General features: G+C 33.9%; 5 protein-coding genes across 5 annotated transcripts; 2 read left to right on the plus strand and 3 right to left on the minus strand.

Moving 5' to 3' along the window:
- The first annotated feature begins 2,576 nt into the window (after window positions 1-2,576).
- On the plus strand, window positions 2,577-26,718 carry SPHK2 (Sphingosine kinase 2). Its single transcript, XM_012945378.3, has 11 exons — window positions 2,577-2,743; window positions 5,168-5,406; window positions 5,439-5,571; window positions 6,169-6,291; window positions 12,617-12,845; window positions 14,094-14,401; window positions 15,847-15,959; window positions 19,198-19,277; window positions 20,607-20,792; window positions 23,248-23,484; window positions 25,099-26,718. The coding sequence occupies exons 2-10, from the start codon at window positions 5,170-5,172 to the stop codon at window positions 23,465-23,467; spliced, it is 1,629 nt and encodes a 542-aa protein (XP_012800832.2). The 5' UTR covers window positions 2,577-2,743; window positions 5,168-5,169; the 3' UTR covers window positions 23,468-23,484; window positions 25,099-26,718.
- Window positions 26,719-30,684: 3,966 nt separating this feature from the next.
- On the minus strand, window positions 30,685-60,146 carry PLAC8_1 (Placenta-specific protein 8 protein). Its single transcript, XM_035734238.2, has 3 exons — window positions 60,012-60,146; window positions 32,915-33,054; window positions 30,685-31,010 (listed from the first exon to the last, which is right to left on the minus strand). The coding sequence occupies exons 1-3, from the start codon at window positions 60,109-60,111 to the stop codon at window positions 30,900-30,902; spliced, it is 351 nt and encodes a 116-aa protein (XP_035588978.2). The 5' UTR covers window positions 60,112-60,146; the 3' UTR covers window positions 30,685-30,899.
- A 6,938-nt stretch (window positions 60,147-67,084) lies between these two features.
- Window positions 67,085-73,520, plus strand: MS3_00003797 (uncharacterized protein). Its single transcript, XM_051211656.1, has 5 exons — window positions 67,085-68,061; window positions 68,098-69,208; window positions 70,511-70,708; window positions 72,565-73,285; window positions 73,338-73,520. Exons 2-4 carry the CDS (start codon window positions 69,050-69,052, stop codon window positions 72,925-72,927), a joined length of 720 nt encoding a protein of 239 aa, XP_051071741.1. The 5' UTR covers window positions 67,085-68,061; window positions 68,098-69,049; the 3' UTR covers window positions 72,928-73,285; window positions 73,338-73,520.
- Window positions 73,521-74,252: 732 nt separating this feature from the next.
- On the minus strand, window positions 74,253-77,323 carry MS3_00003798 (uncharacterized protein). Its single transcript, XM_051211657.1, has 2 exons — window positions 76,548-77,323; window positions 74,253-74,574 (listed from the first exon to the last, which is right to left on the minus strand). Exons 1-2 carry the CDS (start codon window positions 76,656-76,658, stop codon window positions 74,365-74,367), a joined length of 321 nt encoding a protein of 106 aa, XP_051071742.1. The 5' UTR covers window positions 76,659-77,323; the 3' UTR covers window positions 74,253-74,364.
- An 11,604-nt stretch (window positions 77,324-88,927) lies between these two features.
- On the minus strand, window positions 88,928-106,156 carry MS3_00001189 (uncharacterized protein). The gene is made up of 10 exons (XM_051208675.1): window positions 106,048-106,156; window positions 104,714-104,963; window positions 104,470-104,675; window positions 103,115-103,195; window positions 100,391-100,630; window positions 98,090-98,284; window positions 96,832-96,986; window positions 95,847-96,009; window positions 95,350-95,801; window positions 88,928-89,073 (listed from the first exon to the last, which is right to left on the minus strand). The coding sequence occupies exons 2-9, from the start codon at window positions 104,931-104,933 to the stop codon at window positions 95,733-95,735; spliced, it is 1,329 nt and encodes a 442-aa protein (XP_051071743.1). The 5' UTR covers window positions 104,934-104,963; window positions 106,048-106,156; the 3' UTR covers window positions 88,928-89,073; window positions 95,350-95,732.
- Between the last annotated feature and the right edge of the window lie 12,105 nt (window positions 106,157-118,261).

A 118,261-nucleotide genomic window follows, 5' to 3' on the forward strand; every position in this document is an offset into this window, starting at 1 on the left:
ACAAACCTTATTCAGTCATTCGTTACGCGTAATTGCAATACTCCCCGTACTGATAGGAAATCTGTCGAAAATGGATATACTTTAAACATTGATGACAAGGTGAATGCAGCTATTTGATGAACAGAAAGAGGAAGGCTCTCACAAAAAATATCAGGTAGCACAAACGAATAGATTCATCCGAAAGTCAAAATCAACAATTAAAGAAAACCTTCTAGAAGTTAGTTTGAAAGAGACAACAACGCAATCAAAATCCGTGGACACGATTCTCAAAAAAGCTGAATTGGGTCAGAGATTCTATGTTTGGATCCTGCTGGAATCAAAGAAAAAATAACCATTCTAAGTGGTATGCATTTTATCTGGATTTAGTGGGACGTGTCATCAGAAATGCACTGCCAGAATAGATTCTGTGAGTTCATATTACTAAGATAATAAAACCCAGTAAGTTCGTCAAATGCAAGATTCAGAAAAAGAATATCTTGAAGTTAGGACTCAGAAGTAGCGAGAGTAGGGACTTCATAGCAAATAAGACAATATAAAACCAGCAATTCGAATATTCGTGTCCGATCACATTGCTTACTTGAGGATCCAGTGAAGTGATAGAATGCGCTTACTGAGTTAACAACTTGGAAGCAAAGTGACAGAACAAACTCTAAATTCAAGTTTTTCAGGCAGTCAGGCCTTCGAGTCCAATGTTTCCGAGGCCTGTATGGATAGAATTGGTGATCCACAAGACACCTTTAGTTTGCTCAACAAAACATTAGTAGTCTTAAGTATAAAACTTTTGAGCTCACCTTCATGAGGGATGAATTAAGTTCCGATGTAGTTATTTTCAAAGAAACGTGACTCACTCTAATCACTGCAGAATACATCTGCATTAGAGGCAATAGAGTTAAAGATCACTGGAGATAAGGCGTAATATTGTATGTTAGAGATCACTTTCATATGCTATCGAACGCACCAGAGGGGCATGATAATGATTGTCAGGTAGCTTATCGAACAATTAAATCCAGACGTAGGTTAGTGACCATAGGAGTAATATACCATAATCCACAGTAACGTGCTGACGACTTTATCCCTAAGTTAAAACATTACTTAGTGTAAAGCTTACTGTCGTCTTACCGTTGGATATTTCAACACCCTGAGAATTGATCAGACAGAGCTTACAACTTCAGGTGTATATTTTGTTGATTGCCCGCTGTCGACCATTATCCACTATGCACTTATGCAATGTATCAGAAAGTCAACACGAGTTGGCTTGTACTATGAACTATCATTTCTAGATCTTGTCGTAACACACCACTGTGATGATGTCATCGATATCTAATACCTACGCTCACCAGTAAACAATTATCACAATATTCTGTACGTTAGGTTTTGGACACGACATACAGTATGCATCAGCCCCACTCCGTCCAAATATCTGATGGGCTAACTTTCTGGTAATCAAAGACCGTGCTAATTCAACAGACTGGTCGATCAATGAAGACAGATCGGTCGAAGACGAACTGGATAGGCTTAAAGCCACATTAGAGAGCAGCATTGTCGTTCACTTCATGGTGAACATACTGGCCTCCAACAATTGATTGGGAAGGTCGATAGCTGTTGCGGCATAGGAAACATTATTGGGATTTGTTCTCATTAATGAGACACGAATACTGAAAAGCCCAGAGTGTACTTAAGAAGAACATAGCCAGGTGCCGCGTCATTTACGAAATACAGTTGGCAAATAATGGCAATCTCGAGCCCGAAAGATTATCTTCGTACATTGAACGATGAAGAAACGTGGTGAGAGAATCCCATCATTATTGTGGCACGAAAATCCGGATGCACCGTACAAATCAGATTTCACCAAAGTCGTGAATGTATCAAACTATTTCGGTGAGCACTAATCAATGGGTATTGTCAACTTCACTTTCTATTACCGTACCACTGGTGAACCTATGTGAAACCTCACGTAGAGTATTATATTCGAGCAGCCGGTCTACGACTTACTAAAGATCATATTACACTGAAAAATTCGGAATTGACTGATCACTGGGTGATGATCAATGTCATGTGTGTCAGGTTGTTCTTAGTGCAGATCGAACGTTAACGACCAAGTTGCAATGTGGCCACTAGTCTAGGTGACTCGACATTGTGTGCACTATGTTGAGATAAGATGGTGGTCGGGGGTAGTCAACAGGAAACCCTGGACCCGAGTGTTGAGCGAACTTCATGACAGGTCTTTCCAACTCACCCTACGATTAGAGCTAAAAAGGTTTAAACCTATTTCCCATGTCGTAGCATGCGAAGTCACTTGCCTTTTCGCCTGCTTCATATCCATTCATCTCTGGGGCTACAGTAAGAGGGTTCTAGAAAGTAAGAGTAAGGACCCCGTTTTTCTTATGAATTGGTCAGAGAATGGAATATCGTAACTAAACGAGTGGCATCAGCCCAATCAGTGAGTGCATACAAGAAGAAGCTAAGTTTCCGGTAGAGCACGATTTGCAGAGACTGGCACGATTTCACTAATCCACTGTTTTTATTACTGAAGAGTAAGTATTGAATTGACATATTTGTTATAACGATTCAGTTGTATGAACTCTTTTGCTGTCGTCTTTGAAGTTTGATCTAAGTTTCTGAGTTCATTGCCGTTTTTCTATGAGTCTTGAAGTCTTCCATAAAAACTCCTGCATACCACAAAGAGTTTGTATTTAATGAGACCTCAGAATTTTCTGGAGTGTCTTGATCACCAAATCAACCGGTAATGAATAAAGTTGATTTTAAATATGTTTAGTTAATGAGATACTAAAACTCCATTCTTTTGTAATCACAAGAGACCGGAGTTATTTTTTAATGTAATCAAAAGATGTAGTATGTAGTTTCAAATACAATTTTTATTTTGTGATCACTGTTGTGAAAGGGTGTTTTCTATATATATACCCCAATTTCATTATCTTGGAGAAATTTTAAGATTCTCCCCAAAGTTGTAAGAGATATAATAGCTTTCCTCAGAACTAAAGAAATTTTGAGGTTGTTGTGCCACTCACTCGAACCGGAAAAATTTTCCCCCAATATAGGGAGGTTAGGATATATATATATATGTATATTTAGTGAAGATTTAAGGAATAATTCATAGTCACTTCAAGCTTGAAGCGCACATACAAAATATGCTGAATATGGAAACCAGAAATTTCTCCTCTATTTTCGCTAGAGTGCGTTTAATGTGTTGCTGGGACTAGAAACAGATATATTTCCCAAAACAATCAACACGATTCCTGACTATTCGTAGCTGAATTTAAGATGCCTAACCGCTTACAATGGGGAACAACGTTTGATCTGCAGAAAGAAATATGGGTTGACCCATATTGACGCACTATCCTTTCGACGAAATAGCTTCCCTAACAATCTAGTTACGACGTACTAATGCAGTACTAGACTTGAAATAGAGAACATTTTACATTACGTTTCACTCAAACAAACATACAAATGCTGATGTTATTCACTGATTCCTAGTACATAGAAGTTTCGACATAATTTCATGCAACACCGAACTCACGAACATGAAATTTATTTGCAGCAGTAATTTTGGCTAAAACGCAAAAGATGTCTTAGAGGCGCTAGCAGAATCAAATAATGTAAGTAAACAAATAAAACGTAGAAACACTTTTTTTACTTATTCGAAACGTTGAATGTGTTCGTCAGTTAATAGTCCTAAAATGAACGATATGAATCAACTTTGTATGAGGAAATGCCTAGAGGCACCGTCTAAACATTAAGTGCAAGTGTATATCCTGATGTATACACCGATGTATGTATTCTTAGTAGTTGTTTATCATGTTTATTTTTTACCCACAATTTATATCTAATTGATATATTAAGATCTCGCAGATTGTCTCTATCTTTTGCTCAGTGGGTTTCGATTTGACATTTCCTGTGTGTGATTTGTATCGACAGTTGCTTAAAAAAAGGCTAATACTGATATGTTCATATCAAACGACACCATAACACTGGTCTCAACATTCAAAATCTTTTACAGATGAAACAAAGCCCTCAAGTTTCAAACTTTTCTTTTATCTTAGTCAATACGGTGAGACAGGTGCACTTGCTATTCAGATTAACTTAATCTTGTTCCCATTTTGCATTTCAATAATGATGATTTTCCTACTTCTCAAAGATGTTGGTCCTCTTCTTTAAAGTTACCGTTCTTTATACACCACGACGGTATTTAGGCACATTATGTTTTTTAACATGATTGCATTTATCTGCCGTTTTGTTCATTAATTTTTCCCACAGTTACAAGGCATTTGTCAAACGTGTTGAAGTGTAATGTAAAGTTTAAACGTCAGGTTGTTTGTTTAAGATATATGTACTGTAATTTTTGGACGATAAGTCATTCAGTATTCCTAATAACGACTCCTGTAATTTAAAGTTAGGTCTAAATGTATGACAGGTATTTGGAGCTTGTCAACACCTCCATATGTAACACCTTTTTAATTGAAGGATACCAGTCCAGTTGAACCAGAAGTTAGAAATGAAAGTGTTCATAGACATTCTTAGAAAGCCAATGAAATGTCGAGAAGTGTTTGGTTTAAGCTGAATAGTATTTGTAAAGGATGTGTAGCTCAAAGTACCCGCTCGTGATCTGTTGCAAGTGCGCGACCAAGCGCCTTCAGCTGTGATATGTTCAGTAAAACTAATTGGGTCAGCATCAATGTCAAAGAATTACAGAACTATTTATTTTAAGAATTTATCTGCTACCATAGGCCTTGACTGTCTGTAACAACGAAATTTATTTACCATTAGTCAAAGTTCTTTCAAGAGATTCAGCAGGAAAGTCTTGGCTGATATCCATCTTTCGCTAATCTGTCATAGAACACCGTCTGAACAGGTAGTTTTTCTATCCTTAACAAAATAATAAGCCTTAAGTATTCAGTCTGCTATAATGATGTGGAACAGGTAATAAGAACAGTAAAAAGTGGAAGCTAGGGAAATGTAACTATCATATACACTGATATTTAGGTACCATGTCAAGAAACATTCACAATTAACCACCACACTTACGTAACAACAAAAGTGGTAATTCTATCTGTCTGAACAATATCCGACGTTATTTTGGTGCTATAATTTTTATTTTGTTTATAAACCAATTAGCATCATACAAACATTTAATGAGTTTATTTTATAGAAATGCAGCCAAATGTTTGCACAACTTACGATGTCTGTATTCTACTGGTTCCTCGTCGAATTCAGTGCATGCTTTATTTAAACGAACTTGGAATATGTTTTGTACCAAATCACTCTTCTTTCCCCAACAAAATGCATATTCACAAGAACCTAGTAATTGAGTGCAAGAAAGAAATCATATTAAGAAATAAGAAAAAGCGAAATACAGGCCTAAAAATAAGTTATTTCAAAACAAGAAAGGTAAAAAGTCATTTAAATGGTTGATGTTTTAGGTGTACGAAAAGAAAAAAAAATTACAAATCCTTGAAGGAACAAGTCTTAATATACTTTTCTCATCTGATCAAAAAGCTTCCGAATGCATGAAAGCAATTGAATTTTTCTTCAAAAGTGCCCACACAAACGACGGTAAATAAGTTCAGTATTTGTCCGTTGATATTAAACAACTTGAGTGCATTTTTTGCAAAAGTTTTATCTGTGTTAATTAATTATCTTGTGCTTTGGCTCTGCATCTGTGCTCAGATGAAAGTAATCCATACAAACATGTAGATATAAAAAGATATGTTAAAACTAAATAACCTGATAGTAAAAATGATTTACAATGGTCAGCATTTGTGGCTTTATTCTTTACACTACCATTTGAAATGCTCGACTTAATTAAACTAGTTGATTGAATTTCTAACATCTTATGTTTATAACAAGAACATAGACTACTTTTATTTATTTGCACTAGACAAACATTTAAGGCTCTCGATCATAGACTTGTTTAAAGCGCGCAAATGATCATTTTTGGAAATACAAAACAAATCATACTTTATATTTACATAAGTCTAGTTTATTCACAGTAGATGATGATAATAGATAGTTCTTATATTATGTTTTCAGCATATTCTGTTTTATAATGAAATACTTGGGTTTGTTTAAATTCGCATAATTTTCCATGAAATTGCATTCTAACGAAATTTTAATAAAAGTCTATTTTAATTCGCTTATTCATCAATTTAGCTAAACCTTATTTAGTCTTAATAAATCCTAAAAGTGGATCAGGGAATGCTCTAAATGGTTTTAACTTCGAAATTTCCCCCATTTGGAAACAAATGAATGTTCCGTATGAATTATTTTGTACAGGTAATTAATTTAACTGTCTCATTTTAGATTTTTCAATTGATAAATCTATTATATCGTAATAAACAAAACGTTCAAAATACTCTATAATATTTCAGACGCTTTTTATGAAGAGAGTTCACAAAATCATTTGATAGTACTTCACTATATGTTAAATGACAGAATTAGTTATAACTAAGTGAAAACCAATTAACAAAAATGAAATTCTGAAACTGCAAAATGAATGTTTCATATTAATGTACGAATACATGACCAGACTCATGTGCAATAAATTAGTATTTTCAGTAATTACTAATGCTAATACTAAATTAAGTCAATAGAATAATTTGTATGATAGTTTAACAAAAACGTGATGCCAAGATATATGATGTTACAAAATTACAACCATAGTTTTGATACTAAGACAATCAAATATTTCTTTGAAAAGCTTTAAATTTCAAATGAATTATATTATTCAAGAGACTTATCAATCGAACAGTTAGAATTAACTATTCATTTGAAATTAGAATTCCATGTGCTTATTAATATGAAGTTATTCAAATAGTAGACTGACCTTAACTGACCTGAACTTCCAGTTGAAATTTAATAATCAGCTTATATTAAAAAGTTGAAATATAGTGCATCTCAACAGAGTCAGATCTATTTTTTATTGACTAATACTAGTAAACTATAAGCTCAAATATATAGACTCCTAAAGATAATTTGAACCAAATCCCAAGCTACATTTAGAAATCACATAGTTGAACTGTGTAACAACACTTTGGCAATTTCTGTGCGGTGATTAATCAACAAATGGATATGAATTTCGTAATGCAAGTCAACGTAAATATGGTCAGAGACTTTTAAACTACTGGATATTTCAATATTAGTACAGTGAGGGAGAAATGTATGTAAGTTATGAATTTTTGACGAAATAAATGTTAATCCATAAGAATTCCTTGAACCCTATTTCCTGATTCTCGAAACTCGTTATCAGGCTGTATTCTGAACCTTGAATGAACTGATGCTTCCGCTGAGAATCAAACCAGAATCACTTGGTGCTACAGCACTACAAAGTGGAGAAACTGACGCAGGGAACCACTCAGTGACTGATTATTGCAAATATCTCAGTCCTATAAAAAACCCAGAGGTAACGTCTCTGATTGCACCATTCCGTGATACGAGTGTAATTATTTAATGGACTATAATTTATTTTAAGATTTTATGGTTGGCATCACGAACTGATCTTATTTAAATAACCTCTGAATAGCATGAAGCACTGGACAGGTGTTTCGTCAGAGTACAGGACCCATCAACCGTGAATACCTATAATCCCACCGCAGATCTAACCCAGGACCTTTAGTTTTACGGCTAGCCTTGATTTTGACCGTAAATTGATTGATTACGTGATGATATCAGGGTTAACTGTTAGCATTTTTAGTCCAATATACGTAAGTTGTTTCATTATAAAGTTATGCTGGTTTTTTATTTGTTTTGTCTCATCAGTAAAATCACTTATATTAGTCTAAGTTTCAAGTTCACTGTAGTTTAACAAATAACTAATTTTTTCAGAATTAGGACTAATAAAGTGTCACGTAATAGGGGATAAAAAAGCTAAATGATAAAAGCATCTGCAGAAACACAAGTATGTTTCATGAACCCACATTACAACTATACTGTTAGTGCCATTTAAAATGACTTTCCATCAATTATTAAAATCCTCTTGAATTATACTGATAGAATTATTCCATCAACTAAGTAAAAATGATTTAATAAAAAGACATAAAAAGAAGTCATTGTATATAACAGAATAATACTAATTGTTCTTTAACCAACTGACTATCTTTACTTCCATTCATTTTCCAAAGTAAGTCGTTATCATATCAAAATTATTTCAATATTTCAATGATATTTTCAACGTAAAATGTAAAAAATAATGTTTTATTTAATTACGTCAAACTACATGATATCCTAGTGAAATCATTTTTTTGTTTAATAGAGTAAAAAAAGTATAGACAGATGCAATTTTTAATAAATTGGTATTTATGTTATCTGAACCACGACCATTAGAGTTTGGAACTGCTATATGTAGATGAAGTTTTTAAACATAACTTAGAATGATTACAAAATTGTTGAATGAGATCATTTGAACAACTTTAAACAGCTTATCTAACTGCTTATTATCTTTTAACGTATATTTTCCTTGCTCTATCCATATTTTGACTTATTCATACAATTTATCAGGTTTTCACAATATGTGATCTGAAATTCGTACTTTTCAAAATTGAACATTTTTATGCTTACTTATCTACCCTGCATACTGAGTCTATACTTTTTTTATCTAACTTTACATAATTAAGCCCAAAAATACTATTTCTACAACTCATAATGGTAACATGTATTTCGATATTCGTCTATAAAACTATCAATACTAAGTGTTTATTCTACTAAGATAGATTAATCATTTAAAAATGATTTCTCACTTAGTTCACCGTTTACTTGGAAATTGAGACTATAGTCGAATGATTCTAATAATAAATGGATTTGTCGATTGAGTAAAAACAAAAAATAAATAGTGTCAGTTTAAGCAAAAATATCTGGATTAAATGTTGTTTGTAAAAATAAGTATTTTTGTTACAATAACTAATCTTATATATATGATTAAATCCCATTCTGACGTATAATTGAGATGTCAGGTTGATCATACATGAAGACCTTTTTAACTTACTTTCTAACCCATAAATAAAAATAAAATATTTGTAATACTGCAGTGAGTAGAAAAATTAGGTTTTTTGACGTTTCGTGACTCAGTGTAAGCCACTTCTTCAGAGAACAAATAACCGAATCAAAATCAACCCAAGTTTAAATAGTACAAAAGAACAAAGCAAGAATATTAGGTACGATCAATCAAAGAACAGGTTTGAGGAAGTCATTGGTATATCATCTCGGTCAAGGTGGATTTCAAGCGACATGTATGTAAACTTGTGTTTGTGTATGTGTGTAGGGTCAGGGATAAAAAAATGTAACCTTTGTAGTGTGAAATGTGAATAGCATCAGACATGGTAACTTGGATAGATAGTTCAGGTCGGATGGATATCGAGGCCTTCTTTTCTGCTGAGAGCAGTAAGATTAAGTATCATATGAAAAGCTTCAGCATTCTCCCTTCTTTGTAGTTGGGAAAGCCTTTTTGTAATATTTTGATGTTTTTGATACCGCTTTGGTAGTTGTCGAAAATGATGAGAACTGCTATTGTCGACTTAATTTGGAGTTTATCCAATTCTACGGGATTACTAGGTGGTTTTTTGTGGCTCAAGTCGAGATTTCGCGAGATGACTCTCTGATATAGAAAATATCACGATCAACAGACAGTTCTGTGTTGACATAAAGGGGATTTTTTCTTTCAAGCGAACTAATGTATTTTGAAGTGTATTCGTTTTTTCGTAATATATTTTAATTGTGTGTGGTTTTAGAATTCTTTGTAGTCCTTCTGTTGTACCATGGCGTTATGGTAAAACCGCAGTACCAGTCCATGATATTTCATACAAATCATTAATTAGCAGTGAAATATCTTGCTTTATTACGCTTTTAATAATCTTCATGGGAAAATTATTAAATTGTAAGGTTTCAGTTACATGTTTTTGCTCTTTTTGTTTGTCCTGTTCAAATGTGATAATCTTGTTAGTTCTTCTAAAGAGCTTGAACTTGAACTGTCTATCCAAGCTACTATTTCTGATACTATTCACATTTCCCACTATTATCGTAAAGAAAAATTAAACTCTATCCTTTCTTACTACAAAGGTTACAATTTTTCATTCCTGACCTTGTATACGTACTTACTTCCTCAATTACTTACGCCTATTACTCCCAATGGGGCATAGGTCGCCGACCAGCATTCTCCATCCCACTCTGTTCTGGGCCTTCTTTTCTAGTTCCATTCAATTCTTGTTCATTTTTAGCATGTCTATCTTCGTTTCCCAGCGTTATGTGTTCTTTGGTCTTCGTCTTTTCCTTTGGCCTTGAGGATTCCATGTGAGGGCTTGTCTTGTCACTCAGTTGGATGCTTTCCTCAATGTGTGTCCTATCCACTTCCAGCGGTTCTTCATGATTTCTTCCTCCTCTGGGATCTGGTTTGTTCTCCATCACAGTAGGTTGTTACTAATAGTGTCTGGCCAACGGATCCGAAGTATTTTGCGCAAACAACTGTTAATAAGCACTTGTATCTTCTGGATGATGGCTTTTGTAGTTCTCCAAATTTCCACCCCATACAGTAGAACTGTGTTGACATTTGTATTGAAAATTCTGACCTTGGTGTTGGGTGACAGTTGTTTTGAGTTTTAGATGTTCTTCAGTTGTAAATATGATGCCATTGCCTTGCCGATCATCACGTTCATATCTGCATCAAATCCACCGTGTTCATCAATGATGCTGCCCAGTTATGTAAAGGCCTTTACATCTCCCAAATCTTCTCCGTCAATTGTGATTGGATCGTTGCATGCTGTGTTGTATCGGAGAATCTTGCTTTTCCCTTTGTGTATATTGAGACCTACTGCTGCTGAGGCTGCTGCTTTACTGGTCGTCTTCTCCTGCATTTGTTGTTGCCTGTGCGATAGAACAGCCAGATCATCTACGAAGTCGAGATCGTCCAGCTGCATTTTAGCTATGCATTGTATCCCGTGCTCCCCTTCAGATGTTGACGTCTTCATGATCCAGTCGATCACCGGGAGAAAGAGAAGGGGTGAGAGTAAGCAACCTTTCCTGACACCGGTATTTACCTCGAACAAGTTTGTCAACTGTACTCTATGCACAATTTTGCAGTTTAATCCACCATAGGAATTCTGTATGATATTGACTATCTTCTGAGGCACGCCGTAGTATCGAAGAAGCTTCCATGGTGTTGTTGTGTCCACGCTATCAAATGCTTTTTCGTAGTCAATGAAGTTGATGTAGAGTGATGAATTCCATTCAATTGATTGTTCCACAATGATCCGTAGAGTTGCGATTTGGTCTTTACACGATCTTTCCTTACGGAATCCTGACTGTTGGTCTCGAAGTTGGGCATTTACGTAGTCATTTGTCCACCCTGCACACATACACAAACACAAGTTTACATACATGTCGCTTGAAATCCACCTTGACCGAGATGATATACCAATGACTTCCTCAAACCTGTTCTTTGATTGATCGTACCTAATATTCTTGCTTTGTTCCTTTGTACTATTTAAACTTGGGTTGATTTTGATTCGGTTATTTGTTCTCTGAAGAAGTGGCTTACACTGAGTCACGAAACGTCAAAAAACCTAATTTTTCTACTCACTGCAATATTACAAATATTTTATTTTATTTATAACAACCTACACAATGCTCAATTTATTTGAAATTTTCATGTCAATCCTTGTTAATGATACCCCCAAACTCATTTCTACCACATATTTTATGATAGTAAAGTTGATGAAGTACTTAAAAGTTCTTGATTTCAGAATTAAAACTTGCTTGCAGAGTATTAAAATGGTGGATACTCCTCAAAGATATAGAAGCAAAATAAACAAATATTCAAACATTCTATGGCATAAATTTAGCTCATTTTGTCAACTATACACAATCTATATCATACTAGTGATATATTACAGTAAAGTTGTATTGTCACTAAAATAATTATGAAAGTAAATAACAAACACTCAAAGTGTATAATGAAGAATTTTAAGCAATTTATAATCAAAGAATAAGTAAATGAATAAATGACAAAAAATGACAATCACGAGTAAAAAAGTCAAATTTACAGATAGTTAGTTGATCTAGGCAACACAATACGTGATCTTATTGGATAGAGATATCCAGACTACTGGGAACCTACATTATATTAATTGAGGCAAATAACAATGACATTTTTTTATTCCCTTTGCATACGTTTCAGAAATATTAAACGCCGTAATGTTAACTTTCTATTGATCAGAACAAAACCTGCTAACAGAAAGATGATAAACAGGTGTTACGTGATTAGAAACAAATGAAAGAAGCTCTGGACTTAGGTTGTATCACTCGTCATCGATTAAATTTATTTAGCGTAAAAGAATAAATAAGGATGACACTGATTACTCAGTAGTCAGAAGTCTACCAACATAATGATAAACCACCAGACAATACGTCCTTCCATAACTTATAATAACATAAACATAAACTCAGTATTATATGTATATCTTCTTTATTATGCTGAATTATGCTCGAGAAGAGTTTACACGGTAATACATTCCTAAATGTTTAACTTATATGCCTTTCATATTAGCCATAAATAATTTATTTGTGCATTCATGTATTCAAATATCAATTTTGATGCCATATTTCTGCTATTTAGAATATCCAGGCCATGCAGAAAATTTTATCAGAAATTTACCAAAAGCTAGTCTTTTACGTTATCGAGCAATAGTTACGTGTTCAGGTGATGGACTAGTGTATGAAGTAATTAACGGATTCATATCAAGAAAAAATTATGATGACGCCATTGATGAGGATACAATACCTGTTGGGATTCTACCAGGAGGTAGTGCTAATTCAACTGCTGCTTCAATTTGTTATCATTCTGGGTAATTAAATATTTAACAATGCAAACAAGTTAGATATGCCATTTATTAGAATAGGTTTTTGTTTTGAAGCACAGCAGAACATAACTGTGCACAAACTATAAAGCAGATGAATTACCCAGATGTATATCCAGTTACTTAGTAATGTATTTCATAAACAAATGTGTTTGTTAAATTAGTTAACATAAACCAAACATAAATATAACATTACAATTTAGTCATTTATTCACCAGTCTATGTGATAAAGTTTTGTTAAGTTGACTGACTAGTTTGTATTACGTAATAACTAATGACCATAAAATATCATGATCAGTCCATGCATTTGCTTGGCTAGTGGTTTCTTGATTTATTGAATAATTGATAGTCATTTCTTATACCCAAATCCATTCTCAGTCTGTGGTCACAAAAAAGGGCAAATCGATAAAAGGCGAAAATGATTTGTAATTATAGTGGCTTTTAAAGCGGTATTGAATTTTTATCACTGAGACTCCTGTGAGTTTTTGTTTCACTAATACATACATCTAATGATTAAAAGCCTTTTTGTGATTTTTGAAATTTGATAGGCAAGGGGACAGTTAATAAATCAGAAGATCATTGCGTTTATCATTACTGACATTCCTATTCAAAAGAATTTCCCCTATAATTTATTATTCAAATGTTCACTTCACTCACGTAGACAAAAAGATAGTGACTGCGTATTGGATTGTGGTAACAAACATAAGTTGAAATAATTTTTGAAACAAGTTCTTTTCGTATTAATTAAGAGATAGTTTGGTCTACTTTTCAGGTGATGACAATTGTGATTAAACGAGTTACAAACTAGTATTCAACTATTTTTTTAGAAGTCTTTGGTTCACTTGATTCTTATAAAGACCTACCGTCAATTACCAATAAAAAACGTCAAACGTTTCTGCACAGAGATGTTATATATTTATAAGTTTTTTCACTAAATGACACTTGTTGAGAAACCATCGAAATTCATCCATATTGATACAGTACACTAGACGAGAATTGAAAGTTACAGGTTTACTCCTACTGAATAACGTATCTTTGGTCTGTCGAAAAGTCCCAAATGTGGACAAGACTAATAACCTCCGAAGTTTCTTAAGTTAATGTTAGTTTGCAGTGAAAGTCACATGTAGACGTTGCAATTATCAAATTATGCATAGATCAGTCCCCTAACGGAAAATATCATCATTTAATATTAGTAATAAAATACTTATTGCAAACCTTATGCTTTCCTTTATTTAGTTTATTGGGCAAATCATCACTTTTATCACACTGTGGCTTTCTGTTAACATTACCAATTGAAAATTTACAAAATAGTCAATCTAAACAAGTTAATGAGCAAAGTGAAAATTACAATTTTACTTTACCACTTTTACCGTGTATCAGTCCGATGAGTGGTATACACTTTGGAACATGTGACAGAAATTTTCATCGATACGGTATTCAAAGTATTGAATGGGGTTTCGTCGCTGATTTGGACTACAAAAGTGAACGATTTCGTTGGATGGGTGAAAAACGATTTCTACTTTATGCATGTTACTACCTTATGAGTAAGCGTTTAGTTTCCTTTACCATATGAATCAAAACCGTTCCTTGTTGATCTTTTTAAACAAACGAATTATGTTATACCCTTCAGACGTCAAGGGAATATAATAATATATGACTGCATTTAGTTCAATGTGGCATCCAGTCAAAACAACATCATCCCATTCGAGTCTTCAGTTATTTCAATTATAAACGTGACCGAAAGACATTTATCTAAAAAAGCGAAGCATTAAAAAAGCTGCATGTAAAACATTTGAAAAAACTAGGTACTACGTTTTTAGTGAGATTCGGATTTAACTGGTCTCAAGCCTGTTTTTACAATGTGCAAAACCGAAAATATTTTAGATCTAATAGACTTCGTAAGGACTCAGTCTTCACTCTGTTGACATAGACTATGTCAATATATTTAGTTGCCTATTTTTATGCCCCACTCTAACAAAGCAGTGAGACTTGGTAATTTCTACAGAAAAGGATGTTAGTGCATTTCATGATATTTGTCTTCTGCTGGTGATAAAGCAAAGTTCATTGAAAGTTTTCAATCTATAAAGTCTACTAGATCTTATAATAATCAAAATGAAAGAGGAAGGTTTCAGAAGAAAATACTATCGTTTCTAAACTTCAGATTGACTATCCATTCAACTGATGATGACAATGATAGTTTTAAGGAAGCGAACTAAACTTATGTTAATACGTAAAAAGAATAAAACGTCTGGAATTTTTAAACAAGTCAATCAACGACAGAATTTCTTTCCGTAATGAAGCTCAAAGAGGGTCACGTATTCACTTGAAATTTGACTACAGAAAGTTGAAGATTTTACTTTGTTGAGCGTTTCACTCATTCTGGATATCTCAATTTTGAGGTTGGTGTTAAAGTTATATATTTTTTATGATTTAAGCTACGGAAAGATTAGGTTAAAATGAAACTTTGACAGATGAAGAAAACACATTCGTAGGACTAGTATTGTCTTGCTGTAGTCTAGGAGATATTATAATTGAAATCCAGTTTAAATAGTACACATTAAATCGTAAACAATTCATATTTTACTTTGCGTTATTGTTTTAAGTATTGACCTCACATCCTTATGAACTAGGTCTGTGTACAGTGCGTACTCTCAAAAGCGAAACAACGCTAGTCCAGTGACCGAATAGAAAACAGTCCCAGGCAAACCGTGTTCGATGTAGAAGTCATAAAACATTCTATCTATGAATTCATGAAGGACAACTCGACTTTACTTAGCGAACGACAATTTACTCCGATGGCATCTAAATAGTCAAGTAGTACTTTAATCGACAAAACGTTGTTAACATTCGATCAGATTGTAAATCTATGCAAAAAACGTTTCACCATTCTTTTTATTTTTGTCCTACTAAATTATCATTAAATTTGAATAATAAAATCAACCGATAATCTATATACTTATAAATGTATAATATCCTTTTTGCCAACTAGAGAAACCAACATATCGTGCTAAATTATCATACTTACCGTTTGATAATGTACTATACCAAAAAAACAAATATAAAAATGATGAACTGGTTCAAAAATCTTCTGTACCATCAACGGTAAGCCAAATTACTCACTTGACTAGTTCTCACTTAAGTTATTTTTGTCATAAATTGTTATTACAAACTATGCAAATAAACATTATAACACCTAAAATAAAACTATTATAGTGAACAAAAACACGAGTGGAGAGAACCGAATGTATTTGACACGAAATTACAGAGCAACTCACTAAAATCTGAGATTCATATAGTAAATAGTTGATTTACAAAACATCAATCCATCGTCTCAAACTTGACTGTTCCTTATGCGAATATCAGTTCATTGTCTCAGATTTCCTTGTTCATGCATCTTCATACCAACTGCGTTCCATTTCCATTCTTTCCTTCTCGACCTTCTACTGAAATACATTCTATGCCTGACCACCGTTCTATGCTACTTATGTGAGTATAAGTAACCCACACCACGCTATTAGTGAATTAGCGTTGAACATAACTATTCTCTATCGATAATAATTATTCCATATTTTGGATAAAAAAATTAATTATGATTAAATATTTCATAAGAAAATAAGAAAACGGTTAATATGGATGTTGTTTTTCTTTTATTTCTAAACATGTAACAACAACTAGTCAAAATGAAAAAAAGATACCAATCTAATTTAAATAAATCATTAAATGAAGATAGAGAGATAAAATGTTCTTTCATAAATGATTATAAGTTAATAAATAAACTCTTGAAAATATGAATAGTTGAATATACATTTACATTTTTGACCACTTGATGTTATTTTACTTGTATCTTCCCACTGTTATTTAGCATTGTAATTGACCAGTCTCTTGTTGGTGTATGTGCAACCTATGTGGACTGCCTCGATATGGACTTAAGTCATAAACGTTTTAAGCAAAGATGGATAATGACTAGTATTGGAACCCAGTTTGACTCGAGTTTTGTCCTATTTAGAATTCGCCAGTTACATCCAGTTGATGAGTCTGAAATAGGACAAAACGCACGTCCTAGATCCCACTGCTAGCCACTATCCATCTTTGCGTAAATATACATTTTTTGTGAAAGTTTAATTAATGAATATAAAGTTACTGAGGCTATGATTGTCAGAAGAATAGATAAAATTTTATGATAAATTATTCTATGTATAAATATAGTTATCTCAAGGCGCTCAAATTCAAAGTTAATTGAATACAGAAAATAAATCCTAACACCCTGTTTAGAAGCTAGGGTGATAGTTAGTGCTCGAACTTAAAGGATATGATACGTTTAGACTGATATCATGTTTGAATCAATGTTAGACCACCATTGAAAACCTAGAAGCAGTGGACGGCCGTTTCGTCGTAATATAAGACTCATCACCAGTACGCATCCCCGACCCGCATGTGGGGGTCAAACCCAGCACCTTCGGTTTCACGCATAAACGCTTAATCTCTAGAACACAGAGCCGGTATTCAACGGTGTTAATATCTAACTTCAATCAATCCACGAAATTACGCGACCATTCACCAATGTCTTCAGAGAATACTGCCTCTCAGCAGACACGGTTGAATTCCACTGGTCACAGCTTCCACTAGAACTCCAGGAAATCCATCTTGAAGCCAATTACTAATGATCACATGATAATTATCAATATAGCCATTAGACAAATCAACAGTGAGAAAACAACAGAACCTAGAAACATACCAGCTCAAGCACTGAAGTCAGATATAGAGTTAACTACAAACGTGCTCCATGTTCTATTCAGGAAGATTTGGGGAGAGGAACAAGTGCCGATAAACTGGAAGGAAGGACACCTCATCAAGATACCAAAGAAAGGAGGCCTGAGCAAATGTGAGAACCACAGAGGCATCACACCACTTCCAGTACCAGGAAAGGTTTTCAACAGTATTGCTGAACCGGATGGAAGATCCAGTAGATGCCCAAATTCGTGATCAGCAATCTGGATTCTGTAAGGATCGGTCGTGCACAGACCAAATCGTGACACATGGGATCATCGTTGAACAATCAGTTGAATGGAACTCGTCACTATATATCAAATTCCTTAATTATGAGAAAGCATTTAACAGTGTGGATAGGTGAACATTATGGAACCTTCTTCGACACTATGGAGTGCCTGAGAAAATCGTCAGAATCATACAGAATTCATATCACAGACTACATTGTAAAGTGGCGTATGGAGGACAGTTGACAGATGCATTCCAATTAAAGATTGAAGTCAGACAAGGCTGCTTACTGTCCCCCTTTCTCTTTCTTTTGGTGTTTGGCTGGATTATGAAGACCTCGATATCTGACGAGAGGCATGAAACACAATAGATAGCTTGGATACAGTTGAACAATTTGGACTTCCCAGATAACCTGGTCATTCTATCGTATACACATCAACAAATGCAAGTGAAGACAAGAAGTGTAGCAGTAGCCTGTGTATCAGTAGCCCTCAACACACACAAGAAAAAAGCAAGACCCTCAAATATGACACAGAGAATACCAACCCAAAAATACTTGATAGAGAGGTCTTGGAAGAGATGAAAACTTTCACGTACCTGGACAGCATCATTGATGAACAAGATGGATCTGGTGAAGATGTGAAGGCAAGGATTGATAAAGCATGGACAGCATTTCTACAATCGGACAATAAGTATTTATAAATGACTGTGTACGAAAGATACTCAGTATCCGTTGACTGGATATCATCAGCAACAGCTTGCTGTGGGAACAAACAAACCAGCTTACAGCTGAAGAGAAAATTAGGTAACGTTTCTGGGGGTAGATAGGACAAACATTGTGGAAATCAATAAGCTGCAAGACGAAACAAGCCCTAACTTGAAATCTAAAAGGAAAGAAAGAGGCAGAAAAAAGTAAACGTTGAGCCAGGAATCGAGGACAGATATGAAAAGAATAAATTTCAACTGGGAAGGATTGGCCAAAAATGAGTTCGAAGGACAATGCTGGAGTAACACTTGTAAGTGAGTAACTCACTTATATTAACATATGTCACTACCAATTTATTTGTTTTTATTCAACTCAAATACTAACTTAAAATTTGATGAGAACGTATGAATATTTCTATTTATCTAATCTGTTATCGTATGTTTCATAAGTATTGTATAATATAATCACTATATCACGACCATACAACATAAGTTCAGTAATTGGACAGGGGTGTTCGTCCCCTATGTCGAATATCGGATTGTATAGATACTACTGAAAGTAACCATTATAATTCATTTAGCTTTCAATACGATAACATTCCTGATTTTATAGTGATTTAATTTTATTGTTTATATATAGGCATGTAGAAATTCAAGTGATTTTACAGATAAATTAAACGTATCTCCTACACAGATAAAAAAGTCGTGTCAATCCTGGTCGTAAGTGTGCTTTTACATTATAGTACATTATTTATTCGCAGTGTCCTTTTATTTTTTGTAACTGTGTAAGTTACTTCGTTGCCTTATTGTAGTTAAGAGTGGGAATACTATCTATCTGGGAATATAGGAAAATAATGAAGATGGAATTCATAATTTAAAGATGCTTTATGGATTATGTTTGGCACCTAATGGCTCCACTTAGGTCAATTTGTACTTTAGTAAAATAACTGCGTTTATTTTATGAATGTTGCAGATGCATATTTCTCACTGATATGCTACAGTGGAAATGTAAACCTTAAGGTCAGTTATCCAAAATTCTGTTGCACATGTTAGCTTCCGAATTACTCTTTGACAGGCATTGGTTAATTATATTATATCCCAAGCAGAAGTTGTGGAACACATGTGTCTCATTTTGAGAGTAATTAAATTAGATAAAAGAAAAGACTGACTGATAAATGAATGAAATACGATTCGAATTCTGTTAGCAGTCAAACCGAGAAGCATTGTCCATGAGTTATCAGCCTTTATTTATTTGTTTAATACACAAAAATGCACCGAAATAAATATGCACCATACAAATAAAGGAACGAAATAGCATAGATATAGAAGAAAGAGGGAGTACAATAAAAAAATAAGTCAATAAAAATAAGTGAACGAGAGTAGTATGTAATAGGAGAAGCAGTTTAGTTAAAATAAAGTCGAAAAGAGTTCTTTCAGCTAATGAAGTTCCTTTCGTTTTTCATGAAGAATGTAAAAGAAAACCAATGTAAACCTCCATTGACCTTTGTTATGAGCTATGATCGATAAAGTTTCACATCACTGAGCTGTCTCTAGAACCCGGATCAAACAGTTTCTATGATCTGAAAGGTGCCAGTTTTGTTTCGCTTCCTTCCAAACCACGAAAACGTCTCATCGATTGACCAGATAATTGTTTCTTCCCCACCATTCTAGAGTGGGTAATCAATATCACACGCAAAACTCTCTAAGGTGACATTCGTAGCACTTGCCTAAACTACCTAAGGTGTTTCAAGGTTAAGAAACTAATTGATTTGTAGTTACTGAATAAGAAAACACATTGTTAAACCTCAGTATCACTAATATAGAATTGTCACTGAATGTTAGCAACTCTTCAGCGACAACGAACAGGAGATACAGTGAGCTGACAAACATCCTCAACTCGGGTAAGCCAGGTTGTGAACATAGTAACCCATAAGTCATTAATTTAGATCTTACTTCAACCGGAATTCACATTTTCAACATTATGTTCGTATTAAAAAATAAGTGTAAAAAGATAAATCATAAATTTTTACTGTATTTTAATTTTCATAGGTTTCTACCAGAAATTAACCAACCTATTTCTAATCATCAAGATAAATGGGTCACTTTAGACAAAAACTTCGTTACAATATTAGTAACAAATCACTCTCATATAACATCTAGTACCGTAATGTATCCGGATGCTCATATCAGTGACCCATATTTAACTTTATTAATTCTGCATGAAAACACAACAAGGTTGGTATATACAAATTGTTTTATGAATAGATTCTTATGAATTATATATCGTTTACGTCCATATAAAATCTAAATTATATGCATTTATACAAACTGTATTATATACGAATATCAAAAAAGCATATCCAATACTTCTACAATACTGTTTTAATTTCTTTATGAACTTAATACTGGAAACAATCTTAAATAGTTTTAATAGCCGGAACAGTTTTATAATTTAAAAATTCTAAATAGTGTACTACATGAAAAGTGCATCTTGAAATTAATTCTATTTAATCATCTGTATACTTTTGTATGTTTTTTTTGCAACTGTAACTTAATTATTTTTTTGTTTCAAAAAAAGATACGATCTAAAAATAGAATCAATTAATACTGCCTAATATCTAAAATTGACAATTCAGTAATATTATAAATATTCTGTGAAGAAAAGCAAACATTTCAAGAATTTAAAGCAATTAGTACATTTTATAAATTTAGATAGAACATTATTTACAAATTAATATTTATTAAGAACATTTTTCTCTAAACATTTCCAATGCTCACCGAAGTTTACACTGAAATGTTTTAGCATCAAAGTATACTATAACTCTTGAACTTTGAATTTTAATTACTAAGCTAACATTAAAAAATCAAAACCATTTGTATTCTCTTCAATTATATATTAATTATCAATGTGGAGTCGTGGAGATTATTGATTTTTTATCGGGATCATCAATAGATCAATATCTGACTTCTATTGGAAACCTGAAGAAACACTGAACGGCCGTTTCTTCCTAGTATGGGACCACTCACCAGTGCGCACCCACGATTGCGCACGCAGAATTCGAACTCAAGATCTTCGATCTCACTCGTAAACGCTTAAACTCTACACCACTGAGCCGGCATCCCATGGTGTTAATGTCTAACTTCAGCCAAACCACAAAATTACGCGACCATCTTCCACTGTCTGAGGTAGATAGCTGTCTTTATCTAACACGAATTAGCTTCACTGGTCATGGCTTCTCACCAGAACCCGGAGAATTACCTCACGAAGCTAGTTACTAGTGAGCACATGATAATTATCAGTATAGGGTTGTGGAGATTGTTGAATCTTTTGATTAAGATCATGAATATATTAATTGTCAGTTAATGAATGTAGGACTATATGTCTTAAAACTATCCTGACACTAAAAAGATGTAAAAACCGAGCTTAATAATAACTGAAATAGGATAAACGTAATTTGTATCATTAGAGGTGCACTTTTTATGATTTTGTTTTCTGTTGTTTTAAAAATTATATTTCCACAATTAGTTTTATATGTTTATCTTAATGATCCAAAAATGTAACTTAGTGTATCTGAAATTTCTTTTAAAATAGCATGTGATAACGAATTATTTATGTTAAATACATTAGTTAAATTTCTTTTTCAATATTACATAACTAAGAAGTCATGCAAACTACCAGAACATTCGGTCCTTCATGTTTTCCTACATCCATCTACTGCTCTAATTTTGTCTGTTTTAAATTTGTGTTAATAAATTAATTAAGTCTCTTAACTGCGTGTATTTACTCATTTTCATAACATGTTTTAAATCTATAGCTTATCTAATTATTGAGAAACTGAAGCAACGCAACGATGGTAGTTCATAGAATCCCACTGAATGTATTCGATAATATAAAAGGTGTCATAGGAGCACGACTTACTTTAAACATTTACGAATAAATGAAAATAACAGAGTATTATGGTTTAAAAACGTTTTGAATGTCCACAAATTTAGTGCATATAAAATGAAAATTTGTCAAAAACTTGTTTATTTAGTACTCAGAATTCTTTACTGTAATCACATAGTTGATATTGAATAAAACGAATATTATATTTAGTTTGATTCGCATTTTGAAGTCATAAAATAACTAAGCATTTTAATATTCTACAAAATCCTTGTTTTGTAATCTCCCCATGAAACAATATATTTCATATTGACATTAGTTTTAGTTCATTCTATTTTTGAATGGTAAAATAATCATACAATTACCTAAAATGTTGCAAATTCTGTTTTATAATATTATTCACAATATAAGATATTAGTTATTTTGCAGTAAAGCAATTCACTATTATATTCGGTTCACGATGAGAAATTTACTTCAGCCGAATTGTTTATGAATACTAATTTAACCTTGTAAATTAACATCAGCTGAGTAACTATATAAGACAAGGAAATTCAAGAAAATGGTTTTGTGTTAGTGAAACACTCTTTAAAAATACATTTGTTTATATAAGGAGATTTAGAATTGTCCTAGAAAGTCATGAAACCAATAAGGCATATTAAACAAGTCAAGTATCGATGAGCATTCCAAATGAAATTTGGAAAGTAACACCATAACAAATCTTTCATGTAAGGTATTGGTTTCATAACGCATGCGTTAGGTCAAATTTATATTTTTATTTTATTTTATTTTTACAAAATTATATTTTAGGCTTGATTTGTTAGCTTTGGGACGAGCAATGTCAAATGGTCAAGGCCTACAATCAACATCAAACATGGATATTGTAAAAATTTTTGCTCTACGAATAGAACCGTATTCTAAAGATTCAGTCATCACAATGCTGGACGGAGAGCTCATGCCTTCAGGCACATTTCAAGCAGAAGTTATCCCAGGAATTTTAAATGTTATTTCAGGTACCAAGGTTGTATGAACTCCATATTATTTCAGGTAATACTTATTACTGCTATAAGAAACTTGTCGTTTAGCCTGTAATTATATGTTGATTTATGAAAATATGATTTTATGACAAAAAGATTAGGTAGAGACTTATGCTGTCTTCAATCAGTTAACTATTAAAAATAAAAACTGGAATTGTGGAAGTTATTTTCCAAAATATAAAAAAACTAAACGTTCGAAGTATTCAAAGAATAATAAAAGTAACATTAGCATATTGATTTCGGTACTGAAGCCTACTGAAGTAACCGATCTTCTTCCAATACTCTTAAAAGTCCTAACATTTTAAATGAACAATTGAGGATTGATGTTTCACATAATATCATCAAATGTCTGCAGAACTACAATTTTCCTTTAGTACCGAATTTGCAATTTTAAAAAATAAACAAATAGAGGTTATTTGTCATTCTTCTCTTGTTTATTTGCTACTACTTCAGGTAAAATGTTATATAATGACATTTAGTTCTAAATTTTATTTATAACTTAATTCTTGGTTCAGCAGACCAAAGGCCAATACGACAAAGTATTCTCATTCTCCCTTACGCATATTAAAATTATTGAAAGATTATTCACAGTAATTACAGTGTGTTGTGTTATGTCCGATTTTAAAAATGAATATAATATTTCATTTTGGTAATTAAAAACAGAAGTACATAGTGAAGAATTGTGTATACGAATAGAAAATTGCTGATTTCAATACTGGATCCAATAGACATTTCCTACTCCTTTGAAGGATCATAAACATTAAAAAACATATTGTTTGATTTTGATCATTTGAAGCACACATGAAATATTTGCTCTTAACTATGCTATACTGATCAACGAAAATCCGTTACTAAGGGTATAGTACCATTAAAAATAAGAAATAACACTGACTGAACAGAAAAGCATTTCAAATGCTTACTTATTCTAAGGGAATTTATACTTGAATCATAAACTGGTAGCAAATTGTTTCGCGCTCATTCAAAGTTAGCACTCGAATGAATTACGTTGTGAATGGTATAGTGAGTAGAAAATAACATTTAAGCATACGGACGAGTGAATAACAATTTTTATAGATATGTTTTGAAAAAAAACAGAACTTTTAATAAAAAATAACTTTCATATTTTAAATCCTGTTTTGCATACATCGTTGCTTGCATACAATTAGTATAATTTCAAGACAATTTCTTTTATTACACTTGGTATCGTTTACTTGAATCTTCTCATCGATGTTTAGAACTGTCATTGATCAGTCTCTTATTGGCATATGTTCATACTGTACATATTGCCTTGATAATGTCTTAATTCACAAGCATTCTAAGTAAAGATGGATAGTGGCTAGCAAAGGAATCCAAAACATGAATTTCATCCTATTTAGGACTTGTCAACTGGATGAACCTTCATCCTAGAGTTGTTATTTGAAACAAACAATATTGGGTTCAAGTCCCAGAGTGAATAACAAATCTGAGATACAAGTACATCCAGCTAACGAGTTTCAATTAGGATGAAACTCCTTCCCTGGATTCCACTGAGAGTCACTATCCATTTTTACCTACGATTTTTTTAAAATTATTTAAATAATCTAAAATTAATTATTTATTTTTACATTTTTATTTTATTTCGCAGAATTTCATTTTACTTATTTGAAACAAATCAGAACTTAATCAACGACTTATTTTTCTTTTCTAACTAAAATAAAACAAAGAAAAGTTTTTTTCTTTTAAATTTATACGTTTTTTTTCACACTATTGAATATTGTTCATTTCAATGTTGTTGTTGTTGTTCTTTTTTTATCAATGCTTGGCAGAGTTTTAAATTTTCTCTATTTTAATGAATTAAAACAAAATAATAGAAAATTGATTTTTTAATTTTGTTTTTCTGATGGCTATTACAAATTTTGTTTTTATTTTTATTTTTTTTGTAAAAACTTAAATTTTAAAAAAATTAATTATTTAATATCAGATGGGTTTTGTGGATATTACAGTAATTCCAATGCGAGTCAGTTGAGGCTAGACCACCATGGAAAACCGTCCAGTGCTTCCGGGTTTTCCATGGTGGTCTAGCTTCGACTGACTCATGATCTCAACTATTGAAATTATTTATTTGTAAATTAATATTTTGAAGATATTTACTGATATTTACTACTTGTTTATCATAAGTAATTTAAAGTTTGAAAAAAATGTTTAAGAGTTAAATAAATAAAAAAGTTATACATTTGACAAGTGATTGATTAATATCTTGTTTGTTTAATCTTTTAATATGGACTGAATTCTATCAAATAAACTGTAATGTAATTACAGGCTCAATGGACTCTCGTTTACACTGTGATCGATAGAATTTGATTAAAAAAATAAAAGATAAAATGTATATGTTATTGCTTAACGAATTTTTAATTTCTCAAAAATACAAGAGATCAGTTATTCCATGAAAGTCCTACACTACACAAATGGATGAACTAGGTTAAAATCCCATAGAAAACAAAAATTCATTCAGGATTATAAGCAAGCCTTATTATGGAGTGCCAACTAGTATGAAACAGATTTTTATCTCCAAACACCTCCAACTGTCCAATATATATATTTGATTTGATAAAAATGTTATATGTATAACTGAGAACCGTACTTCTATTTCTCAACTGAAAATTTCAATCCACTGCGAATTCGAAGTTACTTGAATTGTAGGCATTTATATTATAATGGTCAATGATTATAAAATAATAGTTTCTGGTTGAATCGAACTAAATCGATTTTGGAAAGTATGGTAAATAATTATATTTTAGATGATTGATTAAAAGCAATATTATCAAGACACGCCCACTTTTTAACTATTTTTATTCAATGAAGTTATACTAATGAATGATCTAGACCATTGCAATTCAACTTGAGAATTTTGAATGGCATTCTACGTTCGACGGTGAATTGAAACTTAAAAATTTATAAATCATCACAGAACATTTCTTTATTCTTTCTTGGCTCTCAATATTTCTCTTTTCAACTCTATTAATATATATAAATATACTACAATATCTATAATTAAACAATGAAGGCGTTTGTTTGCGAATTGTTAAAATGATATAATTCTATTTCAAAATATCTATAATAAAGAATTGATTTTTAGACTTTGATCACCGGTAAAAAGTATTCAAAATGGTGCCATCTTTATGACACAAGAAAACAATATTTAAAAAAAAGTTATACACAACGTACAAATGGATTATATTTCTCAAGTTTCAATCGAAATGAACAGCAAAAAGAAGTTCAAATAAATAATAAACAATAAACTTTGTGAAATGATTATAAAAAGATAGAAGAATTTTGATTCACATAACGTTGACAAAAAATTCAGATCTTGGTAACCATAGTATTTTGTTTGTTTTTTTAATGTCATATATCACACCACTTAACTGTTATATAGTTATGAAAGGTAACAATAACATTTAAAAATGCATACGAATACTGTCAGAGTAATATAAACATATCAAGATGCATATTTCATTAGCATAAAATTACTTAGTTGTACCAATGATTATGATTATTCGTATAGTCAGATGTGGTACGATTTTTATTTTATATGGATGAAGTAATAATCGATTGAATTTAAAGAATTCAAACATGAGAACTGATATATATTTTTTTTGAAGTTGTTAACAGTTATCTGTTAGTTGTATTCATTACTGAATATCCGTTATTGGGAAAGTGATAGTCTGTTTAAAACAAAACATTAAGTGTTTTGATTACAAAAAAAGAAAGAAAAGCTTAAGCGAAAGAGTTTTGTTTTACTAAACTTTTAAATAGGCTCCTCCAAAGGAAAATTACATAAATTCTGGGATTATTATTATTATTAAATAAAATTATCATCAATAATTGTTGCAATTAATGTATATTTTCAGTCACAGATTTTGAACGAACGATATTCAATGTAAGAAATCATTTTCATCTTTCATTCTATATAGTCAAGTTTTGTCGACAAATATACAACTATACTACTCATTTAAAATATTGTGATGAAATTATATTATTCACCAAAGCAACCAGTAAAGAGGCCACAGGTTTTAAGTATTTGTTTTTTATCAGACAAGGAAGAACACATGGGTTATGATATCGAAATCTATGCTCATAAAGTTACAATAAGGTCAAATGTATCATATGTATATATAATGATTCTCGAATGTACCAAAAACTTAGACTATTTGTTTGTTTGTTTTAAAAACATATCTTTACAAATATTCATTGTATAAATCAACAAAACAAAATAGATCATTTTAAAATGATGGTCAATTCAAACGGTATGACTTTGTTACACATAAACCTTATATATTGTTTGTTGATAACTGAAATAAATAAAATCGTATTTTACAGACAGAATGACCTTATAACAATCAACATTATTTTCTTTTTATCAAAAAACATAAATTTAAAAATGAAACCATGAGCCATTTTCGATTGATTAAAATTTCAATAAATTTTCAACAGTAAATGAGATAGTCAAAAGTAACTGTACTTAAATAATGGAATTACATCTTTAAGTGTTGCCAATAGAGATATGAAATTTAGTTTTTGACTAGATATTGATTATTCTTAAATGTCAGAAAGATGATGAATATGATCTCAACAGACCTGTTGCCAGTTAAATCAACCTTATTCAAATAACACTGAAATGAATGAAGTGATTAGTACACTTATGATCATTATAAGCAACCTAGTACGTGCATATATTTTGACTAAATACTTTTGTAAAGCTGTTACGTAGTAGTTCTCAGTTATTAAACTTTTATATATTTAAATAAGCTCCCATGTCCACAGAAATGATCATGAAATCAAGAAATTGATAATTAATAGGTGATCACTTCTTCTTAACCACTTATTAAGGTTTATTCATTTTATTTACAGATGATGGTTGAAAGATAGATTTAGATAGCAGAATAACATCCATTAATGGACTTGGCACTAGGATTTAATGGTCTGTTGCTAAATCCATGTGACCTAATTAATTGTTATGTATTGATCTCACTTCGATAATGACCGAAGTATTAGTATCTTCAGTTATCAATCGAGCATAAAAATAATCTACAAACCTCAAGGAATAACAGTTGTTTATTTCAGAATATGAAACGTCTTTATTAACTTATTAACTTGTTCTTAAACCTCTGTCTAAGTAGTTTTCAATTTTCTAGTTTATTTTTGGACTTATTTAGTTCTCTTTAAAGATATTCGGCTATACGGACATTCGAAAATATCATGATGTTTAATGACAAGAATTTTGAGTTATGGTAAAATCTATTCAAAAGTCAACCTGCAAGTTCGCCGGTGAGGATAAACTCCACTCTCGATCAAAATTTTCACATTGCACCCAGCAACCAATCATAGTGAAGTCGTAATCTATGAAGCATGATGTGTTTCGTTCTCTGTTATCTTTTCTGGCTTACATAAAAATGCAAAGATTCCTACGAAGAAAGTACCATTCCATCATGCTACGGATGTGTCAAGTGTAAAGCACTCAGTTATGATGGAAGAAATAACAACCTTTATTACTGACGACGATACACTTTGATAACCTGACAAAGTGCAGCTTATCCTCAGCTGAATTCGCTACACGTAATATTATTTTTGAATAAACGCAAATTATCATGAGAACGAAAGTATAATTTGAAGATGAACAAATTAGAACTTTCAAATTGTGTAACACGTATATATGATGTGAACAATAATAATGTATCATGAAGAAGACTTATGGAAGTCAAACTTTTATCATGCTCCCTATCTATCAGTCAGTATCAACTTCTTACAAATTATAAATACACAGGTGAAACTCAACAAATGTCAGTGGAGCTACCTACAGAGTCGTTTCTCTACATTGTGATTTAATTCGCTACACAAAAATCATTTTACATTGACAGACGAGGAGATTAACTTATATGAATTGATCAATTTTTTATTAGTCAATGTACAGTTTCATAGACTCTAGGCTGTAAAGCAACATTGATTTAGAAATTACTTCATATAAACTTAAAAATGGTATAAGAATTGAATAGATAAAAATTAGTTTCGTATGTAATCTCAACTGAATACCAAAATTCAGGTTGATAATAACTAAATAAGTTGTGAACTGATTTGTGTGATATAAAAACTGGCTTATCTGTAATCTCTGCATCATTGAAGTAGTTATATATGAAGATAATTAGTTGGTGACACAATTTGTCATTCACAATTTGCATAGTTTAAAATTTAAACAATACTGAACAGTTTATGAACGTGACGTCCAGTCGATAGATATGTCAATGCAGTGAACTTATTACTTATTAAACGGATATTAAAAACAAACAATAGTTCTTCTTAACTTATCAAGAACTTTCGCACATATTTGAAACTTACTAAACGGTGAGTAGAAACTTGGTATCTGAAAATATCCTTAGGAATTGTGAACGCATTTTTAAAAGTAAACTATATACTAGATAATCAGGATAAATCAGTATAAGATTAAGTGGATTCAAACAAAATTGTAAATCGTTTTCCGTCAAGTTGATTATATGATTGACTGGTTCATCTTCAACACACTTATCAAGCTACCAAAATTCGTATTCAGAAACCTAACCTTTATACTCAAAATAACCTCTACCTTGATCATCGACACAGATTAAATAAGCAAAGCCTACAGCAGAACTATGATTAATATTTTCTAAGCTTATTTTACATTTGCGTTCTTGTATAATTTTAAGATTAGTCTCTTTCGTCTTACGTTAATATTATTAGATTCACTTCAAATCAAAATAGTTTGCAAATTCTATCTTTGAATATTATGTAACTTATCAGCCGTTAAATTACATATTTCCAAATTTTACAAATAATTGTCTTGGTTTATACAAATATTCGTCAGTATTAGTACGAATAGTTTGACAAAAATTGGGCGCCAAGTATAGAGAAGACATTATATGCTTGACCTGAAGAAGTCCAGATAAGTTCGCTAGACGAAACATCTGAATTATTTAAATGTCAATCACTGAAGTTATTTCAAATATAATTTCCACATTTAGATATCTTGATTGTTTGTAATTATCTTATCCACCTCCTGTTAGTTACTTAGTTATTTAAAGTCAGTCTCGTAATTACTTATGATGCCATGATATAATTATGTAACACTATAACTCGAGTAGTGTAGAGTCATGATGAAAAACTAATTAAAAGAATATATTTTACTGCTCTTCGTTTTTTCATAAGTAAATAAGAATCTATAGGATGAAAGGAAAATTATAATTCAGATCTCAGTTTACACTAACTACCAGTTACATGACATCCAAATCAATAAAAGAAATAATTTAAAAGAAACTGTATATTTATAGGGAAACATTTAAGTTAAATTACAAATTGAAATCAGATGTCTGTTTATAAGTACATAGATATTTATCGTATTTGCATGTAATATATGGATGCCTAAATTAAAGTGCCCAGCTGACTTAGTGTATAGTTCATATCTCTTCTTAGTCTGCATACATAACATGAAGAACACCATATCCATTGACAGCAGTCTGAAGCTATTCCACCCTATAATGAATATAACAATAATTAGTCAACATGAATTTATAGCTGTAATCTAAAAAACATTTTCTAAAGTGAAATCTTAATTTATAACTGTTAACTTATCGGCTCTTTAAAGAATCACCTGACATTGCTGCTTGATATACGCTGATGATGATGATAGCTGGAATCAATGGAATAAATTTCTTCTGGCCAAAGAGAATCACCCACTCACCTGCCTCTTCAGAAATGTCCATTTTATTTACAAAAGATGATTTTATAGTAGATATTTTCCATAATAAAGTATTCAGCGGACCGAGTTTAAGTTGAATAAAACCTCGTTACCCTATTATTAGAATTCAACTCTGAACGTTTGATTATTGTCTATTTTACAAAGTTTGTAGCAAACCGTTTAATAAATACGTGCAAAGGTCAATTCTTTAATGAACGGGTTTTAAATGCAGATAAATGTATCATAAAGGTTTCAGTCTCGGTTCATTATTTATTATGTACTCACTAGTAACGTTTATCCAAGCACCTTTTAAAAATATGCCTGTCTTTACTTTCCAGGGTGTGTTGTACAGCTTATTTATTGCATATTTGAACGGTAATATCCAAATCTAAACAGTAGTTTATACAGTGATTCGTAAAACATGCCAAAATTTAAACTCTAACCATTCATTTTGTTTGTCTGCAAAATCATTATGAATGGAAGATGAGGCCATAAATAATAGACAAACCATAGAAATCAAAGATAGCAAGTCTTGGATTTTGGCTCAAAGTTCATTCATTCATACTCTTAAATAGAATTTTAGCATTATTGTTGATTTCAGTTAGTGTCTAGTTTCTAACCTTAACTTCCAACTCCAAATCCTAATCTTGATTCCTCATACCCTAGAAAATAGTTGAATTCTTTTCAAGGTTACTATAGCATTACTAAAAGATGGTCCATAAACTATAGTGTTATCGAATGGAATATAATATGCCTAACACATTCATTATTAGAATTTTTTATTATCCCGTGATCATGTTTTACGCAACGTTCACAGTTTTAGAATTAAATACAACGTTAATGTGGGATATTTTAACATGGGATCACAAACTATTGAAACCACATGGCAAGATCTAACTTTTTATAAAATCTTCTAATATTCCATCGATTTTCTATCAAATAAAATGTGTTTTAGACTTCTTTTTCTCTTTTCTTATAAACTTGATGAATGATCCACTGTTTAAAAAAATGGCACTAGAATATCTTGGATTTCTGTAGTCACATTACATTTGAATTTTAATGTTTGTCTTTACATTATTAAACGAATTCTGACATTCAATTCATACTTTAATCTCAATGTATTTTGCCCTTTTATCACTCGACAAAGGCTTTTTGATACAAATAAATGATACCTGACAAAAGATACTGCTAAATTCAACATTGCACGTTTATTAAAGCGATATATGCTGTATGTAAAGATAAAATCTTTTCATTTCCATGAGTATTTCAACGTTATTATTGAGGCTTAACAAGCCAGTTTAATCTCTCTATCATTTGTAAAGTGCATTCTTGTTATTAGAATATGTATATGCAACTCAAAAATGCTCTATCAACTATCCATCGAAAAGGAATGTTCAGGTTCTTTTAAAACCACATTTTCTTATATTAATTTTGCTTTGTTTCTATTTAATTGATATAAAAGTGATTAATTAGGCTTCTTAGTTATTTTAGATAACATTGCTTATCTGTTTGTATAGTGAGAAGTACTTTCCTAACTAAACCTCATAGATGATATGAGTTTAGAATGTTTCCACTTACACTCAACTTAAAGTCTGTTTGGATAATTTTTCTTGTCATTATTGTATGAACTAAGATTGATATCAATAATCTTGAATAATGATTCATAATTGAGAAAAATACAACACGAGAATAAACTCACTTTAATTCTTTGACGTGCACGATGTTGTGTTCCCAGTACAAATTCAGATGCTGGTACGATTAATGGTGCACAACAACATTCTCCATAATCACGATACATTAAACATACTGAACATGAATAACAGAAAAATACACAACAACCTAGAAAAAAAGTGAAAAAATTATTGTGTAATTATTAGGTTGGAAGAAAAAACAAATACTTTCAGTTTGTGCTGCTTAATTTCGATCTGCTAAATATACATCTATCATATGCATGGGTATATCTTTTGTGGCTCCAAATCTGACTCCAGGTTGATCATGTAAATGATTGTTACTGAAATATACATGTCGGCTATCCTAGTATATAATTATTGACCTAATCCACGTTAGTGAATAATGGAATTAAATAAGTCGAATACGAGAATGGAAGGAAGCAAAGAGAAAAGAGCGGGGCTAAATGACGCGTGAATCAACTCAATTTAATCAAACATGAACCAATATTTATTGCCAGATAAAAATAAGTTACAGACATGTAATGTATAGGATAAGAAATAAACACACGCATACGCTCACATAAAAACAATCAAGGTTGATAAGTGAATTATTGACAAGGTTAAAATGTAGCTTGGGTAGAATAAATAGACTGATCTGTCCAAAGGCTGGAATAATCTATGTAGGCTTAACATAGTATCTGACACTATACATCTTGCCACTACACATTGCAGAATAATAAGGAAGATAAAATAAAGTTAAAAATTTAAGCTGTAAAGTTTATGAGTGATTTATCACAAAAAATAATTGCCCTCTTCATTCAATACAAATAAAGGAGTTACTTGAAAGCCAAAAATAATCCAACATCTGTTTAACTTTTACTTTTCTAGCCTAATAAAAGAAGAGAATGGTATAAAGTAGTAATTTCAAGCAGGTGATAGAAATATCTTCCGAATAATGTAAAGAAAATAATCTAGTCTGATGAAAAAAACTCTGTGTTCTAAGCATTATATAAACATAGGAATTATCTAATTACTGAGATAATAAAGATAATGTATTGCATATGCGCAACATTCAATTATAGGCCATAACCTGAGCACTTAATTTAATTTATACCATATAAATATCTGATTGCCATTTCATAAACGGCAGATGTTTTGTATTTACTTCGATAGTTGATAGTAAAATATTTGTATACTTTGATATAAGTACACTTCTTTATTGGGTTCATTCAGACGTCTTCGTCCAACATAATCAACTTCCAAATTACTAGTGTATTCTTTGGTACAATCTTTAAAAGTGATTACTCATTTATTCATCAGATGCCTTTTAGTCTGAAGTAAACTATCCGTGATTTATTGCCTTACAAGTATCTATTCAAGGCTTTCAGAACTACAGACTTAAATTAATAGACCAAAATTAAAAAAGTAATTGATTAAATCTTGTTAGAGGTAATATAAACATTTTAATGTGCCGTTTATCTAACAGTTATATTCTTGTACGCATCAAAAATACACTAATTTCAACCGTGTCATTTATGTTACTAAATCATCGGATTTGGCTGATTAACTGATATTAGCAAATAAAACAATTAACTGTATGTGCTAATACGAATGAAATCAAAGTTAACCATTTGAGTTCTTGGATAAAGATTTGTTGTTATTGATTACTTTCTATCAGTAACCAGCATAAATAAACACTTAAAAGTTTTCGTTGATCAATTAAAAGACTGTTTTTCGTATATTCAAATTACATTCACACTGAATTTACATTGTTCCATGCATATATTTCATATACAACCAGTAGAACATAGAGAAAGAATACAATACTATTCTGCACAATATATTAAATTGCTTTATATATAAATATAAAAGAAATTAGGATAATGATGTTGATTGGTTAATCATAGTATATTAGAAATGCAAAGTTCAGGATTGTTTATCAAATAATGTTTATATATGACTACTTAACTTTATCTAGTTTAGTTCATTGAAACTAACGAGATTAAAATTTAACAAAGAACATCTGTTGAACCATTTATTTATTGAAATAGCCCCCAAATGCCCTGGTACGGCCGAGAGTGGGGAGAGTCCGCTCTCCCCTCTCGAAATGCTTTCACATGGCCACACGTATATAGCCTCTGCCAGGGAAGTTATACTCACTGCATACTCGTGGCGGGCGTGTTGTTTACGAAATTGAGAGGACGAAAAGCGAATGTCCGGCGCTTTAACGGGGTTAATGGACATGGAGAGTCCGCCTAGGGGGGTTGGAAAACCCTGATTCCAAACCAATGGTGCACATGGGCTCCAGTATCCTGAGGGACCAAATGGTGAAGGAACCAATCGTCGGTCACCGGCTACCATGGGACTGCATCTCCTTACGTTGCTCCACTGCCTTGTGGATCAAACCATTAAATCAAAGGCTCCGGGTGTGGCACCCTAAGAAAAACACCTGCTTTGGTTTGGGCACCCGGGCAGTATCACAGCCGCCACACGTATCAAATGAGATCTGTGTCGCACATATGTATTTGGTGCCTCCTTGTACCAATATCTATGTGTTAAATAAATAAAAAAATAAAACTATCGGAATAATTTTATATTTACCGCCATAATATTCACTATTGAAACATGTTGTAATATTGAATTTTTACTCATTAATTACTTTTCATATTTATTATTTTAAATATTCTACATTTACTACTTGAATCAACAAAGTTAGTAAAAAAAGAATCTTACTTTTAATAAACTGATAGTCAGACAATAAGTCGAATACTCTTAATAATTCCTAAGTCACAATGTTTGTTATTTACATGATTTCAGCTTTAGCGCATATTTTAAACCTAAATATGATGGATGTAATCCAGAAAAAAAAGATTCACATATGCTACATAAAGAGAATTTATATATCATTTTAAACATTCATATGAGTTTAGTAGTCATTTTGTTTTCTATTAAATTAGAAGATAAAAGATGAATGGATAATAGAAATTAATGAATTCCAAGATATATGTTTCATACTATTTAAGGTTAATCAATAAATGAAGTAAATATCATTACTAGAATCAACAAACTGACGAATTTCAAATAAAATGTAACAGACTTCTTGAGTTTCACCACTACTCATTAACTATCTTTACTTAGAAACTTAAAACTCAATAAATACAACAAAGTAATTTTGTCAAGATATAAATATTGCCAAAAGATCCTAATGAAAATTTAATCAATAACATCAACTAAAAAAGATTCAAAGACTCACAGATAACTAATGAATAATTTCAGAAGGGGTTTTTGTAGATGTTATAGTTATTTCAATAGATGGAATCATGAGTAAATTGAAACTAGATCACTATGAAAAACCTGGAATCATTGGTCAACCGTTTCGTCCTATTGTGAGACTCCTCAGGAGCGCGCATCCACGATCCCACCCCACAGGATTTGAACCCAAGACCTATCAGTCTCGCGCGTGACCACTTAACCACTAGACCGTTAGTCTAGTGCTTCCAGGTTTCCCATGGTGGTTTGGATTCAATTGACTGATGATCTCAACTATTGAAATTAATGAATAAATCACTATTTGATATAAATATATATGCAAATATAAACGTCATTTCGAAAGTCAGAAACTAATCGTTGAAGTATATTGATCGAGAAAATTTTATAGATCGAAATTGTTATACAGATAATTGGCAGATAATTAAATCATAGATATTTACTTAATTTAGCAATATCATTAAAACAAAATATGAACTGAAATAACTATCAAATTCACTAAAAACATAATACAATCTGATAATTAAGTATTAGATATTTCAACAGTTGAGATCATGAATCAGTTGTAGCTAGATCACCATGAAAAACCTGGAAGCATTGGACAACCGTTTCGTCCTATTGTGGATATTTGTAGATATTTGTTAATTGGACTTTTATCTGACCAATAAATTATTTCTTTTCATAGCCCTTGGTTAATAGATAACCTCATTTGTTATTTAGTCTCGAATCCATTTTAGAATGCAATCTTTTCTATCCTCCTATAAACATATATTTTTCATATTAGATAATCTATTGAAATCTGATAACCAATTATGAATAGATCAATTAAGATAAATAAATTCATGATATTCATTAATGATTTCATTAGAAAACGTTAAAGCTGATCAGTTAAATTCATTTTTCAATTTCTTAAATCATTCACGATAGACAATATCAAATGGATTAATTTGTTGACATTTAAATGGTGTTTTACGAATAAATGTAGACATCTTTCATTTAAGATCATTATCTCAGTATGTTTTATCTTGACTTGCTTTAATTAATAGTAAATACGACAGATATTATTAGTAAATTGGATGTTCATAGATCAAAATAGAAAAAAATATAAATAAATGTATCTAAAAATCAATTAGGTCAGAGCATCAACTGTCATGTTCACCACTTACATCAACAGACATAAGTAGTATGCAAAACCAGTCAGAAGTGTAATGTCTGACAGCAGAATCTTAAAGAGATCAAAATAAAGAGAACAGAAATGTAAATAGAAAGAAATTTTGATAACAATAAGAAAGGAACAATGAGGTTATTGAAAGGCAAATCATGAAAGATTGGCAAATGAAGAATTGAACGTATGGTTTTCACATTTAATGGACGAAAACTATGATTTTTCATTGAACAATGAATTGAAATTTCCCAGTTGAGATTTCGCTCACAAAAAAAGCGTTAGATGGAAACCTTCAGAGTCTCAATTTTCTATTAACCATTTTTTCATGGTTCTAAATTTACATTTTATTGGCGCTCAGAACTAATGTAGTGAACAAGAACACAAGTGATGACGATTAAATGTATTTAAACACAGTTACAAAATCTTAGTAAAATCTGAAAACTACACACCAAACAATTCCGTTTGCATAATCTAAAGCAACTCTCTCACACTTCATTGTTCATTCGTTTCCAAACCAAACACACTCTGTCCTCGTTCTCTTCTCCTCCATCTTATTAACTTTCTTACAACAGATAGTTCCCATTTAAACATTAAAATTAAAACACGAATTTCAGCGAATGGATCTCTTTTCAACGAATTTATTATCAAGCTGTACAATCGTATATATATGAAAATTTTGTTTTTGTAAAAGTACTAATTCCATGAGGAAATGTGAACACAGTTAATAACAAGGTGTTTTAATTTTAATGTTTAAATGGGAACTATCTGTCAATTGAAGAAATGCAAGGACCTTATGACGATGAAAGGGCTCAATGGGTCTTACGTTACACCGTCAAGCCTGCGTTAGTGAAATGTGAGGTCAATTTTCTCGAAAGCTGTATCAAAAATAATGATTATCCTAAATGTCTCTGGAAGGCACTAGGGCGAAACCATATTCATCCCAATGCAAAAACACTCAAACGTCATGCACTCAATTATATCGATGCTATCAAATCTCGAAAAGTCGAACTACATCGCAACATATCTCTAAGAAGTCACGCCTTGTTTGAATTGTCGTTAGATGAACGTAAACAATTTGAGGGCTATGTTACTAATGTTATGGAAAAACAGTCACAAAAAGCTAAACGTTAACACTTGGAAACATTGCAACACGTAGACGTGATTAAGAAGTTTCCAGAACATCCAGAAAAGTATGTATTTAATCATTCTTCTATTAAACTTTCACCAGACCAAATACAGGCTTTATCATTGGGTCCGAAGTTCTGTAACAGCACCTCCAAAACTAGTAGAGTTCATACACAAATACGACTCGAAAACCTATCAAATAAAACTCATGATCATGTGCCTACATCCCCAGAAAATGTTCAGCACTTTAAATCCACATTAGTGGACTGCAGTCATGGATACGTTAATACACAATGTAGTAAGAATAACCTATTTACTAAGAACCCCTTAGATCAGCTAATTTAATCCTAAGTAAACCTGACAAAGGAGCTGATGTAATACTACTTGACCGCCATGAATATTTGGATAAAATGAAATTAATTCTAGAGGATGATACTAAATTCTCCAAAGCTAAAGAAGTTGATAAAAAATGGCAAATCGAAAAACAGCTAACAGATGTTGTTAAAATTCGTAAGAATAAGGGGATAATAACCCAAGATTTATATAATCACATACGTCCCATGGGTTCAATCATCCCGCGCTTACATGGACTACCGAAAGTACATAAGCCGGGTTTACCGTCACAACCTATTTTGGCTATGTCGGATTCACCATACCACAGAATCGCCAAATGGCTAGCGGAAATATTGGAACCGGTTAGAAGGCAAGTATCTAAATTTTCTATTCATGATACTTTTCAATTTATTGATCGTATTAAGGACGTTAATACTTCCGGAAAACACGTGTTCTCGCTTGACGTTAACTCTTTGTTCACTAGCGTACCTTTAACCGAAACGACATGTTATATATGTGAGTATATTGATCCCAACAACATAGATCTAGGTTTGCCGACTGAACACTTGAAATAACTATTCTTACGCTGTACTTTTAATGTCCAGTTTAGTTTTAATAATGAAATATATAGACAGAGAGATGGGATCGCAATGGGGTCTCCTTTGGGTCCGATTTTAGCAGATTGTTTCATGGCAAAGCTAGAAAACGACCAACTAAGCTCAATGATCAGTCAATTTCACCTATACGTCAGATATATGGACGACACGTTTATCGTTTGTGACAATAATATTGATTTAGAAGATATTTTACACACCTTTAATTCATTCTACCCTTCTATAGATTTCACGTTAGGAAGGGAACGGGACCAATCAATTCCTTTTCTCGATGTACGTCTGATGAGAAGGAGTAATGGTTCTTTAAAAAGATCCATCTTTAGAAAACAAACATGGAATGGACAGCTAACCAACTTCTATAGCTGGGTTCTGTTAAGTAGAAAGAGAAACCTCATCCACTCTTTATGTTATCGAATACATCAGATATGCAGTAAGGAATGCATTAACGAAGAACTCGAATTCCTCAAGAAAACCCTGACGGAAAATGGTTACCCAGAACGGTTCATAGAAAAGAATATGAATAGAAGTAGCTGTGACAAGAAACCTAGTTGCTCCGTTACGAAGAAAAACCTTTATATAAGTCTGGAATTTAAAGGTGATCGAACATCAGACGTAATCAAAAATCGTCTAACAACAACTATTAAAAGAACATTTAATGCAGCTAAATTGCGAATAACCTTCACGAGTAGGAACTTATTTTCTGTGTCCATAAAAGACAAGCTTCAGCGTCTGGTCACCTCTATGTGCATCTACCAGTTCACCTGCTCTTGTGGAGCAAGGTACATTGGCCGTAGCCAGCGCTCGCTTTCAACTCGGATACGGGAACATACTCCAGCTTGGTTCTATAAAGGGGAAAGGAAAGCAGTTAGGAGTTCTATACTTGAACACCTAATCGACTATAACCATTCTACAGATCCAAAAAATGAATTTAAGGTTGTTTATATGATTCGTTCAAATCTACCCAGATTTCTTCGCATCCAACTTTTAAAAATAGCCGAAGCTCTTACCATCCAGGAGCTTAAACCTGAACTATGCGTACAAAAGAAGAACGTCTTATCGTTATCGTTGGTTGACATTAAGTAACCGGCCTATATGATTCCCTACCACCCCTTTTAAAAAAATTGTGGGGTGTGAATGAAAAATTTAGGTATCATTGATTGGTGGACTTGTTTTGCAAGTGTGTGCTCAAGTGATAATGAACAAACATTTTGTTACCTTTAATAATTTTGTGATTGGTCGTAAACTGTTCATCTTTGTAATCTGATTAGTTGAAATCGAAATCACATCTGGAGCTGTGATTGGATACCAGAATTTTCATTTTTTACATTTGAAATTTAATGATAATGAATAATTTTTTTTGTGTAATCTTAGTCTTGAAAAAATTTAGACTTTTGAAGAAAAAGACACCAACTTAATTGCATTACCATGCAATCCTACTGTTAGTGAATGTGTATTGGGATCAATTTTTGTTTTCCGATCAAGTATACCTTGAATTGAAGTCGTTAGTTATCGGAACAGGAATAATCATATGTATCTCAGTAAAAGAAAGTTTTTGGGAAAAAGCATCTGTAAACCGGTTTGAATATTTGATAATAGTGATTACTGAATGAGGTCGGTAGTCAAATATTTAATACCAAATTAATAAACAAATTATCACCAAAGTGTGTGCATAGGCTTTTTTGTAACACACGGTGTGTTAATGGGAAAAAGAAATCAACATATCAATAAATCATCATGATAAATTACTGGTTGCAATATGTATAATTCAGGTGAACCAACCGTAGACGATCATTTAATGAACTGACTTTGACAGTATATGAAAGTAGTAATAAATTTTCCGAAAAAGATACTTAATATTTAGTAAAGGATTATTTTGTAAATGTTCATTCATAATGAGAATTAGACAACGTTAGATTTAAATGTGGTTAATTTGTAAAAGTCCATTGAAACGGTTTATTGTGTTCACTTGTAAATTATTTGTAGTTCTGTATTTTAAAATTAATTTTTTGGTCGTAATAAAAACTAGTTTGTTTAATCAGTCATGTGTGAATATTGTTAACCGCCGTAATATGAAACCTGAATTATCTAGACATTATGAATGTAACCATTTTTGACAAGCATTTGAAATATCAGTTTCATGAAGTGTAAATGAACAAGCCTACGTCGTCTGACTGACTCAACAAATATTTATCGACTTTAAACGTATAAATATGAGTAAGGTCAACTGTATCAATGAACATTTACAATGCTATTAGTATTATTTATTTTCCTTATTATTATTATTATTATTATTATTATTATTATTATGTCAATTGACAAGATTCAATTCTTGTACTATGTATTTCATTGACACAAAATTTTTTGCATTTTCAATTTTCCTATAATGCTTAGTCACTTATTGTGACTGAACACTTTACTGCAAATCATCCCGACCTTTAGTGAATGACCTTTTTAATTTGTAAATATATATATCGTTACAGATGTAAACGTTAACCATTGTTAACACATTACATTGTCAAATTCATAAATGTCATGCCTTATTTTTGGACTTTATAAAATAATAAAATTATGGACTAATAACTGTATAGTGCGATGATGAAGTTAAGGAAAACGATTGTTTCCTAAATTATTTTTGATTTTTGAATATTTTAAGGGAATATTTAACTGGTACAACGAGATTGTACCAGTCATAAATAGTTGATGAGGTGTGCAAATGAATACGGTGATATAATCAGTAGTTATGAATAACTATGGAGGCTTAGTTTACGATCAGACGTACTTCTTACGTACGCATAGTTCTGGTTTCAGGAAATTTTAATATTAAACAAGAATATGAAGTTCTTGTTTTGTGTATCTATGAAACGGATAATATTCTTATTTCTTTTTACACTTACTGTATGACCTTTTATCACCATCATCATTTCAATGATGATGGTTTCAACTTGTTTTCAAATGTCATTATTTTATTCCTAAATAAGTTAATTTTCTCAATTTCGTTTACTTCTCTATGAGCTTTAATCACATTCATCTTTGTAATTATCTTATTACATTCACTAATAAATGTCATCATAAGTTTATTGACCTAACGACAAAATTACGATTTTCACTCATTTAAAATATTCCTATTAAAATGTACTCAAAATGTACTTTTATTAGATAGTTTACAAATGTGTTACTAAAACATGAACGCTAATCACATTATTTTCAATATAAAATTACTAGATTAGTCTTCATTAGATGACAAAATCTTGTCTAAGTTTTCTTAACCTTTATATCTAATAAACGTTAGAAACAAGTTTACGAATACATGAACGATAATCGCTTTTCCACTATTAATCTCTAAGGGATATCTAAATTCATGAGACATTAATAAGTGCTTAATCACTTGACCTTTGCGGCGGAAAAGTAGTAGATAAAAAATAATGGAAATCAAATTGTGGGTGGCCCTGAAAAGGGCCTTTACTCGTTCTCGCGGTCGAACGTCATCACTATTAGTTTGTAATGGCGCCACAGATAGGACAGTGCACTGCTCGTACGTTCGGCGATGGGTCGTAGGCACAGAAGGTATGAAACATTGCTTCACATCTACAGAAAACCCAACCAACCGCAAAGCCCACCCAAGGATGTTATGTGAGCTTTCAATTTCCCGTAATCACCTATAGTGTACATTATAAATTGGCAAATTCCGTACCAGGAAGGTTCGCGTGTGAGAACACTTTGTACCGCATATTGCAGACATCTTGAGCGGTCAGACATTTCCCATAAGATTGGTAAGCAAAATTCCTGATGTGGAATGCAGCGGTACCGGAAATCAGCAGCGGTCTCACAGTTTCAAACTCCCCATCCGTTAACCTGCGCATCCATGAATTACCCTGGTACCTCAGGGAATTGCACTCGTGATTGTGATGTACATTCCCACGTACAACAGTCCAATAGCCGTCTATAATCTTACAAAACATAAATGCTGGACATTGGGTGTTCATAGAAGCCCTTCATTAAAAAAATTATAAAACAATTTACCAAATTACCTCCTCCGTCTAATACGTTGTGACGAACCGCTAGATCTTATACGCCCATTTCGCCAACACACAAATTTAATGTAGGATTTTTGATCTCTGCCAATATGCGAATCTCTCACTACATAATGACTGTAAGTCGATCTTTCAAAATTTGTGATAGTGGTCTTTAACGCTTCAACCGATGGAAACGCAACCAGAAACAAGGTAGTCAAAAAGACTTCCTCCATTTCCGTTACGTGGGAAACACCAGCGCTCGTACTCGGCACGTTACTCTGCTCCATAATGACGATTGAGATTGTGCTTCGTCGACAAGTACTGATAATTTATAACAATTTTCAAGACATAACTAACCAATTAAATCTAATTTTTGGAACTAGCCATTTCATTGGACGAAACACGGGATGAAAAATATTGTAATTTGGGGTTGGAAAATTTTTTTTTAAAAAAAATGGCCGGTCGGACAATATTATTCGTTATCGTTACCTTGGCCTTAAGCATTTTGATTATCCTATTATTATTATCATTATTATTATTATTATTATTATTATTATTATTATTACTGCCTTCCCCCCTTTACTTATGTCTTATATTCCCATTGTTTTATTCGTAAATATTTATCATATCACCATACTTATTTTCTACACCTCTATGACCTTTAACTATTATAACATAAAAACATTGCAATCATCTTATTATATTCCCTAAATCTATTGTTATTATTCATATTACGTAATCTAGTATTATAACCTTTTTATTAACTGTGTTCACATTTCCTCATGGAATTAGTACTTTTACAAAAACAAAATTTTCATATATATACGATTGTACAGCTTGATAATAAATTCGTTGAAAAGAGATCCATTCGCTGAAATTCGTGTTTTTCTTACAACAGACATTTCACTCTCGATTGATGATACATACTACTTATATCTGTCGATATCAGTAGCACACAACACAATCACATCAATTAATAACAATATACATATCAATTCCTCATCAATACTAATCTCTTGTTTATTCAACTATACGATCTCAGTTGCATAATCTATCCAAGTATGTAGAGATTAGGAAATATATACACATATCTATAACACTGTATGATACAATTCCAACGAAGCAATCCCATTTGTAGTAGATCTAAGGTGGGAGAATAAAAGCTTAATTAAATCATTAATCCAAAGATAATAATTGTGATACACATTCTTTTCATCATGTTGACTGCAATGTCTATCAATAACAGACAAGTTGCGTCGAAACTTTCGGTTGACTTTACTTATTTAAGAATAAAAGATGAAAATTACATTTTGTTTTCTTGTTTGTCTTTTGCCTGTTCCTCAAAAGATGTAAACAAATCGATAATTTTTTAAAATGGGAAATGAAAATGGGATCGTTTCTTCTCCAAATATCAAAATGTGATACATGTCGAACAATTGAGCTTCTTACAAAAACATATTTTTATAAATCTGTTTAGTTTACTATTACTGTATAAATAAATAAATAGACGAACTTTGTATTCGCATGGTATTGTTTGTTTACATGAAACTTCTCACTGATGATTACGACTGCATTTGATCAATCTGTTATTAGCATATGTGCATAATGTGTGAGCTGTCTCGTTGTTGTTATCAATCACAAACATTACACGAATTTCTAGAGTCAATAGCTATCATGCTCCTAAAATATGATATGTGTGCTCATAAATAAATCTTTATCTGACAATACTACATTAACAAAGTTGAATGTCGGCCAGCTCAACTGTCTAGAGCTTAAGCGTTCGCGCGCGAGACTGATAGGTTCCCCGTTCGAATCTTGTGAGGTGGGATCGTGGATACGCGCTGCTGAGGAGTCTCACAATAGGACGAAACGGCCATCCAGTACTTCCAGGTTTTCCATGATGGTCTAGTAACTATTAAGCTTTCATTTCCATTAAATTAGTTCTAATAGATTGAATACGCCTTTTAACTATTAAAAATGTTATAAATGAGAAAACTATTAAAATAAATATAGAAAGTTATCTAGTCTACTAGGAAGTATGTTTTATATTTTTAATAAACATAACTAATTAACTAACTGATCATAATTTTCTTTATTATTTTTAAAATCATATGATATTTAATGTACATAGGCCATGTTTAAAACGATGTATCACCAAAAAGTATCTGTACTACAATTCAATTAGTCCTATAAAATATGTAACCATCATTAATGAACAAAACTTAATTTAAATAAAAACAGTAATGGTATTTAAAAGTAAACAGATGAAATTTATATTTAGTTTCAATACAGAATAACAAATAAACTCTTAGAAGTAACTATAAGTTTCTGATAAGAAAGTAAAGTTTCTAAATAATGTTAAGAATAATATTTTGATTAAATATTATCATTAATGGTAGCAGCTATGATTTATTCCATTGGAAAGACTATTTCGAAAGAAACTAGGATTTTTTTATATTTCCAACTTGTTGTTTTAACTGAATTGATTTTAAACTTCTTCAACTGTTTAGATTTGTAATTAACCAATACGATAAACAATGAAATAACGTAATATGGCTTTTTATGGGTTGATATCAAAAACAGAAACAACTGAAAACTAAGGGAACTGGATAGATGTTTCTTCAGTAATGTGAATACTCTCTCTTATTAAGATGGTGGTTGGAGGTAGTCACAAGGAAACTATGGACCTAGGTTTCGTGTTGCTCATTACTCGCCAACAAGGTGTGACTGTAATCTAGAGGGAACTGATACTTCCTGATGGATTCGATCCCCTGTCACCCAGCTTTACAGTTAGAGACGTTACCACTGAGCTATCCGTGCCACAACTGAAGTTCTATAGGATTGAGATGTATTTACAATTGACTGATCATTGGGTGGTGATCATTGTCAAATGTGTCAGATCCTTCTTAGTTCAGATCGAATCATATCTAAACATAGTGCACTCAATGTCGAGTCACCCAAACTGGTGGCCACACTGCCCTGGGAGTCAGAAGGTCTTCATTTAGAAGAGTTATGACGCCTCATGATAAAAGTTGAGTTTCTTCGGAAGCCACAAGGCCGATGCTCCTTCTGACAACCAAGACAACCATTTATTTAGGTACATGGAATACTCGTGCAATGTGGGAGATCGGGGGAGAGTCTTCCAAATTGCTGCAGAAATGAGAAGATACAACCTAGAGGTGCTTGAGATCAGTGAAACACATTGGACACAAGTTGGACAACAACGACTAGCTTCAGGAGAGCATCTATTGTACTCTGGCCATGAAGAAAAAAATGCACCACATACACAAGGAGTTGCATTATTGCTGTCCAAACAAGCACAAAATACACTTATAGGACGGGAATCTCATGCACCAAGGATCATCAAAGCCATCTTCAAAATAAAGAAATAGGGCATTTCAATGAACGTCATCGAATGCTATGCGCCTACCAACGACCACAATGAAGATGCCAAAGTTCAATCCTACAATAGGCTGCAGTCAATCATCGAGAAGTGCCCAACAAAGGACTTGATCATTCTGATGGGTGATTAAAATGCCAAGGTTGTAATGGACAACACCGGATATGAAGACATCATGAGACGACACGGGCTGGGAGAAAGGAAAGAAAATGATGAGAGATTTGCAAACCTATGTGCCTTCAATAAACTGGTCATAGGCGGAACTATATTCCCACACAAACGCATGCACAAAGTCACATGAACCTCACTGGATCACAATACACAGAACCAAATCGACCATATTTGCATCAACAAAAAGTTCAGGAGGACAATGGATGATTTGAGAACCAAGAGAGGAGCTGATATAGCATCAGATCATCACTTGCTGGTCGCCAAGATGAAATCGAAACTCAAGAAGCACTGGACAATGAGGCGGACAATATCACAAATGTTCAATACGGCCTTTCTTCAGGATACTAACAAACTCAAGAAATTCAAGATAGCCCTCAGTGATAAGTTCCACGCCTTTCATGATCTGCTCAATGGAGAACGAACTACTATGGAGAACAACTGGAAGGGGATCAAAGAAGCAATCACTTCAACATGCCATGAGGTTCTGGGCCACAAGAAGCACTATCACAAGGAATGGATCACTGTTGATACACTGGATAAGATTCAAGAAAGGAGGAACAAGAAGGCAGCAATCAATACCAGTCGAACAAGAGCAGAAAAAGCCAAGGCACAAGCTGAATACACAGAAGTAAACAAACAAGTGAAGGGGAGCATCAGAACCGACAAACGTAAATATGTGGAAGATTTAGAAACGACGGCGGAAAAGGCTGCAAGAGAAGGAAACATGAGAGAACTGTATGACACGACAAAGAAACTCTCTGGAAATCGCCGCAAACCAGAACGACCAGTGAAAAGCAAGGAAGGCAAGGTAATCACAAACATTGAAGAACAACGAAACAGGTCGGTAGAAAACTTCAAAGAACTCTTGAATCGACCATCCCCACTAAACCCACCTAACATCGAAGCAGCACCCACGGACCTCCCAATCAATGTTGGCCCATCAACAATTGAAAAATCAGCATGGCCATCAGACAAATCAAGAGTGACAAAGCAGCAGGACCAGACAACATTCCAGCACAGGCACTGAAAGCAGACGTAGCGGTGACTACAAGGATACTCCACATTCTCTTCAATGAGATTTGGGATAAAGAACAAGTACCAGCAGACTGGAAAGACGGACACCTGATCAAGATACCAAAGAAAGGCGATTTCAGCAACTGTGATAACTACAGGGGCATCACTCTTCCCTCAGAACCAAGAAAAGTCTTTAACAGGGTATTGTTAAATAAAACGAAGGACTCCGTAGACGCCCAACTTCGAGACCAACAGGCAGGATTCCGTAAGGACAGATCGTTTACGGACCAAGTCGCAACTCTACGGATCATTGTGGAACAATCAATTGAATGGAATTCATCACTCTACATCAACTTCATTGACTACGAAAAAGCATTTGATAGCGTGGACACAACAACACCATGGAAGCTTCTTCGATACTACCGCGTGCCTCAGAAGATAGTCAATATCATACAGAATTCCTATGGTGGATTAAACTGCAAAATTGTGCATAGAGTACAGTTGACAAACTCGTTCGAGGTAAATACCGGTGTCAGGAAAGGTTGCTTGCTCTCACCCTTTCTCTTTCTCCCGGTGATCGACTGGATCATGAAGACGTCAAAATCTGAAGGGGAGCACGGGATACAATGCATAGCTGAAATGCAGCTGGACGATCTAGACTTCGTAGATGATCTGGCTGTTCTATCGCACAGGCAACAACAAATGCAGGAGAAGACGACCAGTAAAGCAGCAGCCTCAGCAGCAGTAGGTCTCAATATACACAAAGGGAAAAGCAAGATTCTCTCATACAACACAGCAAGCAACAATCCAATCACAATTGACGGAGAAGATTTGGAAGATGTAAAGGCCTTTACATATCTGGGCAGCATCATTGATGAACACGGTGGATCTGATGCAGATATGAAGGTGAGGATCGTCAAGGTAAGAGCATCATATTTACAACTGAAGAATATCTGGAACTCAAAACCACTGTCACCCAACACCAAGGTCAGGATTTTCAATACAAATGTCAACACAGTTCTACTGTATGGGGTGGAAATTTGGAGAACTACAAAAGCCATCATCCAGAAGATACAAGTGCTTATTAACAGTTGTCTACGCAAAATAATTCGGATCCGTTGGCCAGACACTATTAGCAACAACGTACTGTGATAGAGAACAAACCAGATCCCAGCGGAGGAAGAAATTAGGAAGAACTGCTGGAAGTGGATAGGACACACATTGAGGAAAGCATCCAACTGAGTGACAAGACAAGCCCTCACATGGAATCCTCAAGGCCAAAGGAAAAGAGGAAGACCAAAGAACACATTACGCTGGGAAACGAAGATAGACATGCTAAAAATGAACAAGAATTGAATGGAACTAGAAAAGAAGGCCCAGAACAGAGTGGGATGGAGAATGCTGGTCGGCGACCTATGCCCCATTGGGAGCAACAGGCGTAAGTAAGTAAGTAAGCAAGTAAGGATTCAAACAATTAATATTCATCAATTTGACCTAGATAATTTTATATCCGTTCATTTGAATCCAATCATGACTTTAGCTTAATAGTTTAGTCATTATGATTAAACACATTTAAATGAGTAATAATACTCATAGAAAAAACATGAGACACAAAAGTATTTTTATTGATATGCAAATAGGTGATTTGCTTGACTGATATAAAGTACTAAAATGGATAGTCGTAAATCGGTTGTCGACTACCTGTGACAGTAAAATCACTGAAAGTATATGATTTCTCGTGCTTCACATTTTAAATAATTGCTGATGAAATAAACCTGGTGAATCGATCCTTGCTTATAACTCTAGAGAAACATTTGGGGTTTATAAGATTGTGTGCGAAAATTCTCCCAAACTTGCCTAAGCCTGATCAAAAGCTAAGAAAGAATGAATAACGCATAAACCGGAAAATCTCTTCCCAACCTTTCCGAAATCCAAATTGGTCTTGCATAGAAGGCATTACGATAATGTATAAACGTTAAAACGATTAAAAAGATAGTATGGTCACTAAAGAACCTGAATTCTAAAAACTTCCATTGATGTTTCAAACAACAAAAAGGAAGATGTTGTAAGTATATTGTCACGGATAGGAGATATTTTGAAAGAAATAAGAACTATATATGATAAATGTTTGTTAAATAAAGTTTAAGTCCTAAGTAAAATCAAACCTCATATATAACAACTGGCTAGTAGCATGACTAGGTTCTGATAATATTGTTTACATGTAAAACGTATGACTAATTTAAATAATAATGATATAGCATTTCCATGAATATTTTAATACCCATTTAGAATAGAATATAAAAATTCACTAGTGAGTTTGGTTGTATTGTTATATCTGATGCTGTGATAGTATTTCCTTACCAAATAAAGAATAAATAAATAACATTTAAGCTCATATTACTACATAATAATAATAATAATAATAATAATAATAATAATAATAATAATGAATTTTGGATACAGAAAACGAAATCTAGAGAATAAAACTGAACATTTAAGTAGTATATGATCCCTCATTACTTTAAATACGATTCATATTATTAATAGATTCAATAATAATGTGATGTGTGCTAATGATGACAACAAATTTACTTTAATTAACCTAACGTCTTAAATGAATAAGTTAATTTTTAAACAGAATATATCTTGCAAAAATTATAACAAATATAATTTGTACAAATACACATTTCATCTGCAAAGATGGATAGTGACTAGCACTGGAATCCACAACGCATGTTTCGTTCTATTTAGGATTTGTGAACTAGAAGTGCCTGCATCTCAGAGTTGATTTTCACTTCGACACTTGAACCCAGTACTGTTTGTTTCAAACACCATCACATCATCCACATAGTTACTGAGTCCTGATAGCCATTTGTTTGGTCAATGTGGTGAAGTTGAAATTCACTTGATATTAGTCACTATCCAACTTTGCTTGTAATGCTTGTGACTGATGGCAACAACGAGACAGCTCACACATTATGCACATATGCCAATAACAGATTGATCAAATGCAGTCGTAATCATCAGTGAGAAGTTTCATGTAAACAAACAATACCATGCGAATACAAAGTTCGTCTATTTATTTATTTATACAGTAATAGTAAACTAAACAGATTTATAAAAATATGTTTTTGTAAGAAGCTCAATTGTTCGACATGTATCACATTTTGATATTTGGAGAAGAAACGATCCCATTTTCATTTCCCATTTTAAAAAATTATCGATTTGTTTACATCTTTTGAGGAACAGGCAAAAGACAAACAAGAAAACAAAATGTAATTTTCATCTTTTATTCTTAAATAAGTAAAGTCAACCGAAAGTTTCGACGCAACTTGTCTGTTATTGATAGACATTGCAGTCAACATGATGAAAAGAATGTGTATCACAATTATTATCTTTGGATTAATGATTTAATTAAGCTTTTATTCTCCCACCTTAGATCTACTACAAATGGGATTGCTTCGTTGGAATTGTATCATACAGTGTTATAGATATGTGTATATATTTCCTAATCTCTACATACTTGGATAGATTATGCAACTGAGATCGTATAGTTGAATAAACAAGAGATTAGTATTGATGAGGAATTGATATGTATATTGTTATTAATTGATGTGATTGTGTTGTGTGCTACTGATATCGACAGATATAAGTAGTATGTATCATCAATCGAGAGTGAAATGTATGTTGTAAGAAAGTTAATAAGATGGAGGAGGAGAAGAGAACGAGAACAGAGTGTGTTTGGTTTGGAAACGAATGAACAATGAAGTGTGAGAGAATTGCTTTAGATTATGCAAACGGAATTATTTGGTGTGTAGTTTTCAGATTTTACTTAGATTTTGTAACTTTGTGTTTAAATACATTTAATTGTCACCACTTGTTTTCTCCTTTGCTACAGTAATACATCTAATCCAATCTTATATACCTTGTTCAGGATATAGTTGTAGAGTTTCTCTTCGGTTTTATTTATATAATCAATAGTATTAACAGTTCATTTGGTACATAAGAAGTAGAAACCTCTTTTGGGTATTCAAATAATTTTTACATACATAGTTGTCAGAATGATATTAATTCTGATAGAAATTGTCCTAAATCACTCAAGTTTTACAAAGTCATGTAGACAATACATTTGTTTTTTATTCACATCTTTATTTAAAGATATCGCTTGTTTTTCTTCTGCAAAATGACCTAATTTTATCCTTTAAAATTATTGATAATATCAACAAATAATTGAAACGATCTAAGCTGGGTAAGAACTAGTCTTCTTTTTTCCCACGGAATCTTCAACACTTTTCGGATGAAACAACTTTTTCTTAGATGAGAACTTTCGTCTGAATTTGATCGAATAGTTTTACTATATTTGGGCGCCGAGTTGTTGTGAGACATTAAATAGGAAGAATGTATTTGTAAAATCTCAGAGAAAGAATTTGACGTAAATTCAAGGTTTCGCCTGGCAACCAAGTCCAACCTTCTTCAAAGATTGTTAACGTTGATTGAATGACCTATTCAGTATACAGTGATCCGAAAAACCATGTACCTATTTATATTCGGTAATTTTGATGTTTGATTATATTTTCTTGAAAAAGATTGGACCAGACTGCCTTGTGAAAAGTTGAGTTTACTTCAAACTCAGTCGCTGAGATTTTACAAATACATTCTTCCTCTTTAAATTTTTCTTACTTTGGTCGTGTTTTTTAAACAAAAAATATACAACCTTACCAATTTATTCATCTTAAAGTAAGTGAATATTTATGAATAATCTATTAATTTTCCACAAAACAAATTATTGCTTACAAAAAATATTTTTTCAAAGTTGAATTGACGAGTCAATTCAAACTAGAGCAGCATTAAAGACCTGGAAGCACTGGACGTGACCAGTGAAATCTAATCAGTGTCAGGTGTGAGACAGTTAGTTCCTGAAGACAATGTATGAAGGGTTGCACAATATCGTGGATCGATAGAAGTTAGACATGAACACCGTTGGATGCCGGTTCAGTGGTCTAGAGGTTAAGCGTTCACGCGTGGGACCGGATGTCCTGGGTTCCAGTTTCACGTGCGGGATAGTGGATGCTCATCGGTTAGGAGTTCCATACTAGGACGAAACGGCCGTCCAGTGCTTCCAGGTTTTCAAGTTCGGTCTACCTTAGGTTGACTCGTGGATTCAACTGTGAAAATACGACAATCTCCATAAATCCCCAAAATTGATAAAAATATATTTACAAAAGAAATACTCATGAAAAATATGAAATGCATTCGACAGCTTGATATTTTCAGTCAACATTGATTATAATGCTAAGCACCTGCCATTGTCGTTTATTTACACAAGATGTAGAGAAAATACCTGTTTGTTGCTTATTTTATCTATCGTTTGCTCAGTCTACTTATTCAAATAGTTGTTGATATTTACAAAAGATAACCGTTTCAATTTATGTATTGTTGAACGTGTGAGAATGGATTAAATATTACAGGTTTAATAATTGAGCTTTTGTTCAATATTGTAAATACCGATAATTCCGTAGCTAATAAATTAATTGCTTTATAGTTTATCTTACACTTAAAACATTTTTAAAAATAGCAAGTAGATGAGATTTTGTAGTTGGCAATTAACCATGATCCTGACACTTTCCATTTAGATATATTTGTGATCTTAAGGAAACTGATATCCACTCAAGGATTCAAACTTGAATCGCAGTTTCAGACCTTGTCATGTTGCAACTGAGCTATTAGGAAGTTCGAATAGTGGTATGAACTAAACAAACATGGTATTGGTTAGTACTCGGTGATCAATAAATTGGAATGAAAACACTTTTAAAATTTTCCATATTTAACTTCGAATTAATAATCAATGACTACCACTGTATACATTAATTTTAGCCAAACATGAAGGTTTAATTGCAGTACAGCCTGATTATAGATACATTTAGTGAAGAATACAAAGTATTAATTGACCGTAGTAGCACATTTTCATTCTAAAAAGAGTTGTTAAAAAATATTTTCACCACATTCATATTAGAAAGGGTTTTGTGGATGCTATAGTAATTTCAATAGTTTCGATCATGAGTTAATTGAAGCTAGACCACCATGGGAAACCTGGAAGCATTGGACGGCTGTTTCGTCCTACTGTGGGACTCCTCAGTAGTGCGCATTCACATTCATATTTGTCCTTTTTTATAATAGTTTCACAATTTTCTCTCAAAAATAATTCATCTTTTGAATGGAACTGTCCTAAACTTCCAAATATGCGAGACACGGTGAATGACATCTTAATTCGAATCTTATTAATCACTTAAATAATTAATGAGTCATTGTATTAACATAAACTCAAAATTATATAAACATATGTACTCCAAACGTATGTCCTTTATCCTGTGCATCACTGGTAATGTTGTTCGCCAAATTAGATAACTTTGAACAACAAACGGTTTGAATAAACTATTTATTTTATAAAAAAAGCGGGAGTTTTTTGTGTACTTATATTCACAGTATATTATTTGTACTTAATTGACATTATAGGAAACTTTTTATAGTCCTCATGAGAGTTTCAGCACTGTAAAATGGTATATTCTACAAGGCAACTACTTAAATAAATGGTTGCTAGAGTAACTTTTTAAAATGGAACATAATAGAGTAGATGTTGGTTTCTCAGTCTTCATTAGGTTGGTAGTATAGTGTAGTTTAACTTATGCAATGTCTAAAAAACACATTCTGTTGATACTTTTATGAGATTATTTCACTACTTAATAACATATAGTAGTCAAAATTGTAACCTATTCCTTCTAATTATTGTTAGGTTGTACGTACTCTCGTAATATTAATTGATAACTATGTCTTCCGTTACTTCTCTATACTCTTGTCACTAATTCTTTTCTGAGATTATTTGTTTCCCATAATGTTCTGTTTCAGAGTAAATTTCAATAAAGGTTAAGGATGCTTAGCTATGGAATATTTTTCATTCCATAAATGATTTAATATCTTACATTCATGATGTTTATAATATTTCGTTAACTATGGTTACTAATTTGTCACTGAGAATTCTACCTTTTGTTATTTCAAAACTTCTGATACAGCCATCATAAACAATAGAAATCCATTTGAAAAAATAATTTTATCACCTTGTCTGAGTTCACAAGATGACGATCGATAAAGTATATATCTTCATTAACTTTGCATATATTCCGGCTACTTATCATGTTATGACAACGGAAAAACATGAAGTTAGACATGAATGGTGTTAGGAATGTATATATTTGATACATTTGGTTTACCAGATAGGTAGTATATGTGTATACCTGAATAAAACGTGAACTTTGGCTATTACTCGTCAAAAGCTGCTTACCTCAGTATGTATAATGAATAAACAAAGAGTAATACATGCAAACGAACATCTACATGTATACGTATACAGGAAATGTATGTGGATAAGAAGTAACGGCTAATTATGTGTGAATGTATACAGTATAACCAATAAAATTAAGATTACATATGCCAAGGTCAAACAAATTTACACAGCGGTTCGTGTTGATCTGTCATATAACTTCACGATGTGATTATAAATCTGATTGTGTTTATTATATCTCAAGTTTACATGAGTTTGTTATTATATCAACAGTACTTTTAGATAAAAACTGACTTTTCAAAATAACAAGTAAAATGAGTAACAAAAACACAGTCAAATGTTGATGAACGTATTTTCTTTTAAAGACTAACCGTGAATTGATGATCTTCTGCAATTTATACAGAAGAATTAAACATCTTTGGATCAATCCTTTTTCTATTTTTTTGTGAGTTCCTCTAAATATATATCTCTGGCTTATCATTAAATACCGTCTAACGTATATCAGGTTGGTTTTATTATCATATTGCAAAATGATTAATATAGATACTGGAATCTGTCGTGAAGGAAGTCTTATATATTCGCTTTGTATATTTTATAGATTTCTTGAGTAATCTAAGTTCTTTCAATAGTCCATGTTTATTCCCCATAAGAGATCATTTTGATAGTGGAAACAAATGAATAGAAGTATCCAGACAAATTACTTACTAAATGCGTTTTTACGTACAATTTAATTTCAACGCAGAATTTATTTTAATCTGGCAGTTAAAGTATGTCAGGAAAGATCAAGTCATAGCTTACTAGTATAGTATGTAACAGAACCTGAATGGACCGTAGTAACAGCCAGACAGGACATCAAGAAAGCACATAACTTTACAAACTTATGAGTTTTAGGAAGGTCATGATCAAGATGAAACCTATTAATTCAAAAGTTAACTAGATCATCATATAAAATGAAGCTACCTGTCATGAACAAAATTATCTAAGAAAACAGCAATGAAAACAATCATTAAATTTAGCATAAACTTTTTACCCCATAGTTGATCGATCGAACTTGATCAAAAGAACATGTTTTATGAGTTTGATGTACATGAACTCAATAAATAGGGACTCATCGATTCTCAAGTATTCAATGGACAACCGTGCATAATTTAATCGCTAGTGGATAGTGTCAATTTACCAAAGCTATGGAAAATAATGAAAGATAATCAAACTGAAAGCTCAAAGTATCCTACGTTTTAGTGAACTTCCTATAATTATTACTTAATTGTTGATATCTTTTTGTTTCTTGATATTTCATGCTTCAAAATCACTTTATATCACCAAGAACAACTAAGTAATCATCTTTTGCCAGTAGACAACTTTATCATCAGTATTTTCCCAACTTTTCTGTTCCTCATCCCTAATGTTGATGATGGAATTTCATCTTATCCCTTCATTCAGTCAACATATTTTATCAATTCAAAAAAGAATTTAAACAGCTGACTAAAAGCTACAGGATAAACTGCATTCACTTTCTTATTCTTACTCCATTCCGAAGTTTTGGATTTGATCTTAGTCAAAATATGTTCAAAAGTGTTTTAAATTTGAATGAATCACTTACATGTCAAAAGGTATTAGCACACCTAAATAGAAATGCTTTATATTTATATAAACAAACATCAATAGGATTTATGGAATAAAACGGTTTCATTGTATTTCAAATCTTCTCATCAGATGTAAACAACCTATAATTATTGAGTACATTAGTTAGTGACTTTGAGGTAGATTTTCAAAACAGAACTGAAAATTATAATCAGAGGAATAAGAATCCAAATATGTGATTAAATTTAGTTAGGATTAATGCTTGTTTACATCAGTACAAGTATATTGTGGAAACAGATAGTTTTATATCACTGACTAATCTTAGCTAAAGAAAAAGCCAATACAAAGTAAAAAGCACAAGATAGCTGTTTTGATCTAGCATGGGGCTCATCAGGAACGGGAAACCTTGATTAGTGGATTTCAGTCATGTCAAGTGTAAGTCCCGTACTATGGCTGAGCAGCTGTCAAGCGTTTCACGGTTTTCAGTGGTTTGTCAACTTATTTATGTGTTGAAAAATAGTCATTTACAGTAGAGGAAATGATATTGTAGTGAGTAATCGTCACTAAGGTAAGGAATCACAGAAAAGGAATAAAAATAATAGGTGATCGTTAATTAATTAATATATTTAGTCCCGAAATTAAATTAATTTGTAACCATTATGACAGATTGTTTGCAAACAGTTAGTTGTTCATGATCTTTAGGGTACTCTTTGCGTATATTTCTTCAGGTATCTGTTTTTTATGAGATTTTTTCCGACGTCCAACAATTCCTGATTTATTTCATTATTTAAACCAAACATTATAGCACTATTATTTTTTCCTATAAATACAATGCTATTCACCAAAGGACCAAAACAAAGCCGATGAGCTGATCAGCGATATAATCATTCAGACTACATATTTATAAGTGAATACGTTCAAATAAATGAAACCCGACATGGCTGAACCCCACAGACTATGGCTAACAACGAACTTCCAAAAACATGTTTCATCCTGTTCAGACCTAACTCATTTCACACTTTGTGTCCTACGTTCAGAAAAATATGTGCTATCAAATAGCGAAGATTGTTTTTTTTCTGAAGCGTAGATTTTCGGGATAATTTCTAATTAAGCATGTAGATATCTGTCATTTTGTTCTTTTAATGTGAATGTCTTTCCACATTTATGCAAACTGATACATACAGTTAAAGGTGACATGTAATAGGTATTTGTCTACAGTTGTCTCCATTACTGAACATTGCATCGCTTATAGTTGGATCACTTTTAATGCTGAAAATGTAAAGTTTAACCTCCGTTAAGTCTTTGAATAAATGTCTTTGTGATCTACTTACCTTCAAATTTCACTTTAATAAAAATCCGCATATTTCCACGTATAGCATCCTTTATTCTTGTATGGTATTCAGTTCTATATTTCTTCATGAATTCCTGAAAGTAGCCATTTTCTCAAGGCCTACTAATGATTAATGCTTACATTTTTTTGACATTTCCTATTGGGCATAAATTCTTATCTCTGCCAAAAGCTCTTTTCATCGACTCATATTTATAACTAATAGGATGTAAGCCATAAATTTTAAATTAATGGAAGCTCAAAAATTCTTCCCTACGTATGTAACTATGACAAGTCCAACTTTTCTCATTTGACAGCTGAATTGCCAACTTCAAAACAACTTAATATTTATTAATAGAATAGCTGTTATAGAATTTCAATTTGTAGAACGAACTAGACCTAGTAAATTATATTTAACTAAAGGGAAAGAAACTAAACTTAATCACTAAATAGTATTCTGTAAATATTTTTTACTCACAGTGTAGATAATGAAATACACTGATAAAGTTTATTAAATAGACGTGATATAATGGAACACATACACTAAGAACGCGATTGCTTATTTACTTGTTAACAACATTTTAATGTAAAATGAAAGCTAAATTAGATAGAATTAAATGTAAGAATAAGAAAAAAGATTTGGAATCACACTACTTTGTACATTAAAGTCAAATCTATATAACGAGGACGGATTATTTCAAAATACAGACTGTTTATGAACACTCAAGAAGAATCTGAATGCTTATGCCATCAAGCTTTCAACAACGACTTTGATACAAACCACAAACGTTAGGTTACGATAAGTTCTATTACCCATTTAAGCTGTATATGTGGTAATACAGAAAGAAACGTTTTGTCATCTCTTCTTATAGACTGACTAGATTTTATTTGTTTTGTAGTTATTTAGGCATATGTTTATCTATCCTGGCGTACAAGTCAAGATTGTTCCTACCTGTATATGTATTAATATATAAATGTAAACTGATAAACACACTTAGATGTTATGTAATCATTTACATACTCCTTAGGTTTCTGATAAACTTCGCGTTACATTATCTTCATTTATCAAAGGAAATAACTGGTTTAAGTTCCTTTGTTTACTTGTTATCCACATTTGTTTATTCTCAAATATTCTAAATAGCCTGTGACAAAATTATGTAGATATAATCCTTACGGGATGCTCATATACCAATTTCAGTCACGAATATCAACAATCGTATTATTTAAACGCTTACTAATGATAATACAAACACCATGCACATTGAAAACGTTTGTGGATATCTGCACTCAATAGGTCTATAAATAACATATTCGTGTCTGAAGCAAAAGAGTCTCGATGTAAACATAACTATTGGGATACAAATATATTCATCTCATGAGTCTTAAATTGAATGAAACACGTTTCAGAAATTCCGTCAACCCCCTTTTACAGTTGACATTTACCTTACGTTTTTCTAATAATTTTATTCACATTGACAATCTTTTTACATACTTTTTCGATTTATTTCATATTATTTATCTACCTACATGATATATATGCAGATTGTTAAACTCAACTTAAACCTTATATCTTTCCTATTCTTTCTACTCATCATTTATCAGTAGTATGGCTTAACTTTGAATTCCTGATTAGATGTTATAAAATTTCCTATGCAACACACATATCAGGTATAAAATTAATGTATTACTGTTTACCTTAAAATACTCAATATATATAAAAGAAAAGAAAATTAAAACGTTGTGAAATGTTGATTTTTAAACATTGTTTACAAGAACTTACATGTATGAATATCATTTCCACAACCACATAATCCATCATTCCAATCACGGTAAATTATTGATCCTGGTTGATCACTTATAACTGGTATATTCTTATCCATTAATTAAATGAACACCTTTACTTAGGTAAAAGAAGTTTGTATTATGATTTTTTAAGAAAATAATTTTGTAATTATAGTAATCGTAATAATAATAATAATGATACATTTATGCTGACAAACATAATTTTATCCTAGAAAAATTGAGGTCAATTTACCAAGTTTAAAATAGTTACTGACTTGATTAATAACATACATACATAAGTTTAAATAATAAATCAGTCAAGAGTAGTAGAGTTCATTATTTCTCTTGGAATAAAGTCCTTAGTTTCGTTTGTTTCAATTAAATAATAAACAAAATGATGTCCTTAATTATATTCATATAACAAAGGATCAATAAAGAAATATTTGTTCAGTTTCTCAATTATATAAATTGTCATCAGATTTTTTGGTATACATCTTTTACCACTCGGTTACGTTTATATGATATCAAAATATAAATTTACTTATCAAATTTTTACCATCTCAAATATAGTGTTATATATGTCTAATGATTGACCCTATTTAGAATGATGAATGACTAGGTAGTAAAGATTTTACAAAGTCATAGAATAATTTGAAGATGGATATATTTTCACGTGAATAAGAATAAAGCGATTAAAAATAAATTATTAAAATTACTATAATATCTACAAAAACCTCTTCAGATATTAATCAACATATACTCACTAGTGACTGGCTTCAAGAGGTATTTTAAAGAGAAGCAGTAACCAGTGGATTTCAAGCGGGTCTGTTGTGAGATAGTAATTCACTGATAACAATAGTGGATGTGTCGCTCAATTTCGTGGATTAGTTGAAGTTAGACATTAACACCGTTGGATGCCGGCCAGCTTAGTTGTCTAAAGGTTAAGCGCTCGCGAGCGGGACTGATAGGTCCTGTGTTCGGACTCGTGAGGCGGGATCGTGGATGCACACTTGTGAGGGGTCCAATAATAAGACGAAACAGCCGTCCAGTGCTTTCAGGTTTTTCATGATGGTCTAGCTTCAACTGACTCAAGTTCTCAACTACTAAAATTGTTTTTTTGCAAAAATTACTTACAAAAAATATTTGTTTTGGAGAGATAATATACTTCAAATAACTATAGATTTCGAAAGAACACCATGCTGTTGGTTGCATTTCTGTTTTAACTTTTTCAAAATTGATTTGAAAATATTTTTTTCGACTTATAAATATATACTCACTCTAACTTAAAACAATAAAGATTAAGTCAATAACACTAAATTCCACTTTAATATTGTGAGGGCCCTTTATTTTGTCTCCATTTAGATCGGACGATGTTGTCGACGGGCTCTCCACTATAGTGGCGGGGGATCTGACTCCAAGTAGATCACAAGAATGATTGTTATTGAAATATATATGTCGCCTATCCTCGTATATAATCATCGACTTAAATCGCGTTAGTCAATAACGGAATTAAAAAAGTCAAATAACGAGAACGGACTTTTGAATACATATATGTTGTATATGAAGTGAATGGAAAGAGCTAAGCGAAACGACGCCCAGTGGAGATGGCGAGTAAGCCAACTCCATTTAGTCAAGCGTTAATCAATATTTATAGTCACACAAAAATAAACTACAGATATGTGATGAGTAGGATAAAAAGTGTACATACACACACGCTCAAATAAAAATAATCAAGATTGATAAGTGAATAATTAGCAAGGTCAAAGTGTGGCTCGAGTAGAATGAAAAGATTGGTTTGCTCGAAAGCTAGAATAAGACATATGGGCTTAACACAGTAAGTGACACTACAATATGACTAAAGGATACCCTAAAAAAAGCCCGAACAGCTGTTTCTTGAAACGAAAAATATCTAAAGTATTATTCATTTACAACGTATTCCATGGAATTCACCCACTGGATAGGCACTGGATAGAGTACTTTATAGGATCAATACACTTGTAGTGTCAGTGAACTATCAGTGAGCTGTTGAAAGCTGGATAATAGTACAAGAGCGCTATCAAACATTTTTTTCAGTTAAGGACAGTTAATAATGATAATTATCCTCAAATATAACAAATATATGCAAATCACAGAATTAAATAATAATGTTGATCCGTTGGTAAATTCCCGAAGTTATGCTTTTTCATAGTCATACAAAATAACTTTTTAATGAAGTAGGTTGAAATTCATCTAGAACAACACAAAACATAGGACAAATCGCACTCGAACACTTACTGTCTAGTCCTGTAACGAATCTTTTACTACATGAAAAAACCCTGTTTCATTGTTACGAAATCTACTAAATAAAATACTTTTCACAAATTCTAGCATAATGCTATTCAAAAAATCATCTACTGGTGTAATTAAATATTTTTCGGTATTCGACTTCTTCATAAAACTCCCTGGGTGGCTGCCTACAGAACTTTTTCCACGTTATCACAGTCACTTTTTGAACAAAGACTTGGAGACTGAACGCAGATCTAAAGTCTGGATCTCACTATAGTTGTGTATACAGTAGTGAACATATTTGTATCCATCTTGGTGAATATCTTTCTCAAAGACCATAGGATTCTGAATCGCTTAGCTGTGACCGCATGGCAGTGAGCCATGGTCTTAAGATCATGGATCACTGTCACTCGAAGATCCTGGTGAGACCGGACTTTGGGCACCGACCTCCTCTTTATGCTGTACCTATTTACCTTTGTATACTCACTGTGCATGTGAACATAACTAGTGACACGGATAGTCATCAGTCATTTTTTAGACCGCGTAACCAAAACACATAAGTTCACCTGAAGTGCACACGCAGCTGCATATTCCGTTATTTCTGGTTAAATTTTTGCATCAGCGTAAAGTAGTATCGTGGACTCAACCATACTTGAGAGTTCATTTACGCAAGTCATAAAAAGTAAAGAACTTAGGAAAGAGCCTTGCAGTACTCCACTAAGTACTGAATTCCACGAGAAGCAGTTTGATTCTAATCTTACTTTCTGTCTGCGATCTATCAAGAAATCTTTCACCAACTTTGTTGGAGGTTCGACAATTCCTAGATCTTCTGGCTTCAAGAAAAGTTTGTTATTCGGCACCTGATGAAATTCTTTGCTGAAGCCTATTCAGACACCAATTATTGATTTTCTACTATCTAGAGACCTTGTCAGTTTCTCTCTTGTTATAAGGAGGTCGACTGTAAGAGATAGTTCTTCCCACAAATCATTTTGGTTGTTGTTTAACAAGCTTTTGCCTTTCACGAATATCGTCAAGGACTTGTCGATTGTTTTTTCCAGCATTTAATCTACGACATTGGTGATACTTATAAATCTGTAGTTTCATAAAAGTTGTCTTGAACATGTTTTGTTGACCGGAGTGGTGTCTGCATCCTTCTGGTTCACAGGTCACTCACCTTGACCAAGTAACATACTGAATGTCGTAATTTGCCGAGCAGAAACTTAATGCCCAGTTTATTTCAAACTTTTATGATGTAGTTCATCCAAACCTGTTATGTTTAGTGTGTCTTGAGTACAAAGGGCCTTTGGACGTAGTATTGATCGAAGTTCACAGTGAGTTGCCGATTTTTTTAATTTGTATGTGAGCCTAATCCTTCGTCTAAAAGAGGCTCCTGAACAGAAACTGTCATGGAATAGTCCTTCTTGGAATCTGCTTTGTCTTGGTCTTCCTCCATCATCCGAGATACACTTCTATCCGAAATTCAGTTGGGAATTTAATGATACGTTCTTTCATTGTAATTTTCTTGCGACAACAGTCCCTTCGGCTACCTTATAAGTGACTATCCCAACTCCTTTTCATATTTTCGCTGAGTAGCTTGGATCGCGCTTATGAACTTATTTCGGCCCAACCTGTAGCGTTCCAACATATTGGCTGTGCTAAGGTTGATAGTGACGTTCCAATATTTTATTCTGTTTTAGCAGACACGTAGAATGGCTGTGCTTCTTTTTTTGAGGACTGTCAATTTTCCAGTTTTCAGTCGAGACTGCAGAATCGATCGCCTTCAAACGTCTTTGTCATGAGTTAGGACAGTGACGAGCAACTGCTTGACACACAATGTCAACCATGAACTTGAATAAAATGACCGTATGATCTCTTTTCCCTACAAGTGGAAGGAACTTAAATTGACTGACATCACCAACATGTGTAGAGATTAAGTCCATAAAAGACGAAGAGTTTTATAGCTCATATCTGGTGAGATCTCTAATGTGCCGAAATAAAGCCAGGACGACTGTGGTTTCTGACAATTTGTGATCATACGATGTATTTGATGACTGTGGTATTTGTACAAACTAATGATTCTTCTGTAATTGACGATTCGCTTATTATGAATTCCAAATAGAATGCGTTCATTGACGCACATCTAGTTCTACTTCCTGTAGACTGCACCATTTCGGGAATTTCTAGTTAGTACAATAAATCGAATACTTCTGATTATAATAATCGCCCTACCTATCAGTTTGCAAAATTTATAAATAGTGCATCAAAGTAATCTGATATAAGGCTTTTACACCAGGATTTATGTTTGCTTAGAAGGGAGTCATCGACCACACATTCTAGATTGCGATACACTGCAACTAATTCAGTGTAGTGCCATTTGCATTTCAGACGTCAGCGCATCAGTTTGCATGTCCGTCATTTATAAGCCACGGTCTCGAGAGCTCATATGCCTAAGTTGCTTTTTATGTATAGGATGACCTCGCCACACCTACGATTTAGTCTTTTATTTCTAATTAACAACAAACCGAACAATTGAATTTAACTACCATACACTTCTAACATATCCATGTTTATGGATGTTAGTAACATCGGAGTTTCTTGCATCCACCACGTTTTTGAGCTCCGCTGACTGAATAATTAAAGCAGTTGTGAAACCTTTTTTCCATATCCAAAGATATTTCCTCACTTCTTTGGCCTTTTTTAGAGTTCTTACGATTTCAAATTCCTTTCTGAAAAAAAAGCTGACGGACATGAAAATAAGGACGTTAAACATAATCTTTTATTCAATGAAGAGAGTAAGATCATTTTAAAGAACGCTTAGTAAATATTTATGACGCGTCTTTTTAAAAAATCACTAAGAATATTTCTGAAATGTGCACTGTCTTTGAAGATACATTGTGATTCCATTTCCCACGGCTTAAAAATTTCAGATAATATTGACTGGTGGGTCAATGTGATGATCTTTGATAGTCATTTGTAGTGAATAACCGGTACATTTTCCGTACACTACATATTTATACGCCGTGTTTAACTCTGTTAAAAAAAACTTTGAAAATACTACGTACTTCGAATTTGAGTACTTGCTTGTGATTTGTCGAAGTTTTAGAACTATTGGTATCAGTACAGTTTTATTACGTATAAGGAGTCATAAGAAAAATGTGTACATTCATGTTGCAGTAATTTTGAGAGTCTCTGTTCGCTGCGATAGACTTGTAAGATATATGAATTATCTCACCCGTGTACTGTTCATCTTTGCTCTAATTAAGTCATTTAGTCGATCGATAAACCAACTCTTACCTGTATGGACTCATTACTTTTTGTTAATCAGCAATTTGATCCTTATGATCATGTGTTGTTTTAGAGATTTATGCATTATAAATTATCCACTGATGGGATAGCCTGGCGATAAAAAGTGGAAAACAGTGATCGCCGCAAGTAATAACGCAGTTGGTTTTATCAAAAGTTACTCTAAGTTAAGACTCCTGAACTGTCTAATACAGATAGGTAGAAGAATTCCGTGACAACACAGATGTAATCTAATAATGATGCGTGATATAGGGCCATCCGTCAGCTAATATAAAGTGAAATTATCATGGTGGGATGGAAATAAAACTACTTGTCTCATGAGATTATTTATCATCATAAATCATTAGATTTTGGTGTTGAAAAATTCGTCTTGTTTAAATATCATAAGGCTGAACAATAAAAGAGACTAAGAAGACTACTGATGTACAGAGAGAACATGTCTCAAGATAGTATGCAACGAATACTCGGTATCCGCACTTTATTTTCATCCAACAAAAACTACTCACTATACCATAAAAGTATGACGATTACAAAAATTCAAGAGTTGGGTCACTGACTATCGATCAGTTTACCGATCGTCGTCAATGTCCAGGACAACCGGCGCACATTTATCTATGGAACGTCGTGAACTGGCCCATATGTCAGTCGTAGCGCTCTATTTCTGTCCATTACCCACTCTTACTAATATGTTTCTGCAATAACGTTGTTTGTGTTGTATGATCTTCATCGAAGCCACGATACATGGATACGACGAAAGGGTAGCCTGCGGTGAGCATTGACCTTGAGGCCCGATTACTACGAAAGATGAATGGTCACTCCATCCCCGCAAATAATTGTCACAGATCATCTACGTTAGTGATCTGCATAAACATTATTTGTCCCATATTTTCAAGACCGAACAGTCGCAACTGAATTTTTCTACTTGGTTCTGTTGGTGTATGTGCATCCATTTCGGGTCCCTACTAAGTAGTAGGAATAAGTGTCCAACAAAACATATCGTCCTAAAAGCGACATCGGTGGTACATTCTAATGAGTTATACAACGACAAGCTCGACGTAAACTTAACTTTTTCAAAAAGCATTCCTACATGCAATAACATATGTTCTGCACTGAAGATTCAGAAGAAACCACTGAAGAACTTTACCTCTTCAACAGGCAAGAGAGATTTCAAGAAACAAAAGCAACGTTATTGCAGTCCACAGAAGTTCGGAGATTATTGTTTTCCAGAAACCATCCTCTTCTTGTTTCTGACAGGTAGTCTACCTCATGGGCTCTCTGAAATGGAAAACGATATGAACGAATGCACATTTGTAAGGTCTCGAATGCTAAACGTTCCACACGGAAGAGGAAACTGCAAACATGATAATCTTGTCATATCTACGCGTCTCTCTATGGATCCGATATCCGTAGAAATTAAACACATAGAAACAATAGAAAGCAAGCGCAAACAAATCATAGGATTTGTACAGGTTTCATGCTATTGTATTGAAATAGATCCAATGGCGCGCTTTGTAACGATGTACGTTGCGATGGTTTTCCTGCAAGGCATACAGAGAGGTAAAAACAGCAAGTTCTAGTAAAGGATCCTTCATGTACACAGTAGTTAAAAGTTACAATTAGGCACATCAAATACGATCAATGCAGCGCGACTCCGAATTAAACACAGAATCCCTTCAACTAATACCACCTGGTCCCACAATGACCTCTAACACTTTGTCTCTCAAAATTTCCCTTTGATTTCCTTTCCGGCTCAGTGGTCTGAAGGCTAAGTGTTCGCGCGCGAGACCGCAGGTCCAGTGTTCAAATCCCTCTGGCGGGATCATGGATGTGCGCTGTTGAGGAGTCCCATACCAGAACGAAACGGCTGTCCGGTGCTTCCAGATTTCGCCCCAAATGCTCTGGTACGGCCGAGAGTGGAGAGAGACAGCTCTCCCTCTCGAAATGCTCTCACGTGGCCGCGTGCATATGGCCTTTGACAGGTAGGTCATATTCACTACGTTCTCGCGGTAGTGGTGTTTAAGAAAATGAAAATACAAAAACGAATGTCCGGTGCTTTAACCGGTCTGGTGGACACAGAACGCTTACCTGCTTCCAAATCAATGGTGGACATAGGCTCCAAGATCCTGAGGAGACAAATGACGTGTGAACCTATTGTTGGTCACCGGCTATTATGAAACTGCAACTGCTTACGTTGCTTCACTGCCTTGTGGAATAGACTTTTAAGTCAAAGGCTCCCGGTGTGACGCCGTGAAAACTACCTGCTTTTGTTCGGGCACCCGGGCAGTATTCCAGCCCTCACACAAACTGGATGATATTAAACATCAGGTGTAAGGAGGTGTTATTCCTTCGTTTCACAAGTCCTAATTGCGTATCCAACAGCATCAGTGGTTCAATGTCACTATCTGCCAAAATAATGTGGAATTTAATTATGCATCTCAACCTAGTGAAAAGTTGTAGAGTGTGAAAGAATAAGCTAACTGGTAATGAAAAATGTAACCCCGTTTTTTTATTACTAGATGTATAAATGAAATATAGAAAAGCGTGGAAAACAGGTGAAAAGTCTGGGTACAAACCTGGTCCAATGAAGAGATTATATGATGGCTTTTGGGGAGAAGGGTTGGAGTTGCTGCATGGAGGCCACTAAGTGCCCTGTTGAGTGTTAGCTGGTCGTTTAACCGGACTCGTGCTGTACTGATCGGATTTGATTTGCTTAATTGTAGGTTTTAATTACTGTCTACATGAAGGATCCTTTACTTGAACTTGCTGTTTTTACTTGTCTGTATGCCTTACAGGAAAATCGCTACATACAAGCTGAACCTGCTAGGATGCATAACTCCATGAAGTAATGTGAACTTGTTTCTTTCCTCAATTAAGGTATTACAACCACTGTGGCAATGTTTTGCCATAACGGGCAGCTATTTAGTGGACTAAACTATCTGCTTCTAGTTTCGATTTCAGGATTATTTTAATCTGAGGCTTGTGTTACTGTTTATTGTTGTCAATTGCTTTCCTTAATAGTGTGCCTAGTGGGTCATCGGCTCACTTTTTCTTTTGTTATCTTGTTCAGCTCTCTGTATGCTCCATTAGTACACAAAGTACCTTCTGACTAAACGCGAACCGCTACAACGTTTTAACGCAGCGGGAAACACGTTATTTTAGTATCGACTATCAGATTGTCTTACTCTTACTCTTGTTTTATTCCTGTTTGTTACCAATCGCCTTCATTGTTAAACGCAAGTGCATTCTGTATTCTTACTGACTTGGCTCAGTTTTTCTCTCGTTCTATTCTTAGATTTTCACACTCACTTATGACATAACATACTTTCAGGCTAGACGCAAAACATCCAAAGGCTGGACGTTACAACTTCATAAAAAGTTGATTATCTTAAAATAAGTCAATGACTGGTTCAGTTACTTTCGTAATTGGGTAGTCTCGTTTACTTCAGTATAAGCTTTGTTACGCTAATAATGAAACTGCTACATGGCGATGCAAATATTCCCGACATTAAGTCCATATTTGGTTCAGATGTATCTGGATGTATTAACATGAATGTAATGCCTGGCAGCAAATCAGCAAACCTAGTCCCATACGCCGTTGAAAAGTTCCAAAGTGGAGAGACAGAAACGGTAAGAATTTTAAAGAAGTATTTACATGTACATCTTTCTGTTGCTATCATGTTTTAAAGAGAATATACGAACTATAATCTTGATAAATTCGTTCACGTACTGAAAGTCTGTGCATCAGTGTACCTACCAGAACTAGACTAGGGTTACCTATCCTAGCTTAAGTTACATCTACATTCTATTAATCACTGCCGTCTTTATATGAGTATTCAACGAGAATCGTTCATAGTTTTTAAGATTTGTGTTAAATGGAAAGACTTGTGCTAGTAGCTTTGACCACTGCATGTAAGCATCATATATATTTCAGTATTGCCTGGTAAACGATTACACCTGTATTCATTAAAGCCTAACAAGTAGCTCCAGTTGTTTGAAATAGTTGCTTTCGTTTTACGCGTCTGCATGACCCAAAAACAAAGTTTCGGGAAGAAATGGTCCAATCAAAGCTTTACAAAAGGTGTATCCGACTACCAACTTGGATTATAATCTACTGTATGGAAGTTTTTTCATACCATCAAGAAGCATAAGAAGTACTCTATCTGCGCTAGGTTCAGCCAGTGAGTTATATTAATTATAAGAAACATTGAACATGACTGTACAGTGATTACTCCCCTGGATTTATTGTTTTATAATGAGTTCATATTTTCTAGGTACGTGTGGTTGCCACATGGGTAAATTAATTTCTTGATGTTTACCCATCATATGTAAGAGGTTATTGGTTACATATTTCAGTTAAATGTATACTTGTCCTGATAAATTCTAGTAACAAACAAGTGTCATTGCAAAAAGTGCTTCACTACGATTTCACCTACTATTTTTGTGTCAATCATGAATGTATTGCGCTTGGCGAAAGCCTATCATGATCGGTATTAAAGTGGAAATGAATTAGTAAACTACAGCTTGTCAACTTCCCAATCGTATATAACCAAGATTTTATGTGTGGGTACTATTCGAATATAACCTTGAGCTCCGTACTGTCTACTTGGTAAAAAGTCTTTTAAGCTTTAAAAATACTAAATTGGTTCTGTTTTACAATTGGCAAAAACAAAGTCACCATCCCATACGATTGTTTCATGAAAACTGATATTTATAACTTTTCTTTACTGTTATTAATGGTCTCAGATATATCTGACTTTTTATTATCTCGGATTAGGTTTCAAGAGATCTGAAACTACTATTCTGATCCCATTTTCTGCCATTTTACTTTTAAGAGCTTGATCGTTATAATAGCATTTAAGAATCTAGGTCGCATTTACAGTTTCAGTAAGATGCCCTAGTGATTAATTTACTATGCTACATTTTGCACAGATTATATGGTGGAGCAAGCATGGCGCTGTCGCGAAGACTGTTGCGTGTGCTGAGATGTTCAAGAGCATTGTACTCAATACAATCTCACAGACGTCACAATTAGATGATGCCAGCCCACCAAAAATGTACCAATGTAGTCGCCTGCATATTCAATCATGTAATTGCTCAGTTCCTGATACAACAATAAGTTGCACCCTGGTAAGATCGGTTATCTACAACTTAGTTTTATCTTTATAAACCTTTATCAACATCTGTAAAAAGTAACTTAATTGTAATCTATATCATAAGTATAAGGTATCACGCAAATACTTCAATTTGTCTTTCTGACACTTGTCGTCAAATGACCCGAATTGTTTACTTTACTTTTGGCGATTTTAACACTTAATTTCTCTTCCATAATATCTAAAGGTTGACAAATTTATCTATGTGTATGAAGGTTTAACTGCATAGGAAATTAGGAAGTGACTTAACTTGTTTTTCGAATAAAGACTGTGCGTTCAAAAAGTATGACACCAAATGTGTACACTACAGTCCATATATTGCTAGTAAACCTTTTGGAATAAATAGACCTATTGTACTCAAAAATAGCTGTTATATGCACTGGAACACATGATCCTTTAGGCCCTGACATACCAGACAGGTTAGTTGGAGAACGGTACATAGCTGGCACGTCTCAAACTTCTCACATAAAGGCCGTGTGTGACCAACCTCAAGTAGTAACTGCTTGGGCTCTGTGGTCACGTCCCTAAGTCATCAAGACCTAGCCCATCCCGGTCTCCTTTCCAGGTACCTCAAGACGAAGTATCCTTCCACGTATGAGCAACCAAGAAATAACAAACACCCTCATACTTTAACAGCACTAGATATCACCTTGTTCTTGTTCAATCCATCTTTACTGGTCCTCTTAGTCTTATCGTTCCCCAACTGACCTACCTGGTATAGTAGGATCTAAAGTATCGAGTATTCCGGTCTATGTAGCTCGGTTGGGTCATTGTTATACCCAAGCTCAACCATCAAGATAAGTTAGCAGCTACTTTGGATATAGCTTAACATGAAAGTCTATTACCTCACAACTTTTTATCCGGTTCCATCTCAATGTTTTAAAAAGTATTCAATTTTATTTTGCTTTCGGGTCACACACAAATCAAGTTGTTTTTGTGGCGTATATGTATTCGGTGCCCCTTTGTACCAATATTTGAGTTCAAATAAATAAAATAAAGGGGAGGCCAAACCCAAACGTGGAATCAGTCCTTGAAGTTACTTTATATCTTTCTCTATATTATATTATGTCCTTATCTTTCTTTTATATATTACTGTCATTGAAGTAACTGCTTCTATGAATTTGGTATTCACTTTGTTGTGCTAATGAGGTGTGGCAACTTGGACCGATGCATATATGTGCCTGGTGCTACGTTGTAGCTGACTGATTGACTTCATTGTTCCCATGTGCTTTCCTAATTTATGTTTCCGTTTTTCACGGTCGCCACATATATAGGTTAGTCGGTAAATCCTCATTCCTTTTGCCAAACGTAAATGTATGAGACAAAATAATTCACCTCCATCATATCCTCAATGGAATTAGGAGGAGATATCACCAATCCCTTCAGAAATTTTTGTCGTAGTCATCGTTGGGACGTATATATTTGAAGCTTTGGAAGTCGGTGGACAAGATTTTTTAAGGCATCAACTTTCATTAGCAAGTCTACTACTTATTTCAATAACTAGATAAACATACCGTCCAAAGTTATCTTAACTTTATGTGTCCCCAGTTACAGTGAGCCTACATTTAAAAGTCATCTAAAATCTTTCGCGAAACTATTATGTAAAACATTGTGCTATAGCCCAACTAGTCTTTCTGTTAGGATATATTATGAAAATATAACCTATATTTTCCATCACAATTATATGCGGGTATGGTGAACTCAGTGATTAGATCTTAATACATCAAAAAATATGGTTTCATGCTTTTTCTCGTCTATAAGTGCTATATCCAATAATTTGGTTATTTGAAGTTATATTCATTACTAACTTGTCGTTTATGTGTTTCTATCTAGGAAGAACCGGGGATTGCTATCCTATTTTCTAAATCTCAATTCCCAGGAGAAGATTGTCAACTGCCTGTTGATTTTGGGGGTAACAGTTTTTCAGACTTTATAAACAAAGGGGATACATCTAAATCAAATTTAGATCATCCACCTAGTCGTCGTCGCTTATCCCGTACTATTCGGAAAAAACGTGATACTGTTCGTGATTCCAATAAAAACGAGGCCAAGTTTGTTAATAATGGTTCTTCAGAGATGGGTGATTTCCATAATGTCTCTTTTCAAACACCCCGTCTGGCTGCGGCTATTTCAAATGTAAATAAAGTATTAAAGCACAAAAAATTGAACAGGAAACGAAAAAAGTCAATTTCGTAAAGAAATACTTTGTGGTGTATTTTTATTTACCTAGTTCCGATTGTGATGTCCATTACCCTTCCGCACTTATTTTTACAATGAAACAAAGAGTATAAAATTGCAATACACTTTATATTATATCATTTAGTACAAGTTTTTTAATATACAAGATGTATAGCCAAGTTGATTTTCAAAATATTTCTCAGACAAATCTGCTACACAATTGTTATTTTAAAAGCATAAATAATAACTTGTAAAACCTAGAGCATGGTAGTCTGTCAATGTTCGCTCAATAACCAATCTTCTGAACAAGTAGCTTCGTAAGGATATGCGTCTAGATTAGTCTGTAAATTTGTACACTCAGCCGCAATTCTCCGTCGTGAGTTATCTCCTAAAGGAACTGAATTGTTGTTCACTTTACATTTTTCTAGATTGTCTTGGTTTGCTTCAGGTTGATCTTTTACTGGAGATTCATTTTGTACTGAGTCTTCACTGAGTAATGATACGTCTTGGTCACTGAATTGTAACCTTAGTGGGTAAGTGATGTTTGTCTCCCGATCTTCTTCCATTACGGTTATTCGCTTTTTCAGTAGATTAACCTTGTTTATTGAAAAGCAGAAATAACTGATTAGTCCCAGTGTGTCTTTTCGAAGAACACTATTATATAAAGTTGACAGGAAGACGCTTAAAGACAAATATCCTTCAAGTAGTCAGCAACTGGTCCAACCACCAGTTTATCGATTCCGATACAGCAAGAAGTGAAGTAGTTAATGCGTTCATTTGTTTCGTTTTTGACGGAGAAAACGATTATCCTTAGGGTTCTCGTACAAGCCTTCAAAACATTCCTTTTCATTAGCTTGCCTACCTACTATAACATTATTTGTACTCTTTGAATCTGTCTCAGGATCTGTGCGTAAGTATCCGAAACGGTAAATACCAGGAAAAATCTACCTGTAGAAAGGTGTTCGCCATAAATAAATGGTTATCTAAAAAGAATTAATTGTAATTATTGATGCTGAACCGGTTGACATCGCCATCAAGCAGTATAAGGCTTTATTTGACCATATCTACCAAAGGTATTATCACCTTCATTCCCGTTCTCTAGAATTATTTTTAATTTAGTAAAAATGTAAATGCATTTACCTATATTACAACCAACTATGTCTCTTTGTGTTTTATTAAATCCGATTACGTTATAAGAAATAATAGTTAGGAAATATACTAATCAGCATTATGTTACATGATGGGACAAACAAACACCCTTAAAATCCATTCCAAAAAAATTAGTCCCAAGGTATGTCATTTGTCATTGTTTCACAAATAACAGTTCGAACAGACTAGTGCCTTCTGTTTCACTGAAGATTTTATTTTCGTTAAAAAGCCTACATCAATATCTACATTTGGCATGGACGGTCTTCGAAGTTTTCTGATAATAACTAATGGGTCAAAGAGTCTAAATTAAACTACATAACTAACCTGAAGACGTAATGCCTCAATAGTTGCCTCCATATGAGTACGGGATTCAATTGGTAATGAATTTCCTAATTGTGCTATACGTTCTTCATGCCAGCGAGTCTTCATATCGTTCCACGCCTTTTCTTGCTGACGAAGAGAAATCTCTGCTAAACGTGCTCTATTGCGCTCTTTTGATATAGCCTCCTTCAAGATCTACAGAAGAGGAGCAGGTAATTAATATATCCGGTTGTTATATACAAGGTCTTGCATATAAACTTAACACAACTATGATAAGGGTATCGTTTAAAATCATTATTTAAATCCGGAATCATATGGAGAATGGTATAGTGTTTAGAAATCACCGCACTCCTTTTACGGGGGTAGAAACATTCCTGTTTTCGCTGCATTCTCATATCCATTACTCGTTCACTTTCTGATTGGCTAAACCAACAGCGAGTTAAATGAGACTGGGATACTGTGTAGTTCTTATAACAATTTGTTGTGAAGATTGTTAGCTTCCATGGTTTACATCACTGAATTGCCTTATTAGATGAGTATCGAAAACCAGGAAGCACTGGGCAGCTATTTCGCCATAGTATGCGATTCCTCTGGAGCGCTCGCCCACAACCATAGCGGGGATTGGACCCATGAATTCCAGGTCTTGATGAAAGAATCCAACCGTTAGACTACTGGTCTGTCATCCATTGGCCTACACGTCGGGTTTCAACCAAGTAATAATTTGAAAGTCTTAGGTCCGATCCCTGATGTGCTTCCATGGGAGGAAGAGACAGATATCCGCTACTTCCTGGTTTTCACTTGTTATCTAGGATCAGTTTGCGATGTAAAGTATGAAATACTATGTGTAATGTTCAGATTGAGTTATGCCAGTCGGTTGACCGCACTTCATGTCATAGGTCTGATCAAAGGTATTTAATAAACAAACATTTTGGTACAGCACAAGTTCCACGTTCGAGTCTGCATCTAAAACAACTCCATGGTCCCGGTAATGCTTCACGTTTTTCTGTTATTAAATCGGTATCGGCTGTTAAGGAATTTCGTTGTAAGTTTTCGATCACCAAGATTTCTTCGTCTTCCTAGGCAAAATCACCAACTAGAACCCCAAAGAAAAACTATCTATATGTTGCATCCTCCCAAAATGTCAACGTTCTGTTTTGCCTAAATATCAAATATCACGAAATATCCTCACCTACATCAAGCGATACAAACATTAATTAGACTGAGAAATTATGAAATCTTCATCAGGAGCAACACTTAAATTGACCAAAAAATTTCCAAAAGCTTGACAGTTTGATCACTCAGTAGTCAATAAGTATATCGAAATATATCCAGTTTATTGACTGATGAGAAAATAGATTAATGACTACATATTCATCAGTCAGATAGTGGAAAATGCCATAAAAAAGAATTTATAGACAATGACTGTACAAGTATTGCCAGCGACCACTGAAATTTCGATGTTGTCATAACAAGCTGTTTATTGGCGTCAGGGGTAATTTCAAAAGCCAATTTCTCTTTGAATTTACTCCGGGAACTTATTTTTAAAAATGAAGAGAACTTCATGGTTAAACTGTCCAGCCCAGAAAACGCAACATCGTGAGAATTTTTCTGCTAAGTTTTAAATCTCCCCTACCTTTATTAAAAAAACTCGGTAAAAACTAAAAGTATAACTAATACATTATTCTATAGTTTGAAATGTAAGCTTAGATATATATACCATTTTATTTGTATGTCATCAACTATGCATTTAATTCTGAGAATTTCACATTTTGGAGCAGTTCCCACCTTGTCGAATCTAAAAAATACTCGTTATTTCCTGCTTCATAAAGTAACATTTTATTCATATTTCCAAAGATTATACTGATAATATTAGTCAATAATAAACGTCTTCATTAAGCGTAATTATAAACATAACTGTATATATATAAAGAACAGGAAAGTCGTTGGAAATTATTACTTTTCAGCTGAATTTTATGTAAATCATGCTGTAATATTTTGTTTCAAAGTCTTTCATCGACTGAGAAAACATTTATTACTCTTGAATCATAAAGGAATGTTAGTACTAATGTTTTACCTATTCTATTTTAAAAAGATAAACTTATAGAATTCATTACATAACAATTAACAATATGCATAATACTGTTTATATATTAATAATAAATACCTACCAATACTTCTTGCTTTTGCTTATTCTTCATTTGTTCAATTTCACTTTGAAATGATTCAGATAATGTTTCTTGTGTGTTTCTTTTTTCTTGTAAAGCTTTCTGTAATATCATGTCTAAATTAATTATTTTCTCTTGACTTTCATTCAGTCGCTTTACAAAAGAGATATCATTAAAAAATTATCATCAGTCAATTGTCAAATATATAGTTATAATTGACTCATTCACCAGGTATTTGATTATTAGGTACACTAAATTTAAGGGCTAATAAAACTATTCACTCAACCTAAATCGAACTAGGTTGAGTGGGGTTAGTTTGAATATTGTTTTTATGAAATACTCTGAGTTAATGTGAAACTAAAAGTATCATTAGTAATAACCGAATTATTTCTTGGATCCCAACCGAATAGATTTAAGAAATTTATTTATTTGAACACATGAATATTGGTACAAGAGAGCGCCAATATATATGCGCCACAAAAAACAATGAAAATTCGAAGAGAAGTAGAAAAAAAAACTAAGGAGCGCAAGAGAAAAAGAGAACAATAACGAAGATATTGGTGTAAGGTAGTGTCGTAGTAACGAGAGAACGAAAAGGTACAATCAGAAGAAATCTTTCAGGTAAGGGAGACACAACCACTTTTTATGAAGAAAGTAAAAGAAGGTTACAGCAGGATCGCCATTGGCTTCTATTCTGAGCCATATCTGATAACGTCTCTAGCCACTGTGTAGCACCATCTCTCAGACCCCAACCAGGGAGTCGTGAAGGACCAACAGAACCCAGTCCTTTGCAGCTTTCTTTCATACCACGACACCATGTCATGCACTGACCACCTCTCCGCTTCTTCCAACCAGTCCCAGAGTCGGCAAATAATGCACGACGTGGAATTCTCTGGGACGACATTCGTAGAACATGTCAAAGCCACCGAAGTCGGTGTTTCAAGATGGTGACACCAATTGAATTATCATCTCTGTGCCCGAACACACGATGCCGAACCTCTGCATTACTGACATGGTGTTGCCACTGGATGTCAGCAATCCTTCAGAGACAGCGATGATCGAACACAGAGAGTCTTCTAACGTCCTCAACTCGGAGAGACCAGGTTTCACAAGCATAGAGCAAAACTGCTCTCACCGACGCGTTGTAGATCCGACCTTTACAGCCAGACTAACATCACGAAGGCGCCAAAGATGGCCCGGATTGGCATAAGCCGCTCTGGCTTTCACTATTCGTGCATTGATCTCATCACTCACACCCCCACCAGCACTTATGCAGCTACCCAGATACACGAACTTCTCAACTACGTCTATCTGCTCACCATCCAGGGTGAGTACAGGATTGGAATCCTGCCAGTCTTGTAGAAGTACTTTGCACTTCGAAGGTGCAAAGCACATACCATACCTACGGACACTGATTGCCAACTGATTAAGTGCGGATTGCATGCCTTGGGCATTATCGCACAGTAAGACAATATCGTCCGCTTACTCAAGGTCGAGAAGTCTTTCTCCAGGCAACAGATCCACAGCGCCATTACTTACATTCATCAGAGCTGTTTCCAGAATGTCATCGATGGCAAAGTTGAAGAGGAATGGTGAGATTGGGCAACCCTGCCTAACCCCACTGCTTGAATGGAACAATGGAGAGAGGTGGTTGTATGCCCTCACTCTGCCTGAAGTGTTTTTATATAGGGCTTTTAGGATGTTAATAAACTTCTCAGGCACACCCTTCTTCAATAGACAATCCCAGAGAACAGTCCTGTCCAACGAATCGAAGGCAGCCCTGATGTCAAGAAACACTACGATTGTTGGCCTTTGATAAGTATGACGGTGTTCTAACATTTGGCGAAGGGTGAAGATATGATCAATACATCCTCGACCAGAACGAAACCCAGCCTGCTCCTCGCGAGTCAATCTTTCTCGGGTTTTGAACAACCTACGAAGTATGACGGAAGCCAATAGCTTGGACGCAATCAGAAGTAGACTTATCCCCCGATAGTTGTTACAGGAACGAAGTGAACCCTTTTTAAAGATAGGGACAACTATCGACTCATTCCATGACGTTAGTACACTCTCTAGTTCCCAAACCTTTGTAAACAACGTCGTCAATTCCTTAGTCAAAAAGTCGCCACCATCTTTACAAAGAGCCGGAGGTAAGTCATCTGGGCCAGGTGATTTGTAACGCTTCAAGAGTTGGAGTTCTTTGCGGACTTCCGCCTCATTTGGTGGATCAGTCGTCACCGGCCATGGAGGATAGGACAGTCTGACCGAAGTTGCCGGAGCAGCAGGCCAGTTGAACTGCCCTTCGAAAAATTCTGTCCATCGTCCAAGACGTCGATGGATGTTAGTGATTGGTATCCCATCATCCTCGTAGATTGTTTCGCTCACACCAGACTTCTTGCTGCCAGTGGCTCGGATGAGTTGGAAGAGCTTCCGGTAATTACCAGATGCAGCTGCTGCTTCCAGCTCATTAGCACGCTCCGACCACCAGGCTTCTCGGTCCTTACGCAAGCTTTGCCCAATTTCCTTATGTAACATCCTTCGTTTATGGTCAAACTCACGGTCACCCGGAGTAGACCGACGGGCTTCAATGAGTTGTAAGGAACCTGCAGAAACCCAGTGCTTAAAAGCGGGACGTTTCACAAACCCGCAACTGACTGTTCCCGCCATTTTCATGGCGTCATGCAATTGCAACCAATGCTCATCTATACTTTTCGGTGGAATGGTAGCTAGCCTAGAGGCTAGCTCGGTTCGATACTTACTTGCAACAGAAGTTGCAACCAGCTTGCTAATATCAATCCGTTGATGGCGGTCACTTCGTTGGCCACTGAAAAGTAAGGTAAGATTGGCGCAGACCAAGGTATGGTCAGAGTCCAGATAGGTACTCCAAAAGGAGCAGCAGTCTTGTACACAACCATGTCAGCGGTAGCTGATCGCGATGTGATCAATCTGAGTCCAGGCTTGATATGCAGAGGGAGGACGCCAGGTGGCACATCGGCGATGACTGTGCCGAAAGTTAGTGCTAGCCAGAAACAGGTTGTGGTCTGTGCAAAGTTGCAGTAGACGGTCCCCGTTATCTGACCTGCGACCAACAAGTCCCCATTGGCCACCTAAACGACTCTCTTCTGTGCCTAGACGCCCGACCTGAGCATTCAAGTCTCCGGCTAGTACTACAATATCTGTCGAACGCACTTTCTGGAGAAGAACAGATAACTAGTGGTGAAACTCATTCTTGATTGCATCCGGGCTGCAATCTGTCGGGGCATAGGCGGAGATGACGAAAAGACATCGTTTCTCACGCCGATTTCTTCTCACTTTGATGGAACTTTTAATCTAACACAGCACATAACCGACTGTTAATGGGGATCCAATCGACTAGTGCTGCCTCGGCTCGAGCGCTTAGTGCGACACCAACGCCAGCAAGACCAGACGAAGATGCCACAGGGTCCCCGGATAAGCGCACGTAAAACAAGCTTTTCGAAGCGACAGACGGAGATCGAATTTGTAGTACTTCACCAGAGTCTTGAATACGGGTCTCGGATAGACAGCAGACATCGATATGAAGACTTTCCAAAGACATGGCCAGCCCTATCTGTTGTCCGACCTGCATAAATGTGCGAACGTTGAAGGCAGCCAGTTTGAATGGTGCACGTGGTTTCAGAAAAACTGCTTCAGTTCTCGTATTCGGTGGTAGCACACAATTTTCAACCGGACAGTGACTCGAGAACGTTTAGATACAGTCGAATTTCCACCAAAGACGAGCCGCTGTATAAGTATAAAAGAGGGTGAATAATGTGGAAAATAATAATAATAATAGTATTAATAATTACAATAATTGTAATGATAGTAATTTGGATCATTTGACTGTTTTTCGAAGCGAGAAAAATAATTTCCATAGACATAAAGAGTTCATCATTTGTGTGTGGGCTGTGATACTGCCCGGGTGCCCAAACCGAAGCAGGTGGTTATCTTAGGGGCCACTCCCCGAGCCTTTGACCTAAAGGTCCAACCCACAAGGCAGTGGAGCATCGTAAGGAGATGCAATCCCATGGTAGCCGGTGACCAACGATTGGTTCATACGCCATTTGTTCCCGCAGGATACTGGAGCCTATGTGCACCATTGGTTTGGAATCCGGTTAAAGCGCCGGACATTCGCTTTTCGTCCTCTCATTTTCGTAAACAACACCCTCGCCACGAGAAGGCAATGAGTAGGACTTCCCTGGCAGAGGCTGTGTACGCGTGGCCGTGTGAGAGCATTTCGAGAGGAAGAGCGGACTCCCCCCACTCTCGGCCGTACCAAGGCATTCGGGGGGTTAAGAATAAGGATCAGTATAACGAAGTGACTAATAATTCGGCTGCAACAAAAATTGATGTCATGACATATCTAGAATAGAAAAGATCTTGAGCATTTATACACTATAGTTAATTTGGGCATTTCAATGGTCGACTTCGGACTGCTAAACTTAAATATCCATTAGTTAAGGGATCCAGGTTGCCTCTGGTAAATGATTCCTATAAGACACTATGAAAATTACGAATATAGTTACTTTTAACGTAGGAAATATTCCTAGATATTTGATTTCTATTCATTCTTCACAAATACCTTTTGACCATCAGTTTATTTCCCTAAATTACAAGTACAACAATTCGTAATAATGTCGTACACATGTTTTACAAAAACCTACATAAAGACCCAACTCCACCTGGAGCCTTTTTCGGGCTACTGCCGGCCCCAAGCTCGGATAAAGGAGGAGGGTTGGGCATGGTGTTAGTGACCCCATCCCATAGAAAAACAACTCACAAAAACAACGCTAACCAGAAGGAATTATTCAAACCATTTAAACTCTGCCCTGGGAGTCAGGAGTTCTACATTTGGAAGAGTTACGACGCCTCATGGTGGAAGCCGAGTTCCTTCAGAAGTCACGAGGCCGACACCCCTTTCTGATAACCAGGGAAACCATTTATTTAGGTACGTGGAATGTTCGTACAATGTGGGAGGCCGGGAAAGTCTTCCAAATTGCTGCAGAACATAAAGACTCCAAAACCTAATATTTATAGATGTACAATGAGAAGAACAATATATGTAAGAAAACTAACATATGTACATACTTTATTTGCTTCCGTTAAGCGAGTTTTATATTCTTTTTCTATTCCTAACAATTTTTCATTAGCCTTCATTAAAAGGGAGAAAAAAGACTTTCATAAACAGTAACAGAGTTTAACCAATTTATAATAGTTAGACTAATGCTTAATCAAAACTTTCTGATAAAAAATTTGTGAAATGAAAGCTTCATATGGAGTAAAAAATTTATTTTATTATTTTATTTGAACACATAAATATTGGTACAAGAGGACACCAGATATATATGCACCACACGTGAATAATGAGAATGGAAAGAGATAAAAAATATAAGGTGCGTGTAAAAAGAAAAAAGAACAATAATGACCACAACTTAGTGTATGGTAATGAAATAATAATTATTATGGAGGAAACAGGAAGGTACAACCGGAAAGAATCCTTTCAGTTAAAGAAGTTACGGTCACTTTTTATGAAGAAATTAAAAGAAGGTTAAAGCAGGATTGCCGCTGGCTTCTATTCTGAGCCATATCTGATAACATCTCTGACCACTGTGTTGAATCATCTCTAGGACCCCAACCAGGGAGTCGAGAAGGACCAACAGGAACAAGCCCTGTGCAGCTTTATTTTATACCACAACACCATGTTATACACTAACCACCTCTCCGCTTTTTCCAACCAGTCCCAGTGTCGGCAAATATTGCACGACGTGGAATTCTCTGGGACGACATTCACAAAACATGTTCAAGCCACCGAAGTCGATGTTCCAAGATAGTGACACCAATTGAATTATCGTCTCTGCGCTCGAACACACGATGCCGAACCTCTGCATAACTAACATGGTTTTACCATTGGATGTCTGCGATCCTTCGGAGACAACGATGATCGAACACAGAGAGTCGTCTAACATCCTCAACTCGCAAAGGCCAGGTTTCACAAATAAAATACATAAAAATAAAAAATATACACTTTCCTCTCTTTTTTGATATATTTTTAGATCATTTCAAGATGTAAACTATTTTAAAGAAAATTCTTAAGGATAACATAACATATTTAGCATTTCTATTTCCATAATGGAGATCACAACAATTGAAACCTAAGCGTAAACCTATCCAGATTGATAGATGTAACTCCATTAAAATTATTCTTACACTCATAACTTCACAAAATGACAGTGATATTTTCATTTCTCATCCTGAATGTTAAACTAAACTTGTTCTTTTTCAGTATCCATTTATATCATTCGTGAATATTTCACATTATAATGTTCTATATCACTTTATCCCTGTTTCCAATGAAAGTATAAAATATATAATAATACATATATAACTACTTAATCCACACCATTACATTACATACCTGAGAAGATATTGTTTTTAATTCTTCAGCATGTTGTTCTTGTAATCGCAAAATCGTTTCTTGATTCTTACACTGTTCTTCATTTAAATGATTTTCATGTTTACTAATTAATTCTTTACGTTCTAATTCACGTGCTAAACTTATTTCTGATAATTGTTCACGTCTTAATTCCACTTCTGTCATTGCTATACGTCTAGCTTCTTTAAGTTCAGTTTCAAGTTTTACAATATCTAATTTTGATAAATTTAATGCATTAGTCAATGTTTCAATAATTTGATTTTTTTCATTTTGAATCTGAAAATTTCATTTTAAAAAGTATGCAATTTTATTGAACAATGAAAAATTCAACTATAATTATACAATCTATCAAAAATGGTTTTTGTGGATATTATAGTAATTATAATAGTTGACATCATGAGTTAGTTGAATCTAGATCATCATGGAAACGGTCGTTCAGTGCTCCCAGGTTTTCTATAGTGGTCTAGTTTCAATTGATTCATGATCCCAACTATTGAAATTTTTAATTTGTTTAGTTGTTTTCTTATTATTTTTATATAAAAACGGATGATCCGTTGAAAGGAAAGAAAACACTGGTTGTGATAGGATTTGAGTTTAAAGGAAATTAACCTTTATTCAATCTCAATAATCACATCTACCAAACCGTAAATAACAATTTACGAATCAACAATAAATATGTTTTTTTATGATTTAAGTAATTATTAGTTAAGGTGTACATCTAATAAATCTATCAACATGTAGATTAGAAAAATGTTTGGTAAATAAATGTCAGTTTTAATGTGGTATGTGCTACTTATGTCGACAGATATAAGTAATGTGTCATCAATCGAAAATGAAATACCTGGCGGCAGAAGTTTAAAAAGATCGAAGAGAACGAGAAGACAGTGTGCTTGGTGTGGAAAAAAAGTAACAGTCAAGTTGAAACAATTGATTGATAATTTGCAAATGAAGTATTTACTGTATGGTTTTCAGATTTTACCAAGATATTCTGTAATTTTGTGTTCAAATACATCTGATTGTCTTCAATTATGTTCACTACATAAATGTACGCATATTACACATAAGAATTCATATATTTCAATAGCCTGTATTTGTAGAAATGCATTCTACTTAGCATAACTGATTGAAAGAAACTATGTATTAGCATTATTACAAATATACTTTTTCCACTAAGCCAAACAATAGATCATAAACATAAAATATCTGATTGATAAACAGTATCATATTTTGCAAACTTTTGGCTGATATAGTCATAGTTATTAGGTCACTTTATCGTTGCTCAAAGGTCGTCCATGAATTATGGTCTCACCGATACTTATATATATATATATTGAACTGATATATACGAATGTTCGTCAATATTACAAAGAATAATTTGAATATTATCCTGAAGAAGTTCAAACAAGTTTGCTAGACGAAACATTGAACTTATCTTAACATTCAGTTGCTGAGATTATATCAAATATAATTTCCACTTATATAATAACTATTAAATTAATAGGAGTTGGATACGAATGGATCTCTTTTCAACAAATTTATTATCAATCTGTACAATCGTATATATCTGAAAACTTTTTTGTTAAGGTACTAGTTCCATGAGGAAGTATGAACACGAATAATCAAAATGATGTAATAGAAAGATTATAAAACCAGGTTATGTAATACGAATAATAACACTAGACTTGATAAATCAATAACGGGTTATAACGTGAATTTACTAAGATGACTAAAATGTTTTTGTTACATTAATTAAAGGTCATAGAAGTATAAATAAATAAATAAAGTGATATGATAAGTTCAATAGTTGAGATCATGAGTCAATTGAAGCTAGACCATCATAGAAAACCTGGAATCACTGGATGACCGTTTCGTCCTATTTTGGGGCTCCTCGGCAGTGCGCATCCACAACCCCGCCCCGCGGGATTCGTAACCAGGACCTATCAGTTTCTCGAAAGAGTGCTTCACCACTAGACCACTGAGCCAGCATCCAACGGTGTTATTGTCCAACTTCGACTAATCCAGGAATTTGAGCGTCACATCCATCATTATCTTCAGTGAGTTACTATCTCACAACAAACTTGGTTGAACTCCACTGGTCACTGCTTCTCACTAGAACTCCAGGATATACACCTTGAAGCCAGTTACTAGTGAGCATATGCCGATTAATATCAGAAGGAGTTCTGTGGATATTATAGTAATTTCAATAGTTAAGATCATGAATCCATTGAAGCTAGACCACCATAGAAAACCTGGAAGCACTAGACGGCCATTTGACGCATGATGTCTACTATTGAAATGACTGCAATCTCCGCAAAACCCATTCTGATATAATAACTACTTATGAATAAAACAATGAGAATATGAAGCATAAGTAAAAGTGGGGAATGCAGTAATAATAATAACAACATTATTAATTAAGACCATGGTAACAATAACGATAGGACGTACTTCTTTTGTTTGCATAGTTCTAGCTTGAGCTCATGGATGGTATGAGCTTCGGCTTTTTTTTAAAAAGATTTGAATACAAAGGAATCTCTTTTCAATGAATTTACTATCAAGCTGTACAATCGTATGTATATAGGGAAATTCTTTTGTTTTGTTTTATTAAAATACTACTAATTTATGGAACGAATAATATATAACTTACATTTTCAATTTTTAATAATAATTCATTACGTATAATATTTTCTTTTTCTTTAAATATTATTTCTAACTGATTAGATTCTTTTTGTTTAATTAATAATATAATTTCATTTAATTGTTGTTTTTTCCATTGTATAATAGAATTTAATAATTTTTCATTGAATTCATTTGTAAAATATGTTTGAATAGAATTTGTTTTATTCAATGTATCATCTAATTGTTTTTTTTGTAATTTTGTTATGATTGTTAAAAAATTATTCTCTTTTAATTCATAGATATTTTTTAATTTTTCAATAATTTTATTTAATTTAGTTATTTCACATTTTAATTGACTAATTATTTCTTGATATTTAATCTAAATAAATTAAAATAAGAAATTAAATTATTTATTGAATACTATAGTTAATTTCAATAATTGAAGCTAGACTTAGAAGCACTAGTTCGAGTCTGTTATGTGATAGTAGCTCACTAAAGACAGTGGTGGATGTGTCACTCAATTTTGTGAATTAGTTGAAGTTAGACATTAACACCGTTGGATGCTGGCTAGCTCAGTGGTCTAGAGATTAAGTGTTTGTGTACGAGATCAATAAAACCTGGGTTCGAAACTCGCGAGACGGGATCATGGATGCGCACTGTTGAAGTATCCCAAAATAGAACGAAACGGTCATCCAATGATTCCAGGTTTTCTATGATGGTCTAGCTTCAATCGACTCATGATCTCAATTATTGAAATTATCTTTCTGTATCCTAATGATGATTAAATTACGGGTAACTTCTGAGAACTATTAATAGACTAATATTATATGTATATATATTCTTATTGTAAAACTATTCAGTAACTATATGGTGTATATTTATATTCCTCTTATTATAAGCTTCATTTTGACCTATAGATTATTATACGATTTACTGTTTTTAAGTTATTTTCAGTTTATTGATTACCGTCTCCTACGTTCACAGCCACATTTAGGTTTGATCATGTATAAATGTTATTTTCTGGTTTATGGTGTGATGCTGTTTGTTTGTCTGGTATATAAACCAAGTATGTTTGAAATAAATGATTCACATAGTGGAAGCTGTTATTGGAGTTCTGGATCCAACTGCACGGATTAGACAAACAAAGGAAGAGTAAGGATACTAGACTGCTCATATAGTACTGAGATTGAATAAGTCGTATTTCGATTAGCGAATAAATCACGTGTGAACTAGGCGGGCTTAAAGTTACAACACCTTTATATTAGTATATTATTGAAAGTATGTTTATGGTTTATAAATAATTTCTTTAGTTATTAAGAAATAGTCAATCAAACTCTTTTTTTTTACAAGAAACTCTACATTTAAGTAAACAAAACAATCATTGTTTTTTTTTTGAAAAAATAATGTTGCAGGTAAAATCAACAGAAAGCTATAAACTTCATCAACCAGAACCTATTATGCAATCAAATTGGTCATCTTGTGTTGAACAACATGTTTATTAAGATTATTATTGCTTGCCAAGTAACCATAATAACTGACTTGATACAGTGCCCAGGGTTGTTTTTCCTGTTTATCCAATAAGGATTTATTAACTAAACCAGATTGTTTTTTAACCCAAACCACCCCACGCTGGTTAGTTTTAAAACGGAAAACTAAACATTCACAGCCGACGTCAAATTATTTACTGTAGTTGGAATGTTTCCCATAGATAATTAGAATCTATTGCAGTCCTGTTATTCTATATCCAGAAAGGGTTCGAAACATTTAATTCGAAAGATAGTGAATCTCAACCTAATCTGTAGAATTCCATTGTAAGTGATAAGGTCTGAGAATTGCATAGTTGATGCAGACATAGCTATTCACGAAACACCGAGAGAGATAGATGTCATCGTTTGAGTTCTATGAACACCCTCAAGTCAACAAGACCACTACTAGCACGACCTCTTTTCAATATTCATCTAGAAGAGATATCATCCCACGATATGTGCGATTGGTAAGTACCAACACAAGAATAATATTCACTTTCACGACTAACAGGTAGTACAAATTTACTCATTTTTGTCAAGGCAATTACATTGATGTAACAGAAAAACGGGGGCCAATTTATAGTGCTTGAATACTTTCCAGAAAGCTTGTGCTTAGGGAATGCTAAGACCCCCATTATTGCAACTTGTTGATGGTTGATTAACATAAATCATTAGAAAGATACCTTGAAATCCTAAAAGGTGACTTATAAACAACCCATCGCTAGTATTCTCAAGTCTCCTGAAGTTGTAACTGTTAAGCGCTTGAAATCCAATCTCTGTAGTTTAAAATATTTTTGGTAATCAGTCATCTGTTACCCTGCCTACATTACCTTTATTTGAATGAGTCCTTTTTAATCCATTGCTTTCATTTGATCAAATCATTTTTTACTCTTTTCCTGATTATAGTTTCACTAATTAACCTACAAAGCTTAACTTATCCATATATATCATTAACCTCCGTTTATTTATTTCATGGTGTAATTAGCTTTATAATTTTTTGTTCCAATCTTAACCAATGTTCCAAAACCTAGACTAAACTAAATGAATTCATTTGCGAAATTCTATAAAAAAATATGAACTAATAATTTCCAGATATTCATTAGTCAACAGTTTTATAACACAATAGTACGATACCAAAATACAAGTAGTCCTTTGATAACTCCTTATATATATCATACACTATGAAAGACTAACACTTATTACTCGTACAGCCCTACGACTTTCCAATTAGAAGTAACTGAATTGAAAACTTTAATCAACAAGTTTAAAAGCACTATATTTTAGTCAACAAAATGATTTGTTAAACAAGTCAGTAGTGATTGAAATCGGCGACACTATAATATATGAACAAACCAATCAGATTTACGATAACAGGTCTTGAATTTTGGAGCAAAATTAATTCATTCATTTGGCTAAATAAATAGAGTTTTAGCATCATAGTTGATGTTAGTTCGTGATAAAAATCTTAAATCTAATTCTTAATCCTAATTATCAACCGTAAATCATAATTCAAATTCTTCACACTAGTTTATAACCTTCATTTAGTCGTAGCGTAAAGGTGAATATTCTCAAGATCTTTTCAGTGTCGCTCAAAGATCGTCCACAAATTATATTCTCATCATGACATTTAATAAATATTTATTATGAATGTGAATTTGATGAAGTCCTAGAAAACATGAATAAACTTTTGTTAGCTATTTAAATGTACTAAACACATGTTTCTATATTTTATTTAAAATTTATCATGTAAAAACCAGTTTACTTCATCATTTGAATTTAATTCCTTGGTTTCTTTAATAGTTTTTTGTAAAGCTGTAATCTCATCACTTTTAATTAATAAACATTTTTCATAACCGCGTGTTTCAGCTTCCTTAACTTCTGTAACTAGCTGACGTTCATACGACAAACGACTCTCTTCCAGTTTTGTATTAAACTTGAAAAGAGAACAAATAAAAAGACTTTTATTAGGATTTATTTTCTCTGAATGTTATGTGACATAAAAGTTTATTGTTGATACTAAACAAAATATTTACGAAAGTCTAATGTAACGACGACTAATATCTTCTAATGTGCCTCGGTAGCCTCTTCCACAACAAAAGTCGCCTTATTCATGTTTTTTGATTGTGACAGAAAGGAGAATCATGGACAGTAAAATAACTTGATTTTGCTCTTTCGATTTCCATGAGTGAACTTTTAACACTTTAAGCAAGGAATATTTCATTAGAAATTTTGGCTATCTTTACAATGTATTTTTTACTTGAATCTTCACATTGGTGTTTAACACTGCAGTTGATCAGTCTCTAGTCGGCATATCTGCATCCTGTGCGGATTGCCTCGATATTGCCTTAAGTCACAAGCATTATCAGCAAAGATGAATGGTGGCTAGCAGTAGAATTTTGGAAGCACGTTTCGTCCTATTTGGGACTCGTGAGTTGGATGTATCTGAACCCCAGAGTTGATGTTTACTCCTGGATTCAAACCCAATATCGTTAACTTCAAACGCCATCACGTTATCTATTTAGCTACTGAGTTTTGATAGCCAATTGCTTCTGCAATGGGAAAATTCAAGCAAACAATACAAAATTAATTTAAACTTTACCACATTGCACAAGCTAACAACTATCAGGACTCAGTAGCTAAGTAGACAACACGATGGCGTTTGGAACAAACGATACTGGATTTGAGTCCCGGAGTGAACATCAAAGTTGGGATGCAGTTGCATCCAGCTAACGAGCTACAAATAGAACGAAACGCGCGTTCTGTGTTCCACTGCTAATCACCATCTATCTTTGCTTATCTTTACTACGTTTGGCATTAACTGTAACCTAAAAGTATCTCGATTAATAATTATCACTGTTGGAAAAATGTTAATTACTTCATACCTTACTGACGTGATAGGTTAATTCAAAGGGTCAATAAGCTAATTGCAACGAACCTTACATTCCACATAGATTTCTTAATATCAGGCGCTCGTAGTTGTATATGAAAATATTCAACTTTGTACAACTATAACTGGACATCAGGTGATATTAAATACAAAGTCCTATCTAAGACTAGAATGACCAAATTAATAAGTCTAAATGTTTGATTAATCACCCATTCACCTTACACATATAAACTAACATTTCCATTAAAACCTTCAACGAATAGTTCTAATATTAAGAAAAAATACCTCAAAGTCATCATTACATATCCTAATCTAGAGTTTAGACCAACTGAAGTGAAGTGATACTGAAGTCCAAAGACAGTTCTATCTTTGATAATCTATTCAGGATTGAAGATGCAAATATTTATTTCATTATACTACATGATAAACACTGCCGATTATTCCTCTAAAAAAATAGTCAACTGGACCAAAGTTTATATTCTGTTGAACGTTTCGAAATCATTTTAGATGTTATTCATATCTAAAATGGGATTAATTCATTTTTTTCAAATCAAGTCATATTATATTGAATAATTTTTTTGTTGGAAAATCTTAGATCATTCTTCTCCAGAAAATATCCCAGTGACTTGATTGTATTCAGAAGTAAAACATGTATGATCCACTTTCATATTATTAATGAATATTCAAAAGATGATTTTCTGAATATATTCTGCAATTTTACTCTACAAACTGATTTAATTAGCTAAATATTGAAAATCAAAAGGTATTGGGCATCCATTTTGTCCTAGAGTAGAATTCCTTAACAGTGCAAATCCTCTATATCTGTGTCAACAAAACATTGATTATTTATCCATTTCAATCGTTCTTATGCTATTTTCTACCCATAATAAAAATTAACTATCAAACAGTCTAAATTAACTTATGAATTCAAGTTATTCAGTCAATCCAAACTTTCAGTAATTGTTTTATCACGCTTTTCTGACCAAATACGGTTAATTTTATCAAGAACTGACATTTCTTTATTATATTTAAAAGTTATAATGGAAAGAAATGGCCAGTATACCCGCACTTATAATTAAGGACCCATAATAATTTTAAAAATCAGTAATTATGAAATACACCACTATATTGAATACTATTGTAATAGTCTCATTTTATCAACGAAGTAAAATAAGAGTATATTATGCGTATTAAAACTTAAAATTACCCAATATATACCTACGTAACCTAGGAACTTGATTTTGAATTGTTGATTTACAAATGGAACCCTAATTGAGTTATTCAAACTAATGGCTATATTGCAACTTGATCGATAGAATTTACTTAGCATCAAATGATAAAGAAAACAAGATTTGTCACTACCTAGTGAAAAGTCAATTTTATGTATCTCAGTCCTGTGGTAGTTCAGTTTTCGTCCTAATAGCTATATGGTAACATCTCGAACTGTAAAACTAAGTGACACAGGCTCAAATCCACCATGAAACACCAATTCTCCTAAAATCACAGCCATGCCTTACCGATGAATATAAACTAACAGAAAACCTAAGTTCATCATTTTCTTCTGACTACTTGATACCGTTTAACAGAAATAATTGCTTATTTAGGCCTGGTTAACATGGACAAATAAGATGATGGAGAAGATTTGTAGCTCAGGTGGATGATTTTGATAGAGTTTTGTTCTCTGAGCTGGATGGTTTGGTCGTGGAGCTTTCATCGTTCTTCTGAAGAACGTTCTTCAGTGGTCAAATAAGTTAAAGTCTAGTACATCGTTAACTTTTTGAATAATAAATTCCATAATTTATTCTATGTAGTAGTTACTTAAATTAATAGTTATAATATTGATGAAGATTGCATCATTATCTCAATAAAGATAAGTGATTTTGAATTAAGCCAGTCAATGAAAAAGATAACTAGCTTGAAAACGTCAAAGGTAGCTGTAAAGAAACCTAGCTGATAAATTTTGAATGTCATTGTTCATAGAAGTGTTATTTAACTGCATCATCAATGAAACACTCATACTTTTTAAGATCAAAGAGATATTTAGAAAATATCGTCATTTTTTTCTAGATACAAATCAACTTCGTTTCAGATGAGGTGCTTATGGATATCAATGAGTTTGTGATGATAATTGTTAATGAATATTTTATGAAATTGGTTCTCAAATGAATTTAAATAAAGCAAGAACAAATATTGGTGCAGAATAGTATGAATTCATATTATTTCGAGGTTTCTCGTCAGCTGCTTACAAACCAAAAATGTGATAGAATTTTTACATTGAGATAGAGTGAAAACAATTGACATAGATGAGTGTAAATAACTGGGTTACAATAATAACTATATAAATATATATATATATATATATATATGCTAGGACAGGTCAGAGGTCAAAAGGAATTAAGTCGGGTTGGGTGGTGTAATAATGGAATTGGATAATCATAAGATAGGTTACGTAATAATAATTAAATAGAATTTGAAAAGTTAAGATAATTTAAGAGGATCAGGTGATGGAAATGTGTAAATAATAATGTGGTTTAAGAATTATGTAATAGGGGAGGAGTATAAATATTTTAAAATAAATAAAAAATAAATAAATAAAAATAAAAAAGGTTACCAGGGCAGTGATAAGTTAATTAAAGTCTCTTTTTGAATGCATAAGTTCGGTTTAAGTTTTTTGATCATAATGGCTTCAGCAAAACGGAGGGTGGTCGTAATTCTTTGTCTATTGATAATTTTGAAAGCATGCGGAATGTCCACGGTGTGTCCGGTGTCAAGTAGATGTCGAGCTATTGCGCTGTTGAAAGCCTTAGTCCCTCGCAGCCTCAAGTTTTTTGGAACATGCTCAGAAATGCGGACATGCACTCTTCCCTCAGTTCTTCCAATGTATGTGCTTTGGCACGTACATGTGAATTGGTAGATGCATTTGGAGCTCCTAAGAAAAGAGGGCTTGTCGATTTTGGTTTGTTGAAGTGAGCAGTTCGTTTGCCATACTGTCATAAGTTTTGCTGCTGGGTAGGTCACTTTCAACGCAGAGTTTGTTCTGTAATTAATTATTCCGGCAATTTCATCACCTTTGAAGCGTAAGTGTAAGAAGCAGGTTTTCTTTTCTACTCCATCGTATTTTGTACGAGGATTGGTTTTTGCATATTTCTGGATAAATTTCAGTGGGTATTCATTATCACGTAGAACATTACTAATCAGATTAATTTCATCATCCAGGTATTCTTTTGAACAAATTTTTTGAGCGTGGTCAAAAAGGGTTCGTACAATACCCTTTTTGTAACTCATTGGGCAGAAACTGTGGTAATTGAGATATAGACCACTCCATGCATTTTTATGGTGAATATGTATATGTAATTTACCATCAGATGTTCGTCGGATCCCAACATCAAGGAAATGGAATTTGTCTTCAGCTTCTTGTTCCATAGTAAACTCTATGTCCTCGTGTGCTTTATTAAATAGATCGAGTAGCTTAATGGCATGTTCGTGATTGTTGCAGATGAGGAATTTGTCATCAATATATCTACAATATAGCGTAGTACCATCGATTGCGTGTTTAAGCTTTTTTTGTTCTAGGTTTCCCATAAATATATCGGCAAGAATTGGGCCCAATGGGCTACCCATGGCAACTCCATCGATTTGGCGGTAAAAAACATCATTGGATTGAAGTTGTATGTTTTTTGTACACAAAAAGAGGAGTTGTTTAAACTCATGGATTGGTAGGGGTAGAAGTTCAGGATATTCACATATGGTCTCTATCGTTTCTTCCAAGGGGATGTTTGTGAAGAGCGATGAGACGTCAAATGAAACCATAAATTTATCGGAAACATTTAGGTTGTCGAGTTTTTGTACAAATTCAAAACTATCTTTTAGACTGTAAGGTGTTAGTTTCTTTCGGATTGGTTCTAGGTACTTTGTCAGCCAGCGGGCGAGTTTATGGAAAGGCGAATTAGTCATGGATAATATTGGTCTAATCGAGATGTCGTGCTTGTGGGTTTTGGGTAGGCCGTATAAGTACGGTAATTGTGATCCTTTAGGTTTAAGTTCATTGTATGTATGATTATCTATTAGATTATCGATGATAAATCTAGTGGAATCATTTGAAGTAGACATTATTTTGCTAATGTATTCATCTCAGTTAAGAACGACTACACCGGAACCCTTATCTGGACGAAGTAGCATTATTGTTTCATCTTTCACAAGTTTTTCCAAAGCTAGTTGGTGATCTTTAGTCAACACTTTCGATTGTAGGGTTGGTGTCGTTATGTACTGGTTTGTAATGTCAACTAATTTCGATTTCAACCAACTATGTTTTTCATCGTTCATGGGTTTAAGTTCTGACAACTGCTGATATAAATACTCAAACTGGGTTTCAGTGTATTTTATTTAAGGATAACATCTTCAAGTACATAAGACTGTAATTCATAGAATCAAATATTGCAAATGACTGAAATATATTATAAGATGGTTGTCAGTTAATAAGTGTCATTAAACTTTGACCATATCTCTGAAATAATAACTCTGCTAATCAGTTATACTGCAGTGAAGAGAACACGGGCGATCTTCTCAATAAAATCTGAGAACCATATATTAAATTAAAAGACTAGTATTTGAACGAAGAATATTCTTTTCGATAAATTCTCATCAGGTTCTACAGTTAAATATCCAAATTAATAATCCGAAAAAATGGCCAGGTTAAGGGCAAAATACATCGTTTAGAGCATGTGAATTTAGGATTGTGATAAACAAAATACAATAAAATTGTTAATGTTAATATGACTCATATAGAATGTAAACTTGAATCAGCTTATATGTTAAGTAAAATTTTAAGATCCATGATCAGAATAAATATGGGTCAAATAGGGTGAGACAGAAATAATAGTGCAATTACAATTCGATCAAATAAGTAAGACGTAATACGGAGGGATGAATGCGAAGTGAATGAATCATGTATAGGATATATATAACTGTAGAACCTGATGAGAATTTATCGAAAAAAATATTCATTCAAATACTAGCCTTTTAGTATGACGGGGATCTTTAAACGATATATCAAATTGTTAATTTGCAAAATGTTCACCAATTGTCTCAAATGCCTCAGACTTCATTGTTCTTACATTTTGATACAAATTGCATTCTATTTCCGCTCTTGCTTTCTTGATCTTCCCTCATCTTCTGCTGCCAGACATTACATTCGTGACTCGCATAATATACTACTTATATCAATATAAGTAGCATGCACCACAATACTACTGTCGGACAAATACATGGTTTAAGTTAAACAATTCTTTATTTTACAAACTTTAGAGCATATCAGTATCATACCCTACAAAATATTCCCAAGTTGTGACAGTACACCTGTCAAATCTCCATTTCTATTTTTAAAAACATCGCTGTAAGTCCTTGTAACCTCGGTCACCATCTCCCATTGTTTTATATTTTACCTAAATTGTTTTCACAGACAACCAGAAATAGTTCATCAGTTACTTTTTGGGAAGCAGATCGGCAACTGGAAATCACAAGATACTCCCATACACTAAACAACATTGTAAGCCCAGGAGGTCGGTGGTTGTTCTGGCCTTTCATTATTCTTATAGCTTTTATTGTCGTCATTGAAACCCACGATTCTCTCGAAAATGTCATTCCTCTTTAACGCATTATCTCCGTAAACTTCACTCATCACTGAATAGATTTCCTTGAAGTTTTTCTTATGCTTTACCGATAAGTATAGTAGTAGCCCATTTTGTGTATCTACCAGACAAATCATGTACATAAACCTAAAATTACAGAGTAAATCATTTAAAATATTCTATCAAAAATACCTCATCTTTAATTTTTCCCAGGTTAGTTTCATATTGCTTTTCATTATTTGTTCGTTCTAATTCCATTGCACATATACGCTTAGCGTGATCTGAACGAATTTGTTTTAATTCTTGGTTATAATCTTCAAGACACATGTTATACTTTGATTCTAATGTTTTATATCTAAATAAAAATGAAAATTAAAAAATAGGTACGAAATAAATTATCAGTCAATTAATGAATGATAATTTCCATCTTTGAATCATAACTTCACAGAAAAAACATTCAAAAGAACTAGAAGGATGTTTCAATCTAGTTTTCAATTCTCGACTAACAAACGCAAAAGCTTAAGATTATATTGTAAAAAGATCTTTTTCGGCAATTGGGTAGTATACTTAAAATTACTCTACTTATCTAGTCCTTCAAGTGATATCCAGTTTCGATAGGTGTTATATTTGAAAGAAGAATAAATAAATGGTAACTACTAGGAATTATTTATGAACTATTATTACATATATACTTATTGGGTACTTATTGAGTAACCTGGTTATATATATATATATATATATATATATATATATATATATATAACTCCTCCTGGAGTCCCTCCGGGGCTACTGCCGGTCACAAGCTCGTATAAAGGGGAGGGTTGGGCATGGTGTTGGCGACCACATCCCGTAGAAAAATAACTCGCTAAAACAACGCTAACCAGAAAAATTACTCAAACTTCTTAAACTCTGCCCTAGAAGTCAGAAGGTCTTCACTTAGAAGAGTTATGACGCCTCAAGGTGAAAGCCGAGTTCCTTCGGAAGTCACGAGGCCGATGCCCCTTCTGATGACCAGAGCAACCATTTATTTAGGTACATGGAATGCGGCCTATGCTCCATTAGGAGTAACAGGCGTAAGTAATATATATATATATATATATATATATATATATATATATATATATAGTACATTAAATGAAGGTAAGTATATGCCTTACTACTTCATTTATTCACCTACCTATCGGTTAATTCATTCAAATCACATTGAAGTTGTTTTAGATTTTTCAGTGTTTCTTTCTCTTTTTCTGTTTTAACTTTTAATGATTCTTCTAGCTCATTTCTTTCTGTCATGATAGTTGTTAATTGTCCTTTTAAACTTTTAATTTGATTGTGCTTTTATTAATGAAATTAGTTAATAAAAACACGATAGAAAAATGAAATTTAACTTCTATATATAAAATTTGTTTTCAGTAAATGTTTCTTCAAATTTATGAATGAAATCTTTAAAGAAATTAGAAATTAGAATCAGAAGGGATTTTGTGGAGATTTTAGTAATTTCAACAGTTGAGATCATGAGTCAATTGAAGCTAAACCACCATGGGAAACCTAAAAACACTGGACAGCCGTTGGATACCGGCTCAGTGGTCTAGAGGTCAATTTTTCGTAAGCGAGACTGATAGGTGGATGCTCAGTGCTGAAGAGTTCCATACTGGAACGGAACGGTTGTCCAGTGCTTTCAGGTTTCCCATGATGGTCTAGCTTTAACTGACTTATGATTTAAATTATTATATTCAATATTTATTTGAACCTAATTTATGATGAAAACTCACTTCAGCTACGCAATAAAATACTTTTAAAAAGTCAGATATACAAACGAAAAATATTCTTTACAACTAATTCTCTTTAGAGTTCAATTATTAATCTCATAATTTCATTTAACATATAAATTTATTTAATCTAATAATCCATATTAGTCATCCGGACATAAATTATTTTATTTTATTTTACAAGTAATTCGAAATTATCATTATGGGTTTGTTGAGATTCTTAAGTATTTTTTATTGAGATCATGAATCGGTCGATGTTAGACCACCATTGAAAATTTGGAAGCACTGCAAGGCCATCTCGTTCTATTATGGGACTCCTTAGCAGTGCGCATCCACTATCCCGCTCGCAGAATTCGGACTCACGCGCGAAAGTTAACCTCTAGACCATTGAGCCGGCATTCAGCGGTGTTAATGTTTATCTTCAACCAATCCGCAAAACAGCGCGATCGTCTTCCATTGTCTGAGGTAGATACCCGTCTTTACGTGACACGGATTAGCTGTAATGTAAAGTGTTGTAATTGTCGTAAATCTAACCACTCTTGAATATTCAATTGTAGAACTTAGAAAATTTATTGAAATGATTATTCTCCGTGTTTTAATCTGATAGGAATTTTCCAGTAATTTGCAAATGTATTAATTATTAAAATAAACTGTATAACCTTAACTTACCTGTAATTCCATTTTTGATTCTAGTTCTATAACAAAGGATTTATTTATTTCCAGTTCTTTAAAAGTAGATTCATTTTTATTTTGTAAATCTTTCAATGTTTTCTCATGTTCTTGTATAAGAAATTCACGTTGTTCATTAGATTGTTTCAATAGATTTTCAAATTGTTTATTCATTACTGACTGTAATTGATTCATCTATATAACAAGAAAAATTCATATTTCTTGAACGAATAACATAGATTTTCTTTTAAATTGTATATGTGACTAACCTATAGATGATTATTCTCTACATGAATTTATAACTTGCATCAGTCAAGTTAAAGTATATTCACAATTACATTAATTAATTAATTAATTACGCCTGTTACTTCTCGCGAAGGGGCATAGGCCACTCACCAGCATTCTTCATCCAACCCTGTCCTGGGCAATCCTTCCCAGCTCCTTCCAGTCATTATTCATCCTTTTCATATATGCTTCGATTTCCCGACGTAATATGTTATTTGGCCTTCGTCTTTTCCGCTTCCCTTCAGGATTCCAAGTTAGGGCTTGCCTCGTGGTGCAGTTTGATGATTTGCGTAATGTATGTCCTATCCACTTCCATCGTCTTTTCCTAATTTCTTCTTCAGCTGGAAGCTGGTTTGTTCTCTCCCACAGAAGGCTGTTGCTGATGGTATCCTGCCGACGACGGACATTGCGTATATTGTGTAGACAATTGTTTGTAAATACTTGTACCTTCTTGATGATTGCTGTTGTAGTTCTCCAAGTTTCAGCTCCGTACATTAGAACTGTCTTCACGTTCGTATTGAAGATTCTCACTTTGATATTGGTTGAAAGTTGTTTTGAGTTCCATATGTTCTTCAATTGTAGGAATGCGGCCCTTCCTTTGACGACCCTCACCTTTACGTCTGCATCTGATCCCCCTTGTTCATCGATGATGCTTCCCAGGTATGTGAAGGATTCTGCATCTTCCAAAGTTTCGCCATCAAGTGTGGTTGGTCTGGTGTTCTCTGTGTTGTATTTGAGGACCTCGGTTTTCCCCTTGTGTATGTTGAGGCCTACTATTGCTGAGACTGCTGCTACACTGGCTGTCTTCATCTGCATTTGTTCGTGTGTATGCGATAGGAGGGCTAGGTCACCTGCTAATTCTAGCTGCATTCATGCTGTCTATTGTATTCTATGCTTACCCTCAGATGTCGAGGTCTTCATAATCCAGTCGTCCACCAGAAGAAAGAGGAAGGGGGAGAGTAGACATTCTCGTCTGGCTCCGGTCCTTACTTGAAGTGCATCTGTCAGCTGTCCTCATTCACGACTTGGCACTGTAGTCCGTCATATGAGTTCCGGATAATGTTGACAATCTTCGCAGAAACTCGATAGTGTCGAAAAAGCTTCCATAATGTTCTTCTATCTACACTGTCAAATGCCTTTTCATATTCGATGAAATTGATGTATGGTGACGAGTTTCACACAACTGATTGTTCGACGATTATCTGTAGTGTCTCAATTTGGTCTGTGAATGATATTAATTAGTTGTAACAAAAACATTTTCAACTATTTCACCTTTAATTACATAAAGAATAATAAGGAATTATTCAATTTTACAAATGATTTACGTATATTTCAATAGTTGATATTGTTTCTTAAAATGTATTCATATTAACAATAAAGTCAGCTACCATTAATCTGAACCTTGTAGCAAATAATAAATTTACTAACTTCATTCATTGTAATTTAACAAGCTCATTAATCTGAACCAATTACATTTAATAAGTAATCGCAGTTCTGTTTTAAAAAAGGTGTTTCTCGAAAAAACTAACATTTGTCAAACAACAAGTTACTATATTTAATAATCGAATTCATAGTTGTACAAGATTTTCTTTGACATCGTAGTTTTAAGTGAGATCAGCAATCAACTATGTTTAATCATCCATAGATTAAAAAAAGACACCATACTACTGAATCGCATCACATGGTCTCAATTTATATGTAATCTCATATTACAAGCCGCTTGAATAATTTGATTATTTAATGTTTTGAATACAATAAAATTAGAAACTAAATGTTCAAGTTTCGATTTGATTTTAAGATAATATACATCATGAAATGGCTTCAGATTATGAATCATTAGAAATCAGAAAGCAGTAGACAGTTGCTCTATCCTAACTTGGAACTCCTTAGTAGTACAAAAGGATGATTTCAACGGGCATCGAACAAAGGATCCTCAGTGATCGTAATAATCATACTGATTAATTTCAACAAACAATCAAAATAAAAATTAATATTGAAGGTTTTTTATGGATTTACTTTCTCTTCAGAGCTACGTTTAATTTGATCAGCATTGTTGACTGTATCAGATAATTGATTTTCTAGTTTATCTATTGCTTGACGAAGTTCACAATGTTTCATTTCAGCAGCTTTTTGTACAACAATTAATTCAGCATTTTTACGATTCATAATTTTTGCTACTTCAGTTTCATTTTCTTTTCTAAGTTCAATCAAACGTTCATAAAATTCTGCTTCTATTGCTTGCGTTCTTTGTAAAATCTTCCAAACCGAAAAAATATTTAATAAAGCTTGATTTCAAATTTAGTATCGTTAGAGTGAGGCAGAAAAGGGATATATAACAGTGAAATAGTTATTTTTGGTGAATTAGTCTGTTTTATGACATGTTTCATAGTGTTTATTACAAGCCACTTTTTGAATTGTTGATTGTAGCGACGATATCTTTTATTGTTCATAAATTATGATCATTCAGCTATGAAGGAGTTACTTGTATTTATGAAAAAATAATGGCCCCATATCTGTCAAAATTTATAAATTCTAGTCTAATTTTAATCTTTTATCTTTCGCATGAAATTATGTGAATTATAGATTTCAATAATAAAGGTGTTTTTGACCATCTATCTGGGCTTTTAGTCTTCTAATTGAAAGTTTGAAAGTGTCGAAAATAGACTGACCTGTTAATTGTGTGAGAAACATGTTTAAAATCAGGTGATAAAGAGCTTAAACAGAAAAAAAGCCAGAATACAAAACTTTCTGAAAACAGAATATTTGCTTTTTCATTGGCATTAAATTCTAGTGATCTGCACTGTTCGATTGATTAACCATGCTTTCAACTGGCTAAGATATCTTTTATTATTATTTGGACATATATTATTAAGGAGTACTTTTGGACTTTCCGTCACAAATTCTTTTTTCTTATACCTTAAATATTTCTGATGAAAGCACGAACTGTAATAAATTTCAATTAGCTACAGAACCAACAGATCACGTTCCACCCTATTCTGAGCTTATTCCCTGGAAGCCAATAATGATTAAGCGGACTTCAGCACTGAATATAAACAATGGGACGAAACAAACTCTTTTGGACAAGAAATTTTAACAGCTTCAAACGACATAATTATTGCATTTACTCTAGTTTAGCATAAAAACGCTGATCACGAAGAATTAAAATACTAGCTAGATTCCGCTGAGAAACAGGTATCACAAAGATGTAGTGGGTATTTACTTAACTGAGTTCACCTTTTGAGAATTAACACCAACCTAAAGTGATGACCAACATTTAAATGATTCACCTTAAGCCATGTATTACTAAATTCATAAACGATCCACTACTTATTAAGATGATAAGAATGATGGAAATTTGGAGACCATTCTCCGGGAATCTTATATAAATATTTACAATACATATTTATTGAACTTATTTATCATTACTCCAATTTTAAGATTTCAATGACACACTGAATGTTACCACGTCTTTCATTCTCCATAAATTATTTTTAATTAATCGTAAACTCGTAACTCAGTCCTGAACCATTACTGTCATCGTTTTATGTGTACTCAGATTTGTTATTTGTGGTTCGTCATAGTCATGTATTTCGTATGGATAGCCATGTAATCCTGTTAATTGTAATAATACAGACTCATGCAATGCACTTAGCTGGTTTTCTTAGTCTTCTGATCTAGAGTTTACACAGGCCTATACATAAACCGTTAGCAGGCTGATGGTGAGAGCGAACAAAAGAGAATCCGTAACACCGACAATGGCTATAAGACATTCGAAATCTACACATGAACTGATTTGGTAAATTTTTAGTCAATTATGCGTCAAATCTAATTTTGACCATGATTTTATAAATGAGTAGATAAAACGTCTGCAATATTACTTTGAGTCCACGGAAATGTCGAAAATTTTAGCAAGCTGACTTCAAACCTTGATGAACTCACGTGTTCTATCAAAAGATTCTGTCTTTTAACTGAGTGACAAGCACATAATACAAAAGTTCAATTAACGGACTGATTAAAGACTATACTCTTTAAAATTGCACAAAATCAATAAAATATTCTTGTAAATAGTAAATAAATGAATATTCAGCGATTAGTTGTCTTATTATGTTTAATGATGGTGAATCTAAACGAGTTGCTGTTGTTTAACTAAATGATTTTACATGCATTGTTAAAAGTAGTTAATTTCCAATGTCTTCAATAAGTTCAATTCCAATTTCACTGCAATATAGTAGTGCTTTATATACAAAATAAATATTGGCACTCACAAATACTATGGCAGCAAATATAGTACAACATTCATAGGGTTTTATTTATAACATCTGACGAGCAATTACTACTATAAACCCCGTACTTATAAATTACTCCTGCAATTTAAATTAAACTCGAATTTATAACAAATAGAAAAGAGACTTTTTAAATAAAAAGTGAATTTTACCCTGCCATTGTAAACTAAACGTTTTCGAAACCAGAGAAGTGAAAACTTGTTCTTTATATACCTTCCTGCTTTCATATTACTGCGATTTATTTAAGCCCACCTAAATCCATTTAAAAGCTCCCGAAGAGCACTTCACGGTCTATTAAATAAAAATGATTCACACGTTCATTATTATGACCACATCTTTAGTTGAACAATTTCATTTATTTATTACAATCCCTTAGAGGACAACATCTTTTCATAGAACGGTCAAGGAAGTAGCTTTAATTTGGAGAAATAGAATTCATTCATGGTTTTCAACATACCTCCTTCTCTTGAAGACGAACAATGGTTTTCCGTATGTTTGGTAGTTCATAATTTTCTGTTTTTCTCAGGTATTCTGTGGACTAGTAGGGTAAGTATGTTAAACAAATTGTTAATGTACTTCACTGACAGATAAATGAACTTATCTGACTCATATATTACGACTGCCACAAACTTAGTTGCGAAACTTACTTAGGGACTAAAACAAATGTTAGATACACCAATTAATTTTCTTAGTTGTATGACAGCTTGAGATGATCTTGTATCTAAAGACTTGCTGCTTTACAGTCAAATATTTGAAATCAAAGAATTATTTTAGATAACTTCATTAAGCAGTTTCGAAGTTAGTTTTATATTTGACAACAACGTTTAGCAAGACGACAAAATTCCTTCTGATTGACTGCTAACCTCAAAGAGTAACATCTAACCAAACTACAAACATTCCTCAAACTATATCTCTTATTTTGGAAACCAGGAAAATTCATTTAAAGTTAACCTTTATTTAAACTTGTTACAGGTTGATTTTTGCTACTGGTTATCAAACGATAGCCTGAGATTTTACTTGATTTCTTCGCGTTAAAAGCTTATATTTATTTTGATTGTCTTGTCTTAGTAGAAAAGTAAAACAACCTTTCAAAAAGTTGTTTACAATCTTCTGAATTTTTTAAAAATCTTAAAATTAGAAGTAGGGAAATCTTAACGCAAAAATCAAGTCGACAAAACGAAGCAAATTACATTAACTAACATAACATACATATTAGACTTTTACCAATTAAAATCACTGGATATTGAGTCACAAATCATTGTTAGTGAACAAACCAGACAGACAGACACTTTGTTCAAGCTAACAAGTTTTCATGGAGATAAACCCATTACATCTCTCATCATTTAATTCATAATCCTCAAAACTTCAGATTTGACATTGTCAAGTAGGTTATTTTATTTAAATGCACGAACTGTTATGATAAATGGAAAATGCAAAGTAATCTAGAACCACTTTTCAACAGTTGTCAGCGACATATTTTCTATTGTGATGTATTTAGCTGACCTCAGAATTCACAGAATTTTGGTACGATATTTTATTGGGTAATTATTAGCACATGGTCAGTAAAATGTCACTAATACCTAGATAGATCATACAATCGCTTTAATCGTTACCATGTTGGACGACAAATCATTGATCTCCAGACAGTCTACCAATACTCTGAGCTGTAGTTTGGAGTTTCTACCCAGCTCTTCTCACCATGAACATCCGGTAGGTTGTAATGATAAATACATAAACCCTCTCTTGCTTTGAACAACAAAACTCGTATGTCCACTGGCCATCGACAACATCTCATTATATTGGCGAACTTACCTCTGACGCATTTTTTCTCGTGCTTTTTGCGTTTGTGTTTTTGAGCTCGTCATCTGTTGAACAAGAACTTGATTCCTCCTCCACATATTTCTTATTTCTGTCTTCATCAACAACCGCTTTTTCATTTACGTTACGATCACCAGACTCAAGTGAATAGTTATTTTTGTCTGACTTCAAGACCTGGAATACGTTCTTTATATTATCATCTAATAGTTCTTTTTAGATCTAATGTAAACTTTATTACTTTTATTGACTCCATCCACCTCTCCTTTTAAATTTTGGTGTTCGTCAGACCTCTTGATTCTGAATATTCCTCGCGAATAAAGAAGTGGGGTTTGTCTCGATAACTTTTTACTGGGCAACACTTTTCTTGACCGACCTAATGAGGAGCGTATAGATGTTAACTGAGTTTGATCCTTCGCAAAATCCGTCCTAGTCCTCGATTTAACGAACTCCGAATTCATACCTGGCTGAATATAATTAGGTGCAACTGCCTGAAAAACAATACAAATTCTACTAAGATTACCATTTTAAAACTCTGCAATACATTGGTGCATAAAAGTAAATATGTATATATAAAAAAATACGTTATACCTGTTAATCTTAGTATATATGAAATAATTCTGTATTCATAATCTTTGGTATTGATCGTTAAATCGCACAATTTATGCATACACTAAAATTATCGGACGACGTATCGAAAGAAGACAAACTATCTCTGAAACTATGTTGATATGTGGTAAAGAGGGACCAGGAGAGAAATTAACATAATGTGCTACACCATCTACAATCTTTTTAACACTGACAAATATCTTATTCACTTTAGTGACTAATTACACGTGTTAAGATATTTATTTAATACAGAAGATGAACAAGTCAGCGAAAAAAGAAGTGCCACCTTTTTTGGTGATCAGAACTACTCGAACGTGAAACTCATTACAGGAGGCAATAATAACATCACTAATTTCTGTGGTTAATGAAAGTAGTTACTTTAAGTGTTACTCCACGGCCAGTTCCACCATTAATAACTGTGAAGACGCTACAGGTATTTGGAATTTGACAACGCTTTAACCAGTAACACCTATTATGCATCGTACCCACCAAGTGAAATCAAAAGACAGAAACGAAGAGGTTCGAAGATATATTTGATAAGCTACCAATATATCGGGGACTGTTTGATCTAATCTGGCTAGCGATTGCAGTAGATGTTGAGCACGGCGTTCCCACTCGTGATCTGGTGAAGACAAATTATGTGATATTGTAACAAAATTACGAATTCAAGGAAAAATATTTTTTGGTTGTTACCACCTTGGAATTATGTTTAATTGGTGGTGACATGTTATTAATTGCTGAAAAATTGTGATATCTCTGCAAGACTTATAGCGAGGAATTGGACGACTGGTCCGTCAGAGGTCTGAAATCAACAAACTAATTTGTTCTTAACATGTATTTTAAGATTATCTTTAATTTAGCTAATTACTCTCGTCAATAAATGATTACATTATTTCTAAAACAAATGAGTCAGGTTTACTTCAGACTTGAGGTGTTTTATGCACAAGAAATGTAAATAGACATTACACCCACGAAAATCGCCTAAAGACAAGAATTAAATCAGCACAATAATGTTGATAAGCAAAAGCTATAAGTTAAAACAAGACCCTCAACAAATTCAAACTATGAAATTCAATTGATAGATTGATTAATTATTCGTTATTTAGAATCTGCGATCAAGTATTTAAAAGTACTTACTGATAGAAGGAAGGTTTGGTTTTTGTTATGTTCTTTTTTGATACTGAATGATAAAACAACTCAGTTGAAAATGCCACAGGTATTTGGAATTTGACAACGCTTTAACCAGTAACACCTATTATGCATCGTACCCACCAAGTGAAATCAAAAGACAGAAACGAAGAGGTTCGAAGATATATTTGATAAGCTACCAATATATCGGGGACTGTTTGATCTAATCTGGCTAGCGATTGCAGTAGATGTTGAGCACGGCGTTCCCACTCGTGATCTGGTGCGGATGCATGACCAAGGGCCTTCAGCTAGGTGAGTCCTTTAAAACTAATGTAGTCAGGATTCAATGCCGAAAACTTACAGAGCTGTTTATTTTGGGGGTTTAATTACCGCTACAGATCACTCCCCCCTCTTCATTTCTGTCTTTTGATTTCACTTGGTGGGTACGATTCATAATATGTGTTGCTGGTTAAAGCGTTGTCAAACCCCAAATACCTTTGGCATCTTCATTGGTGACCCGACGTGATCTGGTACGCCAAATCTCAAACTGTGAGTCTGTTCCTTTATGGAATTCTGTATATTATTACCTCATATTAATTTTTTATATATTGTGATATTTTTTCCGTGGTTTTGGTATATATTTTTTTCCCTCGTTCATTCTCGTACTTGATATTTCACCAAGACTGAACAAATATTCAAGGTACTTAAGTTAAAGACTATGTTCTCACCTTCGTTCCAACTAATGCCTTTCTGGCCAGACAACATCGAAGCCTGTTTCTGCTACGCAGAAGCCGACTTCTCCGAGCACGGCGTGAACGACACACGTGCGTAATTCCTCGCAGTAGTCAAGGCACTACCGCGCGAATTCAACAGGCACGTAACACCTAGTATGTTTACTAGTGATGTTTCAGAACCCTCCGAAACACTGAAACGATCTATTATTAAACACGGAGACCTAACCGATGGACAAATGTTAGACCGACTCCCTAATAGCATCGACCTGCAACACGTTCTGCGACACATGTTGCGAAAAATGAGAGAGGTTGTCGGCAAAAGAACTTTCGATGATGGCCTATTCAAACAAATTTTCTTATCCAAACTTCCTCAACAGATGCAAGCTGTGCTGGTTTCGCTTCAAAACAACACCTTAGATGAGCTGGATGCATCTGCCGACCGCATCTTAGGAATCACCAAATTTTCTAACGTCAAGGTATTTTCAGTCGAAGAAAAGCCTCAAGCGACACAGAATGACATCAACGAATTATGTCATACACTTACAAGTTATCTTAAATTTCGTTATGACCCTAAACGGTTGCATACCCCGCGAAGAAGCACTTCACGTAGGCGGTCTGTCTTTAGACCACGAGAGACGGATAACCCCGACTGGTCCTGGTATTATAACCAGTATGGAAAGTCTTCCAGAAATCGCAGAAAAGCCTGCAATTTTCGAAACACGATCGACACTAAAAACAAGCCGTAAAACTTCCCAGATGACACGCATTAACGGCAACCGTAGCCGGCCAGCATAGTCGTCTTTTATAGGTCATAGACGTGACAACGAAAGTTCGCCACCTCGACGATATTAGCGCACAAGTTGGCTTTCTTCCAAAGAATTCTAACGACCGGCTTCACGAATCGGTTTTAAACTTACAGACGGCAAACTGAAAGCCGTTCGCTACATATGATAAAAGGTACGTTTACACTAACATGTGTTTACGCAAACCCATTCACTGGATTTTTGTTATTGCAGATGTTTCTATGACAATCATTGGTATAGACCTCCTACAACACCACAATCTAGTCATCGATACGCGCAGACGGAGGCTAGTAGACGGGAACACCAATTTATCTGTTTGCGTAACTTCTTTTTCCGGTTGCACATTATCTCTAGTCACAATTAGGCACACGACAACACCCATTTTATCGACCGATACTCGACAATTATTCTGGAATATACCAATCGCAACCGAAAAGCTAAGGTTAGCCAAAAACGGATTCGACCACATGATAGACTTATGAATCATACGACCGTCAAACAGCCCATAGGCATCTTTGTTGCTTATATGTGCAACCATATGGTCCCTAAAAATGACAGGAACGATTGGCGTCCAACTGGTGACTATCAGTGATTGGATGCAAAAACCATTCCCGATCGTTACCCGTTGACTCACATTCACGATTTGACAGCTACCTTGAAAGGTAAAACTGTCTTTTCGAAAATCGACTTGGTTAAAGCGTATGACCAAATCCCTATGGTTACTGACGATATTCCGAAAACAGCTGTCATAGCGTTTTTCCGACTACGAATTTTTGCTAATGACTTTCGGTCTAAGAAACTATGCACAAACTTTCCAAGGGTTCATAGACGACGTTTTTCGAGGTCTCAACTTCGTACAGGCGTTTGTTGTTGACTGCCTAATAGCAAATCCGAACGGAGAATCGCATCTCCAGCATCTGGATCTTGTTTTCGAGCGACAACAAAAACAGGGCATTACTACAAACATTCAGAAATGCCAAATCGGAACTGACTTATTAGATTTCCTAGGACACACCATAGATGCGCAAGGCACTCGACCCCTCAGAACTAAAGTGGCGTCCGTTCTGGATTACCCATAATTGAACACCGTCAAGCAATCACTCACGTTTAACGGCCTGATAAGTTTCTATAGACGCTTCATACCGAAATGCGCGTCACTTATGAAGCCGCTAACCGCGTACTTTCTCTTTAAGCTCATCTTCAGTCAAGTACTCACCTCGTGAGTCTCGACATCTGGACTACATTTCGCAGTTTACTTCAGACATTCAACACATTTCTGGATCAAACAATGTAGTCGCAGACGCCTTATCTCGAATAACTTCCTTGAACAATTTCCAAGGAATCGACCTTCTGAAACTCTCCCAACTTCAAAAAGAAAACACCCTTAAGCTCCGCACCAAGGATATGGGAACAGGTAAGGAAACCTTACTGTGTGACACATCTACAGGTAGGGATCGTCCAATCCTGCCGAAACATTATCGATGCAACATCTTCAATACGTTGCACAAACATTCTCATCCAGGTGTTTGTGCAACCATCAAGCTTATAGCAGAACGGTTTTGCTGGCCTGGCATGAATAAAGACGTGAGGGAGTGGGCACGCTCCTGTGTAAGCTACCAGAAATCTAAGGTTATCAGACACAATAAATGTCCCCTAGGCTAGTTTAAAACTCCCGATGCTCGTTTCGACCATGTTCATCTGGATTTGGTAGGACCTTTACCAGATTCAAATGGATACTCTTATCTTTTAACCTGCGTAGACCGTTTTACTCGATGGCCAGAAGCAATAACTATCAAGGACATCACTGCTGAAACAGTGGCTCGCGCCTTCGTCGAACGATGGGTAGCAAACTTCGGCTGCTCTTCAACCATCACTACAGACCGCGGACGTCAGTTTGAATCTGAACTTTTCCGTCGTCTGACCACACTTTTAGGAATCACTCGCTTCCGAACGACCGCCTACCACCCACAAGCAAACGGGTTAGTAGAATGCTTTTACTGACAACCGAAAGCCTCACTATCAGCTGCAAACATTTCTCAATGGACTGACGCTCTTCCCTCGTCCTACTAGGTATTCGTGATGCAGTGAAAGTTCACACTGGATACACTGCGGCTCAACTCGTTTACGGAACGACAATTTAACTTCCAGGAGAATTCGTGGATCCTTCATCTTCTTCATTGAACATGGATCTGATCTCCTACACGAGCGGGCTTACAAACGCAACGCGCTCAGTTAAACCTGTTTCAACTTGATCGCAATCAACTGATGTTTTCGTTCAACCTGACTTACGATATAGTATACACATCTTCATTCGTCGAGACTCACATCTTCGACCTCTCGAATCAGCATACGAAGGACCCTTCAAAAATGTTGAGTGTAGATGCCGAATGTATTTGGGGTTTGACAACGCTTTAACCAGTAACACATATTATGAATCGTACCCACCAAGTGAAATCAAAAGACAGAAATGAAGAGGAGGGAGTGATCTGTAGCGGTAATTAAACCCCCAAAATAAACAGCTCTGTAAGTTTTCGGCATTGAATCCTGACTACATTAGTTTTAAAGGACTCACCTAGCTGAAGGCCCTTGGTCATGCATCCGCACCAGATCACGAGTGGGAACGCCGTGCTCAATATCTACTGCAATCGCTAGCCAGATTAGATCAAACAGTCCCCGATATATTGGTAGCTTATCAAATATATCTTCGAACCTCTTCGTTTCTGTCTTTTGATTTCACTTGGTGGGTACGATGCATAATAGGTGTTACTGGTTAAAGCGTTGTCAAATTCCAAATACCTGTGGCATTTTCAACTGAGTTGTTTTATCATTCAGTATCAAAAAAGAACATAACAAAAACCAAACCTTCCTTCTATCAGTAAGTACTTTTAAATACTTGATCGCAGATTCTAAATAACGAATAATTAATCAATCTATCAATTGAATTTCATAGTTTGAATTTGTTGAGGGTCTTGTTTTAACTTATAGCTTTTGCTTATCAACATTATTGTGCTGATTTAATTCTTGTCTTTAGGCGATTTTCGTGGGTGTAATGTCTATTTACATTTCTTGTGCATAAAACACCTCAAGTCTGAAGTAAACCTGACTCATTTGTTTTAGAAATAATGTAATCATTTATTGACGAGAGTAATTAGCTAAATTAAAGATAATCTTAAAATACATGTTAAGAACAAATTAGTTTGTTGATTTCAGACCTCTGACGGACCAGTCGTCCAATTCCTCGCTATGAGTCTTGCAGAGGTATCACAAATTTTCAGCAATTAATAACATGTCACCACCAATTAAACATAATTCCAAGGTGGTAACAACCAAAAAATATTTTTCCTTGAATTCGTAATTTTGTTACAATATCACATAATTTGTCTTCACCAGATCACGAGTGGGAACGCCGTGCTCAACATCTACTGCAATCGCTAGCCAGATTAGATCAAACAGTCCCCGATATATTGGTAGCTTATCAAATATATCTTCGAACCTCTTCGTTTCTGTCTTTTGATTTCACTTGGTGGGTACGATGCATAATAGGTGTTACTGGTTAAAGCGTTGTCAAATTCCAAATACCTGTAGCGTCTTCACAGTTATTAATGGTGGAACTGGCCGTGGAGTAACACTTAAAGTAACTACTTTCATTAACCACAGAAATTAGTGATGTTATTATTGCCTCCTGTAATGAGTTTCACGTTCGAGTAGTTCTGATCACCAAAAAAGGTGGCACTTCTTTTTTCGCTGACTTGTTCATCTTCTGTATTAAATAAATATCTTAACACGTGTAATTAGTCACTAAAGTGAATAAGATATTTGTCAGTGTTAAAAAGATTGTAGATGGTGTAGCACATTATGTTAATTTCTCTCCTGGTCCCTCTTTACCACATATCAACATAGTTTCAGAGATAGCTCAGAAGATTTTTCGATGTATATTAGATTCACTCTAATAAATAATGGTATGGAGATAATTAGGACAGACTTATTGTGTGACCAGTTTTTGCTACTATTTACATTTCTTTCATTGGTTCTCGTGGTTGGTATATTCATTCTGATTGACTGTTAGAGTTTTTCATAAACAAATGACCTTGGATCTTCCGTTCTAGTTTGAAATCCCTCCTAGCATTACACATTGATTATAACTCACAAATACCCTGATGCACACATATACCTCTTGTTCTGAATTATCTGATGTTATGATAACAGAACGCTAGTGTATATTCTATCTAGATGGTGGCGACTTTGTACGTGGTTTGGGTAATTTTTGTTCCCTTCGTTTGCAGAATGTATTATGTCAATCTCACAATATTGCTTTCCCACGTTTTACAATTGTTATTAATAACAGTGCACTTACATCCATTAAAATGACAGAGTTAATGTGACTCCCTCAACTATAGGATCTTATGTTGAAGACAAAAATCATCCATTATAACTCCGTTTATTGTAGCAATCTTGGAAAAAATTTCGTAATAACATATGAAGAACACATCACAGCTTGTTGAAGAAATCATATATCTAGTATAGAGATGAAAGGGTTACAGAAATCATGCACGGATAGCTGAGCTATTTCGTCTTGATAATCCTCTGTCGTTCATCTTTCCATTCTCACTATTAATCATCAACTATTCAACCATCATTGTTTTGCTACCTTATTAAATGACGGCTCCAGTTTATGGATGATTTGTGACGAGGACCTCTGGTTATTTTGTGGTTAATATACTTTCACTATTCACTGAAAAATTCAGTCATTACGACTGGTTTTTCTAGCATATATATTCTACTTGTCTCTTGAGATAGGAAATTACATAAATTATTCCACTTTCAAAAATTTGATGTGGATAAGTATCATACGGTTTACCACATTTCCGTATAAAACTATAGATAAAGCTACTAAGCTGTCAATTAAAAAGCGTCTGCACAAGCACTAATTAATAATATCCTCATGACATGGCTTCATTTCTAAAACATCATATGTAAACAGTCACACAGAATACTGTGAGTATACAAGTAGCACCAGGAATAAATTAGCTAGTTCTCACCTCATAATTTGATTGCATCGAAGCGTTTGATGAGACCCTATACCATCTCCCCTATACAAACTGAAGGTATTCCGCATGGCGGATAAAATGCTCAACTACGAGGGACTACTCAGCAAATTCGAAAACGATTGATAAAAATAGTGCAAAGCCCTTACTACCTTCAGAATATCATTCGTGGTCTTATCCAGGTCTCAACTGTCGAGACCTTAAAACTCATAGTGTGAGCTTATGTATTTACTTGTATTTACTTTACAATCTAGTCATAGCATAAGTATCAGCCAAAACGTGAAGGGAAATATTGGCAAACTTAAAAATTCATATAATAAATGGCTTCTCCTTCCCTGAACATAAAATTTAGTTACACTTACTTTAGTGAATTTAATTCAAAGATAAGCATGCATCTGAGCAAATGAAAGTTTAAAAAACCAAACAGTATTTACAATTTACGAACGAGGCATTTGAAAAGGATTTCCTTTACCGAACAACTTCATCTTAAGTCTATAATCTCTGCAAAATAATTGTATTTGTTCATAGTTAAACCTATTTCATGGAATCTAGAGGGGTTTCCAACAGTCCGTGTAATCGACTTCTTCCAGAGTGCCTCACAATCATATTCACTTCAGTGATTTTCCTGGAGCCACTGAAAATCGCCCAATTATATCATTTTACGAGGCTTCTTACCCTTGGCCTGTCTCATGAAGACGAAGATGAGGCATGAAGACCGTACTCCTTTTGGTTCAGACGAACTAAGCTTAGCCTTACCTGTTAGGTGCAAACTCAAACTTTTAAGACAAGACTTAAAGGTTGGTATTCGATGCTAATAACGATAAACAAGCATAGTCAATAAAAAGTATCCATAAAGGTAGATTTTTAGGCACCGAAACACTTCAAGCTTCTAAGTATCAATACAAAGTTGTGACTTGATAATCTGAAATATGTTGGGCATTGAGTAAATAGTTTAGCAAATTAATGGCGTGCTTGCGTAATTCAAATGTCCGATCATTGAGATATCACGAATATGTCATTTTTTTATTACTTTAATTCGCTCTTTCCCGACATTAAAAAACATTTACCTGACTTTAAACTCCAGTCTTTCTCCACTTTTTTCTCACCTGTTCCAACTAGTCTTACTCCACAAAATACATTGTTAGATATCCTTAATTTATCTGTGGTTTCTTTGTAGTTATTATCATAGCTCATGAGCTAGTAATGTCTGTTTGCACTAAGAAAGTAAACACTGGTTTCGCACATCCTGTCCGTCACTATAACCTAGTATTTCTCTTGGCGTGTTCGTAGTCATCCTCAGACATTAGCTACAGGAAGTTTTTACCAAACAAGTTAGCCGTTTGTAAGCACTCATTTGGAAGGTCACTAGGTTTAGCGGAGTCTGGGGAATAAGACAATTAATGTACAATGGCTTAGTTCTCCATATATTCTGAATATCCCAATGGACCCAGCGGATAATAAAGAATGCGACTGCATATTAGAAATTGTTTTTCAAGCGTGCATGACTTTTGTAGACCGTACGTAAAAAGGTTAATCGTACATGAGAAAAAAATTGTGGGGAATATTTAAATACTGAATTAGTATGAAATTTCATTACACGCATACAGAAGTTAATTTTTTGTGCGAAACAAAATAATTGTAAAAATCAAAAGTCCATCTAGTGTTACTTTTAATTTTATGCCACACTGGTAAATAAAAATCAGTATTCATGGTTCAAAAATGGTGAGTAAATTGGTATAATATACTCCTTGCATTCACTAATTTTTCAGATGTTCTGATGTAGACGCGGTTGAAATAAACTGCATCAAAGCAATCTTTAGAAAAAACTCAAACATATTTACTCAAACAACTCATTAAAGACTAAACAACATAACAAAACATCTCAAAGTACTGCCAAGTGGCTGAAATCTATAAACAGTTTAATACTGCTCAAATTACTTCTTATGATATTCCTTCAGACGTAGCTACACCATAGTACTTATCAATCAGTACTCCGTGGACAACCAATGAACGCTAGCTGGTGGAATCAAATGTTATCAAACTTCCAGGATACCCATTGGTACCAACAGGAGGTAAAACTTGACATCAATGTTAGTATACAACTACCAAGTAGAAGGACCGTGAAGTTGGTTTGACAATAAAGGTACATGTTACGTCTCAACATATTACTCCGAATTCGGTAGGGCACAGCTCTGAAACCTCTGACGTCTGTAACAAACTCGACGTACGCGTTTACCCAAAATCATAGTTCACACCAAGTGCTGTATAAGTCTACTTTATAACAACTATAAACTTAAAAAGTTGTATCGCGTAAATACTTAGCACGACCTAAATTCTAACACATTTATGTGGGGATTAGATCTGTTGTATAAGTGGACACGATGCCGCCTTGGAAAATATTTTGAAGACTGTACTCAGTGTAATACTAAGGCATGAATCTAATCATTAACGCTCCAAAACATGTGCACGAATGAACTATTATCCACTTTTATTGAATATATTTATTTAATGAGTCTACTGTGGAAGCATACTGTGAGCCAATAGATGTCTTAAGTCGTAGATCATTTCTGTATAAATGGTGTATACATGCCCTTGCAGAAATATATTATATTACTAACGAACAACTACCAGCAGAATTATAGATGATCAAGTAACAACGAATCAGCCCGACCAAACAAGAACAAAGCACTGATAAGTCGATTCCTTCTGAAGATGCTGATATTTTCATTTTTCCATCTTTGGTGGAGGTATGAGACCTTACTTTGATCTCTCGAATCTTGTACGAGCTATCATAAGCCTCGTTAAATAGCCAAAGTAAGGCACCATAACGTACATAGATATGTGTTTGTTACCATGAAAACTTGGTTTCCCATGACAGCGCATGGTCCGTGATAAGTATTCGTCCGAGATAGGGTAACTCGTATGTGCCTAATCAGGGAAAAAACAGTCTAGATTCAAATAACGGCTCATTGTTTGCTTAATTAGTTGTTGGGTAATTAAAGGTCACAACCCAGTTTCTAGAAAAGTAGCATCTAATGGATTCAGCAGTACAAAAAATGTTGCTGCTTGATATGTGAAATGATTCAAACATGTTGCAAGGTGGGGAATCCACTCAGCTCTGAAGGGGGCACAGCATATTATGTTGAATGTGGTCGAAATGTGTGTCAGAAGTTAAAAGAAGTCCCTAAGTAATATTTGGTACGTTCAGTTCCCTGAGATTTTTGATGACATACATAAACTTCACCACCTCCTTATTTGTTGCAGCCTGGTAAGATAGCCGTACAGAGAGGCTGGTAGTTAGACAAAACATCCGGATACAGGTTGTTCAACATATAGTGAATATTTTGACGATGTTGTTTCAGCTACACTGTACATTCTTTACGTGTGGAAGAGTTCTTATCTATACCGACCGGCTTCAAATAGTTACATGATCGATGATATATGGTGTTATGTTTCGTTTAATCCTTAAAGTTGAAGGCTAAGAACGTGCAATAAATCCCGAGTAAACTTAAACGATTGACCGAATCGAAAGGACTCGATATATTTAGAGGCCGAATCTGGAATATCTTCGTCTAAATTGCTGATTTTGACGTGGGCGGGAGGAAAATAATGAATTTCTGTTTACCTAGTCAGACAAATAGATAATCTGACAGTTATTGGATGTCATATATTTTCATATCCTCATTATTATTGTTGTTGATTGTTGATGTGAAATATACTCACGTACCAGCCAAGCCAGTAACATGTTCATGACTCCAGTTTTGTTGAAATCCTGTAGAATAGACACTAGGAAGGTATCTAGTGTATATATTTCTTCCAAGGCAAATTAGTGTTTCATCAGTGTAAGAGATAAGACCGAGTATGATTCATATTTAGTTACAAAGTTTTGTTAAGCCGGTTTGCAAAGATGCCATCATGCATTATGATTTGCCTATCAAGTTCTGTAGTTATTCTTAGAATCAATCAATCTTTCTCATTTGTAGGGAGCTAAGCGTTGTTGTTAAATCATAATCTTTCTCAATCTTCATAACAATTCTGATGCCAAAGCTGATCATAATTCGATGTTGAGAAGCAATCTACTTAGTCGCTAACGATGAGATAGATAGTTGTACAAATTCACATGATGCAGAGGTTAAGAGAGTTCAAAAGCCATACAACATACATAATACCATGTGAAAAGTTCACTAATGGAAATATTTTGGACACAAAAGTCAGACAATACTGATTTCCAAATCCTTAACTAATAGTACCAGGAAGGCTAACGTGATGGAAAGTTATGAAATCTGGAAGGAACCTCATATTTGACGATGGGCAAAGGTAGGAGGAGACATTATTTATAAACTAACTGTCTGGTGAAGTTAATGCATATGATGTCAGATTTTACGGGACCTCGTCACGATGCTTGATTGGAGTGCATTTGGTTAGCATTATCGGTTAGATATGTAATGTCTAATGTCAATGTCGAACGTTAACAAAAATACATATCTCGAGTTATTTAAACAACACAAGTTTCAGTCATACAATAAATAAATCCAGCTCTGTTGGAAGTGCTGAAATATCCAGTGACCGTTTGAAGTTCGACATTAATCCTTCACCTTATTCCGTAAAAGCGTTACGGTAATCAGGCCATCTTACCACATTTCAAGCCTCAGTCTTTCTCCAAATATAAAGTTCATAACCTCAGGTTTTAACGCTTGGCAGTAACTGCTTCTAAAATTTCGATTTGTAATCTCGATGCATCCCGTTGATTATCTCTACTTATCTTTGTCTCTCCCAAGACGACACATATCCACTTTCAAAGTGGCCATCATGTGTTTTAAAACAAAGAAACACTAGTCCTTAGCAAGATCTAGTGTGACTTTACTCCTACTCTCAGTTAAAGGGAGGTATATTAGTAAGACTACGTTGAATCCCTGGTTTATTTAGATGAAGGCGATGAGCCACTGTTTAGCAAAAAAAAGTCATTATACCATCATTGCTATGGTCAAAATAATTTAATTCCACAAATATTGTGGTCACTTCCTCACCATTTTCAGTCCACAAATTGTGTCATAAACTTAGGAGAACTACAGTCTTTTCGTATATAACATGCACGAATTTCAAGACTCAGATGAAAGCGAAAATAGTTGCACAGCAACATCTAAACAAGATGTCGGCAATCTGTTTGAATTAGAATGGTCAACATTATGCCAGCATTAGTGTCCTTAATTTAAAGATAGATACATTCAATACAGAGTGATTCGTACACACATCCACCGGCAATATGTCGTGTGTCTATATTAGAGCAATTGAAATGTAGAGCTTATTAGTTCCTTTGTTTTAGTAGGTCAGAAGATAATTTTCGCACTAACCTCGTGTTACTAAGATATTTTGCTACCCAGTCGCAGGTTTTAGTGAGAACTGATTCCCAAAAACTACCTAGAAACGCGAAAGTTGGAGCGAATTCTTCGAAGTAGAAATCGTGTACATA

The sequence above is a fragment of the Schistosoma haematobium genome, chromosome ZW, assembly GCF_000699445.3.
Source record: "Schistosoma haematobium chromosome ZW, whole genome shotgun sequence".
In the NCBI taxonomy this organism is placed as follows: Eukaryota; Metazoa; Platyhelminthes; class Trematoda; order Strigeidida; family Schistosomatidae; genus Schistosoma; species Schistosoma haematobium.

Excerpts from the sequence above, each read along its gene's own strand:
- SPHK2 (XM_012945378.3), top strand. The coding sequence starts at position 5,170 with ATGCAGCCAAATGTTTGCACAACTTACGATGTCTGTATTCTACTGGTT. Across the intron at positions 12,846-14,093 it reads TCAATTTGTTATCATTCTGG|TTTATTGGGCAAATCATCAC; the intron begins GTAATTAAATAT and ends TCCTTTATTTAG. Across the intron at positions 15,960-19,197 it reads AATCTTCTGTACCATCAACG|GCATGTAGAAATTCAAGTGA; the intron begins GTAAGCCAAATT and ends GTTTATATATAG.
- PLAC8_1 (XM_035734238.2), bottom strand. The coding sequence starts at position 60,111 with ATGGATAAGAATATACCAGTTATAAGTGATCAACCAGGATCAATAATT. Across the intron at positions 33,055-60,011 it reads TGGAAATGATATTCATACAT|GTTGTTGTGTATTTTTCTGT; the intron begins GTAAGTTCTTGT and ends CTTTTTTTCTAG. Across the intron at positions 31,011-32,914 it reads GTGCACGTCAAAGAATTAAA|GGTGGAATAGCTTCAGACTG; the intron begins GTGAGTTTATTC and ends TATTCATTATAG.
- MS3_00003798 (XM_051211657.1), bottom strand. The coding sequence starts at position 76,658 with ATGATATTACAGAAAGCTTTACAAGAAAAAAGAAACACACAAGAAACA. Across the intron at positions 74,575-76,547 it reads AGCAAAAGCAAGAAGTATTG|ATCTTGAAGGAGGCTATATC; the intron begins GTAGGTATTTAT and ends CCTCTTCTGTAG.
- MS3_00003797 (XM_051211656.1), top strand. The coding sequence starts at position 69,050 with ATGAAACTGCTACATGGCGATGCAAATATTCCCGACATTAAGTCCATA. Across the intron at positions 69,209-70,510 it reads AAAGTGGAGAGACAGAAACG|ATTATATGGTGGAGCAAGCA; the intron begins GTAAGAATTTTA and ends CATTTTGCACAG. Across the intron at positions 70,709-72,564 it reads CAACAATAAGTTGCACCCTG|GAAGAACCGGGGATTGCTAT; the intron begins GTAAGATCGGTT and ends GTTTCTATCTAG.
- MS3_00001189 (XM_051208675.1), bottom strand. The coding sequence starts at position 104,933 with ATGAATTCGGAGTTCGTTAAATCGAGGACTAGGACGGATTTTGCGAAG. Across the intron at positions 100,631-103,114 it reads TTCGTCTTCAAGAGAAGGAG|ATTTTACAAAGAACGCAAGC; the intron begins GTATGTTGAAAA and ends TCGGTTTGGAAG. Across the intron at positions 96,987-98,089 it reads AATCAAAAATGGAATTACAG|CACAATCAAATTAAAAGTTT; the intron begins GTAAGTTAAGGT and ends CATTAATAAAAG.